At 40.9% G+C, this 129,783-nt stretch overlaps 16 protein-coding genes and 2 long non-coding RNA genes across 18 annotated transcripts in view; 14 read left to right on the plus strand and 4 right to left on the minus strand.

The window, feature by feature from the left end:
- Positions 1–2,588, minus strand: part of LOC134195102 (uncharacterized) — an 11,090-nt gene extending 8,502 nt beyond the window's left edge. The window contains exons 1-3 of the mRNA XM_062664114.1: positions 2,521–2,588; positions 2,388–2,453; positions 2,301–2,327 (exon numbers count right to left, since the gene is read on the minus strand). Of these exons, the coding sequence (XP_062520098.1) occupies positions 2,301–2,327; positions 2,388–2,453; positions 2,521–2,562 (135 nt within the window). The 5' untranslated portion in view covers positions 2,563–2,588. The remainder of the gene's footprint in view (positions 1–2,300; positions 2,328–2,387; positions 2,454–2,520) is intronic.
- A 2,880-nt stretch (positions 2,589–5,468) lies between these two features.
- Positions 5,469–16,455, minus strand: LOC134194704 (uncharacterized). The gene is made up of 20 exons (XM_062663648.1): positions 16,327–16,455; positions 15,932–16,253; positions 15,261–15,493; positions 15,113–15,205; positions 14,915–14,956; positions 14,821–14,854; positions 14,679–14,756; positions 12,864–12,962; positions 12,739–12,809; positions 12,587–12,677; positions 12,362–12,514; positions 11,291–11,423; positions 10,165–10,227; positions 9,993–10,105; positions 9,895–9,939; positions 9,716–9,826; positions 8,157–8,252; positions 7,916–8,098; positions 7,605–7,771; positions 5,469–5,825 (listed from the first exon to the last, which is right to left on the minus strand). Exons 1-20 carry the CDS (start codon positions 16,339–16,341, stop codon positions 5,679–5,681), a joined length of 2,289 nt encoding a protein of 762 aa, XP_062519632.1. The 5' UTR covers positions 16,342–16,455; the 3' UTR covers positions 5,469–5,678.
- A 3,247-nt stretch (positions 16,456–19,702) lies between these two features.
- On the plus strand, positions 19,703–20,422 carry LOC134194580 (uncharacterized). The gene has a single exon (XM_062663523.1). It carries the CDS (start codon positions 19,703–19,705, stop codon positions 20,420–20,422), a length of 720 nt encoding a protein of 239 aa, XP_062519507.1.
- A 117-nt stretch (positions 20,423–20,539) lies between these two features.
- On the plus strand, positions 20,540–21,071 carry LOC134194472 (uncharacterized). The gene is made up of 4 exons (XR_009972217.1): positions 20,540–20,637; positions 20,769–20,833; positions 20,892–20,952; positions 21,014–21,071. It is a non-coding gene; the product is annotated as an uncharacterized LOC134194472 (long non-coding RNA).
- Positions 21,072–21,165: 94 nt separating this feature from the next.
- Positions 21,166–22,880, plus strand: LOC134194581 (sentrin-specific protease 2-like). The gene is made up of 13 exons (XM_062663524.1): positions 21,166–21,253; positions 21,395–21,442; positions 21,509–21,595; positions 21,656–21,721; positions 21,786–21,848; positions 21,891–21,916; positions 21,970–22,054; positions 22,114–22,164; positions 22,225–22,269; positions 22,336–22,400; positions 22,467–22,560; positions 22,643–22,708; positions 22,791–22,880. Exons 1-13 carry the CDS (start codon positions 21,176–21,178, stop codon positions 22,878–22,880), a joined length of 864 nt encoding a protein of 287 aa, XP_062519508.1. The 5' UTR covers positions 21,166–21,175.
- Positions 22,881–25,996: 3,116 nt separating this feature from the next.
- LOC134194968 (uncharacterized) lies at positions 25,997–28,353 on the minus strand. Its single transcript, XM_062663957.1, has 3 exons — positions 27,695–28,353; positions 26,685–26,783; positions 25,997–26,616 (listed from the first exon to the last, which is right to left on the minus strand). Exons 1-3 carry the CDS (start codon positions 28,229–28,231, stop codon positions 26,176–26,178), a joined length of 1,077 nt encoding a protein of 358 aa, XP_062519941.1. The 5' UTR covers positions 28,232–28,353; the 3' UTR covers positions 25,997–26,175.
- A 6,793-nt stretch (positions 28,354–35,146) lies between these two features.
- LOC134194583 (collagen alpha-1(XIII) chain-like) lies at positions 35,147–37,452 on the plus strand. The gene is made up of 8 exons (XM_062663525.1): positions 35,147–35,266; positions 35,323–35,358; positions 36,376–36,429; positions 36,653–36,733; positions 36,788–36,841; positions 37,076–37,129; positions 37,245–37,298; positions 37,357–37,452. Exons 1-8 carry the CDS (start codon positions 35,147–35,149, stop codon positions 37,450–37,452), a joined length of 549 nt encoding a protein of 182 aa, XP_062519509.1.
- Positions 37,453–37,518: 66 nt separating this feature from the next.
- On the plus strand, positions 37,519–38,408 carry LOC134195163 (uncharacterized). Its single transcript, XM_062664171.1, has 2 exons — positions 37,519–37,762; positions 37,836–38,408. The coding sequence occupies exons 1-2, from the start codon at positions 37,690–37,692 to the stop codon at positions 38,204–38,206; spliced, it is 444 nt and encodes a 147-aa protein (XP_062520155.1). The 5' UTR covers positions 37,519–37,689; the 3' UTR covers positions 38,207–38,408.
- A 2,946-nt stretch (positions 38,409–41,354) lies between these two features.
- Positions 41,355–42,563, plus strand: LOC134195162 (uncharacterized). The gene is made up of 3 exons (XM_062664169.1): positions 41,355–41,422; positions 41,612–42,058; positions 42,135–42,563. Exons 1-3 carry the CDS (start codon positions 41,369–41,371, stop codon positions 42,198–42,200), a joined length of 567 nt encoding a protein of 188 aa, XP_062520153.1. The 5' UTR covers positions 41,355–41,368; the 3' UTR covers positions 42,201–42,563.
- Positions 42,564–57,965: 15,402 nt separating this feature from the next.
- On the plus strand, positions 57,966–59,316 carry LOC134194584 (uncharacterized). Its single transcript, XM_062663526.1, has one exon. It carries the CDS (start codon positions 57,966–57,968, stop codon positions 59,091–59,093), a length of 1,128 nt encoding a protein of 375 aa, XP_062519510.1. The 3' UTR covers positions 59,094–59,316.
- Positions 59,317–60,950: 1,634 nt separating this feature from the next.
- LOC134194798 (uncharacterized) lies at positions 60,951–62,375 on the plus strand. Its single transcript, XM_062663770.1, has one exon. The coding sequence runs from the start codon at positions 60,970–60,972 to the stop codon at positions 62,170–62,172; it is 1,203 nt and encodes a 400-aa protein (XP_062519754.1). The 5' UTR covers positions 60,951–60,969; the 3' UTR covers positions 62,173–62,375.
- A 3,451-nt stretch (positions 62,376–65,826) lies between these two features.
- Positions 65,827–74,334, plus strand: LOC134194585 (pulmonary surfactant-associated protein D-like). Its single transcript, XM_062663527.1, has 7 exons — positions 65,827–66,090; positions 66,147–66,182; positions 73,590–73,643; positions 73,711–73,755; positions 73,861–73,941; positions 73,996–74,049; positions 74,275–74,334. Exons 1-7 carry the CDS (start codon positions 65,827–65,829, stop codon positions 74,332–74,334), a joined length of 594 nt encoding a protein of 197 aa, XP_062519511.1.
- A 66-nt stretch (positions 74,335–74,400) lies between these two features.
- On the plus strand, positions 74,401–74,825 carry LOC134194445 (uncharacterized). Its single transcript, XR_009972210.1, has 4 exons — positions 74,401–74,492; positions 74,551–74,613; positions 74,678–74,734; positions 74,792–74,825. It is a non-coding gene; the product is annotated as an uncharacterized LOC134194445 (long non-coding RNA).
- LOC134194586 (uncharacterized) lies at positions 74,825–75,399 on the plus strand. The gene is made up of 3 exons (XM_062663529.1): positions 74,825–74,833; positions 74,886–74,961; positions 75,035–75,399. The coding sequence occupies exons 1-3, from the start codon at positions 74,825–74,827 to the stop codon at positions 75,397–75,399; spliced, it is 450 nt and encodes a 149-aa protein (XP_062519513.1).
- Positions 75,400–82,890: 7,491 nt separating this feature from the next.
- LOC134194973 (macrophage receptor MARCO-like) lies at positions 82,891–87,113 on the plus strand. The gene is made up of 13 exons (XM_062663965.1): positions 82,891–83,044; positions 83,101–83,136; positions 85,072–85,125; positions 85,193–85,237; positions 85,343–85,423; positions 85,478–85,531; positions 85,761–85,814; positions 85,924–85,977; positions 86,036–86,098; positions 86,164–86,220; positions 86,278–86,319; positions 86,373–86,448; positions 86,522–87,113. The coding sequence occupies exons 1-13, from the start codon at positions 82,925–82,927 to the stop codon at positions 86,890–86,892; spliced, it is 1,107 nt and encodes a 368-aa protein (XP_062519949.1). The 5' UTR covers positions 82,891–82,924; the 3' UTR covers positions 86,893–87,113.
- A 4,563-nt stretch (positions 87,114–91,676) lies between these two features.
- Positions 91,677–94,628, minus strand: LOC134194844 (zinc finger MYM-type protein 1-like). The gene has a single exon (XM_062663818.1). It carries the CDS (start codon positions 93,372–93,374, stop codon positions 91,788–91,790), a length of 1,587 nt encoding a protein of 528 aa, XP_062519802.1. The 5' UTR covers positions 93,375–94,628; the 3' UTR covers positions 91,677–91,787.
- A 5,349-nt stretch (positions 94,629–99,977) lies between these two features.
- On the plus strand, positions 99,978–107,272 carry LOC134194873 (pulmonary surfactant-associated protein D-like). Its single transcript, XM_062663854.1, has 13 exons — positions 99,978–100,139; positions 100,196–100,231; positions 105,179–105,232; positions 105,299–105,343; positions 105,447–105,527; positions 105,592–105,645; positions 105,860–105,913; positions 106,022–106,075; positions 106,134–106,196; positions 106,258–106,314; positions 106,375–106,416; positions 106,470–106,545; positions 106,610–107,272. The coding sequence occupies exons 1-13, from the start codon at positions 100,023–100,025 to the stop codon at positions 106,981–106,983; spliced, it is 1,107 nt and encodes a 368-aa protein (XP_062519838.1). The 5' UTR covers positions 99,978–100,022; the 3' UTR covers positions 106,984–107,272.
- Positions 107,273–113,228: 5,956 nt separating this feature from the next.
- LOC134194587 (pulmonary surfactant-associated protein D-like) lies at positions 113,229–121,508 on the plus strand. The gene is made up of 15 exons (XM_062663530.1): positions 113,229–113,582; positions 115,597–115,631; positions 117,536–117,740; positions 117,797–117,832; positions 119,771–119,824; positions 119,892–119,936; positions 120,042–120,122; positions 120,177–120,230; positions 120,460–120,513; positions 120,623–120,676; positions 120,735–120,797; positions 120,863–120,919; positions 120,978–121,019; positions 121,073–121,145; positions 121,219–121,508. Exons 1-15 carry the CDS (start codon positions 113,229–113,231, stop codon positions 121,506–121,508), a joined length of 1,497 nt encoding a protein of 498 aa, XP_062519514.1.
- Positions 121,509–129,783: the final 8,275 nt, after the last annotated feature.

Consider the following 129,783-nt stretch of genomic DNA (forward strand, 5'->3'; position numbering starts at 1 on the left):
GATGCATGTTGACTTTAGGCATTTGGTGTGCGAGTGATGGAATACACAGTGTTCTGGAACAGTTTCTGTGAAGACTTGACTGCTCTCTAAGTAAATGGTTGTACAATTTTGTTCTTTGTTGTTGAGTGAAATGCTTTTGTCTCAGACATTAATATCAATCGCAGCATATAACTATTAATTTTATCTTTCGCCGGACCATTTATTTCATGCTTGCTACGGGCCTGACCTGGAGCGAGGGTGTGTAGCTGTACCTGAACCTAACATTTTGCTTGTTCCACAGTGTTTCTAAATAGTGGTTCTGCAATCTGCCAGCTGAATTTTCGGGTGCGTGGCTGAGCGGCCGTGGTGTTGTTGCAAAGATCACCAGTGTCGTCTTCAACAGAAATTTGGCGTTTGACGGGAATTTGCGAAGGACAACGTGCATTGTCCTTGTCATTGTCAGACGAAGCGGCTTGGCTGACCTGTAAGTACGCTAGTGCGTCTCTATTCATTTTTGTTTTACGGTATCCAAAGTCAGAGCGAACAGACGTCTAATTAATCTACATGTGCACGTGCATGTTTTACCACATTGATGTTTTGTTTTGGCTCTGGGATCACCTCATTACAACAACCAAAACGGCGGTTAGACGGATAGCTGTGTAAATACGGTACAGTGCACAGTAGGCGACGTCTAGCTAGAGAATCGACACAAACAACAAGACGCCTAGAGAAGCTGCACAAAGAACGAGACTTTTACATTCTTGTGAGCTGGAAAATTGGTGGTGAGCTGCTTGTTTTGCTCTCCATTTGTAACCTAGGTTTCCCACGAACAAACAGAACAATGATCACGCCCGTTACTTCATCACGTAAGGCAAAGATTGCCAGCCGACCTTGCGTCGAGGCTCTCCGACTTGTAACATTTGGCTTGTTCCAGCACGTCGAAACAACTACATTTGTAACATGCATGTTTCCCCCCATTACAACAACTACCAGACGTCTTGAGAAGCTGCACAAACAACCAGACATCTAGAGAGGTACAAACAACCAGACATCTAGAGAGGTACAAACAAACAGATGCCTAGAGAAGCTGCAGAAACAACCAGAAATCTCCATTCTTGTGAGCTGGAAAATCGGTGGTGAGCTGCTTGTTTTTTAACTTGCCCACCAACAAACAGAACAATGATCACGCGCGTTACTTTATCACGTAAGTCGCTACCCGACTTGTAACATTTGGCTTGTTCCAGCACTTCGAAACAACCTGATCTACATTTGTAACTTATACATGCATGTTTCCCCCATTACGACAACAACAGGATGTCTAGAGAAGCTGCACAAACAACCACACGTCTAGAGAAGCTATATCCAAACAACCATACGTCTAGCTGCACAAACAACCAGACGTCTAGATTGCTGTGAGCTGGAAATCGGTGGCGAGCTGTTTCTTTTGTTGTACGTGAGGGTTTACCACTAGAAACAACGCCTAATCTAGCTACATTTGTAACGTTCATGTTTTCCCCACATCTAATTTGGTTTTGGCTTTGGTGTTACCTATGCCACGCCTAGAACCGCCCATAGTGGCTCATTACGAGCTCAACAGCTGCACAAACAATCAGACACCTAGAGAACGTCTAGAGAGCAAATGTTGTAACATTATGCTTGTTCCATCAATAGTGTCATCTTCTTAAAGCCCAAAACATTGTAGGTGCATGAAATCGTGTTTTGTTCACTGAACATCAGTGCTGCTTCTTTTGTACCTATCTAACCGAAATCTGGTTTTCGTATTTGCTCTATACTTTCGCTGTGCGTAGCGGTTAATTGGTGTTGTTTAAACCATTCTGTCATAGTGCGACTAATTACCTTCAAGGTGCATTCTGGCCGAGGGTTTGCACTTCTAACAAGTGCTTCTTCATTATACTTAGCATTTCAGTCGATTTGTGATGCCCACGCAAAATAATCCTTAGTATCTAATTAATCGTCGTTGATTTTCTCGTGGAAGTCAAGATTTCGACTATGCATTTGCCAGACCTACCACGCCAGCTTCGCCGTCTCTAAAATAACTATCGAATATGGCTTCCTATTTACACAGATGTTCCGTTGTATTGACTAATCAAATGCTCATGACTCGCAAGTCACTTCTCTTCTGCTGTTTGGACCGTCTTTCAGCCCAAAGAGCCAGAATTCGAAGTGGCCTCATGCATGACTCTGACAAGAGCGACCAGCTCTTAGTGGTCTAATGAGCACACCTGGTGTGACATCTACTTCACTCACTTCCGAGTTCACACTGACGGGAAATAGACAGTAGAAATGCACCCAATACATACCTTTATGTCATTTTGCAATTCGGACACCTACAAAGAAAGCTATACACTAGAGGCGCACAAGTTAGCTGTACACTTGAGTATACGTACCGTTTGGAACAGGGTATTTACTAGACAATCCAGTTGGTCATGGGGACGCACTCCCACCAGCATTATCTAGAGAACAGGCGCTAGACGGACCATGCATGCAGAGTCATGTAACCATATAGCAGTACGTGCTTACCGTTAGAAGCAAGGAAGATCTCAACATGCTGCCTCTTCTCATCTATCAGAGATTGTGCCGCAAGGCAGTAAGCGCACACGGTAATGAAACCATGAGACGGGAAGTGACCTAAACGTATTACGTAATCAGGCCTCTGGGAAGCGTTTAATTAAAGGTGGTCCAGTAAATCGGGTACGTGGATACTAAGGTACAGTCCTACTATCCTACTCTCCGTTCGCATTGACCTTTTTTACACAGAAAGTGCTAATGGACATACGGGAAAGCGTCTGGAACCTAGCCGTGATCTGTGATCTGCCATTGAAATCAAACTGTAAGGAGTTACCCCGCGTACGAAATTATCACCCCGCGTACGAAATTATCACCCCGCGTACGAAATTATCACCCCGCGTACGAAATTATCACCCCGCGTACGAAATTATCACCCCGCGTACGAAATTATCACCCCGCGTACGAAATTATCACCCCGCGTACGAAATTATCACCCGCCGGGTTACCCTACCTTCGTTGCCTGGAAGTACATGTATGACAGCAGCGGTATAAAAGAACGCATGGAACTTACATGTCTACAACATCATGCGTTACCCTTCCTTAGCTAATCCAATTTGCTATGCATGGTTCATAGCCTTTACTAGACAGGCGCCTCCGAGATATGCATAGCATCTCTCGCAAGATAAAAAAACTTTCCCAATTTGTATAGATTTGCAGTGAATCTCCTCCAATTGTTATAACATGCTAATCACAATTGTTATTTATCACAATTGTTATTTATCCCATTTATATGTACACTTACTGCCTTCAGGATACACATCATGTATAGTTGTTTTGATGTATAGGATGCATGGGATTACGCATACACTACTTATGCCAGGCATTGCCTCAACATGCAGACAAGAGCGAGCAATGGCATACAAGAATCAATCAAACAAACGAGTGCTACACATGCAAGAGCACATAGCCAGTGTAAGAGTGACGTATGGCGAGAATGTTGTTGCCACATGACACACAAAACTGTCTAGAATGGCTAGCTGCAAAAGCAGTAGTCGCGATGCTCTTGAAATTTATTCTTCTCAGTTGTTGTTTATTCGTTAGAAGTCAGTGAAGTTGTAAATGTGGCCAGTCTGAGAGCACTAGACACAAGTTTTAGAGATATTTAGTTTAGAGTCATGATTTAGCCTGAAATAATATAAGAATATATATTTGACTGACAAACAGACAGAGAGACAGACAAGACAGACATACAGAGAGAGACAGACAGAGAGACAGACAGACAGAGAGACAGACAGAGAGACAGACAGAGAGACAGACAGACAGAGAGACAGACAGAGAGACAGACAGAGAGACAGACAGACAGAGAGACAGACAGAGAGACAGACAGAGAGACAGAGAGACAGAGAGACAGACAGAGAGACAGAGAGACAGACAGAGAGACAGACAAACAGACAGGCAGGCAGACAGACAGACAGACAGACAGACAGACACTTGTAAAACTGGAGGTGGACCAGTCTGGACACACAATTCCATTATGTCTGTGTGGTCTGAGTGTCTGGCAAGCCTTCGAATACACCACAGGAAAGAACCGACAGGCAGGTATTCAACATCTGAAAGCCGTCCAGACATCTCTGTGTTCGACACCGGAGCTGGCTCCAATGTAGAGTTGGACATAGCCTTAGCCCACACGTGGAGTTCGGGCATATTCCCTCTATCTGCTACAATTGATGGAGCTCGAGATCAAGATGAGAAGACAGAAAAAAGGCAAGATACAGAAAAGAAACATATCCAGGAGGTATGTCTGTACAGGTGATTCCCCTATTATTAGAACATTATGGGAGATAGGGGAAAAATGCAGAGAGCTATCTAAATACTTTATCAAAAGATCAAGAGGTGACAAAGGCCGACAAAATGCAAGTAAATTCAAAGACTACTGGAGAAAGCAAATTGCCATCAAACTGCAGCAGTACAATGCTCGTGTGTTCCAGAAGAAGGTATCTGACATAAGTAGCATTCTAGCATAAACAAGGACTTTATGTCCTTGTAATCTTATAGAACTTGAAATCTGTATGGACTCGTAATTAGCCTTTATTTGCTATTGTACCATAGTTCATGCTTGAAATATGCTACCATTGACAGACAGACAGACAGACAGACATTGGCTTGGGTAGTATTTAGTGTTTAGATGGTGTATAATAGTTCAATGTTTGAAAATATATGTATTGACAGACAGACAGACAGACAGACAGACATCGGGGGTGGATCTTGAAGCGCATCCCTGGAGCAATGAAATAGAAGTTTTATCAGCTACAACTTAGAGAGCAGCGGCAACAAGAAGAGAAAATCTGAAGGTCAAAAAGTACGACCAGGAGCTCTTGCCTGGAGGTTTTCGACCAACATTTGTGCCTATAGTTTTGGACCATTTTGGCTGTTGGGGAGAGAAAGCTGAAGACTATTTGAAGAAACTGTCACAGTTATCAAGAGACAAAGATGGAAAGCCAAATGCATCAACCTTCAAGACATACTGGAGATCTGCGTTTTCTGTGTGTCTACAACGATCAAATGCTAGAGTGATTGACAGAAAAATGAAGAAGATTGTTTCAAGAGACAGCCACATAAACATAAATAGTTGTAGGTAGAACCAGCCCTATTGGCTTGGGTAGTATTTAGTTGCTTTGCTTAGATGGTGTATAATAGTTCAATGTTTGAAAATATATGTATTGACAGACAGACAGACAAACAAACAAACAACCCAATTACTTTACCCTACTTACGCATGCATGCCAGATAATTCAATTTCAATTCAATTCAAAAACATTCATTCACTCTGAGAAAGAGCAAACCGAGCAACATTAAGTGCAGTTGTTAAGCAGCATCAATGATCTCCACAGTTCATAATCCATTAAAACATAATCAGCCAAATGCAACACATCATCAAAAGACCCAGTAACCTCGACTGATACATTTCAATGTCATCATAAGACTTTCGAGTTCAAGCAACACCAATGCTTACCATCACTGACAACTACAAATATTAAACCCACCATAAAATCACAACAATGGTCAGTAGCATTGAGTACATACATATCCCACCGTCTGAAACTCATCGTGTTTGCAACACTCGAGAAACAAACTGAAGTCAGCGGATACAATTGTCATAAATTACCAAGCTACAACTTCCTATCTAAATTCTTTCCTGATATAATGGTCTTTATTTCATCCAATGTCAGAGTCTCATACTTGAGCAGTGCTTCGGCCAACAGACGATGTTCACTGGCATGTTTTCTGAGCACATGCGAAGCTCGGTCGTATGATTCCTGTAAATCCACAACATGCACAGTCAGCACTCACCAACAAGCATTCATGCAACAAGCCAGCCAGCCAGCCAGCAAGACAGATGGACAGACAGATGGATGAACAGACAAACAGACAGACGGAAAGACAGACGGAAAGACAGACAGACAGACTGTTATATTTAAACTCTTACTTTACCAATGACAATCACTAACTTTACGTAGCGTATTACCTCGCATAAAACGGCATCCCATTATGGAACGAATTTTACCAGGGTGCTGTTATACCTCGAGGTACAAAAGCATGCCGCTGTAAATGAGGGAATTTTACCAGCGCCTCAAGTTGCACATCCAACAAAATCTAATATCTTTCTTAACTAAGCGGTACTACTAACTACTACTAAGTCTTCAAGAACATGCCATGCATAGAGATTACTGGTAAGAACTCAACAGTTTCTACTTCTTCGTGTTCCTCATCATCATCACTGTCTTGATCTGTCAAACCTGATGGTTCGTCATCTACTAATGGTTCTTCGCAAGTAGATGTTCATCTGTCATCAATGCGTTAGTTTGACACGTGTCTCCTCCACTACCGCAATATTAATATCAAAAGATAGGCCTCGTATTACTGTGACTACCATACCTCGCTCTATAATGGCACCTCACCCTATAATGGCATGCCGTTATAGGTACCAGCTGGAGTTGTAGTGGATTCTGGTAAAATTCGCTTATAACGGCATGCCGTTCTATGCAAGGTAATACGGTATGCATAACAATAACAGTCACTGAACAGTCAGACAGAGATGATAGACAGACAGACAAACAGATATTAGAATTGATCTTCAACTACTATTTGCATGTGTATAGTTTTAACTTGTAGTTTGATGTAACTGTGATTCCAATGACCTGAACTGTCATGGATAATATTTTTACTTTTAGTGTTCCGTATGTAGAGGTTTGTGTGTAATAAATGACAAACAGACAGACGGACAAGCAGACAGACAGACAGACAGACAGATTGTTATATTTGAACTCTTACTCTACCAATAACAATCGCTAACTTTATGTATGCATAACAATAACAGTCAATGAACAAAATGTTGACTGTCTTTATCATACAGAAAATCATCAAAATTGCACTTAAACAACTTCTACAACTTTTAAAAAATCACACGAGAGTTGCAAGACTGTACAACTACAGACAGTTCCTTTCTCCATCTATCTCTAAAATCTGTTTCGCTGCTTTTTCCATTTACATCTTTTGAAATTTTGAAGATCTTTTCGAGATAGTCTTTAGCCATAGGGCCCCAAAAGCCAAAGTGTTCAAAAACCAGTGGAATACATGTTGTATCGGACAGAGATAAACAGACAGACAGATAGACAGACAGATGGACAAACAGACAGACAGACAAAGATATACAGACAGACAAACAAACAGACAAACAAACAAACAAACAGACAGACAGACAGACCAATCCTAAACAATACAACAAAACCGTATGTACCAACTGTTCGAACAAATCGAACTGACAAAGAGAGAGACTTCGTCAACAGAACAGACAATCAACTAATAGCTAAACAGCAAATCGCAAACAAACAAAAATCGTGTGCCTCCTGTAGCACAACATTGACGTAAAGTTCGTTTACATGCTCTACTCATTGTTGTACAACAGACAGCCACCAACCGCAACTACAAAATCACAAAAAAACATACAAAACAAATTGAATCAGACAACATAGTCGAATACATTCAAGTCTGCTTATATTATCACATAAAGAATTGCTCTATAACAACAATCGTACCTGTAAGAGACGTTTCACTTCGACTTCTATGAGATGACGAGTCTCGGGACTAACGTCGGAATGCACATCGAGACGATGCAGAACCGGTCCGACCTTGTCACTCATACCAAACCGAGCGACCATACTAGAGGCTATCGCTGTGGCTTGCTCGAAATCGCTAGACGCACCTGAAACATACAAAGACTGATCTCAACTGTAAGCCTCATTCCCAACAAATTAATTAATTAATCAGCGTGCAACACATTGTATGTTAAGGTTTACACATCGTGTCTAAGAGTATGGTGTTTGTGTGCACACAGTCGGCACGTTACCTGTTGTTACGTTGTCGTTTCCAAAGATTAACTCCTCGGCCACTCGTCCTGCCATCGCAACGTCCATCTTTGCCAATAGTTGCTTTTTCGATAAGAGCAATTCGTCTTTTTCTGGCAACTGTGCTACCAAACCGAGCGCAGGGCCACGTGGCATGATCGTAGCTTTATGTACAGGAAGAGCTCCTACATATAGAGACACGTTGGTCACACTGAGTATGCCACACAATAGTGGAGAACAAACCGTCAGTGTGTACAGCAACCAGTGCATGACCGGCTTCATGAAAGGCAACGGTACGTTTGCACGCATCGTCGATGACCGCACTCTTACGTTCGGGTCCTACACAAAGTCACTTGCAAGTTGAACAACTTTCACTATGAGATACACAAGCATTCATTAGATTGTGTATTGCTTGCTTACATACTATTTACTGTATAGACATCATAGCCTTTGTCTAAAGTCCCATTTAATAACAGCTAGACATTACACATTCATACTTATGCTTACAACAGATACATGCATTTATGGCCAATACAACCACTACTGTTGTCCAAATACAAGCCCCACTAAAACGCAAGCCCTGGGGCTTCAATTCAAACCACTTTGCAACTTAGTCCGAGTGCTGTTCTTAATAAAAGACCCAGCTGAATAGCAGACCCACCCTGTCTCCAGCTGCATGATTCGTTTCAACCTGTAGCTCAGGTACCTACTCATTTCTCGGCTGTGGATTGATTGGTCAATAAGTGGCAATAAATCGTTCGTTGGGTAAAGGAAGCCTGGCCATCCGTCACTACGTAGAGAAACTATCATACCGTATAAGATGAAACATTGGCGGGAAATTTATTTGGCAGATTTTTCAGCGAGTGCCAATATAAATTCCGCCATTAATTTGGCCACCGGGATATGTTGACGTCCCATCACCCACATGGATCAAATCTTATGGCGATGTGGCAGTACGTCAATGCAGATGAAGCCACAGGATGGTAACCCCTGCTTGCCGCCTATTGTGCTTAGTACCTTGCCTAGCAAGGAGGTTAAACATGAAAATAAGGAAGTGAAGCTAACGATGAACTTGGAGCAGCCTGTAGGAGGAGTCATGCAGGTCACGTTCTTTGCTCTGTCACAGTAATTCTTCATCAATAAAGTAGTTGTATGAAAACCAGTAAGGTAGGGGAATGTGATGGCCACGAACACAGCTGCCAATGAATGGCAAACTCCTCCATCATGAGGTGGCCACTTAACTAGTGGGTGGAAAATTTTGCGTCCAACCACCAAAGTGTGCTGGAAAAACAAAAGCACTACAAAGCAAGTCAAACATTATCTCTACCTCAGCACAATGAATCACAATCAGCAGAAGCAAGTGAGCTGATGCCAGCGAATGTCACAGAACAGGATGAAGACGATCTAGCGCTTTTGGAAGAATCAGACTTTGAAGGCTTTACTCCAGACGACTTGCTGTAAGTTTTATGTAGCTGGACGATCACATGAACAGATACCAGTAGTGCAGTGTACGTAATTGACAAATGAAGCAACTTGCAACTCTACTACTACTACTACTAGTGGCATGCAGTCAATTTCTTTCCACCAAATTAAAGCCTCTGTCTAAATACAAACCCGTCTAAATACAAACCGGTCTAAATACAAGCCCTGGGTCTTTTATTGGTACACACTAAACTTATTTCATTCCATTATTTAATTCAAGCCATGGGGCTTGTATTTAGACGGATACGGTACTTTTCATACTTGTACACTACAGTCAGACACCACATGATCACAACATGTCATCACTGTGTATGACTTACCCATCATGATCTTATCCTTCGCCCACTCCAATTCTATCATCGTGATATCGTCTTTACCTATTGCTGAACTGCGTATCGCTGCTTGATTAATTACACCAGCCAAATCGGCACCTACACACATCATAACCCACAAACGGTTTAGTGTCGTCGAATGGTTACTGCACGGACACGATGCTTACCAGTCATGCCTGACGTCCCTCTAGCTATTATCTGAAGATCCACATCTACAACAAAAAAAATAAATATTGATATCAACCATCTCATTTCCTGTTCTCGCCTTTTGAAAGTGGAATGTCTTTCACGTGGACCTTCAGGATGTCGTGTCGTGCCTTCACGTCCGGCATTGCGATTACAATCTTACTGTCAAACCGACCAGGACGAACGAGAGCTCTGTCACGCATAAAACATCACACAAATGTGCAGTGAAACCGCGACTTGCGGCAACTCACTCGTCGAGTACTTCTGGAAAGTTTGTCGCCCCAATGACAACAACTCCACTGTTCTGCTCAAACCTATTACAGCACATAAATGCCTAAAAATTTAATTTAATTAAAAAATAAATTAAAAATTAAATTAAAATACAATTAAATTTTTTTTAAAAACGTGTAAAGCTTCATCCATCTAACTTATAGTTTGTGAGCAAAAATGAAACCCAAAATCCTTCAAGTTTGCTTCATTTTTGATTACCTTAGGGGGTGCTATCACAATGTAGTCGTATACTGCAATGTGTGTTTTCTTAATGAAGCATGTGGTGACTCCAAAATTAGACAAATCCTTACTGTCTGTCTGATACTGAGCACACAAATATGTGTATATCAATCCCAGATGGTCGGTTGGTGATGAATGAAATAATCGTTCTTTCTACGTTGTGACTGTGAATCATACAATCTTGACCACCTTAAAGTATTACTCAATGCACCAATTTGTATTGCTTGTTGCTATGTTCTGTATCTCAGAAATTGAGTGCTAGTGAATCAAGCAGGGGCATAACATGACATCTAGAAATGGGGGGGGGAAGGTGGGACAAGACTTCCCGATGATGCATTTTAAGGCAGAACTTGCTCTTTCTGTAGTTGCTACTGTTACTGGAGTTACCGTATTTCTTCGATTAAATGCTGTGGTGTATATTTCTTAGCTAGGGTTTCAACTGCGACATATATTCGAGGGCAGCATCTATTTGTTAAGCGCTTCTGTCTCTGTCCGTGCTTTAGGAGCGTGCATGTATGCGTACATGCTGTAAGTTTGACACTTTTCAAGAGAACAACACACCATACTGGTATGCATTTCAGACTTTGAGACATCATGCAGTGAAACAGGCTGATAAAGTTGCCGGCTAATAAAATTTTGCTTTACTTGCCAACGGCTAGTTGAGCAAAAAAAAGTTACAGGGCTGATAATAGATACATTTGTATCACAACTGTCTTAATTGACTTGGTCTCGAATATAAACAAATAAAAAATAATAAATAATAAATAAATAAATATATATATAATAAATAATATTAACAGTTGTCTGACAAAGGCATCTGAGATGTCAGAGGATATGATGTAATGTGACTAAGTTCTTTACACTTACCCATCCATTTCTACAAGAAGTTGATTGAGAGTCATTCTTGAGTACGGCTGAACGTCGTTCTTTATTCTCCGACCACCGATTGCATCCAGCTCGTCCACAAAAACGATACACGGAGCGTGCTCCTTCGCAGCACCTGCAGAAACAATAACATCACGATGTCTGTCATTGCAATATATTGCTGCAAGAATTATTTATAAAAATTCACGAACATCTCAAAAAATAAATGCACTAATATTCTCTACTTATGTTACTGACACTGAGAGTAGCAGTAACTATTATCAAATTGTCTTGTCGTCATACTGTACTAATCATGCACATGTTTGCTGTTTGATTTTAGACGCATTTGCAATGACGTAAATTGCAATGTCGTCTGCTGTCTTCACGTAGTTTGATCAGCTAGTCCTAGACAATTTCTCACTGCTACGATGTTTAGTATGATACTGACTTTGAAACTAGAGCAGCAATACTGACACAAGTTGCTGGCATGTCACACAAGCAAGCATAAAATTCAGTATGTGCAGCATCAAAAACAAGCATTTTATAATCTATTGCCAGATGCAGCGACTGTTGTGGTAATAAATGATGCAATCATAAAGAATTGTTTCTGTTGACTGAGCCTAGTACTGCATGTACATGTGTGGTGTGTGTGTGTGTGTGTGTGTGTGTGTGTGGTGTGTGTGTGTGTGTATGCATGCATGTGTGTGTGTGTGTGTGTGTGTGTGTGTGTGTGTGTGTGTGTGTGTGTGTGTGTGTGTGTGTGTGTGTGTGTGTGTGTGTGTGTGTGTGTGTGTGTGTGTGTGTGTGTGTGTGTGTGTAGTTATGTGTTGCTGTCCTTTCATCTATTATCATATTTCTGTAAAGTTGTCTGTTGATTTTTGTTTGTGTGTTAGTAGTTGCTGTATGTTGTTTGCACCAGGTTCCTGTTTGTGATGCTAATATATTATTATTTATCTAGTAGTACAGTAGTAGTATAGTGAGAGAACAAAAATTTATGAGAAACTAAGCTGTAAGAAACGGTTTCAGCAACAGAAGACAAATTTTGGCAAACGAAGACAAACTCATGCTACTTACTGAATAGATTTCTAACTCTGGCGGCTCCAACACCAACAAACATTTCATCAAACTCTGAACCAGAACAAAAGAAAAAGGGAACGCCAGCCTCTCCAGCTACAGCCCTAGCTAGCAACGTCTTTCCAGTGCCAGGGGGCCCAATGAGAAGTACACCTACAACAACCACACACACACAGAGTCACTAATGCCGATCACCCGTGTTTCATTTCGTGCATTCGATCTTACCCTTTGGAAGTTTCCCTCCCAGTCGTTTAAATTTGTCTGGTGAACGAAGAAACTCCACGACCTCTTGCAGTTCTTCCTTCGCTTCGTCCACCTTGCAACACAACATCGCCATCATCACACAGAAATCAATCGGCAACAACTTGCTATCGTACTCCTTGAACGTCTTCAAAACGATATTTCCTGTCTGACCTGTCGGGAAGAACGGATTTATGATTTGTTGTCACTGAAAAGAAACAGATTAACATTTGATGTAGAAAGGCTTTGCTTATTTGCTCACTTCCTCTCATCTGGAAAGCGGCATCAAACACGGAAACCAAAATAATGAGACCCACCACATACTTGAGAGTGTTGAATAGCTGATTCCAAAAAAAGGAGGCTAAAGAGCAAGACAAAGATCACAACAACAGCTATGGCATACATACGAAATCTGCAACAACAGAAAGTCTAAAAAGTAATGAGTACAACACTGATGTGAAGACAGACAATGCACAAAACAGTCTATGTTTCTTCCTTCTTTCCTGCTTGATTGCTGCTTTACGCTCGTTAACTACTACCTTACCTGTCTGTATGTCTGTCTGTCTATCTATCCCTGTCTGTTTGTTTGTCTAGCTATCCGTCCGTCTGTCTGTCTCTCTGTCTGTCTCAATACATATATTTTCCATTTAAATCAAACGTTTACATCATGAGCAACCTATCACAACAAGACCATTATGATCTTGAAGCATACAAAATTACACTGGGCAAACTACATTTCGACGATCTAATCTCACTATGCTAATGTGTTTGTCTTACAACTTTAGCATTGCAACGCTGTAGATTTACAGAAATAATTGATTGCCACTTGGTCTTAAAGTCAGTCTCATTTTGTCTTCCTTCTTCATCCCTAGCACTTTTTGCCAGCTTGTTCAAATATCTAACTGCTTGTTCACCCAATGGCCAAAATGTTCGAAAACAAGAGGAATGACCAATGGGCAGGACCCTTCTGGCAGCAGCTCTGAATAATATTTTGCCTCTTTCTTCTTCTCCCGTTTCATTGCTGCTACTCCTTCTTCCCTGGAGGCTGCCTTCACCGAGTCCAAACACCATGGATGAGCCAACGACACATCTAATTCAATGTCTGCACCTGAATCTGAGTCAAAAACGAGGATGTCCGACCTCTTGTCACTGTTGACGTACCTGTATTGTGGATCTAGTTTGTGCGGCAAGTTGGGCTGAGAAAGGCAGTTAGACCATGCTAACGCAATTGAGTTGTGAGTGTGCACTGGACCACCCCCGGTCTTACAAGTGATTATTAGATGGTATCCTTGGATGTCCAGTTCTTTGCCACAATCACAACAATTGCTCGATGCAGGAATGTCACATCCCAACCTCATCATAGTTGCCAAATGAAAATCGTGTACAGAAAGTGCGACATGCGACAAGGACGGAATCGCTGATACCCAAGCTCCAGCTCCTTTACCTGACAATGAATGCAAATGACCTCTGTCTCTGATTGTATTTGAGTTGTCGTTCTGCCTGTCTGTCCATGGTAGTATATTTCATAAATCGACACTAAGACATCCACGTACCATAAACTAAAAGAAATTTCCAGCAACCACCAAGACTGCAGACAAAGCTAAACTAGCTAGCTAACTGCTTAGAATACGAGGCAAACTCTGCATGTCCATGACTAGAGAGTCTACTGAGTTTTCTTCCAATCACCTTTAGTGTTGCAACGCTGAACAGCACCTGAGAAGCACCGTCTCCAGAAAACTTTGGAAGTCTCTGCTATTTTATCTGTCCGTCCATCTGTCTGTCTGTCAATTAAACATTTCAATGCTTACTGTCTGTCTGTCTGTTTGTCTGTCAAAACATATATTTTCAACATTGAAATCTACATACAACACATTTGGTCTCTGCCTAGACAAAGAGAGCAGACTGTGCCGGAAATCATCCGTTCTGTAGTGAATGTGATAGGTAAACGAGTAAGTCAATTGAAAACACCACATTGCAAGCACAGACAAACTTAAATTAGACGTTTTGACGTTGGGCGCTCTTCTTCAGGTGTCATATATAAGCGATTAACAAACTACACTCTCTTTACAATACATACATTTGCTGGATTGTTGTACAACATGTAAAGGCTTGTTCTCTGATCCGAGTCTCCCGATATCAGTAAGCTGCTCTCCGGCTACACAATACAACCACACAACAATCGCATAATCTTCAATACAACATATCTCGTAAACATTCACCCGACTGACGTTCTTCGTAATTTCGTGAGCGAGACTAAACGCAGACGCAACAACTAATGCATAATATACTACAGCCATATCATAGATATCTTACACCAATTGTTGACAAACGAACATTTGCATTAAGCCTTTTAGCCTAACAACAAAATACATAATTTATAAACATCAATGCTATACAATACAGACAGCAACACGACAGGCATGCATGTAGACAGGCATGCATATAGACAGGCAGGCATGTAGACAGGCAAGTAAGCAGACAGCAACAATATCAATCATATTACATATTTACCTGTTGATACACACTAGTGCATTCTTCGTTCGATGCATATTTCCCACTCTCAAACCGTCGAATAACATACTGAGGATCCTCGTGTACTACAGCCTGCACACAGTGTTTCTGACGAGAATATCAGCGGGTAAAGACACAGAAGACGAACCTGAAGATAAGCTGCCTGTATGGCGGCCTCATTGGGGTGCATGTTTGCTAGCCGCTCCAAGTCCATGAGATATCTCTGTGTTACTTGTGTCATACTTCTGTGTTGTTGACGAAGACCGAATGGGTGTGTTGATAATGAGCGAATTGACTGAAGTCGGTACATGTTGAATTGATCAGAGAAGATGGAGGGAAGGTTTTGTCTTGTATTGGGTGATAAGAGATGCTTAGGAAAACCTACGATGACGAGTGGTTGGACTTACAAGCTGCACTGATGTCAAGATGCGTGCACACACACACACACACACCACAGTGACACACACACACACACACACACACACACACACACACACACACACACACACACACACACACACACACACACACAAACATTTCTAACCTTCGTAGAGTGGCTCAAAACTACCCAACAAACAAATTTACTAAATTCAATAAATTAATTATAATTTATTTAATATTCAATAAAATCAATATAATCAAAAATTCATAATTAAAATAATCAAATAAATTTATTAAAATTATTTAATTAATATTTAATAAAATTCAATTTATATATTCAATAAAAATTTAATAACTAAAATATTTAATTAATAAATTAATAAAGCAAAACCGCTGAAACAGAGTTAGGGCACCCAACACAGTCTCACTGTCTCTCACCATGTTTGTTCTCAAAGAAAGACTCTGTTGACACGTAAGACGTGTACGCCACACTCGAGCGTCTCCCTCCATCAGCCACCGCGTCAGCTTCACGTAACCTCTCGATCCAGTCTTGCGGAAGATGCTGCAGTCCCAAGTCAGCAAGACATACCGCCTTCTCTCCACTCAACTGCTTCATGCTCACATGGTCAGTCAGAGTTGAGCTCGAGTGACTAAACGCCGATCTCCGACGGTGACGGCTCAATCGCGCTGCTACGTACGCCTGACAGTTACAGAGTGAGGACGAGGCTTCTGATAGGAAGTTGGTGAGACAGTTGGCAAACTGGAGGTTCGGAAAAACGATAGTGAAATGGTCAGACGGATTGTAGATGAAAGAGAGTAAAGTAGGAAATTACTTGAGTGCCGAACATGGTGTGATTCCCGAGCTTGAGAATGGTCCTCGAGCGCACAGAACGTGTACTATACACACGCTGAAGAGCAGCAAGATGCTTGACTAATGCTTCAGCTCCCGTATAAAGATGACGTCATAATGAAGTCTTGTGTAGCCAGGCCCTGTTCATCTTTTTACTGGGATTCTTTCGTTCGAACGGGACTGGGAAGAATCTTTCGTCCCAATGGGATTTTCATGTTTTTCGTCTTCGGTTGAGACGTTGAACTTTCTGAATGCAATACATACACATTTCGCTCACTTTTACACAGTCTGCAAAGTCTAGTCGTTTTCAGAAACGACGTAGAACGCCTAGGAACCCAAGACAAGTTTGCCTTGGTAAAATTTCGACGCTAGGCGTTATCTAATAAACCTAAAAATTGTCTGCGCTGTTATGGAAACCACTTAAAATGCTTTTGAGAGTCAGAAAAGCAAATCAAAGTTTGACGGCCCTGTCAACCAGACCGTACTCGCGCATCTCGACGGGTAGATTCGACTCTTTCATGTTCACGTCTTACGTCTGCCGATGCTGAAAATGAAATGGCACTACTTTTCACAATAGAAGCAACCCATTTAGTACTTTCAAACAGCTCTAGATCGGTCGGAAATGTCGAAATCCCGTTCAGACGAATTCGTTCGAACGGGATTTTGCTATCTAGCGTGATCTTTTGCGCGTAAAACACGACAAAACGTTAGACGCTAAACGTATCAAATCACGGCATTGCTGTCACGATGGCCATTGAAGCTTGGAGACGTCAAGAAACGCAAGGTAAGATTCTGTTGTCCTTGTCGGCCAGACCGTACTCGCGCCTTTTGACGACTTATTCGCCGTTTCATGCTCTCGTCTTACGTCTGCCGATGCTGAAAATGCAATGGCACTACTTTCCATAATAGAAGCAACACATTCAGTACTTTCAAACAGCTCTGGATCGGTCGGAAATGTCGAAATCCCGTTCAGACGAATTCGTTCGAACGGGATTTTGCTATCTAGCGTGATCTTTTGCGCGTGAAACACGACAAAACGTTAGACGCTAAACGTATCAAATCACGGCATTGCTGTCACGATGGCCATTGAAGCTTGGAGACGTCAAGAAACGCAAGGTAAGATTAGGCTGTCCTTGTCGACCAGACCGCACTCGCGCCTTTTGACGACTCATTTGCCATTTCATGTTCACGTCTTACGTCTGCCGATGCTGAAAATGCAATGGCACTACTTTTCACAATACAAGCAACCCATTCAGTACTTTCAAACAGCTCTGGATCGGTCGGAAATGTCGAAATCCCGTTCAGACGAATTCGTTCGAACGGGATTTTGCTATCTAGCGTGATCTTTTGCGCGTAAAACACGACAAAACATTAGACGCTAAACGTATCAAATTACGGCATTGCTTTCACGACGGCCATTGAAGCTTGGAGACGTCAAGAAACGCAAGGTAAGATTCTGTTGTCCTTGGTGACCAGACCGTACTCGCGCCTTTTGACAATTCGCCATTTCATGCTCTCGTCTTACGTCTGCCGTGCCGATGCTGAAAATGCAATGGCTGCTTTATTAATTAATTTATGGTACTACATTTTACAATAGAAGCAACTCATTCGGTACAGCTCTGGATCGTAAATGTCGAAATCCCATTCAGACGAATTCGTTCGAGTCAGATTTTGGAACATAGCTTATAATTATTCTTCTGCACGTAAGATACGACAAAACGCTGGACGCTTGACATATCGAATCAAGTTCATACTTGCTTTCGTTAATTAATTGCTTCCTTGAATTTTACAGCTCGGAACCCATTTGTATGAATTAATAAATTTATCCGCTGACGATTGCAACTGTAATTAATTAACGGTATCCTGTGTGTTGTCGTTTACCTATCAATTTGCAAACATTATGAAAATTGGAGCAATTGTAAAAATATATCACAAATTGATTCCTTGAATTTCTTCAGCTCGGATCTCATTCACACGATCCTTTGACAAATGGGATTTCGGCTATTCTCGTTCAACCATTACTTTATTAAAATTGAAACAATTGTAAGAATATGTCACAACAAATTGGGAGTCGCTGCGTTGTTTTCATTATATAAAGTTAGGTTTCTTGCATTATTCTAGATTTATTTTCTAGGTCCATTCTAGATTATTATTATTACTTTTTGCCGTGCTCAACCAGACCAGTCTAGTTTCTTAAGTTTATTACAAATACCGGAAGCAAACCCTGCTTCAGAAGTAAGTAAGTAAGTTATTATTATTATTATTATTATTATTAATACATTATTATTTTTGTTATAATACATGGATCCTTCACTGCCATCATTCTTTCGTCTAGACTGGCGGATAATTGTATCCCAAAACCTTCTTCTGATCTACTCTATCTAGAAACTTTCCGAGTCTACAGAAAGACGTCTAAATGGCCGGGCTTCTAACATTTACTGTACTAATTTAATGGCAATTATCTCTTAGCAATAAATACATTGTCGGAGTTGTTTGATACGAATGTAAGGATTTAACTTATTAAATGTAATTGAATAATTTTAGGATAAAATGTGCTTAACTAAAGAATCGCGAGACCAAGATCACTAATAGTTCTGTAGCATACGACCTTCCTAGCAAGACAAATTGAGGATTACTCAGGAGCTATTAGATAGCTACCGCTAGTTGGCTTACGCAAGTTGTTCAAGTCTCCACCTCAAAACTCAAGATGTTTGTCTTTACTTTGTGCACCGTGCACCGGACCATGGAGAATGCAGCTATCGGCAGGTGTACATGCTCATTATGTCTTTAACCTCTTTCCTTCTGCGTATTACTATGTTGTTGTTACAGTTTCAATCTGTTTCGAAGAAAGAATTGACGTAATTGCAAGAACTTCAGACCTTTGCATCAGTTCTTAGTGCCAATAGGAGTAACAAGGCTCAATTTATGGCTATCTAGAAATGACAACCGAGGTTGTAACTTGAATAAGTTACATGTAAATTTCCGGCAATTATATCTATCTTTACATAATAATTATATAGGGAAGATCATCTCAACAAGCGAACAAAATGTACAGGTGTACAAGTACAAAAGAAGCCAATAGCTCAAAACAGCGTTGAAATTGACGTGCTTACTCCTATCGATATAGGTTGCCAAATACTGTTATTCTAGTTTCTAGGAACAGCACGATGTTTAAATATTCTGTATAGATAATAGACTGCGTCAATCGCATACTAGAAGTGACAGTGCAAATGTCGAAAATGATGCGAAGCTTGACACAACTAGTGAGTACCATGCAAATTTTAGTAGTGCCTAGCACCGCATTATACGAATTGTCATATATTGTGTGTTTAGTAAATCGATCGTTTCAGTTTTCTGATATGACGATGGAAGATGTCTGTTTCAAGTTGACGGTAGAATTTGTCAAATCTATGTCTGAATGGGATGTCCAGGAAGACGACGTAGTAGAAAATGTAATGACAGCTCTCCTAACAAGTGTCAACATGCATCAAGTTGAAAACAATGCAGATGGCAACTGTCTTTTTGAAGCATGTTCTTTTCTTATATATGGTTCAGCACGCTATCATTTTCAAGTTAGAGCAGAGGCTGTACGTTTCATTCAAGAAAATGAACGCCTTTTTAAGGACGCTGTTCTTTCTGTGCAAGACAGCACCTACAACGCTAAAAACCAAATAGAAGATCAAGATGCAACAGCAAATGACACAACTGATTTTATGAAATATGTCGAAAGAATGTCCACAATTGGTGAATGGGGAGATGCATTATGTATTGAGGCACTAGCAATGGTTCATAAGCTACAGTTGTCTTTGTTCGTTTCGCCTGCATGCTACAGAGTAGAGTTTAATGCTGACGATGCTTCGACGAAACGTCATATTGCATTGGCAAACTTAAACAACAGACTTTTTCGAGCTGTTCTTCCAGACAGTGTTTGTGACAGCCACTACAAGCCGCACTTCCCGGTACCATCTGTTGCACTGAATTCTGTGAATGAAGCCAGTGTTTCCAACCTAACAATCCACGAGTACTGTTCTCTGTTGGGAAGAAAAGGTAATAAGTTTAAGTATATAATTCATTATTAATTGGCAAATTTATTAATAAATTAAAAGTTATGTTGCTCTTTGCAACTCTTCATAAATAAATTGTCAGCTGACCGTCTTCTTTGTTGCAGTGACTCCCGGAAATGCTAACTACACGGATGTAAACGATAGTGCATTGTCTCTGTTCGAACTACGGTTGTTGCACAGTCCAGATTCTCAAGTACCTTTGTCATTTACAGCTATAAAAGAAAATCCTGGTATGCATATTTATCTCTCTACGTTTTCGACATACAACAGCAAGCTTTAATTTGAGCAACTACGTATACTAGTCTAGGCAAAGTATACAGCCAACTCAATGTCTACAACTATTTGTGCAATTTCTTTGTAGCTGCTGTTCGTGAAATAGCTAACGTATATCGGAAGGATACAAAAATCGACTACAAGAGCAACACTGTTAGTGGTTATATAACCTCTGATTAGTTAAGACATTTTTATTTACCTTCGCTTTCAGAGTACTGGACGAGATTGCCATCATCAAGCATGGAAATATGATCATCGATACAGAGCATATGGTAAGGCCTATGATACAAATGTCGCATGAGTTACTAGCTGATAATACGAGATATCTTCTAGACTATCAGGACAGCAGAAGTGACCTATTTGTTGTTTCGCCAGCAATAGAAGCACAGGTCTTGTAGAGATACAGTTCGCTAGCTTTCAACAATCTTGATATGATATCAACTATTTCAGGTTAGTGAGTATCTCAAGGCATCTAGTGGCGATAGTCATGAAACAATGGCAAAGATTGGAAAAGAGATACTAACGAAGGGTGACTTGGATGCCCTCAGAAAACCTGGTCCTTTGAGCGACACTGTAAGCTGGTCATCAGTTGTGCATGCACATGTTGCGACAATAAATAATACGATAGTCAAGATTACTACATTAAATTAATACTTTAACATACTAGCCACCAACTAATTGATGTTACTTGTGATGGAGTTTCTAATTGCATAGGTAATAAATTACATCCACAAGGATTTTCAAGACTATGTTAATGACATGGTAAGTAACGCAGGCGACAAATGCTATCACTGAACTACGTCTATTTACTGGATATGATAATACTAGAGACCAAGACGAATCCTAAGCCTTTCTAGCTTTGTACTCCCTATATTTCGAAAGCGCGGAATAGCTGCTTTCCAATGGATAAAAAAGGTAATATATCACAATACATAGCGAGCCAATGTAAAAACTGTTCATGTGTTGATTTTTTAGCTAAATGTTTTTCATTATGAGCTTCTTGCCATTCCAGTTTACTTAACTAATCATTGGATAGAAGTTGTAAGCGATGAATGTATTTGTTTAATAAGTTTTGTATTCATTTGTATTTCTTCAATTAATAAAGATTATAGATATATTTCATCAAGCCTTTCTTGTATTTGACTCTCTTGGAAAGAAGCACCAACATGTTGTTTCGACTTGAAGTAAAGTGATTTAGTTTTTCCTATAGCTACTTACAATTGTGGGCATGCTGAAGTATAGAGTCGACGAAGTAACTTAATTTTAACGACGTCTTTTGTATTTAACAGACTGTGGATTACGGATGTGTCCCATTTAGTCAATGGATCGATTCTAGACGTAACCGACTGGTCGTTGATATACCCAATACCTCAAGTAAAATTGGATGTATTAGTACTATCGTAGTTAAGCAGAAGAAATTATTATGCATCTAGAATTACCCGCAACAAACCGATCCATTTAATTGTGGAATATGGACTTGTGTGGTAAGTCTGTATAACTCGTCTACTAATTCCAAAAGTAAATGTCTAAACTTGTTGTTACAGAACATGCTTTCAGCAGCTGTGGACAATCCTCGTGTAGCCAACAACGTATGGCAGATGTGGAGTGGTATAAACATCAACTGAGTCCATTACGTCGACTTTATTAATTTTTAGATCAATCCCAATGACATGAGGACGTGGCTATTGCATCGAATTGTTCTGACAGGGGCCGTTGAAAGGTACGCGTACAATTTATAGATCTAACAAAATACAAGTTACTGATACAATACATGTACTGTATCCAGGAGAGAACAGAAAGATGAACTACTTGAAAACGACCATGATGAGGATACACATTCTAGTGACTGCACTATAGAGACAGAAACAACAATTCATCAAGTAATTGATTTAATTGAGAAATGCACGGTTTGAAAGACACGATTTTTAACTGTTACTAAATTGTAATTTTGTATGATTTTAGAAATCAGATACGAAAAGTAAACGTTATTCACCAGGCGAACACCTTACAGCTAATGACTCTATAACGGTATCAACACTGCAATTAAATATATTCAGATACACGCTGCATCTATTTGGATATATGATTATCACTAATCTGCTTATGCAAGGTATCGTTCAAGCCAGGAAAAGTACCCTTTTCTATTGAAGGCACAACAGATCCTGACAGATCAAGGTACAGGAGCGTGATCTACAAGTAGCATATTGAGCACTAAATGTGTATTATTGTTTATCAGCAGCTATTCTCCAAAGGTTCATACATTGTGTATTGTGTTTCTGTGTTCCATACCTGATCAGAAATGTTCCTTGTTGTTGTTAAACAGAAAGTCCAAAAAAGGAAACTGATAAAGCGTGATTATGATATTAGATCGTCTGCAAAACGGAAAAGAGAACAGGTAAATTTTTTCCTGTGCATCATATTCTAAGCATGCCTAACCCAATTCGTCTCTGTAAACATTATGCAGCAATCTCGCATATATGTATATTAATGTCGAATTTTTGTATTCACGGTCTTTTTCATTTCATACACAGAAAATAAACAATTCCAGGATGAATCAGATATTAGTGAAGCAACTGAAGGTATCTGCTGTAGCCTGGCTCTTTTTTGCTTCAAATACATGTTCATGTTTCTACAGTTATCGAATGTACTGTTGATGAAATAGACGGGACATTGCAATACCTGGAACAGAACGGGTATATTAGAGCATTGCTGAAAGCATGTCCTGTCCGGAGCTTCCGAAAATCTGGAAGATCGCTCAGTTTGCACGACATGAGAAAAGGAATCCAAGAAGCAGAACACTTCCTGGTAGGAGCCAAGTTCTCAAAGGCTATTCAAAATAAAGTCAAAAAATTTCTGAAAACTTGGTATTTCCAAAACGAAGTGCAGCCGTGCAAGAGCCATGAAATCGATGACTTTATGCAGTGGATGGGAGAAACAGGGGACTGGAGATACGAGAACAAATCCATGCACGCTATTTACCACATACTGACTTATCATCATTGCCGTAGATGGGTTACTGACGAATTTCATAAAAAAATTGAAATGAACAAAAAATAAGTATTTTATGCTTAGACGGTTTCAGATAAGTGGAACGTGCTGTTGCAAAAGTTTTAAATTAATTTCAGTTTTATCTCTAGATAAGAAAGAATAGCAAATATATTTACATCAATTCATATTTCTCTTCAAAATAATGCTTTGGATGTGCGTTTCTGAACTTACATTTACATCGATCTAAAGTCGACCATAGCCTAGCTATTTTAGATTGTAAACTATAACTAGAGAACGTCTGATAATACAAGTAGAGAAAGTGATCAGATGCATGGGTCTACTAGGTAGTGTTTGGTACGTACACTTATTTCGTTCATGCCATCATCATCTCCTACATCTCTAATTGCATACCAGAGTAGTGTCACACTTGACTTCAGCGTAAATATAAAAGTCGAGATGCACACAACTGCTGCAAGTGACGAAAGCGCAAAAAGATTGTGACGTAAGAAATGAGCAATGAACAATCTGTAAGTTAACTAATTAAGTTAAAAGTGCACTCTCATCCCTAGAAACCCATCATTTTCTCAAAGTGTTTTTATACTTGTTCCATTCACTCTTTAGCTATGTAGGTTAAGTGTGTCTTTATTCTTTGTACGTAGTATACCGCTGAGCACTCAGTCTCCCTGATACTGAATGGACGACATAGGGCGCGAGTACGGTCTGTTCGACAAGGACAGAGAAACTCGCTTTGATTTTTCCTGACGTCCACAACTTTCAATGGCCATCGTGACAGCAATGCCGTGATTTGATACGTTTAGCGTCTAATGTTTTGTCGTGTTTTACGCGCAAAAGATCACGCTAGATAAGCAAAATCCCGTTCGAACGAATTCGTCTGAACGGGATTTCGACATTTCCGACCGATCCAGAGCTGTTTGAAAGTACTGAATGTGTTGCTTCTATTATGGAAAGTAGTGCCATTGCATTTTCAGCATCGGCAGACGTAAGACGAGAGCATGAAACGGCGAATAAGTCGTCAAAAGGCGCGAGTACGGTCTGGCCGACAAGGACAACAGAATCTTACCTTGCGTTTCTTGACGTCTCCAAGCTTCAATGGCCATCGTGACAGCAATGCCGTGATTTGATACGTTTAGCGTCTAACGTTTTGTCGTGTTTTACGCGCAAAAGATCACGCTAGATAGCAAAATCCCGTTCGAACGAATTCGTCTGAACGGGATTTCGACATTTCCGACCGATCTAGAGCTGTTTGAAAGTACTAAATGGGTTGCTTCTATTGTGAAAAGTAGTGCCATTTCATTTTCAGCATCGGCAGACGTAAGACGTGAACATGAAAGAGTCGAATCTACCCGTCGAGATGCGCGAGTACGGTCTGGTTGACAGGGCCGTCAAACTTTGATTTGCTTTTCTGACTCTCAAAAGCATTTTAAGTGGTTTCCATAACAGCGCAGACAATTTTTAGGTTTATTAGATAACGCCTAGCGTCGAAATTTTACCAAGGCAAACTTGTCTTGGGTTCCTAGGCGTTCTACGTCGTTTCTGAAAACGACTAGACTTTGCAGACTGTGTAAAAGTGAGCGAAATGTGTATGTATTGCATTCAGAAAGTTCAACGTCTCAACCGAAGACGAAAAACATGAAAATCCCATTGGGACGAAAGATTCTTCCCAGTCCCGTTCGAACGAAAGAATCCCAGTAAAAAGATGAACAGGCCCTACCCGCCATCATACTTCCGGGGGAGCCGTTGCATGTGTATAGGGTTTATTCTGTGTATGAAGGCACAAGAAATAGGAGACGATGACGTTTATTAACACAAAAGTTAGACCGCAAATACCAAAACAAGCTAAAATTTTGAATCGCTCGACCAGTCTCGCCGGCAGAAGATGGAACATCCGGGAATAACGAAAGCGCAGCGAGACTGGTCACGAGTCAAAATTATTAGGTGTACACTCACTGGTAAATCAACCTTTCTAGAGACTCACTCTAGACGCATGCTCACTCACTCCCTCACGCATACACCATGTGACATCACAACTACTAATACTAATGTAGATGTGACTTGTCAGTAAGTGACACTACAGCATGCATCTCTAAGCTCAATCGGTATTGGAGGAAAAAACCTGACCTGAACAGTTGGCCTCGACCTCCCAGACCCGTGTAGCGCAAATTAATACAGCCTCGACCTTCCAGACCCGTGTAGCGCGAATTAATTATAATCCACGCGCTACACAGGTTTGGGAAGCCAAGGCTACGTCCTGGCATACTGGAATTCTGAAAACAACTTTGTATCTAACGCAGCATTAATTCACCGCAAAGGTATTATCATGTATTAAAACTGGGATTCGGTAATGGAAAGATCGACTTCCAGAATACATTAAGGCATCTGGAAAGATGAAACACCAGATTATTCTTAATAAAACAATCAGGATATATCACAATCAATCAGCAAATCCACAAAAAGTACTTCAATATAACGTCTTACACAATGGTTCATTAGTTTCGTATAAACAAACGACGTAGCTTTCCCTCTTTGTAACTTCGATGAAGGTATGCCACAATTAATACCAGTAGTACAAGTACTGGACCCCAAGCAGCCCACCAAGCTCCAATATTCCATACGAGTCCAATCGTAAACGCGACAAGAATTAAGGAGCAGTACAGCAATCCAACTAGTCTCCATCGTGTTAGAGGCAGAGTTGCTTCCTCCTGTGGTTCCGAGTTTCCACAATCATTGGTATTCTCATCATCCGTTAACACTTCATTGTTCAGTTCAGTTGGATTAATGGTTTCATTATCGATCAGATTTTCTTGTTCATGAGTGCGTTTCGTCTCTGTTGAAATAAATCGAGGACACAGATATGACAGAAGTTTTTTAATTTCCTTGCTACTGTTTGTGTTTTGTCGTTTTGCTTTTTTGATACCATACCAAAACACCTATAATGCAATACATCAAATGTTTAGAGATCAACAAACCTTGACATTTACGTATACAGATGGTTTACTTGAAATCCATTGACATAGGCTGACGAGCTAGAGAAATATGCCATAATGACGAAAGGTAATGGCATTGAAAGAGAGTAAGTTCCCACAAAGTCGGTAACCTGCAACACAATAGATCATGCTATAAAATATACTTGAATAGAATTGTTGACAAACAGGACTCATGCATACAGTGAGTTTCTAAAACATATATATTTCACAAATTATTGTATATCCATTATATAAAGAGTAGAACAGACTGTAATGCACCTTATCTATCTATTTTTATATTTTGGTTGCCTTTCAACTCAGGTCAGCATCTGTTATAACATATTGGTCACTACGTGTTACAGAAATTTCCAGTTCCATGTGATGTTCTTAGTAACCAAAATGACTGTACTTGTGGTTTGTCACTGACACTCCAGCCAGCATAACATCCATCTTCAGTCTCACAAAATCTCTCTTCGCCGTGTCTTAACTTAATTTGAAAATGTTAAACAAAAATGATAACAAACTAGTATACAAAATAAAGAAACGGAGAAATAAACGGAAAAGACAGAAGATAAAAACACAAAAAGACAAGAGTAAATGTAAGGCAAAGCTTGTACTACCAATAAAGGGTCGTCGGACCGGCAGGGGCCAAGGGGCTATGGCCCTCCCACATTTTGTAAAGTGTACTTTTGTCAACATTTCGATAACGCATACTTCTGTTCTATGGTATAGATGATGATATCCAAAGGCATAGCTGATCATCTTAATTTACAGTAGTGAAACCTATTCTTTAGATATGTTGATCGACAGTATACAAAACAGTCTAGGTATGTTATATTAATATATTAATCATAGTATGTATATCTAGGATATTGTCTTGGTTGCCAGACCAATACTGGGGTCAAGAGAGGCAAGGCACTAAGACAGTGGACCATGTGGTCACAAAGTTTGTATGCATGTGTGATTAAATATCTACAATTCACAAATGTTAACACGTGTTACCACTACGCCCTTTAACGTACGCTAGGCCCCCTAAGCGCACCTTTCCAGTCAAAGCAATACCAACTGAGACAGTGGACTGGCCACTAGTCGATCTCCTCTTCATGTTGAGTATCACTTGTGGAAATGTCTCGACAGACCACAACACGACAGCTCCCCAAAACATATTGTTTGCTGCTCCATCCACAGTCAACTGAATCATAATAATCGCACTCCACACAAGCAGACACACCAACAGTGCCAAAAGGCGTCGATCAACTCTAGTCTTGGAAAAGACAAAAAACTGAAACAGAATGGTAAATTCCAAACAGGGTTGATAGATCCCTTCCACCTTGACGTAGAAAGGTAGGCTATTTGTAAAGACGAAGAAGAGGTTGATGAGAGATGCTGTGAAGTTTGCTGCAGCCCACAGAAAGCTGAGACCAACCACAGATCTGAGGCGGAAGTTCTTAATAACTTGGGGAACGAGGACCATGAACCATAGTGCTGCGCTGCAGTAGCCACTAATGTTTCCAATGGCGCAGACAGGTTTAGACCAGCTGCTTGACAGGTTTCTGCAGTTCTGATAGAGACCAGACATCTCTACGGTCACGTGACACAGTCTGTAACCGAACAGTCGAAGCAGATAGACAACGATAAGATGTACGAACCAAATAAATGTGAGAATAGTGCTAGAGAGAGAGAGAGACAGAATTTTGTGACTACACACGTACGGGTTTGTTAATCCGGGGTAATTCTGCACACTTTTTAGTTAGATGACCGTAGGGGAGGCGTCCCTAATGTGAGACACTTGCGGAGGCGTAGGGATTCTTTGCAATCTTTGTCAGCAAAAAAGAGTGTAGCGGTAGTAGGCTGTACGTTAGGTAGCACCTCTATGACCAGTGCTGTGGTACATATTTTATCTGCTCATCACCTGCTGTCGCTGGCGAGAAACCAGACATTCTTCATCAAGAACACGGAAACGCCTTCCAAAGCCCAGATGCACCTAATGTGAGACAGTCGATTTTTCTTTTCTGGAAAGTTGTTGTTTGCTCATACTCTTTGCAGAGGTAAAGCAGTCGGTCCTTGTTAAGTAACTGTCAGTACAACCAGTTCGTTTCTCAAAGTGTCTGCGATGGCAGACCTACGTCTAGAGTGCTTTTCAATGTCAGTCATGTCGAGTGAATTTCAAAGCAGAACGGTTCTGATTATTATGTAAATGCACAAAGGTAATCGAGTACAACTGCAAAATTTTTTTACAGAGTAGAATTACCTAATCGGTATCAGCTATACTCTACCTACTACCTTTCTACCTTTAATTAATTAAATGTTACATGTAAAAAATAGAAATTGTAGTTATTTTAAACTGTAGTGTTTGCTGGTAATGAAAGCTAGCTGTTCTGATTGATATTGGAATAAATAATGCTAATACCTAATATTACGTACGAAACATCAGTAGTTTATTGCTCTTGGCTACAGCAGCCTAGTAGGACTACTAACTTGCAGTGAAGATTGCTAATGCAGGTTGAATAGAGCTGTGAATTCAGGCCTGACCAACTGCAAGCACACGATGTAGCCGTTTTTGGCCCATTGAAGTCTGTGTGGAGGAAAGTAGTGAGAGAGCACAAACTAGCCACCAGTACCACACAAATTTCTAGAAATGTATTTCCGTCTGTGCTCTCTCATCAACTCTTTGCTGGATCATTCTTGCCTAAACACCTCGTGAGTGGTTTTTGAGGAGCTGGAATTCATCTACTATCATCTTTAGCAATAAAGACCGAAAGGCAAAAAACAGCAGTTCCCTTTGTACATCAATTAGGTAGGTAAGTACTATTCCAGCAACTCCAATGGCTCCAACTGTTACCGCAACCAGACAGAGGGTTGAATCGTATTTCACCAAATATTTTGAGCAGAAAGCAGAAGAGAAAATGCGAAAGCAAAAACAAGAATCAGACCAAAGCATTATGGAGAAGCTCTCACAGAAGATGATATATTTGAAAGAATTAAGCAAGAGCAAGAAGAGAGAGAACAAAAGAAGCAAACAAAAGGTAGGAAAATAAAACAAAAACAAGAGATCATACCAAACAGGTTGAACAAGTAGACAAAAACATCTGTCAAGAATGCAAAGATCATTAAGATGAAGATGACAATACAAGTGACTTCTAGGTGGGATGTAACACTCCTGGATGTTGCAAATGGTATCATTATTGGTGTTCGAACCTCTGACAAATGCCGGATGAGACAGAGCCCTTCTTTTGTTAGTGTTTGTCCAAATAATAGTTACTAAGTAGTCAGAACATATTCAACCACTACTAACACAACAAAGTAAATTTAGCATAGAGGTTACAGAGTCAATGTATAGATGTGCACATGTAAGATGATCCATATAACGTCTAAAAATAGCAAAGTCACAACCAGTGCAATGGAGCTTGGTAGTCCTAGACCCTGCAAAAGCTTTAGTTAGACAACCAAATTGGAATACACAGACAAAACTTATGCAAATTGCAAGTTTATTTGACAAAACCGCCACAACGTGAATGTTTACAAGTCGAAATCATAGCTCAGTTCTACTCCAAAAGAACAACATAAAATAAGCTACAACTATTTAGTATCCTATTACAGAACTGTCTCACATTAGGGACACCTCCCCTATCTTCTGGAAGAGATGGCGTCCCGCGTTTACCTGCGTATGGTTTTTTGTTTGCTACTGTAGTATACGTGGACGGCTGTTCTTGGCACCATGCAACTATACAAGCAAGCGGTTGGACGTTTTCTGCACTAGGGTCAAATATCAGGGGTGGGGCTATTCCGCACAGTTGCTGTTTCTCTCTCTGATGGCTGTAAACACGACACCTGGTTGGTGTATAGTTTACTAACGGTTAGAATTACGACTTGAGCATACCTAGAGCAAAGTTAAAGTTTTTGTAGGTTTTCTGCGAATGCTAGCTATGGTCCTCCCTAGATAGATGTAACTGATTTTGTCTTCTGCTTCTTCTCTCAAGCTCTGCACCGTTCACAAACCGATGCCTGCTTCTTTGTTGGTCTTTTGCTTAGTATATACAGCAATTTAAAATGAAATGATATGATATCCACTTTGTACCCTACTAGGACCCCCTAAGCAAGATGATGTAATCCTGCTCTTGCCCGTCGATTAGTCAGAACTAAATCAACGTCCTCTATCCCAATGGCGATGCGACAGTCAACTTCTCTACTGGTGAAGCGGCAACAAACGATTCAGATTTGAATTTCCAATTTGTTTACTTCCAAGATGACGCTGCAGTGGGGCGTTGCCTCAGAAAGGCTCATGACGCAATAGAATGATGTTTCTTGCAATGTTACAAACGCCACGGTGGTGACGTTACGTGACGCCTCTCCGACGCCAACATCGGAGAAAGGCACGGTACAGTTCAAACAGTAGTGAAGACACAAGCAACGGACGCAGAGTCGCGTCGTTTAACAAAGTGGTGACGTCATCAACCCCCAGTCTTCGCTTCCCAACTCGATGATCACCAGGCGGTAGCAAGCAATTCCACCTGCGCCAGAACAGACAGCTTTGTTACCCGAAGCCCGGATTTCCGGGCTGAAATTATAGTAATCGAGCGACCGACCGAGCAACCGAGCGACCGACCGTATATAGTCGATTAGCGCAGATGCAAATGAAGCCATTCCGACCGATAGACGAGAAGTGGTGTCATTACCGACCAATAGACGAACGTGATGATATCATGAGGCTCCACCTCTCTTTGTTTGGTAGCTGCTTCTATGCACCAACCAGACGTCTAGCTAGAGAAGCGGCACAAACAATGAGACGTTAAGAAAAGCTGCGCAAAAAAACGAGACTTTTACATTCTTGTGAGCTGGAAAATCGTTGGTGAACTGCTTGTTTTGCTCTCCATTTGTAACATATGTTTCCCACCCACAAACAGAATAATGATCACGCCCGTTACTTCATCACGTAAGGCGATCGAAGATTGCCAGCCGACCTCGCGTCGAGGCTCTCCGACTTGTAACATTTGGCTTGTTCCAGCACTTCCAAACAACTACATTTGTACAGTGTAGCATGCACAAACAACCAGACGTCTAGATTGTTGTGAGCTGGAAAATCGGTGGCGAGCTGTTTCTTTTGTTGTACGTGAGGGTTTACCACTAGAAACAAGGCCTAATCTAGCTACATTGGTAACGTTCATGATTTCCCACATCTAATTTGGTTTTGGCTTTGGTGTTACCTATGGCACCCCTAAAGCCGTCCATAGTGGCTCATTACGACTTCAAAAGCTGCACAAACAATCAGACGCCTAGAGCAGTTGCACAAAGAACTAGACGTCTAGAGAGCAAAAGTTGTAACATTTATGCTTGTTCCATCAATATTGTCATCTTCTGAAAGCCCGAAACATTGTAGGTGCATGAAATTGTGTTTTGTTTACTGAAAATCAGTGCTGCTTCTTTCCTATCTAACCGAAAGCTGGTTTTTGTATGTGCTCTATACTTTCGCTGTGCGTGGCGGTTAGTTGGTATTGTCTAAAATCATTCTGTCATAGCGCGACTAATTACCTTCAAGGTGTATACCGGCCGAGGGTTTGCACTTCTAGTGCTTCTTCATTTGTGTTGCATTGCCTCCAGAACAAGAGCTGGCCGGCTATGAAAAAGAGAGGCAAGCTCAGTTTACTTCGTCTCTGAGTGAGTGATCGCAACCGAATTTCTAAATTGTACGAACAAGAGAAAGCCATCCGTGTAAAGAAGACAAAGACACGAAACTGCAAAGTGAATACGATCGAGCCCTAGCACAAAACAACTGAAAAAAGAGTTAGAGCACGTGGAATCAGAAGTAGAGGAGACGTTACTCAGACTGAGATCATTTGCATCACACCGCCTGTAAAAAAGTTACTTGGTTCCCAGAACTTGGAGAGGAGTGGCGAAGCGAATTGCGGTACCGGTGATGAAAGTGCAGGTACGGATAGACTACGGATCGCAAACACCAAAGGGTCGAATCAGATTTCTTCGTGTAATGATGTTTTCACTTGTCCTGTCTGTGTGAAGACGTTCGACGAGCGACGCGGTACTGCACGCTTCCAGCTCCACGTCCACGGACATTTCTCAGAAGAAGACTATCTATTCCATTGAACAAAGCAAGCGCCATATTTTTAGTCAGGTAATTGCTTGCATAGCGCCAAGCATTCGGTCTAAGAATAGAAACTAAAGTCAATTTAAAATTAAGTGTATAAGGGAGTGTGAAAAGCAGCCCCTCCCACATTTTATATTCATAGTGAGATGTATACATGTATACATAGGGATGCTTAGACCGGAAAGTTTTCAGCTATCCAATTTACAAGAGATTACAAACACCGCGCGTCGTCACCAGTTCCACCCAAGCGTCGTGCCGTCATATAATGTGAGATGAGGAGAGAGATGGCGTCAACTAAAAAGATTATGCATTTATACTAGGTACTCGTATTTGTGCATGCGTAAATTAAGTACGTACGAGCAGTTTTACTAGTTGAAGCGCTAACAGACGCATTTACTAGTATATCTCGACCTCAATTGACATGACAAGAGAGAGACTCGCTTCTCCTAATGATAAAATTGTCAACTAATTGATACAACTACTCTAAGCCTGTTGCAACTATGCAAGAAGAGATATCTAAAAGCCAGTTATAACCCGATTTTACACTTTGTGAGTTGTTGTTATAGATTAACAGCTCGAAAAAAAATTTGACACAATCATGTGCTCTTGTAACATTGATACAAATTTTTGAAACAGATGAAGTAGTTAAATATGTTTTAGTTTAATGCATGCTGTATGAAGACAAACCTGCTGCTCATCTCTACGGGAATAGGGCCAGCGGTACATCTAGACAAGCAGTAAGTTTCAGTTCGTGACGAGAGCACGTGTGTTTATACAATAACAATTGTATGAATGCATGTACTCATGTTACGTACTGGTCAACATCACCTCCAGGATTTCTTCGAGGAGGAACTGTCTACAATAATGGATACATTACAGTTCCACGTGACGGATTGTATTATGTATATTCTCAATTTTGGTATGACCGACAGTCAAGCAGTCTTAAATATATATTTTTCATTTCACATCAAGTTGAAGGATAGCAACAATATTGGCAGAGCTCGTCACAACCGGCAAAACCCTGGTGTTTACGACGAAAGTCAACAAGCAGGAGTAACGGTTAAACTGACAGCTAAAGACCAGCTCTGTGTGAGAGCTGGAAAACCGTGCTACTGTGACTTTTCCACAAGTGACATGGCATTTTTCGGAACTTTCTACATTCAATGATTGGTTAACTCTTAAAACATTCTGATAAAGCAGTACAGTCGCTGTCTGAGTCTATGACAATGCGCACGCGTTTTTCTCTTTAAATTACTGATTACATGCTGTTACGTCCAATGTCTCTGTTTGCATATTTCTAGAGAATTAAATTCACACATAATAATTATTGCGGTACCGGCGGCAGCGTCTGTACATTAGTCATTATCCTACGGTATACTATAAACTGTAGTATATATAGACTCGAACGTATACATACTCGATTGTATGGTGGCAACTAAACCAAATCCTGCCATCTTCACTCCATTACCACAGGTCTGGTACCGTTCACCAAACCAGATTACGCTACGTATTTATGCATACATATGACTATCTGCTTGCAACACCATCAACATACAGTCTAGTACAATTTGATTTGCGCAGAGATAGGAAGAGCGTAGGTTGCAATATAATTAATTAAACATCTAAATCTACTGGATTTAATTTAATAAAATATTTTGACGACTTTGCTCCATGTATACTGACCTCGCACCTTACGATAATTATTGTCGAGTCCTTTTTAGACTTCACCCGATGAAAATGCTTTAACCCGTGCTGTAGCATCCCTCGTGACCGCAAGTAGCGAGAGTGGAGCGATCTGGATACGCGAGGCTATCTTTTTACATTACGCACTGTACAGTACCGCATATTAAATTTTTGATTGGCGAAACAAAACAACATCAAACGATACCAAAATTCACACAACCTGTGTGCGGGTGCAGTTGCTCGTTTGTCATGTCTCACTCTACCGGACCCTCCCACACTTCTCCATGATAGTGCAGACAGACAATCAGTTTGGCGAAAAAGAAATGCACGTTCACGCGTAGTCGTTTTAAGACGCTTCTATAGTTACTGCACAAATGCAGTCAATCCGTGTTGGAGTGGACGTAACATCCCAGAAATGGCCAGACGTACAATATGCGTGTTATGTAGAGACCGTGGGACGTGCTTGTTGTGACTATCCAATTACAAGAGATTATGCAAACCGTGTCGTCGCAGCTCCAGATCTGCGTCACGCCGTCGTATAAGTTGAGTTAACTAAGCACGGATTCCGCATATTTGGTCAGAGATAAAATTCAACCAGTGACGTCATTCAAAGCTACACATTATAGGATGTCACCCGTCTTACAACCGTCAGTTGTCATTCAGTAACAGACCAAGACAGACGATCACAGTACGACAGATTCGGACAACACCATGTCTATAATTGCAGCTTACGTGTCGATGATGATGGCCACCTGTTTGTTGCTCTCCATCTCCTCGAGCACAGCCAACGTCGGTAGCACGTCATGTCCGCAACCTGAGAAAGGAGAAATGGTATAATCACTGCATCGTATTCTAGGATTTCATTAGTGCTATTGATGTTATTGTAGGGTCCTCCCGGCCACTCTGGGAAACCTGGAGTGAGGGTAAGTGTGAGTATTATTGATAAGTAATGGACAGATGTGATGACATGAATTTTAGTAACATATAGTTATTATTATTATTTTTGCACAATAATTTCCTACCTTTGAGTGCAACACAGCACTCATTGGCAGCTGTATGAATGCACGTCGTGGGACAAATGGAGTGTCTTGACTTTGTACATGGAACAAAGAGAGGAGGAACCGGCGACGTGAGCCTAATGTATGTACAAGGTACCACTTGTCAGTATTAAGCTAGAGCGCGCTACATATTCCCGATCATGTAGCTGCTTGATGTCATATGTTTGACATCTTCCAATAGATATGTATTTCTTCTCAAGTGATCTCGCACAGATCGACTTTCTGACTAAACTCATTAGGCCATGCTGCGCGTGATCTACTCCGCTCCCTCACGTTTCTATCACGCTACACGCTTGCTATTCCGACACACATTTCTGAAGCAATGGTAAACTCTTGCCACATTCTTTTATCATCAAGCAATTTATTAACCGGTAGTCAGTCACCTCTTGCTTTTAGAAGAAAACGTAATTAAATGTTATGTGATAAAAATAGAATAATAGCTAGATGAAACACTCCTATATTTTTGATAAAATTTGTAAACTGCAAGTTACACGTAGAATGGTTCCGTTCAATACAATATTATCATGCATAAATTAATAAATCTAAATGTTAAAATAGTTGCGTATTAACAGTGTACTACATAGGCTCTCTACTCAACTGATAGATTTAGTTAGCAAAGTTTGTTAGAACTGATTATTTTAAATTAAAAATTCTTAAAACTACACTTTAATTAATTTCTAATACATCTAAATGTACAATCACACTTACTCAAGCAAGCAATAGTACATAAAGTACTTAAACAAACTAACAAATTACATTTATTAACTAAATTAATTATATTAGTATAAACATTTTATTGAAATGTTACAACATACAGTAATAAAGAGTCCAGTTTTATCTGAGTTGTCAATGTAAATCAACATATTTATATATTTCGTCAAGGGTCACAACGGGGTAAAGGGCAGCCCAGGAATTGCAGGATCTAAGGGTACAAAGGTGTGTTTACGCAATGCAGTACGTTTAAACTACAAAAGGAAAGTTAATTAAATGCATTTGGGTACATATGAAGGGAGACAAAGGAGAAATCGGAAAATCAGGCCCTCAAGGCAAACAGGTACCAGTAATTTAACCACTTATTCTCTCTAATTACTATCTTGTCCAATGATAAGATTGTTACCCAATGAATACAACTAAGTATTAATGAGTGCTATTGTTACAGGGTCCAGCCGGTGTGGTTGGTCCACCTGGTAAGCAGGGAGTTACTGGTTCCCAAGGTCCGCCTGGAAATACTGGAATTCAGGTTTACTGTCGCGAACATTACAATTGAATATCGGTAACAACAGTTGCATCATAGGGTGCACAAGGTCCTCAAGGTTCACAAGGAGCAAAGGGTGAAAAAGGCATAAAAGTATAAATACATACAGCAGATATAGACATTATGTCAGACTCTTGTTGCATGGTCTAATTAATTACTTTAACCTTCAAACAAATAAAGATTGCCAAAATTGCATTTACATTAAATTTCTATGGCCTTATTTATTACACTCACTTTCAGTTCTCAGGAGACGCAGTAATAATTGTTATATATATATATATATATCTTCTCTTTCTTGTCATAATATTCTGTTTCCACTGTTGCTAGGGAGCAACAGGTGATACTGGAGCAAGAGGGTTGGAAGGAACAGACGGCACACCGGTAGACATAACTTTATGACAAATTCATTATTTCCGTCTCTGTCAAAAATAAGAACCAATTGCAATACTATACCAATCTAAATAAAAGTATAAAGTCTGACTGTTGTATGTAACAGGGTCCTCCGGGTCATCCGGGCGTCCAAGGTCCTCCTGGACAAAGAGGTCACAAAGTAGGTAGACATAACTAGTATTGCGACCAACAAGATAAATACTTGTATTTTCTGATAGGGAGAACGAGGATTTTCCGGCTTTAAAGGAGAACAAGGACCTCAGGGTATTGCCGGTCCAGAGGTAAATTTCACTCTAAACGAATTTACTAAATAAAGTGATTGTAACTAAACGAGTCTGCAGATGACTGATGCTACTCTTCAACGTTATTTTAAACCCGTTGCAACTTTGCAAAATGAGGTATGTAAGCACAAACTATATAGAAACGTAATTGTGCATGCATGTTGTGACAGGTTGAAAACTTAAGAATCAAATTTGAAACAATCATGCGCTCGGTATATAGATGGAAAATAAATTTGAACCAGATGAATTACTTAAAATTGTTTTAGTTTAATGCATGCTGTATTGAAGAAAAAACCTGCTGCTCATCTCTACGGGAGTGGTGTCGCCAGTACTCTTTCAAGCGGTGAGTTTCAGATCGTGACGAGAGCACGTTATTCTATGCAATAAGTTACAATAAATATTTTGTGTGAATGCAGGTACTGTTACCTACTGGTCAACTAGTACATTACCTCCAGGTTTTCTTCGAGGAGGAACTGTCTACAATAATGGATACATTACAGTTCCACGTGACGGATTGTATTATGTATATTCTCAATTTTGGTATGACCGAAGTTCAGGTAGCAGTCAAAATTACTGTTCATTTTACATCAAGTTGAACGACAGCAACAATATTGGCATAACTAGACACTATCGGCAAAACCCTAATGGTGGCGACGAAAGTCAATATACAGGAGTAACGGTTATGCTGACAGCTAACGACCGGCTCTCTGTGACAGTGGGACATACGTGCAGATATGAATTTCACACGGGTGGCTCTACGTTTTTCGGAGCTTTCTACATTGGTTAACTCTTAAAACATTCGGTGAAAGCAGTACAGTCGCTGTCTCTCTCTTTATGACATTGTTTGCGCAATTTCTCTTTGAATTACTGATTGCTGTTACGTCCAATGTGTCTGTTTGCACATTTATGGTAGAATTAACTTCACACATATTATAATTATTGCGGTACCGACGGCAACATCTGTACGTTAGTCATTATCCTACGATATACTATAAACTGTAGTAAACTGAAAACGTAAGCATCTAGACTCGATTGTATGGCACATGCACCAAAACCAACTGTATATTGGCTCAGAAATGTCTATGGACTAGTAGTAGGCAAAATACCGAATCCTGCCTTCTAGACTCCATTACCACAGATCTGGTACCGTTAATCAAAGCAGTAACTGGCTTGTGTATTTGCGCTACGTATTCATGCATACGTATATGACTATCTGCTTGCAACAAGATCAGCTAGCATCCTATACTATAATACGCCACCCACTCTTCCGTCTGTCTGTCTGGATGTCTGTAATTACCGCGTCGATTGACACGACGCCGGTCTCGGATCGTCGCGAAACGAGGCGGCGGCCCGGTCGAGTTCGGTCGTCGGAGAAACTCTTAAACAAACAAACTCTTGCGCATCTCATTTCAGACCGCCGTCGAAAGCAGTCCGGGCGAACGAAGGCCAGACATGGGACTTTGTCGGCCTGAAATGAGATGCGAAAGAGTTTGTTTGTTCAATTAGCCTTGCGCTCACCAGCCACTGTACGTACGCTAGCCTTCACCAGCCACTGTACTTCGCCAGTCGTCTTCTTCGCTGCATGACGTGTAGCGGGTAGGTAGTGGAATGCTACGTGACAGAACTCTGACTCGAGTGAATACAACATGTGTGTGTGTGTGTGTGTGTTTGTGTGTGTGTGTGTGTGTGTGTGTGTGTGTGTGTGTGTGTGTGTGTGTGTGTGTCGGTGTGCGTATTTGTACTTGTGCGTGTGCACGTGCGCGCGTATGTTGTCTCTAGAACAACACGTGGACCCGCCCTATAGTGAGATGGTGAGATGGGGCTACTCTGGTACGTGCCAAATAATGGACAATTGGCGAAAGTTAATTTTACGTTTTCTTCGCCTAGGTAGCTACTACTGTCTAGGTGCTAGCGCAATTCCTACCGCCCGTAGGGCGGGTGAGGGCTAGTACAGTATAATGCTGCAAACGCGTTGCTGTGTAACACAACTCAAGGACGTTCAGTCGTCTTCTAAACGGGGAGAGGAGCGGGAGGAGACTTAAAATCCGCAGCAGAATGAAACAAAATTTGGATTGACCAACGAATCCATGCAATTCATAAATAATTATTAGCAAACACATGCAAAAGGTCATTTGCTTGTATGCATTGCAAGACATTTTACTTAGGCTGCTCAAAAACCATGTATCGTATGATTTCCACTTGTAAAGAACTCATCTAGGAGTTCATCAATTCTCTCTTCTAACATGTTGCAAATTGACTGGATCGACCTCTTAGTATACAGAGACGGCCATATTTTCAAAAACTGTCTGTCTAGATCTATACTGTAATAAAGAATTCTGGCACCACTGCCAATGCGCACTCGTGCATGTGCTGGCATCGTATATATTGTACCAACATCAAATCTGGCATATCTACTAACTAGCCTGCATATAGATAAACGTTTATTTGAGCAAAACACCAGAAAGGTATTATCATACTAAACAATAAGTAATTAATTAGCGCAGAGAAAGGAAGACCGTAAGTTGCAATTTAATTAATGAAAGAAGTAAACATACTAAATTTCCACTAAATTTTTGGTGACTTTACTCCATGTAGTACTACATGTATAGCTTTGCACCTTTTAACGTACGAGTCCATTTTAGGCTAGACATGCACCGGCAGAACCAACAGTGGATCTAAACGTATATCCGGTATACGCGACGTCTAGATAATACCGCCCACATCCGTCTCACGGTCGACAGCGCTATTACTGTAACCTGACCGCATGCTCGCCTCCAGCTCACAACGACAGCGCATGCGCGTCGTCGTCTGCACTATCAATTTTTGACGGCCCACAGAGATCGCTAGACACCTATATAAACTTCTGTACTGTTCATGGCGGCGGACGTTCTCTGGATTTAAGGTGACGGTGGAAAATTTCTTAAGATACAGCCGCCATTTTGGTTTGAACAAAGTCCCATTTTATAGCGTCCAGTATTGGAGGAGCGATGCCCCCAATCTCGATACTGGTAAGGCGGAATATCCTTCTGCCTCCGGTTACGCCCCCTTGTGTACGTTAGTCCCTACTCTCCGTCCGCGTTCACTGTGAATCTGGAACTACGTAATGAAGCATCTGTGTTGGTTTAGAAACACTTAACTAATTGCCTGTGACCTATTAAGTGATTATGATATCAATAGCTTGTTTCCTGTGACTCCGGATTTACTGTTACTGACACAGACGTGTTTTACTGTGACTTACAATACCTGCAAAACACGTAGAAAAAGAAGAAGAAAATTTCTAGAAAAGAGATGGGATGCAGGAAAGACATCATGGAGAGCTATAATATCACAAATGAGATAGATGACGACTACGAAGTGACGGAAGTTGATAGGTGATGTTACATTGACCAGCCAAGCCCAGACGAACACGACCAAGCGTTGCTGAATGCATGAAGCTTTCAGTATTAAATTATGAAGTAATTGACATGACATCTGCTTACGTAACCACTTATCTGTAATCATATCGTAACCATACGTTCTAATAGACTAATGGTCATTGATATGCAAAAACATTATCCTCCTGCGTGTGTCTTATTTACATGCTATGTCTAGCGTCTAGAAGCAATCCGGGCTCTTGCGCTTTCAAATAATGCTAAGATCGTCGCTCACCGACAAAGGACACAGGAGTTATAGCAATTTTTGTAAATACACAGTGAACACAAACAGAGAGTAGCTAGGAATGCAGTGGGATATTGACGTACAAGGGAGAACAACGACAATAAAAGCCTTACTGCATGAAACTCTTACCGTAAGAGAGGAATAGGGCTGGCTACCGTACGCGAGACTAGCTAGCCTTTCCTATTTTAGTGTATGCACTCTCTGACGTCATCCGGGTTAACTGTAACGTGACGTCATCATATCACAGTGTCCGGTATACTGGCGTCCCAACCGTCCGATTTATCGGAACGCTATGGATCGCAAACGAATTCTGAAGCGCTTGAGAACGATACGAATCGTTTTCCTGGTGAGTAACAGTCCTAGCGTGCACACGAACTCGCGCATCGCACCGTGGGATCGAATACAAACGCCGTACTTCTACTGCTCCGAGTATCACCTCCTTGTACCATTCAGCTATCTTGTTTGCTATTTTGCTGTCAGACTGTATTCCGGAATTACCGGAAACGGCCCTGGTCATTCAATTTACTTGTTCCAGGTGTTGGCGGCTGTTGCGCGAGGGATACTCGGTGGAGAGTTGATGTACATCATTTTGGACGGTCATTTTACTTCCATGTGTTGGTTCCACGCAGACATGGAAGCGTGTACGTTGGCCAGCATAGCATCCACTCTGTTGTTGATTGTGTCCGGTTCTTTTCTATTACTGGATGTACTGGGTGGACTAGATGTTGTAGTGCGTGGATTTGTGGCGAAGGTTGCGCTGTTTGTTGATGGACTGCTGATTGGGCAGTTGGTGTTCATCTTTCTGGGTGCGTTCTTGTATACACTCGTGCAGTGGATTCGAACTGTGGTGGACTGGCCTTATATCACACTGGACGATGACAAACATGTCTGTCCTGAATCGGATGATTGCAGTATACCTGTTCATGTTCACTATTGTGCTATGATACTGTTGGTCATTTTCATCACGAACTTATGTCTGCTGGTATGTATATAGCCTTTGTACTATATCTTTGTATGGCTCACATAGCATTCGATTTGGCTTCTTTATTTTTGTTTAGACCTTGCAGTTCTTCACAATCAAGAAGGCTCTTGCTTGTATTGAAATAGCGAATGATGCAGGTTGATTTGGAAGACGACTGGTGTTGTAAATAGGCTGGATGTCGATAAAGAATTTGCGTACTCTGATTCTACCAACATGGCTAAAAATTCATCACATGACAGCAGACTCAATTGTTCTCTTGACGTATCCTCTTTATAGACGTAGAAGCGTTGGCGAGGTGCAATCAAGACATTGCTACTTGTGTGTGTCTGGCCAACTATTAGTCTAAACGTTTTGACAAAGATAGTAAAAGTTCGACATTTTATCTAGAGTACAAACTGATGTGATCATGGGATTGGAGGATTCTCATTTACTTTGCTATATTTTAGCTAAGTGCACTTATTTAGCTAACTGCACTTACTACTAACTATTTATTGATATATTTCAAATGGAGCATCAAACGCACATCTGGTCTAGCCTAACGCGCGCTAAAGAGCGTATTAGGTTACGTGATCGCAACCAGACCCGGTAAATACCCGTAACCAGACCGCCAATAACCGTTAGCGTTAGTACCCACCTGCATGATGTACGATTTTCAAAACAATTACATCTCGTCTAATTAGCATGTGAATTCGCAATTTAATAATAATAATTTATTTTTATCACTCCAAATCTGGTGTAGTTCCCTCATAGGGGCAACATAAAACACACACACACACACACACACACACACACACACACACACACACACACACACACACACACACACGCATGTAGACAAAAATGACATAACTAACACACAAATCACTTATCATACACGTACATAACCACCATCTACCATATCCAATCTGTGTCCAGGATAACTATGTCTAACTATTAGCAAAGCCAGCCCTCTCACAAGTTCATTTTTTGAATCTATGGCCCGTTTAAGAAATTTAGTCTGTAGCATTTCATCTTAAGAGATGCCTCAACAAAGTCCGGAATTCTTTCCACTATAGTCTCTTTGTCTCATACCAAGCCCACGACGAATACCTTTTCGATACGCTGTGTTAACAGACGTCTCTACTATACTTCGTTCAAAATTCCACAAATAACTTCCATAGGCAAGAACAGAAAACAGTTGCCTTTCCATGATTGTCATCCATATGCTATCTTTTGGACAACTTCCACCAAGTCGGCTAATGACACCATTCACAGCAGCATAAAATTTTCTTTTTCCAGCCTCCAATGTGGTCTGTACCATCCAGCAACCATTCATGACAACGCCCAAATGTGTTATTTCCTCCTTGCTTTATAATCTGTTGCCATTGAGAAAGACAACTAATTCACTAGAGTTTTTCCACCGTCTCTGCTTGAATGTAATCACGACACTCTTTCTGGTGTTGTATATCAGATGATGCTCATTTGCATACGTAGTACATATATCTAACATTTGTTGTAATCCAGCAACATTTGGGGACACTAGTGTTATGTCGTCTGCGTAAGTCAAGCACCCGAGGTATAGATATGCTATTCTAGCTCCGACACCAGAAAAGCTAAGCTGTGTCAAAAGATCATCTATATAGAGATTGAACAGAGATGGAGACAAAACGCTCCCTTGTCGTACACCATTTCCAAAGGCAAAATGTGAAGAACAGTGGTTGTTCCGCTTAACTTTCATTTCTTGACACGAATACCACTTGGCAAGAAATTTAACCAAATATACAGGAGCACCTCTATCCAGTAACTTGTTAAACAGACAATAAAAGGAAACTTTATCATATGCTTTTGATAAATCAAGAGCACACACATATACTTCTTTGTTACCATTTGATAGATAGTAGTCGACAGTCTCCTTCAAAACAAAGGAACAATCAGAACATCCATGACCCTTTTTGAAACCAAATTGTTGTTGACTATAGATATCAGCATACCATGCAACTTGTCACGCATTATTAGTTCCAGTGCTTTTGATATTGTTGACGAAACAGCTATTCCTCTGTAATTGTCTGGATCACTGGCATCACCATGTTTATCTTTAATGGCTGGAACAACATAAGACTCCAAAAATTGAGTTGGGACTACAGAATGTCTTAAGCAAGCAGTAAAGGCTGTACTCATGTGGATAGCTAATTCAAAGCCACCATACCTAAGGTGTTCGGACTCTGCTTCATCAGGTTCAGCAGATTTTCTTACTTTCAGTTGATGAAATGCTTTTTCGACCTCTTTGGGATGTATCTCAACACACCAGCATAGTAGTTTTGATGCTTGTATTCGATGTTTCAGATTTGTCTCAAATATTTGACGCTCTCTATCTATAGAATCGTGTGATTGACTGTTGATAACTTGGCTAACTTGCGTCTTCAAGCACTCCATCATTTCACTGTCAGACATACCATTTTGTATACAAGGCTGCGTTTCGTACTTTCTTCATCGTACTTTCCTCCAAAACGTATCAGTATCAGTATCTAAGTCTGTGGCCAAACTTTCCTACCAACATTCTTGTTCCTTCCGTTTTCTATTTTTAAATGACCTTTAAAGATCATTCTAGAATTCTGCATTGTTTTGTAAATTCAATGTCTCTAGGCTTAGCAGCACATTTCCATTTAGAAAAGTCATTTCTAGCCTGCCGCTTTGATTTCTTAAGATCATCATTCCAACCAATTTACTCGTTCCTCTACCTCAGCAAAGTTCCACATATGGCATCAAGATACTCTTAAATATCGTGATGATGACCACAAGACTCAGGCTCATTACACACAGCAGCTTCTACTGGCATTGATATTTTACTTAGTTCCAGTTCTACACAATGTGTATACCTCTCCAAACTGTCCATTGCGGTTTGTTTCCAAACCAATTTTTTACCAACAGACTTGTTCTTTGGTATTGAAATCTTGCCATCTACTTCCACACTCGTTGACATGACAATAGGCCAATGATCAGATAAATAACCACCGTCCTCCCTTATCTCAAAATCTATAATCGTTTTTGTCAAACCATCAGAGACTATGATGTAGTCAATCCATAATTGAGTCTGGAAATCTGAACTATGCCATGTATTCTTAGTATTCTCTTCAATATCATCCATGCCAATAGCTGTCAGGTTGAACTCGACATAAATGTAGCCAGTCGTCTTGAAAAGCGACTTGTGCCTTTGCGCAGATCAGTAATGAAGTCTCCCAATATCATAACATTATCATACTCATTTGACTCTAAAAGACCTCCCCAAAAACCAATTTCAGTGATGTAATCCTCTACTGATTACTCATTACCATGCATAGTCAACTGACATGTACACAGAAATAATAAGTATAGTTCCTAGATCTGTAGTAATCCAGATTGCAGACATTCTGTCCGAAGCAGTTTGAATAGTAGAAACAGACTGAAAAAACGTTTATGCCACAATATTTCAACCCCACCAAATGGCCTTCCCAATACAATTTTATCCATCTCCATAGGAGACGCTGCAGAATAAAGAGCATCTTCATTAATAGAAGCTAAATTACCCAGCTCTGTAGGTAGAAGCCAATGTTCTTGCACAGTAAGTATATCCACTTCTTTGAACAAATCTGAAATATTGTCAGCTGCCGACTTGAAGCCTCTACAGTTGAAACTGGCTACCTTTAGTCTAGTTGACATCTTCATATTGATTGTTTTCATTTTCAGGAACAGACGTTTTTGGTCGAAATACCCATGATCTGACTCTGATGTGCTCTGGCCAGAAATTAGACTCCAATACTATATTCTTAAACTCAAATGGGACTCTCACTGTTGCACTCCTTGTACCTCGTATTCTTGATGGTAACAAAAACACATTTTCCCTTCCACACCCTTATCCTTCAGGTATTCTACAATTCGTAATTCAGTAACATCTTCCTTCAAATTTCCAACATAAATGTCCCATGTGTCCCGCCTCCTTCTTTCCACACCTACCAGTGATGACTGGTATTTCCTAATTAATTAATTAGGAAATAGAATTTTGCAATCAAATGTGATCTCATGATGTTGACACCTAAGGGGCCAATTACACTAAGTAAGTGTCCAGTGGATGGCAAATTTTCTGTGGACCCATAAGTTTAAAATCAGTGATTTTCAGGGTCACTTAGCATTTGTGTCATCTTCTGTTGGGAGTCATAATTTTTAAGGGTTTGTATATATATATATATATATACTATAGAATTGTATGCAAAAGTGTATCTTTATTTCTAAGCTGTAGGGCTATCACATTTGCATTGCTGCAAGCGGCAGTTCTTGCTCAAGTCGTTTTGTCAGCGGGTTGAATGGAAATGACCAACTTTAGTAATTATACAGAACCCTGAAACAGTCTACTTTTTATTGTACATACATAGATGTGATTAGACTGCATGTGTATGCACATTGAAGTGGGGTCATCTAGAGTTAGCTAACCGATAGACAGTGGGGGCCAGAAAAGTTTTCAGCAGCCACATTTTGCAGGGGTCACATGTCAAACTATGCGGACACCTGCAAATTGTTTCACCCCACGAACACTTATTAATGACCGGCCCCTAAGAGGGACGTGTACTACGTGCTAAGGGTTCACGTGATAAGGGTTGCAGCCTCAAAGCCACGTGTTCCACACTGACATCCCTATGCCACGAGATTTCCTCGTGACAAAAGGGTGAGCAAGTTTGCTGTAACGTCATCTTGTTAAGATACATGGTAATCTGTAGTCTCCTTCAACCAATCAAGTGTTCTTTGTCTAAATTTAGTATGAGTTGCCTAGAGATACTGAGCTCGACCTCACAGCTCTCATCAAAACGCATACGTGAAATTTATTAGATGCATAATAAAGAGACGAATATAGCAATCGATTGCGTAGTTCTTCCTTCCTGTCTTGTCTTCGGCATGTCTCTGCACGTAGTAGAGATTACTGGCCTCTCAGCAATCCACGACTCGGTTACGACCGTCCTTCTGAAATTGGACTTTTCTTCCAGTTTTCAACCTAAGCAAGATGATGTAAGTAATCCTGCGTTTGCCCGTCGATTGTGCAGAATTAGATCAAGCAAGACACGTCCTCTATCCCAATGGCAATGCGACAGTCAACTTCTCTACTGATGAAGTGGCAACAAACGATTCAGATTTCAATTTCCAATTTGTTTACTTCCAAGATGACGCTGCAGTAGGGCGTAGCAACTCATTTTGCCTTAGGAAGGCTCATGACGCAGTACCTAGAGTGACGTTTCTTGGTACAAACGCCGCAGTAGTTACGTCACGTGACGCCTCTGTACTCAAACATCAAAGAAAGACATGGATACAGTGCAAACAGTAGTGAAGACACAAGCAACGGACGCAGAGTCGCGTCGTTCAACAAAGCTTCAAGGATCTGTGACGTCATCAACCGCCGTCTTCGCTTCCCAACTCGATGACAACCAAGCAGTAGGAAGCAAATCCACCTGCACCGGAACAGATAGCTTTGTTTGCGTTGCATTGCCTGCAGATCAAGAGCTAGCCGGCTATGAAAAAGAGAGACAAGCTCAGTTTGCTGCATCTCTGAGTGATCGCAACCGAATTTCCAAATTGTACGAACGAGAGAAAGCCATCCGTGTAAGACAAGAAGGCAAAAACACGAAACTGCAAAGCAAATACGATCGAGCTCTAGCAGAGAACATTCAACTGAAAAAAGAGCTAGAACACGTGGAATCAGAAGTAGAGGAGACGTTGTTCAGACTAAGATTATCCAAGCAGCAGACGGAGGATTCCCCAACTCGGACAGGCAACTTGCATCACAGCGCCAGTAAACAGAAAGTCACTTGGTTCCCAGAGCTTGGAAAGGAGTAACGAAGCAAATTGCGGTACCGGTGATGAAAGTCCAGATACGGATAAACTACAGATCGCAGACACGAAAGGGTTGAATCCGATTTCTTCGTTTAATGATGTTTTCACTTGTCCTGTCTGTCTGAAGAAGTTCGACGAGCGAGACGGCACTACACGTTTTCAGCTCCACGTCCACAGAAATTTCTCAGAAAAAGACTATCTATTCCATTGAACGAAGCAAGCGCCATAGTTTTAGTCAGTTAACTGCATGCATAGCGCCAAGCATTCGGTATAAGCATTTAAACGAAAGTCAATTTAAAGGGTGTAAGACCATGCATTATTGTGTGATCGGTATATATGTTAGTTGTTGGAGTGCGCACGTCCAAAGTTAGCGTGCCTGATTTCCTCAACTGTTGGAAAACGCATTAATTTATTGACTTTTTATATGCAATGAAACCGATAAGACTATAGCTCGCTAAATCTCCCTTAATTAACTAGCTACTCCAACCCACTCCAATGTGTATGACATACTACAGTCCATGGACTTCATTTATTAAAAACAACCGTTAATCAATCATTATTCTCCGGCCTGTCATAGTCCGCTATATTTATAAAGGCATAAACTCTAAACAGATGCTGTCACCAAGCAGTATAGCCAAAACGCAAAGACGTCATAAAACATGTGGCTCCATCTCGTTCACACGTATACTGCTTTCAGGTTTGCACTATGTCAGACGCGCTTTTTCCGTCTATGCAAAAAGAGCAACAACTTTAGAAATCAGAGACCCAGTGACAAACTAGCTCAAGCCCAACTCTTTTACATTTTGTTTGTTTGCTTTCTCACACATTTGATGTATCGTGTTCTCATGATTACTCAAAATATATTGAATCCACAGACATGACAAATCGCCCGATTGCCATTTTTGCATAACACATGTACATATAATGTGGAACCAGTACGCAAGGTAGTTGATCTTAAGTTTCATAAGAGAGTGCAGTCCTGCCCAAATTTCATATTCATAGCGAGATGTATGTATGTATGTATGTATGTATATATATATATATATATGGTGACAGTTATACCGAAACGTTTTTATCTATCCAATTTACAAGAGATTATAAACGCAGCGCGTCGTCACCAGTTCCACACAAACGTTGTGCCGTCATATAATGTGAGTTGAGGAGAAAGATGGCGTCAGCTGAAAAATTATGCACTTATACTAGTTACTCGTATTTGTGCATGCGTGAATTAAGTACGTACAAGCAGTTTTACTAGTTGAAGCGCTAACAGACGTACAGTGTAGCTATTACTGGGCAGACCAATCACGTAAACACGAAACAAGTTGTGTGCGGTCATCTCGTGTAATTTGTCGAATACTCCATTCACTTCTGGTGTCTTAAGCATTTTTTAGATTTGATGTATACTGTCTAGCGACAACGTTCACTTTTCGACTCAATGCCACCGGTGGACCGTCAGCAGTAAGAATTCCTCATAATAATCAGCATTTACCCAAGCGCCTCCCTGGCTGGAACACGACCGTAACGTGCTGCCATCCTCGTCCCCAACTGTAGTTGATCTATTGTCTACTCAATCAGAGTGCAAAAGGACAACCCACGCACTGATCACCCTATCATGATGTACCGATGGCGTCGCTACACATCTGCCTGGGGAGGCCATGACCCAACAATATTAGTAGGTGTGACCTTTACAATTTAGACAATAGAAAACGTCTCATATAAGTTAAAACCACAGCAGCTTGCCTCTCCAAATTTGGAGGTCTAGCGACGCTCGTGATCATCGTGTGCTAATTACTAATCATGTAAATTACAAGTGCACATACAAACAGTATGAACACTCGTAAAGTTCATATCTAGTTGCTACGAATATAAAAAGACTGCAACGATAGCGTAGCAGCTGGATCAGGTCGCAGCTGTTTGGCAGAGACGAGTGACCGTAACTGCACGAGAATGACCAAGATTAGATCGAAGACTACAATACCTTTGTCTCCCACGCCATAACCATCACCGTACCACACACCGTTCCAATTTCAAACATGCACTTTGAAACACCATATTTGGAGACATTTGCTAAACTAATTACGTATACAGATTTTAAAGGAATTCAAACAGTCGAGGCTATGTTCACCATATATGAACAAATTCAAGACTGTGACGTCATTCACAGTTACACATTATAGAAGGTCACCCGTCTTACAACCGTCAGTTGTCATTCAGTACCAGACCAAGACAGACGATCACAGTACGACAGATTCGGACAAAACCATGTCTATAGTTGTAGCTAACGTGTCGATAATGATGGCCACCTGTTTGTTGCTCTCCATCTCCTCGAGCACAGCCAACGTCGGTAGCACGGCATGCCCGCAACCTGAGAAAGGAGAAATGGTATAATCACTGCATCGTATTCTAGGATTTCATTAGTGCTATTGATTTTATTCTAGGGTCCTCCCGGTCACTCTGGGAAACCTGGAGTGAGGGTAAGTGTGAGTATTATTGATATGTAATGGACAGATCTGATGGCATAAATTTAAGCAACATATAATCTTTAGTAATTTTATGGAAAATAAGTTCCTACCTATGAGTACAACACAGCACTCACTGGCAGCTGCATGTATGCATGCACGTCGTGCATCAAACGGAGTGTCTTGTACGTGCAACAAAAAGGGGAGGAACCTGCGCCGCGAGCCTAATAAGTATGTGCAAGGTACCACCGTTCAGTAAACTAGAGCATGCTACATATTCCCGATATAGCTGCTCGATGTCGTATGTTCGACATCTTCCATTTTATATTCATTTCTTCTCGAGTGATCTCGCACAGATGGCATTCTGACTAAACTCACTAAGCCATGCTGCGCATGATCTACTCCGCTATTACACGTTTCTGTCACGTTACATGCACACTTGCTATTCTGCAGTTCTGAGACAATGCTAGACTCTTGCTACATTCTTTATTATCAACGACTTTATTAACTGGTAGTCACATTTTATTTAGAACAAAACGTAATTAAAGATTATAGGATAAAAATAGAATAGAAGCTAGATCAGGCATGTCTGTATTTAGGTTAGAAGATGTAAAATACAAGTTAGACAAGTACATCGTTTATTACAATATCATGCATTAATTAATAATTCTAAATATTAAAATAGTTGCTTTTTTTACAAACTGCGCATTAACAGTGTACTGCATGGACTCTCTAGCCTACTTATAAATTATTCAATTACAAATGTTTGTTAGAGCTGATTATTTTGAATTAAAAATTCTTAAAACCACACTTTAATTAATTGTCTAATATATCTAAATGCACAATCACACTTACTCAAGCAATACCGAATAGTAGATAGAGTAGTTAAACAAACTAACAAATTATATCTATTAACCAAATTAATTATATTAGTATAAACATTTTATTTGAAATGTTACAACCTTCAGTAATAAAGACTCCAGTTTTATCTGAGTTGTCAATGTAAATCAACATATTTATATATTTCTTCAAGGGTCACAATGGGTGAAGGGCAGTCCAGGAATTGCGGGATCTAAGGGTGAAAAGGTGTGTAAATGATGCACTTGCGTTTACACGACAATAAGTAAGTTAAATGCATTTGGGTATATATAAAGGGAGACAAAGGAGAAATCAGAAAATCAGGCCCTCAAGGCAAACAGGTACCAGTAATTTAACCACTTATTCTCTCTCATTATTATCTTGTCCAATGATAAAATTGTCACCCAATAAATACAATTAAATAGTAATTAATGATATTATTACAGGGTCCAGCAGGTGTGATTGGTCCACCTGGTAAGCAGGGAGTTACTGGTTTCCAAGGTCCGCCTGGAGATACTGGACTTCAGGTTTAATGGCGTGAACATTACAATTGAATATTGGTAACAACAGTAACTGCTGTATGATATGGTCCACAAGGTCCTCAAGGTTTACCAGGAGCAAAGGGTGAAAAAGGCAGGAACGTATTAATGCAAACAGCAAATATAGACATTATATCAAACTCTAATTGCAATAAAATTGCAAATTGCAATTAAATTAATTAAATATTTATGTCCTTATTTATTTTTTATTATACTCGGATTTAGTTTGCAGAAGAAATAATAGTTAATGTTGTAAATCTTTTCTCTCCTTTCCGATAATGTTCTGTTTCCACTGTTACTAGGGAGCAATAGGTGATACTGGAGCAATAGCGTTGGAAGGAACAGACGGCACATTGGTATAACCCAACTGTATAAAAATTTACTATTTTCGTCTTTGTCAACAATAAGAACCAACACTATAGCAATCTAAATAAAAGTATGTAAAGTGTAACTGTTACATTTAACAGGGTCCACCAGGTCATCCGGGCGTCCAAGGTCCTCCTGGACAAAGCGGCCACAAAGTAGGTAGACATAACTGCTATTTCGACCAATAAGATAAAGACTTGCATTTTTTACAGGGAGGACGAGGATTTTCTGGCTTCAAAGAAGAACAAGGACCTCAAGGTATTGCCGGTCCAGAGGTATTGACTCTTAATTAATTTTACTAAATACAGTGATTGTAACTAAACGAGTCTGCAGATGACTGATGCTACTCTTCAACGTTATTTAAGCCAGTTAAAACTTTGCAAAACGAGGTATGTAAACAGAAACCATAGAAACGTAATTGTGTACGTTGTGAATTGTTTATAATTATAGATTGAAGACTTAAGAAACAAATTTGAAACAATCATACGTTCGGTATCAGGATGGAAAATTTTTGAAACAAATAAAGTAGTTAAATATTGTTTTAGTTTAATGCATGCTGTATTGAAGAAAAACCTGCTGCTCATCTCTACGGGAATGGTACCAGTGGTATATATACGAGAGGTGAGTTTGAGTTCGTGACGAGAGCACGTGTGTCTATGCAATGAGTTACAATAAAAATTTTGTATGAATGCAGGTACTCATGTTACCTACTGGTCAACTAGTACATCACCTCCAGGTTTCCTTCGAGGAGGAAGTGTCTACAATAATGGATACATTACAGTTCCACGTGACGGATTGTATTATGTATATTCTCAATTTTGGTATGACAGACAGTATAGCAGTCATGCGTATTGCTAATTTTACATCAAGTTGAACGACAGCAACAATATTGGCAAAAGTTATCACTACCGGCAAAACCCTAATAATGGCGACGAAAGTCAATACACTGGAGTAACAGTTATGCTAAGAGCTAACGACCGGCTCTCCGTGACAGTGGGACATACGTGCAGATATGAATTTGACTCGGATATCAAGGCGTTTTTCGGAGCATTCTACATTGGTTAACTCTTAAAACATTTGGTGAAAGCAGTACAGTCGCTGTCTCTCTCTATGACAATCGGCGCGCGTATATTTCTCTTTGAATTACTGATTGCTGTACGTCCAATGTCTCTGTTTGCACATATGCATGGTAGAATTAACTTCACACATATTAAAATTATTGTGGTACGGGCGGCAACATCTGTACGTTAGTCATTATCGTACGGTATACTATAAACTGTAGTAGACTCAAAACGTATGCATCTAGACTCGATTGTACGGTACATGCACCAACTGTATATTGGCTCAGGAATGTAGGCAAGTAAACCGAATCTTGCCATTACCACTGATCTGGTAGCGTTCACCAAACCAGTAACTGACTTGTGTATTTACACTACGTATTCCATGCATACATACGACTATCCGCTTGCAACACGATCAGCTAGCACACAGTGTAAATGTCGCAAACGCGTTGCTGTGTAAACACAGCTCAAGGACGTACCGTCGTCTTCTAAACTGCGGGGAGACTTAAAATTCAAACCAGAATGAAACGAATTTTTGGGTTAACCAACGAATCCATGCAATTCATTAATAATTATGAGCAAACACAAACGCAAAAGGTCATTTGCTTGTATGCATTGCAGAACATTATATTTAGACTGCTCAAAAACCATGCATTGTACGATTCCACTTGTAAAGAACTCTTCTAGGAGTTCATTAATTCTCTCTTCTAACTTCTTGCAAATTGACTGGATCGATCTGTTAATATACAGTGATGGCCATATTTTCAAAAACTGTCTGTCTAGATCTATACTGTAAATAAAAAATTCTGTCACCACTGCGTTTGCTCACTCGTGTTCTGGTGTCGTATATACCAACATCAAATCTAGCATATCTCTACTAGGTAATCTGCATATAGATAAACGTTTACTTGATCAAAATACGAAAAAGGTATTATCATGTAAAATAAACAATTAATTAGCGCAGAGATAGAATAACCGTAAATTGCAATTTAATTAATAAAAGAACTAGACCTACTGGATTTTTATTAAAATATTTTGGTGACTTTGCTCCATGCAGTACTACACGTATAGCCTTGCAGCTTAGATATCTACGGGTCCATTAAGCTATACATGCACTGGTACAACCAACAGTGGATCTACACGTATATACGCTGACGATAGATAATACCGCCCACATCCTTCTAACGGTCGACAGCGCTATTACTGTAACCTGAGCGCATGAGAGCCTCGAGCTCACAACGACAGTGATGCATTGCATGCGCGTCGTCGTATACACTATCAATTTTTGACGGCCCACAGAGATCGTTAGACACCTATACAAACTCATGTACCGTGCAAGAGCGGCGGAAGTTGTTTGAATTTATTGTGGAGGTGAATTTTCTTAACATACAGCCGCCATTTTGGTTTTAACAAAATCCCATTATATAGCGTCCAGTATTGGAGGAGCGATGCCCCCAATCTCGATACTGGAAAGGCGGAATCTCCTTCTGCCACCGGTTCGTCTCCTGTGTACGCTAATCCCTAGGAATGCGGTGGGATAATGACGTACAAGCGGAGACGATAAAAGCCTTAATGCATGAGACTCTTACCATAAGGGAGAAATAGGGACTAGTTACCGTATGCGAGACTATCCTTTCTTGTTTTAGTGTATGTACTCTCTGACGTCATCTGGACTGACCTGTAACGTGACGTCATCATGTCACAGTGTCCGGTATAGCGTCCCAACCGAGTGTCCAATTTATCGAAACGCTATGGATCTCAAACGAATTCTGAAGCGCTTGAGAACGATACGAATCCTTTTCCTGGTGAGCAACAGTCCTAGCATGCACATAAACACGCGCATCGCACCTCGAGATCGGATACAAGCGTCATACTTCTAATGCTCCGAGTATCACCTCCTTGTACCATTCAGCTGTCTTGTTTGCTATTTTGCTATCAGACTGTATTCTGGACTTACCGGAAACGGCTCCGGGTCATTCAATTTACTTGTTCCAGGTGTTGGCGGCTGTTGCGCGAGGAATACTCGGTGGAGAGTTGATGTACATCATTTTGGACGGTCGTTTTACTTCCATGTGTTGGTTAAACGCTGACATGGCGGATGTACGTTGGCCAGCATAACATCCACTCTGCTGTTGATGGACTGCTGATTGGGCAGTTGGTGCTCATCTTTGTGGGCTCGTTCTCTTATACACTCGTGCAGTGGATTTGAACTGTTGTGGTCTGGCTCTAGATCACATTAGACGATACCAAACATGTCTGTAATGAATCGGATGATTGAAGTATACCTGTATATGTTCACTATTGTGCTATGATACTGTTGGTCATTTTCATCACGAACTTGTGTCTGTTGGTATGTATATAATGACTGTGTACTGTCTATGCATGGCTCTACCGCATTCGATTTGGCTTCTTCATTTTTGTTTAGACCTTCCAGTTCTTCACAATCAAGAAGGCTCTTGCTTATATTATATTGAAATAGCAACTGATGTAGGTTGATTTGCAAGACAACTGGTGTTGTAAATAGACTAAATGTTGATAAAGAATTTGCATACACTGATTGTATCAACATGTCTAAGAATTCATCACGTGACAGCCGACTTATTATTTTTCTTGCAATTGACGTATTCTTTTTGGACGTAGAGGCGTCGACGAGACGCACGATCAATCAAGACATTGTTACTTGTGTGTGTGGCTAACTATTAGACTAACAGTTTTAGACTTAGTTAACTAGTCTAAAAGTTCGACATTTTAGTACAGACTGGTGTGGTCATGGGATTAATATTGGAGCATTCTGCTATATTTCTAACTGTAGCTCTAGCTAGACGAGCAATCTGCCTAGAGACGTACTCGGATCTTCAAACTCTAGAGATCAAACGAAGCGGCTATACTTAGACTTGTGTCATTACTGAAATCAGTGGACAACCATCATACTTAGACTACTTACTGCCCAGGCGTGTAACACATTTGTCTTGACAATGACGGAAGACGTACGTCACCCACATTTATGATGTCCAAACCATTTACAAATCGTTAATTAGCATGTGGACTCACAATTTAATTAAGTAGAAATAGAAATTTTGCAAACAAAGGAAGTCTCATGATGTTGACACTTATTACAGGAACGCCTCTGTATAATGAACAGATCAGGGGATTTCCCGCTGCAGCTCACGTGATAAGGGTACCGCCCCAAAGCCACGTGTTCCACACATACCTAGCTAGACTCGAGCCAGTCTCTCCCCGCCTTCGTCATTCCCCGGATTGTCAATCCTTGCAGAGGAGAGACTGGTTTCAGACCGTCTTCTTCCGGTGCAATTAACTTTGAAGAGGTCATACCTTCTAACAGACAGGGTTACATAAACGGATCCCGGGATCCGTTTAGTGGTCGCTGCTTGTATCATAATATCGTGATTTGTTAGTAAGTGGTATCCAATTCTTCTGCTGTGTAAATACGTATGCTGTGCCTATTGCTAGTCCATACAGTATCTAGTCTACTGCAAAACAACAGGTCTTCAAGGAAGCGAGGCGTCAAAACATTCCGTTCTTTACTAGGTAGCTAACGACCACGCATGCTAGTTGTTCGTTCAGTCGAGCAGCCTAGAAATCTCTCCACTCTAGTGTACAGTGTTCAGTCGGTGATCATTCCCTGTGTAGGGTGCAATTGACCATGCAGATCAAAGAGCAGTCCGTTGGTGTCACTACAGCTTTACTTCACGAATGGTAATTATTATTCTAGACGCACTGATCGAATCCGTCACTAGGCATTGTGATCTCAAACGTACAACTTACGCAGGTTTGAAAATCATTATGAGATCGGCACCCAGTCTGAAGTTTCGTTGACAAACGACGTCCGGGCAGAAGTAAGTATACTATTGCAGTCACACCAGAAACCTCCTCTACTCGAAGCTGACGTTGGAAAGGTGGTCAGAGATGTCTTTGGGCGGAGAGTACAAAGAAAGAAGACAAAGCACCAAGGAAACAGTGTCTACAAATATTTCGGCCTGAAAAGGAAGCGTGTGAACGACGACATAGCACACGACTCTTCTAGGAGACCGTGTTCTTCTGGCCTTCCTAGCACAAACATAAATGTAGTCGACTCTTTGGAGAAAATACAGCAGCAAACGGACGAGCTGGAAAGTGAGAGGCAACAGCGACTGAACCTGGAGAGACAACTTCGTGAATTAGCTATAATTAATAACCTAGAGCTAGAGACGTCTATATTATTTCTATAAACTTCCTACATGTACAGGCTGTCAGAGCTACGAAACATATCTGCTCTTTCACGATTTCTCAACGACTGAGGCATCCGGCTCGAGACCTACGGGAAACAAAATAGGCAATTAGCTACAACTACCTAGATAATCTGCATGTCATTATGTGACCATGAAACCGTATCTACATGACGTAAAATTCCTGAGGACGGTCTGAAACTAGTCTCTCCGCGGCGAGGATTGACAATCCGGGGAATGACGAAGGCGGGGAGAGACTGGCTCGAGTCTAATACCTAGCCTCTAGGCACGAGATTTCCTCGTGACAAAAGAGTGTGCAAGTTTGCTGTATAAAGTCATCTTGTGCTGAAATGGACAATTCAGTAAGATCCCTGGTAATCTCTAAATTGTAATCTTCTTCAACCAATCAAGCGTTCTTTGTCTAGTACTATTAGTTGTTTACTGAGCTCAACCTCACAGCTCTCATCAAATGTATACGTAAAACTTACTAGATGCATGATTCCAATAATAGAGAGACGAATATAGAAATCGATTGCGTAGTTCTTTCTTCCTGTTTTGTCTCCAGGATGTCTCTGCGCGCAGTAGAGATTACTGGTCTCTCAGCTATCCACGACTCGGCTACGACCGTCGTTCTAAAGCTACACTTTTCTCCTCATTTTCAACCTAACCAAGATGATGTAATTCTGCTCTTGCCTGTCGATTGGTCAGAACTAGATCAAGCAAGACACATCCTCTATCCCAATGGCAATGCGACAGTCAACTTCTCTACTGGTGAAGTGGCAACAAACGATTCAGATTTCAATTTCCAATTTGTTTACTTCCAAGATGACGCTGCAGTAGGACGTAGCCGCTCATTTTGCCTCAGGAAGTCTCATGACGCAATACATAGAATGACGTTTCTTGGTACAAACGCCACAGTGGTTACGTCACGTGATGCCTCTCTTACGCAAACACCGCAAGAAGACATGGATACAGTGCAAACAGTAGTGAAGACACAAGAAACGGACGCACAGTCGCGTCGTTCAACCAAGTTTGATCAACATCAAGAAGTGACGTCATCAACCCCCGTCTTCCCTTCCCAACTCGATGACCACCAGGCGGTAGGAAGCAATTCCACCTGCTCCGGAACAGACAGCTTTGTTTGTGTTGCATTGCCTGCAGAACAAGAGCTGGTCGGCTATGAAAAAGGGAGGCAAGCTCAGTTTACTACGTCTCTGAGAGATCGCAACCGAATTTCAGAATTGTACGAACGAGAGAAAGCCATCCGTGTAAGACAAGAAGGCAAAAACGCGAAACTGCAAAGCGAATACGATAGAGCTCTAGCAGAGAACAGTCAACTGAGAAAAGAGTTAGAACACGTGGAATCAGAAGTAGAGGAGACGTTACTCAGACTAAGATCATCCAAGCAGCAGACGGGGATTCCCCAACTCGAACAGGCCACCTGCATCACACCGCCAGTAAACAAAACGTCACTTGGTTCCCAGAGCTTGGAGAGGAGTGACGAAGCAAATTGCAGTACCGGTGATGAAAGTACGGATCAACTACGCACCAAAGGGTCGAATCAGATTTCTTCGTGTAATGATGTTTTCACTTGTCCTGTCTGTCTGAAGACGTTCGGCGAGCGAGACGGTACTGCACGCTTCCAGCTCCACGTCCACGGACATTTCTCAGAAGAAGACTATCTATTCCATTGAACAAAGCAGGCGACATATTTTTGGTCAGTTAATTGCACGCATAGCGCCAAGCATTCGGTCTAAGTCTAGAAACTAAAGTCAATCTAAAGGGTGTAAGACTATGCATCATAGTGTGATCGGCATGTTGATTGTTTGAGTGCGTACGTCTAAAGTTAGCGTGTCTGTGTTTTTCAACTTTTGGAATACGCATTAATTTATTAACTTTTATATGCAATGAAACCGATAAGACTATAGAACGCTAAATCTCCCTTAATTAACTAGCTATACTTTGACCCACTCCAATGTGTATGACATACTACAGTCCATGGACTTTATTTTGTAAAAATAATCAATAATTATTCTCCCGCCTGTTTATATAGTCCGCCATATTTGAAAGGCATGAAATCTAAACAAATGCTGTCGCCAAGCAGTACGGGCAAAGCGCAAAGGCGTCATACAAACATGTGCATGGTTCCGTCTCATTCACATGTCTATAAAGCTTTCAGGTTTGCGCTATGTCAAACGCGCTTCCTCCGCCTAACTAAGCAAAAAGCGCAACATAGAAACCAGTGACACACTAGCTCACGCCCACCTTTTTTAAATTTTGTTTGTCTGATGTCTCACACACTTGATGATGTATCGTGTTCTCACGCCTACTCGGAATATATTGAATCTACAAGCATGACAAATTTGCCATTTTTTTATACAACACCTCATTAATTCATCGTAATTTGAAACCTAGGTATATATATATATATATATATATATATATATATATATATTGTCAAACTCCAGTACACACAATAGTTGATCGTAGATTTCAGAACGAAGTGTGAAAAAGCAGCCCCGCCCATATTTCATATTCATAGCCCCACGCCTAGCTAAAAAAATCTAATTCATAAACATAGTTTCTATACACAGAATTGCTATATATCGGTTCCTATTAAAATACTAACCAAACAACATGTCTGTAAAGAAATTTATTTAGCATGAGAGATCGAGCGCTAAATTTAAAATTTTGGTGAATTCACCAGCAAACGATGCCTGTCTAGACGATGCTTACGCTGTACTCGTGTGATGTTTGTTCATAGTTAGTGTAATACACAGGGTAGTGCATAATGATGGTTTTCTACTAGACATTCTACTAGTACTAGCCACTCCTACCGTAGCATTGCTAACCCTCTATCTGCAATTGCTCTAGCCTACAAAAGTCCCATTGTAAACTAAGTCATTTTACTATTCAGAGAATCCTCGAGCATTTCTTGCGCCTGCGAGAACCCGGGTTACCCAGGACTCAACGACAGACCCGGGACGATCCAGGGACTTAATTAAGGCTCTGTGGCGAATAGATGACTAGCTACTTGATTATTACTGTAGTAATTAGTAAACAGCCCTTGTGTAACTGCTCCAAATATTTCCAGCAAGATAACCATGTCTAGCTCTAACCAGTAGTCAGACTATCTTGAACTCTTTGGTTAACTAGAGTCAATTTAATTAGTGAATAAATGTGTACAGTCAGGCAGGCCTCTGTGTATATAGCTGCATTGTAACAGCAAAGAAGCGAGAAACATTGATCTCCCCACGTAAGTCATTCTCTACAGATTGACAAGTCCCAGGAGTCACTACGCAAACGACGTAAAACACACACCTGAACGCCTCCTCCTTGATCCCTCCTGTCAGAAACAGCTAAAGATGCTGTACAGAATGAAGGAGACACCACAACGAGAACTACAAAACATACGTCATAGATATCTATGGTAAGTTGTAACAGTAGGTGTGTGGTTACGTAATAAGCGTGGGACAAAACCCCAGATCGAATGACGTATTGCCTAATATAACATCGAGACTTTGTCCAGTTAACTGCAGTTAGTTGCAGTTTGTTGCAAGTCGTGAGATCATGTCTACGCGCAAGTATACAGTCGAATTTCTGGGGATTCCTTCTATTCATGCTCTAGGCAAAGACCTGACTGTCACCGTGAAGTACAGTAACAGCTTTCGGACGCAGCCTGGTGATGAAGTCGTACTAATTCCAGTAGGATGGAAAAGCTTGAGTGAGGGGAGATCTACATTGCAACCAAGAAATAGTACGAGTTTCGTCATCCCTACGGCCGAGCTATCGTGCGATGACCCTGAAACAACCTTTCACCTTCTCTACGTGCAAAATGGAGTCGTGTTCGGTGCGAGCAATCAATTTTTAGTGGGAATTCCATGTGATGAGGATTCTCTACCATGCGAATCTATCGATTCCTACACAATTCTGGTGCATTCTGGCCGAGATCAGGGAGCAGAGGAACTCCCAAAAAAGCATCGTCGTGGCAACATTCACGCGGCAGGGTCAGAGTACATCGAGGCTTCGAGCAAGGGTGATGAGGACATTTGTAAATCTGCTAAAACACGCAGACGAGGTGGCAGTGTCAGCAGTATTAATGCTAGTAAATTTTTTCACCGATCAGTCAGCAACATCAGCACAGATGATGAAAGCTTTGTCGTCACAGACATGCCACCGAGTCTCTCAGACACCCAATCGGGAGAAAATCAGCTTCAAGTGATGGTGACTCAAGTCATGAGGGAAAAAGACGAATTTTCTAGATTGTTTCGACGGGAAAGGAACATCGCAGAGCAACAAGAAAAGAAAAATGCGGATCTAAGGCGTGCACATGATGCCCTGGCAGAGGAGAACTTGGAACTGGCAAGGAAATTGCAGGAGAAAGACTGCAAACTTTTGTCTCTCAAGAAAAGTTACATTGAAAAGAACCAGAAATTGAGTCACACGAGTGATGACTGTGTTGATCAGTCTCCATGGCTTCAAACTAGAGAGGTTGCTGATGAATTGATCAGTAAGGAGACAGTAAAGCGACCACCGCCATGTTTACCTCCTTCTTTCATTGTACCTCAGCCATGGATTGAAATAGATCAACCTGCCGCTGCAGTTGATAGACAACGTTCAAAAGCACACATTGTGAGCAGACGTAGTGAGCCAGTGGCTACAAGTGACCTAAATGATTATGAACAATATCAGTGTCCCATGTGTCCACTGACATTTGAAGAAGTTAATTCAGCTACATTTCAACAACATGTGCACAGCCATTTCAATGATTGAGAGTCTATACGCATACTGAAATCCAACTCGCACAAGAACAATATCTCCATCTTTCGATACAGCTTGAATTGAACTAGAGACTTGCATGATTTTGAAGAACAGAAACAGACTTATTTCTCCTATTTATTGACCTATTTATTAGATACTGACAAGTTTATGTGTTTGAAGAAATGGCAACTTCTAATATAAAAATTTGTTGGACATTTACTGTGACCAAAGTAGCACTGTCTGTTGTACTAGCTGTTTGCATTTTCTGTCTAATCTGTATGACCAGTCAGCATCATGCAGGAAGTCACTTTCAAATAATTTTGATAATTGGCTGGTCAATCACTTAATAATTGACTAGCTCTTATCTGTAGTCTCACCTATCAGATCATCTTCCTACTGTAAATTAATAATCAACAGTCTAGACTAAGCTACTGCCTCAAATGTCAAGGTTGACTGACCAACAGTCAAATACCTGAAACTGGATGGGAATGACTGTAGTTGAACTGATAGACGTTTTACTTCAATTGTGAATGTCAGATTGCTGTCACTTTTTTGTGTGTCAACTTCCACTATAGCATTATATCTAGTAGAGCACACAATCGAGGTGATGGTCTTGAGATGGTATTGATGTAAATTTATGACTATCTGTAGACTGAGATATGGTTGCCTCCATGTAAAAAATTGACACAAAATGAACAAATCTGCTTGCCTGGGTTCAAATTAATTATGGCAAAAACTTGTCACCAATACGAGCAATATGTATCCTTGCTAATATATTCACCGTACATTTCAGCTCTTACAGTAACACTTTTGACAAAAATCTTGTCTAATGTGTTTCAGATACATTCATTAGAACGTACTCAATCATAAACAGCATTCCTACCAGCCAGTTGTGCATTTAATTCTTTTTGTTTGTAGAGACTTTTATTTCTTCTTTTCATTCCTTGCAACAAATCTAGAAAACCGGCTCTCAATAAGATTCTAGTATTGACACTTTGATGTACACTGTTTCCATAAATCTTCATACTCAATTTTGTAAAAAGCACTCTGTAAGTCAAAATAATAAATGTCCTCTCTACTTGACCAATTCATCATATTTCTGTCAATTTTTGCCTACAAGACTCACCTAGAATCGAATGCTCTCTCCCTGCCATCTTGATCTTAAGTGCATACAGCGCAGAGCCGATTGAGTTTCCGGGAATGAAGAAGTCGCGGCGAGATCGACTGGTCCACGAGTCTAAATTATGCCTATCTGCACTGTCTAAGCGTTATAAAATAACTTGATTTAGAGAAAGCCATCCGTGTAAGAATGGAAGGCTAAAACGCAAAACTGCAAAGCGTATACGATCGAGCTCTAGCAGAGAACAGTCAACTGAAAAAATGTTAGAACACGTGGAATCAGAAGTGGAGGAGACGTTACTCAGACTAAGATCATCCAAGCAGCAGACGGGGATTCCCCACTCTGACAGGCCCCTTCTATCACACCGCCAGAAAAGAAAAGTCACTTGGTTCTCAGAGTTTGTAGAGGAGTGACGAAGCAAATTGCGGTACCGGTGATGAAAGTGCAGATACGAATAAACTACGGATCGCAGACAACAAAGGGTCGAATCAGATTTCTTCATCTAATGATGTTTTCACTTCTCCTGTCTGTCTGAAGACGTTCGACGAGCGAGACGACACTGCACGCTTCCAGCTCCACGTCCACGGACATTTCTCAGAAGAAGACCATCTATTCCATTGAACAAAGCAAGCGCCATATTTTTGGTCAGTTGATTGCATGCATAGCGCCAAGCATTCGGTCTAAGTATATAAACTTAAGCCAATTTAAAGGGTGTAAGACCATGCATCATAGTATGATTGGCATGTTAGTTGTTTGAGTGCTGACGTCTAAAGTTAGCATGCCTGTGTATTTTCAACTGCTGGAAATCGCATTAATTTTATTAACTTTTTAGATGCAATGGAACCGATAAGACTATAGAACGCTAAATTACCCTTAATCAACTAGGTACTCCAACTCACTCCAATGTGTATGACATACTACAACCCATTGACTTGATTTAGTAAACCAACCATTGATCAATAATATTTCTCCAGCCTGTGTAGATAGTTCGCCATATTTTATAGGTATGAACTCTAAACAAATGCTGTCGCCAAGCAGTACGGCTAAAACACAAAGACATAATGAAAACATGTGCATGGCTTCGTCTCGTTCTCATGTCTATAGCTTCCAGGTTTTCACGATGTCAAAAACACTTCTTCAACCTATGCGAAGAGCGCAACATAGAATTTAGTAACCCAGTGATTCACTAGCTCACGCCCAACTTTTTAAATTTTGTTTGTCTGCTTTATCACACATTTGATGTATCGTGTTCTCATGCCTACTCGGAATATACTAAATCCACAAGCAAGAAAAAATTGCCTGATTGCCATTTTTGTATAACGCCTCATTAATTCATCGTAATTTGAAACCTAAAGGTATGTGTATATACCAGTACGCACTGTAGTTGATCTTAAGTTTTATAAGGGAGTGTGAAAAGCAGCCCCTCTCACATTTCATATTCATATTGAGATGTTTATACATGTATATATGGTGACGTTTAGACCGGAACGTTTTTAGCTATCCAATTTACAAGAGATTACAAACACCGCGCGTCGTCACCAGTTCCGCCCAAGCGTCGTGCCGTCATATAATGTGAGTTGAAGAGAGAGATGGTGTCAGCTGAAAAAGTATTCATTTATACTAGTTACTCGTATTTTTGCATGCGTGAATTTAGTACGTACGAGCACTTTTACTAGTTGAAGCACTAACAGACGTACAGAGTAGATATTAAACAAGTGGTGTGCAGTCATCTAGCGTAAATTGTCGGATACTCCATGCACTTCTGGTGTCTTAGATAAGCATATTTTAGATTTGATGTATACTGTATTAGAAAGAGTAGTGGTGTGTACTACTAACCGTTCAGCGACCACGTTCACTTTTCGACTCAAGGTGGACCGTCCGCAGTGAGAATTTCTTATAATAATCAACATCTACCCGGGAGCCTCTCGGCTGGAACTCGTCCAATCGACCATAACGTGCAGCCATCCTCGTCCCCAATTGTATTTGATCTATTGTCTACTCAACCAGAGTGCAAAAGAACAACCCACACACTAATCACCCTATCATGTGCCAGTGGTGACACATCTGCCTGGGGAGGCCATGACCCTTCAATATTAGTAAGTGTGACCTTTAAAATTTAGACAATAGAAAACGTCTCATATAAGTTAAAACCACAGCAGCTTGTCTCTCCAAATTTGGAGGTACAGCGACGCTCGTGATCATCCTGTGCTAATTACTAATCATGTAAATTACAAGTGCACATATATACATACAATATGAACACTCGTATATAGTTTCTAGCTAGTTGCTACGAATACAAAACGACTGTAACGATAGCGTAGCAACTGGGTCAGGTCTCAGCTGTTTGGCAGAGAAGAGTGACCGTAACTGCACGGGAATGACCGAGATTAGATCGGAGATTCCAATACCTTTGTCTCCCACATCATAACCATAACCATACCACACACCGTTCCAATTTCAAACATGCACTATGAAATACCATATTTGGAGACATTTGCTAAACTAATGACGTATACAGATTTAAAGGAATTCAAACGGTCGAGGCTATGTTCACCATATATGAACAAATTCGAGATAGTGACGTCATTCACAGTTACACATTTAGAAGGTCATCCGTCTTACAACCGTCAGTTGTGATTCAGTACCAGACCAAGACAGACGATCACAGTACGATAGATTCGGACAAAACCATGTCTATAGTTCCAGTTTACGTGTCGATGATGATGGCCACCTGTTTGTGGTTCTCCATTTCCTCGAGCACAGCCAACGTCGGTAGCACGGCATGCCCGCAACCTGAGAAAGGAGAAATGGTATAATCACTGCATCGTATTCTAGGATTTCATTAGTGTTATTGATTTTATTCTAGGGTCCTCCCGGCCACTCTGGGAAACCTGGAGTGAGGGTAAGTGTGAGTATTATTGATCGGTAATGGACAGATCTGATGGCATGAAGTTTAGTAACATATAATTTTTATTATATTTTTGCACAATAAGTTCCTACCCTTGAATACAACACAGCAGTCATTGGCAGCTGTATGCATGCACGTCGTGCGACAAACGGAGTGTCTTGTACATGCAACAAAAAGGGGAAGAACATGCGACGCGAGCCTAATAAGTATGTACAAGGTACCGCTTGTCAGTAAGCTAGAGCGCTCCATATTTCCGAAGTAGCTGCTCGATGTCATATGTTCGACATCTTCCACTTTATATGTATTTCTCTTTAAGTGATCTCGCACAGGTCGACTTTCTGACTAAACTCATTAGGCCATGCTGCGCGTGATCTACTCCGCTCCCACACGTTTTTATCACGCTACACGCTTGCTATTCTGACACACCAGTTCTGAGGCAATGATAAACTCTTGCCACATTCTTTATCTTCAAGCAATTTGTTAACTGGTAGTCGTCTCTTGTTTTTAGAAGAAAACGTAATTAAATGTTATGGGATAAAAATAGAATAGAAGCTAGATCAGACGCGCCTATATTTCCGGTAAAATTTGTAAAATACAAGTTACGCGTGGAATGGTTCGTTCAATACAATATTATTGTAACACGTGTGTAATAAGAAGCGGCAAGAATATAGCACAATGTGTCCCATAGGAGTTTGCCGTGTCGTTTGAAGCCACAGTTTGACTTTTGTGTTACCATATAAGGGAATGTGAGTGGAGCTAACTGAATGACTAGGTAGGATCGCTATATATACGCCGGTTGTGTAGAGTCGAGTTAGTGTGATTTTGGAAGTTTTTGGTGAGTAAACACGTAAGGTGTGTGAGTGTGTCATCGACCCAGATCGTCGTCCGAACGTCTGCCCACGTAGTACGGCACGCATTCGCCTATTCGCCTATCCTTGAGAAGACCGTTACACTGGGGGCTCAAGCAAGAAGGAAAAGCGAAAGTAACGTGTGCCGAAAACGTTTCGAGAAGTGGGACGAGGGTCACAAGTAGAAGAATGTTGAAGGTGAGTGGGTAAAGTCATGTACATAGAATGGAGCGATTAATTGAAATGGGAAGGATAATGGTCCTGATTGGCCAAGCGCTGCAAGAATTCGTGGCAGAGCAGCAATCAACTGAGAGAGAAGAGAGACAGCATGCGCGGACCCAGGAGTTTTGAAAAGAGGGTGTTGCAAATTAGGATAGACCACGCCTACTTCAGTCAACACATTTGCATTGTTAGTGGTGCAAATGGCCCAGGCTTCTTACAGCTTAGCTAAAGTAAATGGCAACAACTATGGCAACATATCTCTAGCAATGTGTCGTGTTGTAAACTCCCTAAATCATCAAACTGTCTAACAGAATCGAGCTGCATCATGCATAGACTACTGCTAAATAAATGTTAAGTAAACTACGGTGCAACTGTGTCTCCTTCAAACAAAGACTGTATGAACAATCTCCGTGGATGTTTTTGTACAAACTTTGTCTGCTGGTACGCCGTCTTTGTAATGCATGGCAATAACTGCTAGGTGTGCAAGACGCTCCTCTGCCATGATAGATCTTGCCTAGGTCTTCTGTCTCCTCAGTAGAAAAAATGACCTCTCTGCTTCTGCACTTGTGATAGGCAGTGTACATGATATCAGTAGCAGATGATGAACATTCGGATACAAGCGAGAGTCACAGGCTTCCAAGGCCAGGAGAAGGTTAATTAATAGTTGGGTATGGCCTTCTTGCACTCTTGCTCTCTTTTCCTTGCTTCTTGCATTTCTTAATTGTTATTTGCTTTTCCGTACTGATTGCCACCTTGACACTTCACCTCCTAGAGACTTCGGGAATGGAAGATCGGCTTTCCATTGGGTCACCGTCGGAACGAACCAGAAGGGTAACGCTAGACACAACAATGCTCGGACATTATCTTGCTCACCATTAGATCGTTCGCGCATCCGAAGGAGCAGGAAGTATAGGAGGGCCGGGTATCGCAACGGATTGTTTGTAGTGCTCAATCGGACTCTTACTACTAGTAGGCGTATTGCTTCGGTTTCGCTGTAAGTTCGTTTTTCTTGGAACAGATTCAATGGATCCAATCCTGTCTGCAATTCGCAGAATGTTTTGATACCACATGTCAAAGAGGTTGTTTAGATCCTGCCTTGTGGCCTTCATTCTTTCAGTTACGTATTGAGTGAACAATTCCCTACGCAACAAAGATATCCCGGTCACGAATCTGGAGTTTCGCTGCCAGATGTCTCACTTCGTCAAGAATCTGCCTAGTTATTTCTAATTAAATACTGGAAATGAGCACAATGTGGCTTCAAGACGATGTGCTTTAACTCCGAGGCCAACTAAAGGTGGTTGCACCTACCCTAGATCCGCCACTGGACAGAAAGAAATAGACTTGAAGAACTTACAGTTAGAAGTTGATGCGAGAGAAGCGGATCGTAACCATAAGTTGGAGATTAGAAAAATAGAAAGAAAATCCTCCACATAAGTGGAGATAACCACAGAGGCAGAATTTGGTAGCGGTAAGCGACCAGGCATGTTTCCTAAATTACCGCCTTTTTAGGAAAGTAGTGATGAAATAGATAGATACTTGAGAGGTTTGCAAAGATCAATGGTTGGCTCGACATCGAATGGGCAACAGCTTTAAGTGCGTTACTCACTGGTACGGCTTTAGATGTGTATTCCAGAATTGCGGACGGCGCTGCTTTCAACTTCGTTTTACTGAAGGAAACCTTACTCAAGCGCTAAGTCTTAACGACGAATGGATACCTCAACAAGTTTAGGAGTTGTCGCCCAGAGCTGTATAAAAACCTGGAGCAGATTTTATTACTTGTTTGAATGCATAGCTTGACAAATGGATCTTGTTATCTCATACTGCAGACACATCAAACAGCATTAAGAACCAGTTCATAAGGAAACAATCAACCCATCTCCAAGAGATTTAGCAGCGCATCTTTGTGAGAGAGAGATACACAGTCTTAAGGAGTTGGCTCAGGTAGCGGAGAGATTTTTGGAAGCCCATAACAGCAAGTTCTATCACTCTCCCAACTACACATCAATCAAACATCTCTCTGGCTTCAGGGAAAGCCACCTGTGCTCAACCTAAGAAGGAATTACTAGAGGATCTAAGCTTTCAGTGCTACCTTTGCAAGAAATTCTGCTACAGAGAGTCAGAATGCAAATTTAGAACTAGAAGAGGGTGGCACATATGTGGTGGGAGGGAGGGAGGGAGGGAGGGAGGGAGGGAGGGAGGGAGGGAGGGAGGGAGGGAAGGAGGGAGGGAGGGAGGGAGGGAGGGAGGGAGGGAGGGAGAGAGGGAGGAAGGGAGAGAGGGAGGGAGGGAGGGAGAGAGGGAGGGAGGGAGAGAGGGAGGGAGGGAGAGAGAGAGGGAGAGAGAGTTCCATTTGTCAGTAGCGCCGGAATACCGAAGCGGACTAATCGTTTGGAAATCCCCATAGTTGAAGGAAGGGTAAGTAACACCAAAGTCCAGACGCTACCAGACACTGAAAGAAGTCGAGTGATCATCAAGGAGCAATTTGTAAAAGAAGATCAGTACACGGGAGAATACTGCTTTATCCAGTTGGTCGAAAATACTGTCAGGAGAGTGCCGATAGCCCGTGTTGAAATTGACACTGCCTACTTGTCGGGTACGGTAGAGGCTTAGTGTTTGCAAACCCCAATATGTGATGTAACCAACGGCAACGTCCAGGGGGCAAGAAGAGCAGAAGATCTAGATACCAATCAGCATTTGTCTAGAGTGGTGACCAGAACTCAGGCGAGGTTGGGAAGAGACACTGTCCCATTGCGAGTTCCAGAAGCAAGGCAGTCGATTGCAATAGACAGGAAGTGTTTGATGCAATTGCAAAGGGGTGACGACACGATCAAGAAGTAAATCAATTTACAGAACCCAAGATCAAGGAGCAACATGTTGTGACGTATGAAGTAAAAGATGACATTCTTTAGCGATCATACGCTCACCCTAGAGTCAATGGTGGAGTGCCAGTAAAACAAGTGGTCGTACATAGACCGCTTAGTCGCAAAGTTATGGAATTGGCTCGTGATTCTGACTTGAGTGGTCATTTGGGTTAGAAGAAGACTGCTGACTAGGTTTTAAGCAACTTTTATTGGCCTGGAGTGAGAAAGACGTCACAATTTTGCAAGTCGTACAAAGTTTTTCAGCGTACGGACAAGAAAGAAGATTGTGCCAGGGTGCCGTGGCAGAGTACTCATTTGATAGATGTTCCTTTCAAGAAAGTGGCAGTAGACTTAGTGAGACCGATCTTCCTTCCTAGTAATGCTGGACACCGATACATCTTGACGTATTTCGACAATTGTACCAAATATCCAGAAGCCATCCCACTCTAGAATATTAGTACCGAGTCGATGACTGAAGCTCTTGTTGGCATCTATAACCGAGTGGGAGTGCCAGAAGGAGTGCTAAGTGATATATGCACCCAATTTATTTCTGATTGCATAAAATAAGTCTCTAGATAATTGACTATACGCTAACTCACCGTCACACCATACCACCCCCTGTGCAAAGGTCTGGTGGAGAAGTTTAATGGCATACTGAAGACAATGTTAAGACGCTTGTGTACAGAGAAGCCTAGGCAGTAGAATCGGTACACAGACTCACTCTTATTTGCGTATCGAGAAGCACCTCACAAGTCACAGGGTTTTCGTCCTTTGAACTGATTTATGGACGGACAGTGCGGGGTCTCGTGCGTATTATTCGCCACCTATGGACACGAGAAGGAGATGATGTGGACGTGCGGGAGGAGCTACCAGTACCTTACTGAGCTAAGAAAAAGACTCGAGGACACGTTACGGATAGCTCGCGAGAAGCTACAGAAGGCCCCTTTACACCACAAAGGTATTACGATATGAAAGCTAGACATCGTGAACTGTTGGTGGGTGACAAAGCCCTTGTTCTTCTTCCTACGGACACGAACAAACTATCAATAAAATGGAAGAGGCTCTATGCAGTAAATCGGATTGAATGACAATAGAATTGACGTCGAGGGCAAATCCAAGCTGTATCATATCAATCTTCAGAAGAGATTCCACAAACGGGAGAAGGAAACAGTTTGTTCTTTGGACAAACAGAAGCAAGAACTGGTGTTAAATACCGTTCGTTCCGCCGTCATAGAAGCAACGGAAAGGGTGACGGGAGAAGCAGTGACCAGCGATGATTTGCTTGACTTGTACACTTGCTTGGCTACTGAGTCCTTTGACAACGTAAATATGGGAGTGAGCTGAGTCCAGATCAGGTGTCGGAGGCAGCTGGACTGTTAAAGGAATTCGATTGCGTGTTTACAGATCTTCCTGGAACAACAAATTTTGTTGAACACCGCATACGGTTGACCGCTGATACACCTGTGTGCTGTAAACCATACATCTTTCCCTATAGTGTACGCAAGTCTTTCAAGAAGATATCCAAAAGATGATAGACATGAACGTTATACGCTTGTCAGAGTCGCCGTACTCATCGCCTATCGTCGTGGTTCGCAAACGTCACGAAAACAACCGCATATGCATTGAATACCGTCGGCTCAACCGTATTACGTTACCCGATTTCGAACCAATGACCTCTATGCCAGCACTAACACAAAAGTTAGGGAAGAGTAAATATTTCTCTAAACTCGACCTGAGCAAGGAGTATTGGCAAATTGCCGTCAAAGAAGACGTCGATGCTACGCCGATGATACGAGCGTTTGAGAATGCCATTCGCAATAATGAATTCTTGTGTTACTCTGGTGCGAGACATGAGGAAGCTTTTCCAGGGGCTGGCCGCAGTTGACATATACGTGGATCATACAGTCGTTCATGCGCCTACGTGGCAGCAACATATGGTCGCTCATCGAGAAACGTTGGACCGGATTGCAAAGTCAGGGTTGGCAGTCCGACCATCGAAGCGTCTAATTGAGGCCGAGTCTCTGGATTTTATCAGTTACCACATCGGCAAGAAGATCATCAAACCCAATAAAGAAAACATACGCAAGTTAAGTGATGCACCGCCACCGACGACGAAGAAAGAGCTCCGATCCTTCATAGGATTGGGAGGCTTCTACCGCGACTTCGTTACAAATTTCAGTGCTATAGCCGTGCCTTTGACAGACCTTACAAAGAAGGGTCAGCCAAACCGAATCGCGTGGAGAGAGGCACAAGAGGCAGCGTACAGAACACTGAAAAACGCATTCACCAGCAAGCCAGTGCTACACCTACCAGACCACTATAAATCCTTTACACTACGAGTTGATGTGTCTGAAGTTGGTATTGGGGCTGTTCTGTCCCAAGAGCATGACAACAGCTTGTTTTCGGTTGGGTATCGGAGCAAAAACCTGACATCCGCTGAAAGAAGGTATTCCACAACCCAAAGGGAATGCCTCGTCGTGATATTGGCGATCAGGATTCTTCACCCTTACTTGTACGTACGTGAGTTTCGGGTTCATAAACGACCGTATCATGCTCTGGAGCTTGTATTTGCAAGAGTTCAACATGAATATCGAAACTATTAAGGGACGAGTAAACAATGAAGCAGACTTTTGAGTCGTTCGATTGACTATGTTGGTAATGGAGATCGATGGAGCAGAAACTCGTGAAGTTTCGACTCGAGAGGGTGTGGTGTAACACGTATCTGACAAAAAGCGGCAAGAATATAGCACAGTGCGTCCCATAGGAGTTTTGCGTGTGAGAAGCCACAGTTTGACAATTGTGTTACCATATAAGGGAATTTGGGTGGGGGCCAACTGAATAACTGGGGTAGGATCGCTATATATATACATCGGTTGTGTAGAGTCGAGTTAGTGTGATTTTGGAAGTTTTTGGTGAGTAAACACGTAAGGAGTGTGAGTGTGTCATCGACCAAGATCGTCGTCCGAAAGTCTGCCCACGTAGCGTGGCACGCATTCACCTATCCTTGTGTAACCGTTACAATTATCATGCATTAATTAATAAATATAAAGGTTAAAATAGTTGTGGATTAACAGTGTACTAGAACATACGACTCCATACTCAACTTGTAGATTTAATTACCAATGTTTATTAGAGCTAATTATTTTGAATTAAAAATTCTTAAAACCACACTTTAATTAATTCCTAATAAATGTTTTAATTTTGAAATTGTTTTGAATTATTTATAATTTGTATTGTTATAATTTTAATTTATTCTCAATTATCCATATATCTAAATGCACAATAACACTAACTCAAGCAATACTGAATAGTAGATAGAGTACTTGAACAAACAAACCAATTATATCTATTAACCAAATTAATTATATTAGTATAAAATATTATTTAAAACGTTGCAACCTTCATTAATAAAGAGTCCAGTTTTATCTGAGTTGTCAATGTAAATTAACATATTTATATATTTCGTCAAGGGTCACAACGGGGTGAAGGGCAGCCCAGGAATTGCAGGAACTAAGGGTACAAAGGTCTGTAAGTGATGCAGTACGTTTACACAATAATACGAAAGTTAAATCCATTTATGTATGTATAAAGGGAGACAAAGGAGAAATCGGAAAATCAGGTTCTCAAGGCAAACAGGTACCAGTAATATAACCACTTATTCTCTCTCATTATTATCTTGTCCAATGATAAAATTGTCGCCCAATGAATACAACTAAATATTAATTAATGATATTGTTACAGGGTCCAGCAGGTGTGGTTGGTCCACCTGGTAAGCAGGGAGTAACCGGTTCACAAGGTCCACCTGGAAATACTGGAATTCAGGTTTACTCTTGTGAACATTACAATCGAATATTGGTAAGAACAGTTTTATCATAGGGTCCACAAGGTCCTCAAGGTTCACAAGGAGTAAAGGGTGAAAAAGGCATAAAAGTATAAATACATACAGCAGATATAGACATTATGTCAAACTCTTGTTGCATGCACGGTCTAATTAATTAATTAACCTGAAAACAAATAAAGATTGCAAAAGTACATTTACATTAATATTTATGGCTTTATTTATTACACTCACTTTCAGTTCTCAGAGACAGTAATTAATTGTTATTAATATGTTTTCTCTTCTTTCTCATAATGTTCGGTTTCCACTGTTGCTAGGGAGCAACTGGTGATACTGGAGCAAGAGGTTTGGAAGGAACAGACGGCACACCGGTATAGCACAACTTTATGACAAATTCATTATTTCCGTCTTTGTTAACAATAAGAACCAACACTATAACAATCTAACTAAAAGTATAAAGTGGGACTGTTACATGTAACAGGATCCTCCGGGTCATCCTGGCGTCCAAGGTCCTCCTGGACAAAGAGGCCACAAAGTCGGTAGTCATAACTATTATTACGACCGATAAGATAAAGACTTGTATTATCTGATAGGGAGAACGAGGATTTTCTGGCTTTAAAGGAGAACAAGGACCTCAGGGTATTGCCGGTCCAGAGGTAAATTTTAGTCTTAATTAACTAATTTTACTAAATAAGTGATTCTAACTAAACGAGTCTGCAGATGACTGATGCTACTCTTCAACGATATTTTAAGCCCGTTAAAACTTTGCAAAATGAGGTATGTAAACACAAACTATAAAAAATCTGTAGTGCGCGTTGCGAATTGTTCTTATAGGTTGAAAACTTGAGAAACAAATTTGAAACAATCATGCGTTCGGTATATGAATGAAATTTTTTGAAACAGATGAAGTAGTCAAATATTGTTTTAGTTTAATGCATGCTGTATTGAAGAAAAACCTGCTGCTCATCTCTACGGGAATGGCGGCACCAGTACTCTTACAAGCGGTGAGTTTCAAATCGTGACGAGAGCACGTTATTATCTGCAATGAGTTACAATAAATATTTTGTATGAATGCAGGTACTCGTGTTACCTACTGGTCAACTAGTACATCACCTCCAGGTTTTCTTCGAGGAGGAACTGTCTACAATAATGGATACATTACAGTTCCACGTGACGGATTGTATTATGTATATTCTCAATTTTGGTATGACCGACGTAGCGGTCAAAATTACTGCTCATTTATCATCCAGTTGAACGACAGAAAAATTGGAAGAAGTTTTCACTATCAGCAAAACCCTGGTGGTTACGACGAAAGTCAATACACAGGAGTAACGGTTATGCTGACAGCTAACGACCGGCTCTCTGTGAGTGTGGGAAATACGTGTTACTATGAATTTCACAAGGGTGGCGATACGTTTTTCGGAGCATTCTACATTGGTTAACACTTAAATCATTCGGTGAATACCGTACACAGTCGCTGTCTCTCTCTTTATGACATTGTTCGCTCGTATTTCTTTCTGAATTACTGATTGCTGTTAGGTCTAATGTCTCTGCTTGCACATTTATAGTAAAATTAACTTCACACATAATAAAATTATTGGGTACCGGCGGCAACATCTGTACATTAGTCATTATCCCACGGTATACTATATAATATATACTATATACTATATGTTATATACTATATACTATATATACTATATACTATATACTATATACTATATTCTATATACTATAATATTATACTATATAATATATAGTATATACTATATACTATATACTATATACTATATACTATATACTATATACTCTAGTAAACTCAAAACGTATGCATTTAGACTCGATTGTATGGCACATGCACCAACTGTATATTGGCTCAGAAATGTCTATGGACTAGTAGTAGGAAAATATACCGAATCCCGCCATCTTGATTCCATTTCCACAGATCTCTTACCGTTCACCAACTGACTTGTGCATTTACCCTACGTATTCATGCATACATATGACTATCTGCTTGCAACACGATCAGCTAGCACACAATATGTTGCCGTAAACGCGTTGCTGTGCAAAGACAGCTCAAGGACGTACTGTCGTCTTCCATACTGGGGGGAGACTTAAAATCCGCAGCAGAATGAAACGTATTTTTTGGATTAACCAACGAATCCATGCAATTCATTAATAATTATTAGCAAACAAATAGGCAAAAAGGTCATTTGCTTGTATGCATTGCAGGACATTATATTTAGATTGCTTGAAAACCATGCATCGTACGATTTCCACTTGTAAAGAACTCATCTAGGAGTTCATCAATTCTCTCTTCTAACTTGTTCGCAATTGACTGGATCGACCTCTTGTTATACAGAGACGGCCATATTTTCAAAAACTGTCTGTCTATATCTATACTGTAATAAAGAATTCTGTCACCACTGCACTGCGTATGCGCACTCGTGCATGTTCTGGCATTGTATATACTGTACCAACATCAAATCTGGTATATCTACTAACTAGCCTGCATATAGATAAACGTTTACTTGAACAAAACACGAAAAGGTATTATCATATTAAAGAATTAGCAATTAATTAGCGCAGAGAAAGAAAGAGCGTAAGTTGCAATTTAATTAATGTGAGAAGTGAACCTACTGAATTTTCACTAAACTTTTTGGTGACATTGCTCCATGCAGTACTACATGTATAGCCTTGCAGCCTAACGTACGAGTCCATTTTAGCCTAGACATGCAAAGGCACAATCAACAGTGGATGTACACGTATATCCGGTATACGAGGAGTATAGATAATACCGCCCACATCCGTCTAACGGTCGACAGCGCTATTACTGTAACCCGAGCGGATGCGCGCTTCGAGCTCACAACGACAGCGATGCATTGCATGCGCGTCGTCGTATGCACTATCAATTTTTGACGGCCCATAGAGATGGTTAGACACCTATAGTTATATAAACTCATGTAACATGCAGGGGCGGCGGAATTTCTTTGGATTTCAGGTGATGGTGGAAAAGTTCTTAACATGCAGTCGCCATTTTGGTTTAACGAAGTCCCATAACATAGCTTTCAATATTGGCGGAGCGATGCCTCTAATCTCGATACTGAAAAGGCAAAATCTCCATCTGCCCCCGGTTTTGCCTCCTGTGTACGCTAATCCCTAGGAATGCAGGGGGTAATGACGTACAAGCGGAAAACAACGACGATAAAATCCTTACTGCATGAGACTCTTACCATAAATAAGGGAGGAATAGGAGCTGGCTACCGTACGCGAGACTATCCTTTCTTGTTTTAGTGTATGGACTCTCTGACGTCATCCGGGCTGAACTGTAGCGTAACGTCATCATATCACAGGGTCCGGTATACTAGCCTCCCAACCGAGTGTCCGATTTATCGGAGCGCTATGGATCTCAAACGAATTCTGAAGCGCTTGAGATCGATACGAATCTTTTTCAGGAGCGGATTCAGGATTTTCGAATGGTGGGTTTCGTGACGTCACAAAGGTTACGAATCAGCCACGCCTCCAGATATAAATTAGCTATTTAATCATCTATAGCATAGAACGGAAGGATGCGTTAATTAATAAACTTACAGTACCGGACAATTTGAATTGAATTTGCAAGCCTACATGTCTTTCGCTAGACAGGCAAATGTTACCGCTCTTTCCTTTCTATCGAAAAAGCTTCTTTAGATCGACATCTATGGTTTCATGAAATTGTGATGTTGTGACCATCAAATATATTTTCATGAGATGGAGAATAGGTACTTTGAAACATTATCATTGCAAGAAAGTAACGAAGTGGTGGTGTTCGAGCTGAGCCAATAAGTCTCGATTTGATTTCAACTAGCCCTTTCAGCCTTCACGTCCCGGAAGATGTGGGGACGCGGAGCCGTATCCGCCACACCATTTTTCCTGGCTGCAAGCCTGAAAGGCCTCGATTTTACAGAAAGAAGCCTTCGCCACGATTTTTGAATGTCTTGGCAACTTGAAGTCTGAAAGGGTTAGCTTCTTTCAAGCGACGACTTTCTAGGGCAGCCAAACAAAGATGTCAACTGACGATGTAAAGCCGTTTAGTACGTTCTTCCATGTTCTCGCATTGTGTCCTATGTTCGCGTTTAGTAGGCTACAAAAAGAGTAGAAGTACTGTACGACTCACTCGTACTGTCCGACTGCTGGTACGCGGTCGTCGCCGCGTGATGACGTCACTTAAAATTTTGGGGGTTCACGCCCTCTGGATCCGCCAGTGCTTTTTCGTGGTGAGCAACAGTCCTAGCATGCACGCGAACACGCGCATCGCACCGCGGGACTGGATACAAACGCCATACTTCTACTGCTCTGAGTATCATCTCTTTGTACCATTCAGCTGTCTTGTTTGCTATTTTGCTATCAGACTGTATTCCGGACTTACCGGAAACGGACCCTAGTCATTCAATTTACTTATTCCAGGTGTTTGCGGCTGTTGCGCAGGCGATACTCGGTGGAGAGTTGATGTGCATCATTTTGAACGGACGTTTTACTTCCATGTGTTGGTTCCACGCAGACATGGAGGCGTGTACGTTGTCCAGCAGAGCATCCACTCTGCTGTTGATTGTGTCCGGTTGTTTTCTACTACTGGATTTACTGGGTCTAGTAGATATTGTGGTGCGTGGATTTGTGGCGAAAGTTGCGCTGTTTGTTGATGGACTGCTGATTGGGAAGTTGGTGTTCATCTTTGTGGGGTCGTTCTCGTATACTCTCATGCAGTGGATTCGAACTGTGGTAGGCTGGCCGTACATCACACTGGACGATGACAACACATGTCTGTCATGAATTGGAGTGATTACAGTATAGCTGTACATGTTCACTATTGTGCTATGATACTGTTGGTTATTTTCATCACGAACTTGTGTCTGTTGGTATGTATATAAACTTTGTACTATATCTATGCATGGCTGACACAGCATTCGATTGGGCTTCTTTATTTTTTTTAGACCTTGGAGTTCTTCACAATCAAGAAGGCTCTTGCTTGTCTTGAAATAGCAAATAATGCAGGTTGGTTTGCTAGACAACTGGTGTTGCAAATAGTTGAATGTTGATAAAGAATTTGCGTACACTGATTGCATCAACATGCCTGAGAATTCATCACGTGACAGCCGACTTATTGTTCTCTTGCAATAGACCTTTTCACAGGGCGTGGCACTAATGACGTCATCGCCTACCGCGCGCCGATTTGGTTCGCTTTTGATGCATTGGCGTTTGTTAACCGCGTGAGTCTAGAGCCAAAGCAACAATTTTTCTTTTCGAACTATAACCGGTGCGTATAGCGATGCATCGAATCAGGTGAAGCCTCATTACGACTCGGCTCTTGTGTGTTTTGCGTGTTTGGCAGTGATGAACAACCTCTTTCTGATCTCTTTCGTGACTCTACCGCGTCACTTTGAGTGATGATTTAACATTGAGACTTGACAGACGTCAAATGCGGGTACAAACGTGCGCACGTAATCTATGATGCGTGTTCTGTGTGGTACGCACTTACCAAATGGTTTGGTTTGTACCTCCTGAATACTTCCTAGAAAGTGCGGCGTTTAGGGAATGAAAGGACCCTAGGTAGCAAGTAGATAAAGTTTTGTTAATTAATACAATTAATTAATCTTGTAGTAACTATTAAAAATGGTGTACACAATAAAAATGAAATTGAACAGCAAGTTTCAGTGTATTCTGGAGCGTTACACACAAGAGTACAGAATGATAACAAAAGCCAATATATATTGACCTTTACAAACTAAAATTAATATCAATGACACTGATTACTATTAATTTACCGTACAAAAAATTAAATCTATGGTACAAGAGGTGGATGCAAATTTGTTAGATATGAACAAACAGTAAATGCCTTATACAAAAGATCTATGCTTGAACTAAGTGTTATTCATACCTTGCAAAATGCTATAGTTCGTTATGCGTCTAATCACCCCTCTATTTCAATTCCAAGAGAAGCCACTTGTCAGCATTTAGTGACTTGCTCCTCAGTAAACTGACCTCCTCCTTTTAGAAAAGGAGGTAGCAGAAGAGACGCCCAACGTTCATGAGAATGTCAGCAATAACAAACCCTTTGTTTGCCATGACTTGATCTCCAGGCACAAATTTATTGAGAAAACCAGACTGCTTGGTAAGTCCCTGTTATGGCACCAGTAAATAGTCGTGACACAAACATAACATGGCCACATGGCGATATTGCAACTAATGCTTTCACAGTGTGGTGGTGTTTGTATCTGGAGAAGAAAGCTGATTGCAAAGCCCTATCTGAATGTTTGTAAATAGTTCTGTTGCATCAATGATGCAGGTCTTTTTTGGGGAAGTCTCTCTAAATGAATGTGGTAGACTTCGATGTAGAGTATCCCTTGGCAACCACCAGTCAACGTCATTCAAATGGCAATAAAGTTTATCCACGCGACAAAAATTTCCATGTAAAACTTCAAATATTTCTCCTTTGCAGATACATTGGTACATCCAGGAACACAGCAAATAACCATGATGGCACGGCAACTACAAATTCCAAATGATATAATGTCCTCAGTTGTACGTGGCTAGCTGTCATATAAATAAACTAGTCACTCAGTGTTGCTGTAATATCAAGATGAAATATTAATCAAGCATTCTCTTCTTACCTCTCAGTACCACCAGACTTGTCTAAAGACTTCCTCTTTACGTCAATCATTCCCTAAACGCCGCACATTCTAGGAAGTATTCAGGAGGTACACACCAAACCATTTGGTAAGTTCGTACCACACAGAACGCGCATCATAAATTACGTACGCACGCTTGTACAGTACCCGCATCTGACGTCTGTCAAGTCTCAATGTTAAATCATCACTCAAAATGACGCGGTAGAGTCACGAGAGAGATCAGAAAGAGGTTGTTCATCACTGCCAAACACGCAAAACACACAAGAGCCGAGTCCTAATGAGGCCTCACCTGATTCGATGAATTGCTATACGCACCGGTTAAAGTTCGAAAAGAAAAATTGTTGTTTTGGCTCTAGACTCACGCGGTTAACAAACGCCAATGCATCAAAAGCGAACCAAATCGGCGCGCGGTAGGTGATGACGTCGTTAGTGCCACGCCCTGTAAAAAGGTCTATTAACATATTCTCTTTGGATGCAGAGGCGTCGAAGAGGTGCACGCTCAATCAAGACATTGTAACTTGTGTGTGTGTGTGTGTGTGTGTGTGTGTGTGTGTGTGTGTGTGTGTGTGTGTGTGTGTGTGTGTGTGTGTGTGTGTGTGTGTGTGTGTGTGTGTGTGTGTGTGTGTGTGTGTGTGTGTGTGTGTGTGTGTGTGTGTGTGTGTGTGTGTGTGTGTGTGTGTGTGTGTGTGTGGCCAACTATTAGACTAAATGTTTTAGACCTAGTTAATTAGTGCAAAAGTTCGACATTTTTGTACAGACTGAAGTGGTAATGGGATTAATATTGGAGGATTCTCATTTCCTTTGCTATATTTCTAACTGCGGTTTACTATTTATATAATGATATAAGCATGACAAATTGCCCGATTGCCATTTTTGTATAACACCTCATTAATTCATCGTAATTTGAAACCTATAGGTACAGTACGTATATATACCAGTACACACGGTAGTTGATCTTAAGTTTATACTATGGGAGTGTTAAAAACAGCCCCACCCACATTTCGTATTCATAGTGAGATGTATATACATGTATATATGGTGATGCTTACATCGGAAGGTTTCTGGCTATCCAATTTACAAGAGATTACAAACACCGCGTGTCGTCATCAGTTCCACCCAAGAGTCGTACCGTCATATAATGTGAGTTGAGGAGAGAGATGGCGTCAGCTAAAGAAGTTATGCATTTATACTAGTTACTCGTATTTGTGCATGCGTGAATTAAGTACGTACGAGAAGTTTTACTAGTTGAAGCGCTAACAGACGTACAGTCTCAGAGTAGCTATTGCTGAGCAGACCAATCACGTGAACACAAAACAAGTGGTGTGCAGTCATCTATCGCAATTTGTCGGATATTCCATGCACTTCTGGTGTCTTAAACAATTTTTAGATTTGATGTATACTGTATTAGAAGGAGTAGTGGTCTGTACTAGTAACTGTTCAGCGACCACGTTCACTTTTCGCCTCAAGGTGGACCGTCAGCAGTGAGAATTTCCTAAAATAATCAGCATCTACCCGGGCGCCTCCCGGCTGGGACTCTTCCAATCGACCATAACGTGCAGCCATCCTCTTCCGCAATTGTAGTTGATCTATTGTCTACTCAACCAGAGTGAAAAAGAACAACCCACGCACTGATCACCCTATCATGATGTACCAGTGGCGTCGCTACACATCTGCCTGGAAAGGCCATGACCCAACAATATTAGTAGATGTGACATATAAAATTTAGACAATATAAAACGTCTCATATAAGTTGAAACCAAAGCAGCTTGCCTCTCCAAATTTGGAGGTCTAGCGACGCTCGTGTTCATTCTGTGCTAATTACTAATCATCTAAATTACAAGTCCACATACAGTATATACATACATACAGTATGAACAATCGTAAAGTTCATATCTAGTTGCTACGAATATAGAAAGACTGTAACGATAGGGTAGCAGCTAGGTCAAGTTACAGCTGTTTGGAAGAAACAAGTGACTGTAACTACACGGGAATGACCGAGATTAGATCGGAGACTCCAACAGCTTCGTCTCCCACGCCATAACCCTAACCGTACCACACACCTTCCAATTTCAAACATGCACTTTGAGATACCATATTTGGAGACATTTGCTAAACTAATGACGTATACAGATCTAAAAGAAATCAAGCGGGCGCGGCTATGTTCACCATATATGAACAAAATCAATAGCGTGACGTCAATCACAGTTACACATTTAGGAGGTCACCCGTCTTACAACCGTCAGTTGCCATTCAGTACCAGATCAAGACAGACGATCACAGTACGACAGATTCGGAAAAAACCATGTTTAGAGTTGCAGCTTACGTGTCGATGATGATGGCCACCTGTTTGTTGCTCTCCATTTCCTCGAGCACAGCCAACGTCGGTAGCACGGCATGCCCGCAACCTGAGAAAGGAGAAATGGTATAATCACTGCATCGTATTCTAAGATTTCATTAGTGCTATTGATTATATTCTAGGGTCCTCCCGGCCACTCTGGGAAACCTGGAGTGAGGGTAAGTGTGAGTATTATTGATAAGTAATGGACAGATCTGATGGCATGAATTTTAGTAATATATAATCTTTAGTAATGTTTTTGTAAAATATGTTCCTACCTTTGAGTGCAACACAGCACTCATTGGCAACTGTATACATGCACGTCGTGCGTCAAACAGAGTGTCTTGTTCGTGCAACAGAAAGGGAAGGAACCGGCGACGCGAGCCTAAATAGGTATGCACAAATTACAGTACAACTTGTCAGTTAGCTAGAGCGCGCTACATATTCCCGAAGTAGCTGCTCGATGTCATATGTTCGACATCTTCTACTTGATATGTATTTCTTCTCAAGTGATCTCGCACAGATCCACTTTCTGACTAAACTCATTAGGCCACGCTGCGCGTGATCTACTCCGCTCCCACACGTTTCTATCACGCTACACGCTTGCTATTCTGACACATCAGTTCTGAAGCAATGATAAATGACTCTTGCCACATTCTGTATCTTCAAGCAATTTGTTTACTGATAGTCATCTCTTTTTTAGAAGAAAACGCAATTAAGCGTTATGGAATAAAAATAGAATAGAAGCTAGATCAGACACGCCTATATTTGCGGTAATATTTGTAAATACAAGTTACACGTAGAAAGGTTTGTTCAATACGATATTAGGCCGGGAAAACTTGATTCACAGTTTAACGTCCAGCATTTTACACGACGGCATGCGGGAGGGCGGTCATTATTCATTATTTATTCAATATTTTAATAATAATATTAATTAAATGTTACAATACGAAGTGGCCAAATACACTGATAACATCAGCAGCTGTCACGTTCTTCTGGACTGACGACGAGGACGACTTGTCGCTGCCAACGAAGACAGACGTCAAAAAGGCCGCCGACAACTCGTCACACATCTTCACAATAGAGAAGCGCCCGGCCTGGACTGATGTCAGCAGATCTTCAAAGGTTTCCGAAGGAGACAGTGACAAAACAGTCCAGAGAACCAGGTATTTTTGGCAGTGCACACGTGCACGCTTACGAAGGAAGCCATATTGTCAAAAGTAACGTGCGCAACACGAGACAGGCACGTGCGAGGTGTCATGTGTCCTATATAATGAATAATGAAACTTATTTTGTTTTCCAGAATATGATTCGGGCATGGACGTTAAACTGTAAATCAAGTTTGCCCGGCCTTATTGTAACACGTGTCTAACAAGAAGCGGCAAGAATATAGCACAATGCTTCCCCTACGAGTTTGGCGGGTCGTGAGAGCCTCAGTTTGACTTTTGTGTTACCATATAAGTGAATTTGGGTGGGGCTAACTGAATGACTGGGGTAAGATCGCTATATATACGCCTGGTGTGTAGAGTCGAGTTAGTGTGATTTTGGAAGTTTTTGATGAGTAAACACGTAAGGTTTGTGAGTGTGTCATCGACCAAGATCGTCGTCCGAACGTCTGCCCACGTAGTGTGGCACGCATTCGCCTATCCTTGTGTAACCGTTACAATTATCATGCATTAATTAATAAATATAAAGGTTAAAATAGTTGTGTATTAACAGTGTACTAGAACATACGACTCCTTACTCAAATTGTAGATTCAATTACCAATGTTTATTAGAGCTAATTATTTTAAATTAAAAATTGTTAAAACTACACTTTAATTAATTCCTAATATATGTTTTAATTTTGAAATTGTTCTAAATTATTTATAATTTTTATTGTTATAATTTAATTTATTTTTAATTTATCATATATGTAAATGCACAATAACACTAACTCAAGCAATACTGAATAGTAGATAGAGTACTTGAACAAACTAACAAATTATACCTATTAACCAAATTAATTATATTGGTATAAAACTATTATTAAAATGTTGCAACTTTCAGTAATAAAGAGTTCAGTTTTATCTGAGTTGTCAATGTAAATCAACATATTTATATATTTCGTCAAGGGTCACAACGGGATGAAGGGCAGCCCAGGAATTGCAGGATCTAAGGGTACAAAGGTCTGTAAGTGATGCAGTACGTTTACACAACAATACGAAAGTTAAATCCATTTGTGTATGTATAAAGGGAGACAACGGAGAAATCGGAAAATCAGGTCGTCAAGGCAAACAGGTACCAGTAATATAACCACTTATTCTCTCTCATTATTATCTTGTCCAATGATAAAATTGTCACCCAATGAAAACAACTAAATATTAATTAATGATGTTGTTACAGGGTCCAGCCGGTGTGATTGGTCCACCTGGTAAGCAGGGAGTGACTGGTTCACAAGGTCCACCTGGAAATACTGGAATTCAGGTTTACTGTTGTAAACATTACAATCGAGTATTGGTAAAAACAGTTTTATCATAGGGTCCACAAGGTCCTCAAGGTTCACAAGGAGTAAAGGGTGAAAAAGGCATAAAAGTATAAATACATACAGCAGATATAGACATTATGTCAAACTCTTGTTGCATGCATAGTCTAATTAATTAATTAACCTTAAAACAAATAAAGATTGCAAAAGTACATTTACATTAAATATTTATGGCTTTATTTATTACACTTATTTTCAGTTCTCAGGAGACATAGTAATTAATTGTTATTAATATGTTTTCTCTTCTTTCTCATAATGTTCTGTTTTCACTGTTGCTAGGGAGCAACTGGTGATACTGGAGCAAGAGGGTTGGAAGGAACAGACGGCACACCGGTATAGCAAGGCTGTATAACAAATTCATTATTTCCGTCTCTGTTAACAATAAGAACCAACAATATAACAATCTAACAAAAAGGTTACAGTGTGACTGTTAATGTAACAGGGTCCTCCGGGTCATCCGGGCGTCCAAGGTCCTCCTGGACAAAGAGGTCACAAAGTAGGTAGTCATAACTATTATTACGACCGATAAGATAAAGACTTGTATTTTCTGATAGGGAGAACGAGGATTTTCTGGCTTTAAAGGAGAACAAGGACCTCAGGGTATTGCCGGTCCAGAGGTAAATTTTAGTCTTAGTTAACTAATTTTACTAAATATAGTCATTCTAACTAAACGAGTCTGCAGATGACTGATGCTACTCTTCAACGTTATTTTAAGCCCGTTGAAACTTTGCAAAATGAGGTATGTAAACACAAACTATAAAAACTCTGTAGTGCGCGTTGCGAATTGTTCTTATAGGTTGAAGACTTGAGAAACAAATTTGAAACAATCATGCGTTCGGTATATGAATGAAATGTTTTTGAAACAAATGAAGTAGTTAAATATTGTTTTAGTTTAATGCATGCTGTATTGAAGAAAAACCTGCTGCTCATCTCTACGGGAGTGGTAGAGCCAGTACTCTTTCAAGTGGTGAGTTTCAAATCGTGACGAGAGCACGTTATTCTATGCAATGAGTTACAATAAATATGTTGTATGAATGCAGGTACTCGTGTTACCTACTGGTCAACTAGTAAATCATCTCCAGGTTTTCTTCGAGGAGGAACTGTCTACAAGAATGGATACATTACAGTTCCACGTGACGGATTGTATTATGTATATTCTCAATTTTGGTATGACCAACAGTCAAGCAGTCAAAATTACTGTTCATTTCACATCAAGTTGAACGACAGCAACAATATTGGCAGAGCTCATCACTACCGGAAAAACCCTATTAGTTACGACCAAAGTCAATACACAGGAGTAACGGTTATGCTGACAGCTAACGACCGGCTCTCTGTGACAGTGGGACATACGTGCTACTATGAATTTTACTCGGATAGCAGGGCGTTTTTCGGAGCTTTCTACATTGGTTAACTCCTAAAACATTCGGTGAAAGCAGTACAGTCGCTGTCTCTGTCTAAAACAATGGGCGAGCGTATAGATCTCTTTGAATTACTGATTGCATTTACGTCCAATGTCTCTGTTTGCACATTTATGGTAGAATTAACTTCACACATATTAAAATTATTGCAGTACCGGCGGCAACATCTGTACGTTAGTCATTATCCTACGGTATACTATAAACTGTAGAAAACTCGAAACGAATGCATCTAAACTAGATCGTATGGCACATGCACCAACTATATTGACTCAGAAATGTCTATGGACTAGTAGTAAGCAAATAAACCGAATCCTGCCATCTTGACTCCATTACCATAGATCTGGTACCGTTCACCAACTGACTTGTGTATTTATCCTACGTATTCATGCATACATATGACTATCTGCCTGCAACACAATCAGCTAGCACACAATATAATACTGCAACGCGTTGCTGTGTAAACACAGAAACACAGCTCAAGGACGTACCGTCGTCTTTCAAACTGGGAGGAGACTTAAATTCTGCAGCAGAATGAAACGTATTGTTTGGATTGACCAGCGAATCCATGCAATTCATTAATAATTATAAGCAAACACATATGCAAAAGTCATTTGCTTGTATACATTGCAAGAAATTATATTTAGATTGCTCGAAAACCATGCATCGTACTATTTCCACTTGTAAAGAACTCATCTAGGAGTTCATCACTTCTCTCTTCTAACTTTGGTCGGAATTGACTGGATCAACCTCTTGTTACACAGAGACGGCCATATTTTCAAAAACTGTCTGTCTATATCTATACTGTAAAAAAGAATTCTGTCACCACTGCGTGTGCGCACTTGTGTGCTGGTGTCGTATATACCAACATTCAATCTGGCATAGGTACTAGCTAACGTGCATGTAGGTAAACGATTACTTGAACAAAACGCGAAAAAGGAAATAACATAGAATAAGCAGATAATTCGCGCAGAGGTAACAGAAAGACCGTAGGTTGCAGTTGAATTAATTAATTAAACAACTGAACCTACTAATTTTACTATAAATTTTTGAATTTTCTTCATGTAGTACTTTATCGTCTTGCAGCTTACTGTACGAGTCCATTTTAGGCTATACATGCATGCACCGGCATGTACACAACCATACGTAACAGTGGGTCTATACGTGTACACTGTATACGCGGAGTATAATAGCGCTCACATTCATCTAACAGTCGACAGCGCTCTAATTTACTGTAACCCGAGCCCATATATATTGTCCTCGAGTTCACAACGACGGCGATGATTTGCATGTGCGTCGTCGTATGCATTATCAATTCTGACGACCCACAGAGATCGACACCTACATAAAACCCTGTACCATTCAGGGCGGCGGAAGCTCTTGGATTAATGGGTGGACAATTTATTAAGCGTACTGCCGCCATTTTGGTTTTAACTAACGAAGTCCCTTTACATAGCGTCCAGTATTGGAGGGGCTGTGCATCTTTTATTCTGGATCCTTCGTGCAAACGGGATCCGAACAGCGTGCTGATACCGACCGCTTCAATCTTTCCATCGATAACAATGCAACGTCTCTACGCTTACTCTAGCAGTTGTACGGCCGCGCTCTTTACGGCGACGCGGAGGTCGCCATTTGCATAATGCCTTTCACTGTGCCAAATGCAACGAAACATGTCACAGATCGCTTTGCAACTATTTTTTGCAGACTCTAAAAAATAATAGAAGACTAGAGAACAAGTTTGGAGTCGCTGCGTTGTTTCCTCGATTTACTACAAAAAGGATCCCGTTTGCACGAAACTTCGTGCAAATGGGATCCTACATGTTCTCCTCTGCAGATCGTTTTGCAACTATTTTTAACGTTTTAGCATAAGTAAATTAAAACGTAATATAATATATTATTTGTAACATAAGTACGTTATTCAATAACTCAAACGCCATTGCTACAAAATTGAAATAGAGATTAGTGACAGATTGTGTATCTACGTGAAGAGAAGCCACTTGAGATCGGTTCTACATCAAGATAAAGCAAAGAATTATTTGGTGTGTACTGAACGAAAGTCTTGTTATATTATAGAAACTATTTATATGCAAAAATTAAATTTGAAGGCTCAAGTGATTTCAATAACAACTATCTATAGCAGTTATGGAAAACATCACAAAACTCTAAACGTACCACAAATAATGCCATTGACGTAAAAACGTTACATAACCAATTATTTTATTTATAAAATTGTAGATTGAAACAATAGTAGTCGAAAACAAATTTGTATTATAACAATTGAAAATTTTATCTAATTAAAATATTATTCTACACGATTACATAAAATTTATGAAACGTTAGTTACCTATAATATGATCATATTTAAGTATTTAAATATTTTTATTGTCTGTTACATTATATATTTATTACAAGTTTTTGTAAAAATATTAGAAATATAGAAATCTGTTAACTTATTTCAAAATATTCTCGAATGATAGAACAAAGTACATCGTTATCTGATTTTATATATTTATTCACTAAACACGAATTCATAGACTTACTGAATTTTTTATATGTAATAGATAGATTTAGACGTATGTATTATCAATTTTTTTTGTAATATTTTAATGAACTTGATCTAATATATTATATTGGTGTCTGGAGGGGGAGTCTCGCAAAAACACCTTTGCCTCCATAATCCAAAAGTTAACCTTGACAAGAGAATTGGAATAGTGTCAGTCCTAGAGTCATTTTAGAAATGATTTCTGTGAGCCTATTGATTGTCTCAAGTTACAAATGACTAACTACTAGAAAGAAGTACGTATTCAATAACAGGAAATATTGATATGTAGCAGATGAGTTGTATGCTTGCTGTCGGTTTCTTCGAGAAAGTTTCGTAGTCTAGACAATTCATTGTGTTAGTTGTGGCAAAAACCAGTAACGTATGCTGTAGAACCTAGCTATAGGCTCCTACCTATCCTCAGCGCTTTGGTGAGTGGCTTTCTACGCCTACGATATGAAGTGATCCTCCTCTCTAGTAAATGCTTTCCGTGGGTATGAGGAAGACACTTGTAATTTGTAGTCCCACAAAGAAATTATTTCTAGTTCAACAACGAAGGCACTCTTGAACGTAAAACATGCCATCTATCTAATGTATGCAGTAACTCCTAGTTGACTTCTCGAGGTCAAATAGTGAAACTACTCTCTCTAGGTAGTATAGCATAGTAAGTTTTGTAGCGTGCGTAAACAGCTGCAGTCTAGTTTCCGTCGTGTTCTATTTGTTCTGTTTCTCGTAATGTGTGTATATACAGAGTCAAATTGTGTAGCAGAGTACAATGGAAGATCAGACATATTAGTCTGAGTTGTTAGACATATTTACATATATATATATATATATATATATATATATATATATATATATATATATATATATATATATATATATATATTCATCATCATCATCATCATCATCATCATCATCTGAGATCTTTTGTCAATGGTGGTCTAAATCGGCACACACAAGCAAACAGAAACAAACTGAATCGCGCTCTAAGCTACATAGTCTTAGTCTCTAACATAGTCTGGCTTGGCATCATTGACAACTTGGGTTTGCTTTAAAGCTGTAAAATACTGTACAAGAATTTTTAGAGCTACATAATTATAATTCTTTTCACAGGGTTTTGATGCCTCCATGTAATTTGCACTGACAGCTGAATGTCATTGTGACATGTCTACTAGACGTGTTGCACTTTGAACCTGGATCGAAGTAGCTGCTAGTGTAACACTATCGTAGCAATATGCAACGCAAACAAAGATCAAAGACATAAAGAGGACATCCCGTGATGCTATTCTTGGTAGCATTGTATTACGAACACAGGTACAAGCACCATCGTAGCAGAAAGTGGCATACGTCAATATCTTTCTAGAGAAAACTAAAATTCTTAGTAGCTTTCAAAGTAATAGATCATTTCTGTGGGTATTACGTTGTCACTGTAGATAACTTAATTTTAGATGTAGCTCTCTAGATCGTGCGTGTACACGTACACTAATTGCCTGAATCGCGGCGATAGTGCAATAAGTACATTACCTTTTTTCTAGCGCAATAGCACGGACATCCAGTATTCCTGTGGATTCTGTACTCTTGCATTGACCAAGGTGGCGCCGTAATGCACCCCGCTGTCATGCAGACACATCATTATTTATATCGTGTTTCAGCGGTATTTTTTAATTAGTGCATGAACAAACAACAGGCTATGCTCTCATTTGAAAACTACTAACTAAAACAACTCAGCGACTCCAAACTTGTTCTGTCGCCTTCTCTTATTTTTTAGAGTCTGCGAAAAATAGTTGCAAAGCGATCTGCAGAGGAGAACATGTGGGATCTCATTTGCACGAAGTTTCGTGCAAACGGGATCCTTTTTGTAGTAAATCGAGGAAACAACGCAGCGACTCCAAACTTGTTCTGTCGCCTTCTCTTATTTTTTAGAGTCTGCGAAAAATCGTTGCAAAGCGATCTGCAGTGGAGAACATGTGGAATCCCATTTGCACGAAGTTTCGTGCAAACGGGATCCTTTTTGTAGTAAATCGAGGAAACAACGCAGCGACTCCAAACTTGTTCTGTCGCCTTCTCTTATATTTTAGAGTCTGCGAAAAATAGTTGCAAAGCGATCTGTGACATGTTTCGTTGCATTTGGCACAGTGAAAGGCATTATGCAAATGGCGACCTCCGCGTCGCGTAAAGAGCGCGGCCGTACAACTGCTAGGGTAAGCGCAGAGACGTCAGGGGCGTAACTAGCATTAAAATTTTACCGAGGCAAGTTTTATATCAATAAGGCAATATATTTAGCCTCAAACTACTAGTAGTCTACTACATATATACTTTAATTAATTAATCAAAGTGAACATGGAGCCTCTATAACGACAATTGCCCCAATCGGCGGTGTCCTGTACAATCAAATCTTTGTAAGACATTCTCTCTGCTTACAGCCACGTCTCTATGAATATATAAAAGAGCTAAGCCACACAGTCTTTCTTGCGTCATTGTTGATCTCGACCACTCCTTCAATCTCCGGAGAGCCGAAAACGATCTTTCGCACGGCACGGAACCAACAGGAGATGTTAGAATAAGTTTGAAAATCTCATGAATATTGGGGAAATATTGACTGTCTGCCATCTTTGCGGCATCCGTTAATGTTACTCTCCTGTCTTTCTCAGGAAGTTGAAAACATTTGGTTTTCCAAACTTCTACTTCAGGCTCGAATGTAGCTCCATTTGGTAAGTCTGGACCATAGAAGAGCTTAATTGAATTCACCTCAGATCTTGTTATACTGCTAACACTGCTAGGAAGAAGTCTATACCCAATGAGCATTGATTCAGATGTATCAGGGAAGCGATTGTTGAGCTCTGTCACAGCGTGATCAATGAAAGGGTAGTACACGTTTCTTCTGAAGTATGCCACAGCGCTGTCCTGTTCCGCAGTCTGCATGCCAGCATTGCTTCTGTAGGTGCTTCTTATTGCGGTTCTAGGTTTATCAATTTGGGCATCCACCTCGCCTGCAACTGTTTGAACTCTTTCCCATAATTCTTTAAACTTGTCTTCACGTCGTTGCGCAGAAATCGTTGTGCGAAGCAGCTTGGCTGTTTGATAAGCCTTCAGAACGTCACAGTTTGGAGATTGCAAAGACTTCGTCAGAGGATCACAAAAGCTCAGAATGTACTGACTAACGACCAAGCAAACAATAAAACTAGAGGACTGTAAAAGTCTGAGGTAAGATGAAGCTTTCGCCCTCGAATCAGTGCCAGAGCTCTCTGCAACAATATCTTGCAGTGCAAGGTATATGGCTTTGTATTTGGCCAAGACACTGGACAGTGTTGCCAATCGAGCCGACCACCTTGTCTCACACAGTACTGGGACTTGCCTTGATGACGATTTACGAATAAGCGTATCACTTAGTTTCGAAGTTTCCTCCTGTTCTAAGTTTTCTTCTAGTTCTTCTTCTGGTTCTTCTTCTTCCTTGTCTTCTGCTGTAATCAATTCAGCCATGTCTCCTGCTATCAAATGCCTACAAAGGATAACTTTTCTTTTTGGACTGCCTCCTAGAAACCACGTCAGTGTTCCTAACGAGTTAAACAAGTCCTGAATTAAAGGGACTTGCCTACAAGAAGATGCAATAACCAAATTCAGTCTATGTGACCGACAATGCTGGTATATAGCCTTTGGTTGTAACCGAAGAATTCGAGCAGAGACACCGGAAACTTTTCCTGACATAACTGCAGCACCGTCGTAGCCCTGGCCACGAAGATAACGAATATCCAAATTGCACTCTTTCATAAAATTGACAATAGCATTGAAAATAGACAGAGCATCTGCACAATCCAATTTGACGAATCCTAAGAACTCTTCTCTCACTTGAACCTGACCGGGTACAGAGTCGTCAACAAACCTGATACAGACTGACATCTGCTCTACGTTAGCTGTATCTGTGCACTCATCCGCCATCAACGAAAACCATTTAGCGGCATGAGCATCTTCCAGTATTTTGTCTCTCACCTCAACACCGGCTAACTCTATCAGCTCATTTTGTATTTTCGGGCTCTTGTAACAGGCGTTCTTCTTTCCGTGCTCTACATGACTTTTCAGAGTAGGATTGAACTGAGACTGCCAATGGAGGAAGTATTCAAAGTTACTGGATTCTTTTCTCAGAACTTTGTCCCAACTGTGACCCCGAAAGGGAACATTTCGCTGACCGAGAGCAATAACGACATCTATTACAGCTAGAATAATTGCTCGATTACGTTTGACTCTCTCTTCATATTCTTTAGATCTGCTGGTACAAATATCATTTTTCTTTCCTTCGACCACATTCTTGAAAGATAATGCTTTTATGCAAGCATTCTTGTGAATTTCACTTTTCTCATGACAAAGCAGTACACCACGCTTTACTCCAACTGCGTTCTTCCAGTCACAAAAGCCAGTTGTCTTGAAAGCAGTAGCAGACAGTGACTCATCACCAAACAGCACACAGTAGCAACAAAAGCAGGCGTCAGTACTAGGAGAATATCTCAGCCATCTGTATTGACTCTCCCACTCTGGATTGTAACGACGGCCGCCCGTGCTCTGAAATTTACAACCGGTGGGTGGACACCATTTATTTTGCAGCAGGCATATCTTGTCAACGTCGGAAACGACTCTGCCTACGTAGTAGATCGGATCATTCACTGACACTTCTTTGTCATGAGCAGTATCTACAAAGAAAGTGTTTACAAGCGCTACGGTATTACCACCTGTTTCAGTAGAATATGTATAATATTATATGAACCTTATTACATATTCTTAGCATCTATGACGATAACACATTGTTCGATATCGCTCAGTAATTCGCGTCTACTAGGATCACATTTAGCATTGGTACTATACCTTCTGCAGAATTCACTACAGTCTCAAACGGGGACGCAGAATGTACAGTTTCAGGCAGATCGCTTAAATCACCGGAAGATGTCCTGATGAGAAGAACAAGTCACGTACCCCAAAGGGGACCCCATACTTCTGCAGAACAACTTTCTTACCCAAGACATTGCAAAAGAGATAGTTGCTTCTTTTTCTTTCTCTTAGATGGTGGCTCCATCTTACTTGGCAGTCAGCTGTAGGTTTCTCGAGCCACGTGTCTTGCAAGTGCTTCACGTGCCAAGAACGTGCGCTAAAGTTGAGTATCAGAGAGTTTACGCACGCGGTTTCAAATTTGAAAAGAACACGATAGCAGATTTTGTTAGTGCAGAATGTCATATCTTCTGCTCCTAACCTACATGCAGCAAAATTTTTGCAACGCCACACCCTTTTTTTTACCGAGGCAACTGCCTCGGTTGCCTCATGCCTAGTTACGCCTCTGGACGTTGTATTGTTATCGATGAAGAGGTTGAAGCGGTCGGTATCAGCACGCGGCTCGGATCCCGTTTGCAAGAAATTTTTCGGATCCCGTTTGCACGAAGGATCCAGAATAAAAGATGCACAGGCGCGTCTTCAGTGGAAAAGGAGGAGGCGAAGAAAAGCGCGTCGGCAACGAGAGGTTCTTTTTACTACTCTCCTAGTGTTGCTGTGCAGAATGTACAACCAGATGTTGCTTGTAAAGATCATGTCCCTAGTGAGAGGACGAAACCCTCCAAACCTTGCAGACATTGACAGGACAACAATGACAAGATATACGTAATTAGTATCTAGATTAGTTAGTGGGTCATTTCTGTGCTGTGCGAACACTGCGCAGTGTTAACCTACTACATGTTCCCTAGGGCAGTGTTTACTCAGCTTGCTTAAATAGGTTAGCCTAAGGTCAGTGTGAAAGCACCCAAAGTCATTTTCGAAAGTCTTTTCTACTGAACAGAACAACACCTGTTTGCCTGTCTTTGTCCGTCTGTCCGTCTGTCTGTCTGTCTGTTCGTTCTTCTGTCTGTCTGTCTGTCTGTCTGTCTGCCTGTCTGTCTGTCTGTCTGTCTGTTTGTCTCTCTGTCTGTCTCTTGTCTCTCTACGTGTTGTTGTGATTGTCTGTTTGTTTTTATGCTGTCTTTTGGTTTGTCCTTCACTCTCTGTGTATGCATATTTTTGGTTTTCCGAATCACTAGTAAAACGGTAGAAAACTGATACAATATGGTTATGAATATAATATAAATATAATACCATAAAATATAATACCATAAAATATAATACCAGAAAATATAATACCATAAAATATAATACCATATAATAAAATAGATGAATTATGAATCTTGCCTATGTGCATCAATTTAATTAAGTATAATCAGAGATGCATGTGAGTTTCAATTCTACACTTAGTGTACTATTCTGTATTTATGTGTATATCTTGATGTTGGGTTTTTGCAGATGCCATTTTGTCATCCATGGTGGAGTAGACGGATATAGTCGAATACCCGTGTTTTGTAAATGCTCTACTAACAACCGTGCGACAACAGTGTTGGAGTCATTTCTAGAAGGTGTTCGACAGTTTGGGTTGCCATCAAGGGTAAGGTCAGACAAAGGAATGGAAAATGTAGAAATATCAAGGTTTATGTTAGAACACAGAGGACCAGGACGAGGCAGTATGATAACAGGGCGGAGCGTGCATAACCAACGGATTGAGCGTTTCTGGAGAGACCTTTTCCAAGGATGTACCTTTCTTTTCTACTTTCTGTTCCGGAACTTAGAAGAGTGCTTTCTCCTTGATGTAACAAATGGCAAAGATTTATTTTGCTTACAGTACGTGTACCTGCTCAGAATAAACCACGCTATTAAACAATTTTGTGACGGCTACAAAAATCATCGACTTCGGACTGCTAGAAACAGTACACCTATTCAGCTATGGATAACAGGAATGCTGCAGGGGGCAGAACTTCGAAATATGGAAGACCTGGACATTGTTAGTGATGCTATTGTCCTTCCTAGTGATTACTAATTATGCGATTATTATTTCTCTTTGAGGGTGCAATTGACGGTTATGGCATTGATGGCCATGGACCCATTCCATTGAATGGTCTGGATGATTCTGATGTTGTTCAAGTACCACAGATAGAAGACGCCCTCTCTCCTTTGCAATTGCAGGATCTGGTCATGCTGATAGACCCAATGGCTGATTCTAACTGTCAGGGAGTAGATATTTACGTTAGAGCCCGTGAATTTGTCTATGCTGCAAATGCATGAATATATAAGTCATGTGTAACATGGAGTTGTCAGTCAGTGGATGGTCTGGTCATTTAATTTTCTACATTTCAATTTTTATGTTTTAATTTTTTAATTTTTATTTATTTTTATTTAATTTTCTAATGTTTTTAATTTTAATTTTTTAATTTTTCAATATTTAATTTTTATTTGCATTCTTATTTAAAATTTGGCATATCTTAAATTTTAACTTTTAATTTTTAATTTTTTTATTCTCCTTTTATTATTTATAGAATGGTTTTTATCTGATGACGTTTGATTCTTGTGATCTTTAGATTTATTTTTAAAGTTTGATTTCTAGGCACTTATGTGCTCAAAACTAGAAACTTGAACGCGCAGTTCGCTTATGCTGTTTCTAGAAATGAAATGACTGAAGACACTAGACACAACGGGGGTTCCAGCGGGGCTTCCATTCGAACGCGTGTCCCAGGAGATCACATTTCCAACACACAAGCAGGTGTTTGTTTTTACTTTTCGTCACGTGCCAAACCACGCTGGCAGCTTCTGGCCGCGGACAACTCCGCTCACTCGTCGGACACGGAACTACTAATCGTGTTTCTATCCAAGGTGCTGGTGCCTCCTTGTGCACGCAGCTTGACTGCAGATGTGAACGTACGCCCCGATAATGACAGCCCAGGGATCGCCGAGTGACACGGTAGAAATCGATCTACAAACATTGTCCAGCACTATTGACTCTCGTAGCTATACGTAGCATTGACATAGTAGTCTACTTAGTGACTAGTTGTAGCTGACTAGCTATGACCATGTTCTTTCAGTTGTAGCCGCACACTGTTCTACGTTAGCTACTAGTATTTGAGTTAGTTAATTGAGTTGAGTTGAGCAAATAGAGTTCAGTTGAGTTGACTTCAAATTGAGTTCAGAAGGCGTTGTAGAAAACGATGGTCGTGCATGTCGGTTTACTTGGTGAGTCGTGCAACGTCATGCAAATGACGAAATGTGACCTGTTTTGACTACCACGCCCATCCTTCTATACGGTATGTACCGGTACCGTACCACATTTATGTAAGTGTGCCCGTGAAAGCGCGCAGTCTACTACATAATTGTATTAGGTTGACGATTTCTATGTTTTAATTGTGTCTTGAATATTCCTGGACAACAAAAGAGTCTGTACACTTCGTCACCACAGTTGCCAACTCGGCGATCCGCTAGAGCGGAGCCTATCTAAATACATCTAAATTCGTTGCATTTCCCCTCTAGCCGGTTCGTCTACGGTAAAGGTAGCGTGTTGTGTACAATACACGTACCTACACAGCTAGGGACCGCGATATTCACTGGCAAAACGTTGTGTGTCAGAGCCAAGAGCAGCCAACTTGATTTGGCACGTGAAGGAAAGTAAAACAAAATAAATCTAGAGATCACAAGAATCAACTATCAAGATGAAAAACCATTTTACAAAAATAAAATATAAAATTGAAAATTAAAAAATGAAACATAGAATTGAAATGTAGAAATTAAATGGCCGGACCATCCACTGACCGTTGTCGCTGCTTATAGTTGTATTATAGAGTTAATTCATTAGAAATATAGCTAATTTGCCTACAATGTGGCATTTTGTTGCAATTTTGTTTCTCCATAGTAAATGTAAATTGAGAGTTCAGTTTATATAAAAACATCTGATATGCGGCATAATGACACCACGCGGATAGTTCACTTTTATTAGTCAATTACCAATTGCATGGAAGACGAAAATTATTGCACAGTATGTATAGTCTGGCCACATTCATCCACGCTCATATTTCATTGCATTGAAAAAGAAAACTGATCAAAGATTGAGTGTGCTGTTTGAGTCTACAAATAACTTTAAATTGTACCCATCAGTCAAATTTTTCTAACCTATAGAATATTAAAATTGCAAGCAGCTAATTTTAATTTAATATTTATTAATGCAAGCGTATAGTGAAAATATAAGAGACAAACCCCACCCTGTTGTATACTGCATGTGGCTAGAAAGAGACTTATTCTGTAATTAATGATTTACATGGAGAAAGCCAGGAGTCACTCTGTAATTAAGTTTCTCTTGTCTTCTTTCTTTCTTCATCTGTTAGTTGCAGACAACAAGTGTCGAAAAAAGACTCTCTAATAAAGAAAAAATGACACTTTTCAAAGACTTGATAATGATTAATTAACTGCAAACCCAAAATTACTAGAGGTGATAGAGGGCATTATGAAAAACCACCATCTATACGCACATAAGAAAAAGACGACGTAAGTGCATGCGTGCACGCTGACTATATACGCAAATCCGTGATTTTGTGTCAGAGATGTTTTAATTAATGTGGAAGGAGGACTGTGGTAAAGTCAGTCTACTAAGTGTTCTACACGTGTAAGGGGATTTCCCGAGAGGCAATCATACGAAGTCCCTATACCTAAAAATTTTAGACGTGTTTAGGTATCGACAACCCAATCAATTGTAGAAATAGAGTGAGTTGCAGCGAGTGTTTAGCGCATACAAGATCTAAACGACATGTTGTAACTCTACCAAAGACTTTCGACACTGCATGCGTTGTCTAGATTTAAAAACGTACGCGGGAGCGTAGGCACTTCAATTGGTTTTGTGGAGCTCAAAAATTCAGCCTTGATAAGAACACGAGTAAACAACCTTCAAAAACTAGATTCTCTGCAGCAGATAAAATATAATTCGGAATCTCCAGTCTCCCATACAGTAGCTGCATGAGGTACCTCATATCGATGCATGCAGTCTCATATTGCAATCTCAAATTACAATCTCATATTACAGTCTCATCGCCTCATCTCATTGTCTCATCGCCTCATCTCATTGTCTCATCGCATGATCTCATTGTCTCATCGCATGATCTCATTGTCTCATCTCATGATCTCATCGCCTCATCTCATTGTCTCATCGCCTCATCTTATTGTCTCACCGCATGATCTCATTGTCTCATCTCATGATCTCATCGCCTCATCTCATTGTCTCATCGCCTCATCTCATTGTCTCATCGCATGATCTCATTGTCTCATCTCATGATCTCATCGCCTCATCTCATTGTCTCATCGCCTCATCTCATTGTCTAATTTTGACACAAATGGCACGCCATACCGTAGGAGCTGGGTCATGTCGCAGCTGTTTGGCAAAGACGAGTGACCGTAACTGGAAATGACCGAGATTAGATCGGAGACTCCATTGTCTCCCACGCCATAACCACAACCATACCACACACCGTTCCAATTTCAAACATGCACTTTGAAACACCATATTTGGAGACATTTGCTTAACTAATGACGTATACAGATTTAAATGAATTGAAACAGTCGAGGCTATGTTCACCATATATGAACAAATTCAAGATAGTGACGTCATTCACAATTACACATTATAGGAGGTCACCCGTCTTACAACCGTCAGTTGTCATTCAGCACCAGACCAAGACAGACGATCGCAGTACGACAGATTCGAACAAAACGATGTCTGTAATTCCAGCTTACGTGTTGATAATGGCCACCTGTTTGTTGCTCTCCATCTCCTCGAGCACAGCCAACGTCGGTAGCACGGCATGCCCGCAACCTGAGAAAGGAGAAATGGTATAATCACTGCATCGTATTCTAGGATTTCATTAGTGCTATTGACTTTATTCTAGGGTCCTCCCGGCCACTCTGGGAAACCTGGAGTGAGGGTAAGTGTGAGTATTATTGATAGGTAATAGACAGATCTGATGGCATGAAGTTTAGTAACATATAATTTTTATTATATTTTTGCACAATAAGTTCCTACCTTTGAGTGCAACACAGCACTCATTGGCAGCTGTATGCATGCACGTCGTGCGACAAACGGAGTGTCTTGTACATGCAACAAATAGGGGAGGAACCTGCGACGCGAGCCTAAGAAGTATGTACAAGGTACCACTTGTCAGTAAGATAGAGCGCTCCATATTCCCGAAGTAGCTGCTCGATGTCATATGTTCGACATCTTCCACTTTAGATGTATTTCTCCTCAAGTGATCTCGCACAGGTCGACTTTCTGACTAAACTCATTAGGTCATGCTGCGCGTGATCTACTCCGCTCCCACACGTTTCTATCACGCTACACGCTTGCTATTCTGACACACCAGTTCTGAGGCAATGATAAACTCTTGCCACATTCTTTATCTTCAAGCAATTTGTTAACTGGTAGTCGTCTCTTGTTTTTAGAAGAAAGCGCAATTAAATGTTATGGGATAAAAATAGAATAGAAGCTAGATCAGACACGCCTATATTTCCGGTCAAATTTGTAAAATACAAGTTACGCGTGGAATGGTTCGTTCAATACAATATTATTGTAACACGTGTGTAATAAGAGGCGGCAAGAATATAGCACAATGTGTCCCATAGGAGTTTGCCGTGTCGTGAGAAGCCACAGTTTGACTTTTGTGTTACCATAGAGGGGAATGTGGGTGGGGCTAACTGAATGACTAGGTAGGATCGCTTTATATACGCCTGTTGTGTAGAGTCGAGTTAGTGTGATTTTAGAAGTTTTTGGTGAGTAAACACGTAAGGTGTGTGAGTGTGTCATCGACCAAGATCGTCGTCCGAACGTCTGCCCACGTAGCACGGCACGCATTTACCTATTCGTCTATCCTTGAGAAGACCGTTACACTGGGGGCTCAAGCGAGAAGGAAAAGCGAAAGTAACGTGTGCCAAAAACGTTTCGAGAAGTGGGACGAGGGTCACAAGTAGAAGAATGTTGAAGGTGAGTGGGTAAAGTCATGTACATAGAATGGAGCGATTAATTGAAATGGGAGAGAGAATGGGCCTGAGTGGCAAAGCGCTGCAAGAATTCGTGACAGAGCAGCAATCAACTGAGAGAGAAGAGCGACAGCAGGCGCGGATTCAGGAATTTTGAAAAGAGGGTGTTGCAAATTTGGATAGACCACGCCTACTTCAGTCAACGCATTTGTATTGTTAGTGGTGCAAATGGCCCAGGCTTCTTACAGTTTAGCTAAAGTAAATGGCAACAACTATGGCAACATATCTCTAGCAATGTGTCGTATTATGAACTCCCTAAATCATCAAAACTGTCTAACAGAATCTAACTGCATCATGCACAGACTACTGCTAAATAAATGTTAAGTAAACTACGGTGCAACTATGTTTCTTTCAAACAAAGACTGTATGAACAATCTCCGTTGATGTTTTTGTACAAAATTCGTCTGCTGGTACCCGGTCTTTGTAATGCATGGCGATAACTGATGGGTGTGTAAGACGCTCCTCTGCCATGGTGGAGCTTGCCTAGGTCTTCAGTCTCCTCAGTAGAAAAAATGACCTCTCTGCTTCTGCACTTATGATAGGCAGTGTACATGATATCATTAGCAGACGATGAACATTCGAATACAACCGAGAGTCACAGGCTCCCAAGGCCAGGAGAAGGTTTATTAATTGTTGGGTGTGGCCTTCTTGCACTCTTGCTCTCTTTTCCTTGCTCCTTGCATTTCTTGGTATTTGCTTTGCCGTACTGACTTCCACCTTCACACTTCACCTCCTAGAGACTTCGGGAATGAAAGATCGGCTTTCCATTGGGTCACCGTCGGAACGAACCAGAATGGTAAGCACTAGACACAACAACACTCGGACATTATCTTGCTCACCATTAGATCGTTCGCGCATCTGAAGAAGCAGGAAGTCTAGGAGGGCCGGGTATCGCAACGGATCGTTTGTAGTGCTCAATCGGACAAATACTACTAGTAGGTGTATTGCTTCGGTTTCGCTGTAAGTTCGTTTTTCTTGAACAGATTCAATGGATCCAATCCTGTCTGCAATTCGCAGAGTGTTTTGATACCACATGTCAAAGAGGTTGTTTAGATTCTGCCTTGTTGCCTTCATTCTTTCAGTTACGCACTGAGTGAACAATTTCCTACGCAACAAAGATATCGCGGTTACGAATCTGGAGTTTCGCTGCCAGATGTCTCACTTCGTCAAGAATCTGCTTAGTTATTTTTTAATTATATACTGGAAATGAGCACAATGCGGCTTCAAGGCCTTGTGCTTTAACTCCGAGGCCAACTAAAGGGGGTTGCACCTACCCTAGATCCGCCACTGGACACAAAGAAATAGACTTGAAGAACTTACAGTTAGAAGTTGATGCGAGAGAAGCGAATCGTAACCATGAGTTGGAGATTAGAAAAATAGAAAGAAAATCCTCCACAGAAGTGGAGATAACCACAGAGCCAGAAGTTGGTAGCAGTAAGCGACCAGGCAAGTTTCCTAAATTACCGCCTTTTTAGGAAAGTAGTGGTGAAATAGATAGATGCTAGAGAGGTTTGCAAAGATCAATGGTTGGCCCGACATCGAATGGGCAACAGCTTTAAGTGCGTTACTCACTGGTACGGCTTTAGATGTGTATTCAAGAATGTCGGACGGCGCTGCTTTCAACTTCGTTTTACTGATGTAAACCTTACTCAAGCGCTAAGTCTTAACGACGGATGGATACCTCAGCAAGTTTAGGAGGTGTCGTCCGGAGCTGTTGAAAACCCGGAGCAGTTTTTATTACTTGGTTGAATACATAGCTTGACAAATGGATCTTGTTATCTCATACTGCATACACATCAAACGGCATCAAGAACTAGTTCATAAGGAAACAATTTATCAACGCATGTCCAAGAGATTTAGCAGCGCATCTTTGTGAGAGAGAGATCCACAATCTTAAGGAGTTGGCGCAGGTAGCGGAGAGATTTTTGACAGCCCATAACAGCAAGTTCTATCACTCTCCCAACTACACATCAATCAATCCTGTCTTTGGCTTCAGGGAAAGCCACCTGTGCTCAACCTAGGAAGGAATTACTGGAGGATCCAGGCTTTCAGTACTACCTTTGCTAGAAATTCTGCTACAGAGAGTCAGAATGCAAATTTAGAACTAGAAGAGGGTGCTACATATGTGGTAAACCGGGCCATGAGGCAAGGCAATGCTGTCGTCATCAGGGTGGGACCGCCGGTGATGCGAGGCCACGGCAGAAAGCGGCGACGGCCATAAGGAAGCATCAGCATGAGCAGAGATTTCAGCAACCCCTAGCAACTGTTTACTGCAGACTTTTACAATAACGGATAAATAAAGATTGAAATGTCATTGTGGGCGTGTTTAGTACCCGTATGTTTCTTTCAGACTAAATCATTGCTGGTTAACAAGGAAGACCGATACCTGTGCACTTTTCAAGGTAATTATTGTGAGCCATATGGTAGCAAGTTGTGATTTGTTGATTAAAGCAAACTGGGACCTCAAACTTATCGTGATGTGTTTCTTTTCTATTATTTTTCTAGTACACTTGTGAAACTTAGTTAGGGTAGTGCTGGGTTCCTTATCCTTTGCTTGATGGTACACCTGTTTTGAACCGAAGATGAGTGCTATTTGCCAGTCGTTTAGTCTCTGTCCCCTTGGAAAAGTTTGTCGTGTGTATGAGACGCTACACATTCGGTGAGCCTGGAGCTCTTCTAATTAGTCGTCACCCCACTCAGCACTGTTTTCATAGTTGCTGTTTTTTAAATTGTGTTCTGCGGAAAGCGCAGGTTCTTCATTTGAGCAGATATTGCCATACCTATTGCCATACATATAGAAACCTGAGGTAGAGCTTGAAATTCTATGTGGAGAAGATGATAGTACATTAGAGAGCGAACATCTAGAGGAACCAAATCAGGGCCAACACGACTGGTGTTCATGTGGACACTGCAATGCAGTGAGTACCGTCAAGGAGTGCCTTTGTTGCCAAGAGATGGCCGCTTTGAGACACAAACTAGAGCAGGAGCAACAGACACTGGATTGTATCACTCAGAATTCAGCCTTGTAGTCTACAAGGTTGTCTTGGAGCGTGAACTTCTTCGCACAGCCTTAGTGGCAGACATGGATAGGTCGAGAGAACGTTTGGAGGAACCTTTGTCGAATTCGTATGATGAATTTTATGAACGAGGCTGCACATTTACTGACTGTATTTGGGTTTTTGCAGGGTTCTGCGCTTGGCTGCTTAACACAATTTTAAAAACCGCAACTATGAAAACAGTGCTGAGGAGAGCCCCAAGGTCACCGCATGTGTAGCGTCTCATACACATGACAAACTTTTCCAAAGCAGAGACTAAGCGACTGACAAATCGCACTCATTGTCGGTTCAAAACAGGTGTACCACCAAGAAAAGGAACCCAGCACTACCCTAACTAAGTTTCACAAGTGTACTACTAGACAATAATAGAAAAAAAACACATCACGATAAGTTTGGGGTTCCCGTTTGCTTTAATCAATAAATCACAACTCGCTACCATATGCCTCACAATAATTACCTTGAAAACTTACACAGGTATTGGTCTTCCTTGTTAACCAGCAATGATTTAGTCTGAAAGAAACATACGGGTACTAAACACGCCCACACAGAACATTTCAATGCTTTATTTCTCCATTATGGTAGAAATCTGCAGTATACGGTTGCTAGGGGTTGTGTCATGACGTGACAGCTTTCATCTCAGAGATTGTTGATTTTGGTGAGAGTTCTCTTTTAACCAAATTAATTATATTAGTATAAACATTTTATTTGAAATGTTGCAACCTTTGGTAATAAAGAGTCCATTTCTATCTGAATAGTCAATGTAAATTAACATCTTTCGTTAAGGGTCACAACGGGGTAAAGGGCAGCCCAGGAATTGCAGGATCTAAGGGTACAAAGGTGTGTAAGTGATGCAGTTCGTTTAGACGACAATAAGTAAGCTATATGTATTTGGGTATTATAAAGGGAGACAAAGGAGAAATCGGAAAATCAGGTCGTCAAGGCAAACAGGTACAGTAATTGAAGGAATTATTTCTCTCATTAGTATCTTGTCCAATGATCAAGTTGTTACCCAATAAATACAACTAAATATTAATTAATGATATTGCTACAGGGTCCAGCAGGTGTGGTTGGTCCACCTGGTAAGCAGGGAGTTACTGGTTCCCAAGGTCCGCTTGGAAATACTGGAATTCAGGTTTATTGACGTGAACAATTAATACAATTGAATATTGGTGACGACAGTAACTGTTGTATCATAGGGTCCACAAGGTCCTCAAGGTTCACAAGGAGCAAAGGGTGAAAGAGGCATAAAAGTATGAATACACACAGCAGATATAGACATTATGTTAAACTCTTGTTTTTCGGTTTAATTAATCTTAAATTAAAAAATTGCAAAATTGCAATTACGATAAATATTTATTTCCTTATTTATCCACTTAAATTTAGTTCTCAGAAGGCATAATAATTAAAGTAATGTTATATAAATACTTTTTTTTCCTCATCATGTTCTGTTTCCACTGTTGCTAGGGAGCAACCGGTGATACTGGAGCAAGAGGGTTGGAAGGAACAGACGGCACACCGGTATAACCTAACTTTATGACAAATTTATTATTTCTGTTTTTGTTAACAATAACAGTCAACAACCTGAATAAAAGTATCCATCTAAACTGTGACTATTACTTGTAATAGGGCCCTTCGGGTCATCCGGGCGTTCAAGGCACTCCTGGACAAAGAGGCCACAAAGTAGGTAGACATAACTGCTATTACGACCAATAAGATAAAGACTTGTATTTTCTGATAGGGAGAACGAGGATTTTCTGGCTTTAAAGGTGAACAAGGACCTCAGGGTATTGCCGGTCCAGAGGTAAATTTCACTCTTAAGTAATTTTACTAAATAAAGTGATTCTAACTAAACGAGTCTGCAGATGACTGCTGCTACTCTTCAACGTTATTTTAATCCCATTGCAACTTTGCAAAATAAGGTATGTAAACACAAACTATAGAAACGTAATTGTGTACATTGTGATTGTTCATAATTATAGGTTGAAGACTTAAGAAACAAATTTGAAACAATCATGCGTTCGGTATATGGATGGAATATTTTTGAAAGAGATGAAGTAGTCAAATATTGTTTTAGTTTAATGCATGCTGTATTGAAGAAAAACCTGCTGCTCATCTCTACGGGATTGGTACCCGGAGTACTCTCTCGATCGGTGAGGTCCAGTTCGTGACGAGAGAACGTGGGTCTATGCACTGAAAAATTTTGTATGAATGCAGGTACTCGTGTTACCTACTGGTCAACTAGTACATCACCTCCAGGATTTCTTCGAGGAGGAACTGTCTACAATAATGGATACATTACAGTTCCACGTGACGGATTGTATTATGTATATTCTCAATTTTGGTATGACCGAAGTTCAAGTAGCAGTCAAAAGTGGTGTTCACTTTACATCAAGTTGAACGACAGCAACAATATTGGCATAACTAGTCACTATCGGCAAAACCCTAGTGGTGGCGACGAAAGTCAATACACAGGAGTAACGGTTATGCTGACAGCTAACGACCGGCTCTCTGTGAGAGTGGGACATACGTGCTTGTATGAATTTTTCGCGGACGGTCAAACGTTTTTCGGAGCTTTCTACATTGGTTAACTCTTAAAACATTCGGCGAAAACAGTACAGTCACTGCCTTTCTCTATGGCAATGGGCGCGTATATTTCTCTTTGAATGACTGATTGCTGTTACGTCCAATGTCTCTGTTTGCAGTACCGACAGCAACATCTGTATGTTAGTCATTATCCTACTATATACTATAAACTGTAGTAAACTCAAAACGTATGCATCTAGACTCGATTGTATGGCACATGCACCAACTATATATTGGCTCAGAAATGTTTATGGACTAGTAGTAGGCAAATAAACCAAATTCTGCCATCTTGACTCCATTACCATAGATCTGGTACCGTTCACCAACTAACTTGTGTATTTACCCTACGTATTCATGCATACATATAACTATCTGCTGGCAACACGATCAGCTAGCACACAATATAATGCCGAAAACGCGTTGCTGTGAAACACAGCTCAAGGACGTAACGTCGTCGTCTTCCAAACTGGGGGGGAGCGAGACTTGAAATCCGCAGCAGAATGAAACGTATTTTTGGATTGACCAACAAATCCATGCGATTCCTTAATAATTATTAACAAACACACTGGAAAAGGTCATTTGCTTTGTATGCATTGTAGTACATTATATTTAGAATGCTTGAAATCCAATCCATCGTACGATTTCCCTTTGTAAAGAACTCATATAGGAGTTCATCAATTCTCTCTTCTAACTTGTTCCGAATTAACTGGATTGACCTCTTTTCGTACAGAGACGGCCATATTTTCAAAAACTGTCTGTCTATATCTATACTGTAATAAAGAATTCTGTCACCACTGCGTATGAGCACTCGTGTTGTGGTGTCGTGTAAACCAACATCAAATCTTTCATATGTACTAGCTAACTTGCATATTGACAAACGTTTACTTGAACAAAACACGAAAAGATAATTAACATATAGAATATGCAATTAATTTGCGCAGAGATAGAAGACCGTAGGTTGCAGTTAATTATTTAAACAACTAAACTTACTAAATTTTTGCTATCAAATTTTAACTTTCGTCCATGTAGTACTATACCATCTTGCGGCTTACTGTACGAGTCCATTTTAGACTATACATGCATGCATGCACCGGCACGTACACAACCACACGTAACAGTGGATCTATACGCGAACACTGTATACGCGGAGTATAATACCGCCCACGTCCAACGGTCGACAGCGCTCTAATTCACTGTAACCCGAGCGCAATCGCGCCTCGAGCCCACAACGACGGCGATGATTTGCAAGTGCGACGTCGTATACACTATCAATTTTCGACAGCCGACAGAGACTGTTAGACAATTATATAAACTCCTGTACCGTGCAGGGGCGGCGGAATTTCTTTGGATTAGGGGCTTGGAAATTTCTTAACATACTGCCGCCATTTTGGTTTTAACGAAGGACCTTTACATAGCGTCCAGTATTGGAGGGCGATGCCCCCAATCCCAATACTACAGAGGCGGAATCTCCTCTTTCCTCCCGGTTGGCCCCCGTGTAAGCTAATCCCTAGGATTGCGGTGAGATAATGACGTACAGGCGGAGAACAACGACAGTAAAAGTCTTCCCCATTCAGACTGCATAAGGCTCTTACCGTAAGGGGCTGGGCTGGCTACCGTACGCGAGACTACCCTTTCTTGTCTATGTGTTTGCACTCTCTGACGTCATCCGAGCTGGAAAATATTAACATGACGTCATCATATCACATTGTCCGGACCCCGGTATACTCGCGTTCAAGCCGAGTGTCCGATTTATCGGAACGCTATGGATCTCAAAGGAATTCTGAATCGCTTGAGAACGATGCGAATCCTTTCCTGGTCACACGGACACGTGCATCTCACCGTGGGATTGGATACAAACGCCATACTTCTGCCGCTCCCAGTATCACCTCCTTGTACCATTCAGCTGTCTTGTTTGCTATTTTGCTATCAGACTGTAATCCGGACTTATGGGAAACGGCCCCGGGTTATTCAATTTACTTGTTCCAAGTGTCGGCGGCTATTGCGTGGGGGGATACTTGGTGGAGAGTTGATGTACATCATTTTGGACGGTCATTTTACTTCCATGTGTTGGTTTCACGCAAATATGGAAGCGTGTACGTTGGCCAGCATAGCATCCACTCTGCTGTTGATTGTGTCTGGTTCTTTTCTACTACTGGACGTACTGGGTGGATTAGATGTTGTAGTGCGTGGATTTGTGGCGAAAGTTGGGCTGTTTGTTGATGGACTGCTGATTGGGCAGTTGGTGTTCATCTGTGTGGGTTCGTTCTCCTATATACTCGTGCAATGGATTCGAACCGTTGTGGACTGGCCTTGCATCACACTGGACGATGACAAACATGTCTGTCCTGAATCGGATGATTGCAGTATACCTGTACATGTTCACTATTATGCTATAATACTGTTGGTCATTTTCATCACGAACTTGTGTCTATTGGTATGTATATGATGACTGTGTACTGTCTATGCATGGCTCACATAGCATTCGATTTGGCTTCTTAATTTTTGTTTAGACCTTGCAGTTCTTTACAATCAAGAAGGCTCTTGCTTGTATTAAAATAGCAAATGATGCAGGTTGATTAGCAAGACATGCAACTGGTGTTGTAAATAGGCTGAATGTTGATAAAGAATTTGCGTACACTGATTGTATCAACATGTCTGAGAATTCATCACGTGACAGCCGACTTATTATTTCTCTTGCAATTGACGTATTCTCTTTGGACGTAGAGGCGTCGACGAGATGCAAGCTCAATCAAGACATTGTTACTTGTGTGTGTTGCTAACAATTAGACTAACAGTTCTAAACTTACTTAACTAGTCTAAAAGTTTGACATTTTAGTAGCGATCAATTTTCGGTACGTTGAAGTCGTCGAATGCTTGAAACTTCTCTGTGGATACACAGAATATCTAGATAGTACAGTCGCGTTCCACTTATCCGACGTTCACTTATCCGACACGCCGACAGGTCAAGCTTGTCACGTGGGTGATTACGTACCATGACGTACATGTACGTCTACGTGCATGTCAGTTGTTTCTCGAAACAAGTCTAGGATTAAGTTTAAGCGTTTCTTCTCATTGTATTCTACATCTACATTCATTCTACATCAACATTCAGTATACCCTATGTGGAAAAATGCCATACAATATCAACAATAGTTGAGTTCGTAACAACTTCAGATATACAACATTTTCACTTATCCAACAGGTGTCCGTGCCCAAGGGGGTCGGTTAAGTGACATGCGAATGTCCTTATATATGATGAAACTCTGAACTGCGTGCAAATATGGCGAGGTACGCTGACTTGCATGAGCTGCAAGCAGCCTCGAGGCACTTTTCATCAAGTTAACGCATAAAGTCCCGTATACAACGATACCATGTTCCCGGACATTGCTCCTGTCTACTTATACAAAATTTAGGTAGAGATTTATTTTCTGTACCTCATAAGTCATACCAAAATAAATCGCCAGCGAAATTTTTTGTTTACAGTACATAAACTCATTGCGTCCAATGTGCGTGTCATATATACAGATATCCTATTTATTTACCGTTCAATATAACCTTATTATCATGATCACGTAACTTTACGGTGACGTCAGAAGTCCCCTTTTATTGAATTTAAACCCCCGCTGGCAAAGCAGCCTACGGGTCTGTGTAGAATAAGCAATTAATTCGCAGAGATAGAAACCGTAGGTTGCAATTTAATTAAGGAAAGAACTAAACCTACTAGATTTGTACTAAAATATTTTGGTGACTTTGCTCCATGTATTAGTACATGTCTAGAGCCTTGTAGCTTAGACATGTACGAGTCCATCTAAGCTATACATGTACCGGCACAACCAACAGTGGATCTACACGTTTATACGCGGACTATAGATGCCTCCCACATCCGTCTAACGGTCGACAGCGCTATTACTGTAACTCGAACGCATGCGGGCCTCGAGCTCACAAGGACAGCGATGCATTGCATGCGCGTCGTGTCGTATGCACTATCAATTTTGACAGCGCACAGAGATCTTTAGACACCCATATAAACTCCTGTACCGTGCAGGAACGGCGGAAACTTTTTGGATTTAGGGGGGAGCCGTGATGGGAATTTCTTAGCATACAGCCGCCATTTTGGTTTTAACGAAGTCCCATTACATAGCGTTCAGTATTGGAGGAGTGATGCCCCAATCTCGATACTGGAAATGAGAATCTTCATCTGCCCCCGGTTTCTCCCCCTGTGTACGCTAATCCCAAGGAATGCGGTGGGATAATGATGTACAAGTGGAGAACAACGACAATATATATATATATATATATATATATATATATTTTTTTTTTTTTTTTTTTTTTTTTATATATATATATTTATTTATTTCTTACACACCTACTCACATACAGGGAAGTCCCAACTAAGGACTTCAGCTACTTCCGCAAGTATATATATATATATATATATATATATATATATATATATATATATATTGTTTTAGTGTATGCACTCTCTGACGCCATGCGGGCTAAACTATTACGCGACGTCATCATATCACAGGGTCCGGTATCCTGGCGTCCCAACCGAGTGTGCGATTTATCGGAACGCTATGGATCTTAAACGAATTCTGAAGCGCTTGAGAACGATGCGAATCCTTTCTCTGGTGAGAAACAGTCCTAACATGCACACGGACACGCGCAGCGCACCGTAGGATCGAATACAAACGCCTAATTCTACCGCTTCGATATCAGACTGTATTTCGGACTTACCGGAAACGGCCCCTGGTTATTCCATGTGTTGGGTTTACGCAGACATGGAGGCGTGTACGTTGGCCAGCATAGCATCCACTCTGCTCTTGATTGTGTCAGGTTCTTTTCTACCACTGTGTGTGGATTTGTAGCGAAAGTTGCGCTGTTTGTTGATGGACTGATGATTGGGCAGCTGGTGCTCATCTTTGTCGGTTCGTTCTCTTAAACACTCGTGCAGTGGATTCGAATTGTGGTGGACTGGCCTTATATCATACTGAACGATGACAAACATGTCTGTCCTGCATCGGATGATTGCAGTATACCTGTACATGTTCACTATTGTGCTATGATACTGTTGGTCATTTTCATCACGAACTTGTGTCTGTTGGTATGTATATGCTGACTCTGTACTGTACGTGCATGGCTCAAACAGCAATCGATTTAGCATCTTGATTTTTGTTTAGACCTTTCAGTTCTTCACAATCAAGAAGGCTCTTGAAATAGCAAATGATGAAGGTTGATTTGCAAGACAACTGGTGTTGTAAATAGCCTATTAGGTTGAGTATTGATAAAGAATTTACGTACACTGATTGTATCAACATATCTGAGAATTCATCACGTGACAGCCGACTTACTGTTCTCTTGCAATTGACGTATTCTCTTTGGCCGTTGAGACGTCGACGAGATGCACGCTCAATCAAGACATTGCTACTTGTATGTGTGGCTAACTATTAGAGTAAAAGTTTTAGACTTTGTTAACTAGTCTTAAAGTTCGACAGTTTAGTACAGACTGATGTGGTTTGGGTATTAATGTTGGAGGAATATGCTGTATTCTCTAACTGTAGCTCGAGCAATCTGCATAGAGACGTACTCGGATCATCAAACGTTAGAGATCAAACGAAGCGGCTATACCTACTTAGACTTGTGTCATCACTGAAATCAGTGGACAACCATCATACTTAGACTACTTACTGCCCAGGCGTGCAGCACATCTCACTTGACAATGACTGAAGACTTATACGTCACCCAAATGTACGATGTCCAAAACATTAACAACTCCTTTCTTTAATTACCATGTGGACTCGTAATTTAATTAATTAGAAATAGAAGTCTTGCAATCAAACGAGGTCTCATAGTGTTGACACTTATTACATGGACGGCTCTGTATAATGAACAGATCGGGGATTTCCCGCAGCAGCTCACGTGATAAGGGTGCCGCACCAAAGCCACGTGTTCCACACCTAGCCTCTATGCACGAGATTACCTCGTGACAAAAGGGTGAGCAAGTTTACTGTAAAGTCATCTTGTTCTGAATTGGACAATTCGGTAAGATCCTTGGTAATCTCCAAATTACAATATTCTTCAATCAATCAAGTGTTCTTTGTCTACTATGACTTGTGTAGCTACTGAGCTCGACCTCACAGCTCTGATCAAATGTATACGTGAAACTTACTAGATGCATGATTCCAATAATAGAGAGACGAATATAGCAATCGATTGCGTAGTTCTTCCTTCCTGTTTTGTCTCCAGGATGTCTCTTCATGCAGTAGAGATTACTGGTCTCTCAGCAATTCACGACTCGGCTACGACCGTCGTTCTGAAACTACACTTTTCTCCTCATTTTCAACCTAAGCAAGATGATGTAATCCTGCTCTTGCCTGTCGATTGGTCAGAACCAAATCAAGCAAGACACATCCTCTATCCCAATGGCAATGCGACAGTCAACTTCTCTACTGGTGAAGTGGCAACCAACGATTCAGATTTCACTTTCCAATTTGTTTACTTCCAAGATGACGCTGCAGTAGGGCGTAGCCGCTCATTTTGCCTCCGGAAGGCTTATGACGCAATACACATAATGACGTTTCTTGGTACAAACGCCACAATGGTACGTCACTCGATGACCACCAGGCGGTAGGAAGCAATTCCACCTGCGCCGGAACAGACAGCTTTGTTTGTGTTGCATTGCCTGCAGAACAAGAGCTGGCTGGCTATGAAAAAGAGAGACAAGCTCAGTTTACTGCATCTCTGAGTGATCGCAACCGAATTTCAAAATTGTACGAACGAGAGAAAGCCATCCGTGTAAGTCAAGAAGGCAAAACACGAAACTGCAAAGACAATACGATCGAGCTCTAGCAGAGAATAGTCAACTGAAAAAAGAGTTAGAACACGTGGAATCAGAAGTAGAGGAGACGTTACTCAGACTAAGATCATTCAAGCAGCAGACGGGGATTCCCCAACTCGAACAGGCCACCTGCATCACATCACCAATAAACAAAAAGTCACTTGGTTCCCAGAGCTTGGAGAGGAGTGACGAAGCAAATTGCGGTACCGGTGATGAAATTGCAGATACGGATAAACTAAGGATCGCAGACACCAAAGGGTCGAATCAGAATTCTTCTTGTAATGATGTTTTCACTTGTCCTGTCTGTCTGAAGACGTTCGACGAGCGAGGCGGTACTGCATGCTTCCAGCTCCACGTCCACGGACATTTCTCAGAAGAAGACTGTCTATTCCATTGAACAAAGCAAGTACCATATTTTTAGTCAGTTAGCTAATTGCATGCGTAGCGCCAAGCATTCGGTCTAAGTATATAAACTAAATTCAATTTGAAGGATGTAAGACCATGCATCATAGTGTGATCAACATGTTAATTGGTTGTTTGAGTGCGCACGTCTAAAGTTAGCGCGCTTGTGTTTTTTCAACTGTTGGAAAACGCATTAATTTATTAACTTTTATATGCAATGGAACCGATAAGACTATAGAACGCTAAATCTCCCTTAATTGACTAGCTATACTCCAACCCACTCCAATGTGTATGACATACTACAGTCCATGGACTTTAATTAGTAAAACAACCTTTAATCTATAATTATTGTCCTCCCTGTCTAGATAGTTCGCCGTATTTATGAAGGTATGAACTCTAACAAATGCTGTCGCCAAGCAGTACGGCTGAAACGCAAAGACGTCATAAAAACATGTGCATGGCTCCGTCTCGTTCACATGTCTAAAGCGTACAGGTTTGCACTATGTCAATCGCGCTTGTTCAGACTATGCGAAGAGCGCAACATAGAAATTAGAGACCCAGTGACACACTACACCACGCCCAACTTGTTTAGATTTTGTTTGTCTGCTTTCTCACACATTTGATGTATCATGTTCTCATGCCTACTCGGAATATATTGAATCCAAAAGCATGACAAAATCGCCCGATTGCCATTTTTGTATAACACCTCATTAATTCATCGAAACTTGAAACCTATAGGTACGTGTATATGTATTGTTGAACCAGTCCACAAGGTAGTTGATCATAAGTTTTATAAGGGAGTGTAAAAAGCAGCCCCGCCTACATTTCATATTCACAATGAGATGTGTGTGTGTGTGTGTGTGTGTGTGTGTGTGTGTGTGTGTGTGTGTGTGTGTGTGTGTGTGTGTGTGTGTGTGTGTGTGTGTGTGTGTGTGTGTGTGTGTGTGTGTGTGTGTGTGTGTGTGTGTGTGTGTGTGTGTGTGTGTGTGTGTGTGTGTGTGTGTGTGTGTGTGTGTGTGTGTGTGTGTGTGTGTGTGTGTGTGTGTGTGTGTGTGTGTGTGTGTGTGTGTGTGTGTGTGTGTGTGTGTGTGTGTGTGTGTGTATAGCCAAATATATATTTCAATACAACCAATCTACGATGCAGGCAAATCCCATAAACTAAAATTACTGTCATTATTGTCTAACAACAATCTACTTAGAATCATGCGTATATTATACGACCACAACTTGACTGACAATTGCTGCAACAAATTATTTAAAGACTGAGTAAAAGTAATAGTATGAACAGAAACAGTTGTAGATGCTAAAGTCTTCAACTAATAGTTTATATGTAACAGTTATGTCACGAATTATAATGATTTTATTGTGTCAGTAGGGAATCAGGCCCATGCATCATAGTGTGATCGGCATGTTAGTTGTTTGAGTGCTCAAGTCTGAAGTTAGCGTGCCTGTGTTTTTTCAACTGTTGGGAAACGCATTAATCTATTTACGTTTTATATGCAATGGACCGATAAGACTATAGAACGCTAAATCTCCCTTAATTAACTAGCTACTCTAACCCACTCCAATGTGCATAACATAATACAGTCCACGGACTTTATTTAGTAAAAAAATCATTAATCAATAATTCTCCGGCCTGTCTAGATAGTCCGCGATATTTACAAAGGTATGAACTCTAAACATATGCTGTCGCCAAGCAGTACGGCTAAAACGCAAAGACATAATAAAAACATGTGCATGGCTCCGTCTCGTTCACATGTCTAAAGCTTTCAGATTTGCACTATGTCAAACGCGCTTCTTCATCCAATGCGAAGAGCGCAACATAGAAATTAGAGACTCAATGTCACACTAGATTACGCACAACTTTTTCTATTTTCTTTTGTCTGCTTCATCACACATTTGATGTATCGTGTTCTCATGTCTACTCGCAATATATTGAATCCACAAGCATGAAAAATTGCCCGATTGCCATTTTTGTATTACACCTCATTAATTCATCGTAATTTGAAACCTATAGGTACAGTACGTGTATATACCAGTACACACGGTAGTTGATCTTAAGTTTATACTATGGGAATGTTAAAAACAGCCCCTCCCACATTTCGTATTCGTAGTGAGATGTATATACATGTATATATGGTGACGCTTAGACCTGAAGATTTCTGGCTATCCAATTTACAAGAGATTACAAACACGTGTGTCGTCATCAGTTCCACCCAACAGTCGTACCGTCATATAATGTGAGTTGAGGAGAGAGATGGCGTCAGCTAAAGAAGTTATGCGCTTATACTAGTTACTTGTATTTGGGCATGCGTGAATTAAGTACGTACGAGAAGTTATACTAGTTGAAGCGCTAACAGACGTACAGTCTCAGAGTAGCCATTGCTGAGCAGACCAATCACGTGAACACAAAACAAGTGGTGTGCAGTCATCTAGCGCAATTTGTCGGATACTCCATGCACTTCTGGTGTCTTAATCATTTTTTAGGTTTGATGTCTACTGTATTAGAAAGAGTGGGTGTCTGTACTAGTAACTGTTCAGCGACGACGTTCACTTTTTAACTCAAGGTGGACCGTCAGCAGTGAGAATTTCCTAAAATAATCAGCATCTACCCGGGCGCCTCCCGGCTGGAACTCTTCCAATCGACCATAACGTGCAGCCATCCTCGTCCCCAATTCTAGTTGATCTATTGCCTACTCAACCAGAGTGCAAAAGAACAACCCACGCACTGATCACCCTATCATGATGTACCAGTGGCGTCGCTACACATCTGCCTGGGGAGGCCATGACCCAACAATATTAGTAGATGTGACCTTTAAAATTTAGACAATAGAAAACGTCTCATATAAGTTAAAACCAAAGCAGCTTGCCTCTCCAAATTTGGAGGTCTAGCGACGCTCGTGATCATCCTGTGCTCGTAATTATCTAAATTACAAGTGCACATACCGTATATACATAAATACGGTATGAACAATCGTAAAGTTCATATCTAGTTGCTACGAAAATAGAAAGACTGTAACGATAGCGTATCAGCTAGGTCAAGTTGCGGCTGTTTGGCAGAAACGAGTGACCGTAACTACACGGGAATGACCAAGATTAGATCGGAGACTCCAACACCTTCGTCTCCCACGCCATAACCATTACCGTACCGCACACCGTTCCAATTTCAAACATGCACTTTGAGATACCATATTTGGAGACATTTGCTAAACTAATGACGTATACAGATCTAAAGGAATTCAAGCGGGCGAGGTTATGTTCACCATATATGAACAAAATCAATAGCGTGACGTCAATCACAGTTACACATTTAGGAGGTCACCCGTCTTACAACCGTTAGTTGCCATTCAGTACCAGACCAAGACAGACGATCACAGTACGACAGATTCAAACCAAACCATGTCTATAGTTCCAGCTTACGTGTCGATGCTGATGGCCACCTGTTTGTTGCTCTCCATCTCCTCGAGCACAGCCAACGTCGGTAGCACGGCATGCCCGCAACCTGAGAAAGGAGAAATGGTATAATCACTGCATCGTATTCTAGAACTTTATTAGTGCTATTGATTTTATTCTAGGGTCCTCCCGGCCACTCTGGAAAACCTGGAGTGAGGGTATGTGTGAGTATGATTGATAAGTAATGGACAGATCTGATGGCATGAATTTTGGTAACATATAATCTTTAGTAATGTTTTTGTAAAATATGTTCCTACCTTTGAGTGCAAAACAGCACTCATTGGCACCTGTATACATGCACGTCGTGCGTCAAACAGAGTGTCTTGTTCGTGCAACAGAAAGGGAAGGAACCGGCGACGCGAGCCTAAATAGGTATGCACAAATTACAGTACAACTTGTCAGTTAGCTAGAGCGCACTACATATTCCCGATGTAGCTGATCGATGTCATATGTTCGACATCTTCTACTTGATATGTATTTCTTCTCAAGTGATCTCGCACATATCCACTTTCTGACTAAACTCATTAGGCCACGCTGCGCGTGATCTACTCCGCTCCCACACGTTTCTATCACGCTACACGCTTGCTATTCTGACACACCAGTTCTGAAGCAATGATAAATGACTCTTGCCACATTCTTTATCTTTAAGCAATTTGTTTACTGATAGTCATCTCTTTTTTCAGGAGAAAGCGCAATTAAGCGTTATGGGATAAAAATAGAATAGAAGCTAGATCAGACACGCCTATATTTGCGGTAATATTTGTAAATACAAGTTACACGTAGAATGGTTCGTTCAATACGATATTAGGCCGGGAAAACGTGATTCACAGTTTAACGTCCAGCCTTTTTCACGACGGCATGCGGGAGGGCGGTCATTATTCATTAATTATTTAATATTTTAATAATAATATTAATTAAATGTTACAATACGAAGTGGCCAAATACACTGATAACATCAGCAGCTGTCTGGTTCTTCTGGACTGACGACAAGGACGACTTGTCGCTGCCAACGAAGACAGACGACACCAGGGCCGCCGATAACTCGTTAGAAATCTTCACAATAGAGAAGCGCCCGGCCTGGACTGATGTCAGCAGATATTCAAAGGTTTCCGAAGGAGACAGCGACAAAACAGTCCAGGGAAACAGGGTTTTCTTGGCAGTGCACACGTTCACGCTTATGAAGGAAGCCATATTGTGAAAACTAACGTGCGCAACACGAGACAGGCACGTGCGAGGTGTCATGTGTCCTATATGATGAATAAGGAAACTTATTTTGTTTTCCCAGAATATGATGCGGGCAGGGACGTTAAACTGTGAATCAAGTTTGCCCGGCCTTATTGTAACACGTGTCTAGCAAGAAGTGGCAAGAATATAGCGCAATGCTTCCCTACGAGTTTGGCGTGTCGTGAGAGCCACAGTTTGACTTTTGTGTTACCATATAAGGGAATTTGGGTGGGGCTAACTCAATGACTGGGGTAAGATCGCTATATATACGCCTGGTGTGTAGAGTCGAGTTAGTGTGATGTTGGAAGTGTTTGGTGAGTAAACACGTAAGGTGTGTGAGTGTGTCATCGACCAAGATCGTCGTCCGAACGTCTGCCCACGTAGCGTGGCACGCATTCGCCTATCCTTGTGTAACCGTTGCAATTATCATGCAGTAATTAATAAATATAAAGGTTAAAATAGTTGTGGATTAACAGTGTACTAGAACATACGACTCCATACTCAACTTGTAGATTTAATTACCAATGTTTATTAGAGCTAATTATTTTGAATTAAAATTCTTAAAACTACACTTTAATTAATTCCTAATATATGTTATAATTTTGAAATTGTTTTACATTATTTATAATTTTGTATTGTTATAATTTTAATTTATTTTCAATATATCATATATCTAAATGTACAATAACACCAACTCAAGCAATACTGAATAGTAGATAGAGTACTTGAACAAACTAACAAATTATATCTATTAACCAAATTAATTATATTAGTATAAAATATTATTTAAAACGTTGCAACCTTTAGTAATAAAGACTCCAGATTTATCTGAGTTGTCAATGTAAATCAACATATTTATATATTTCGTCAAGGGTCACAACGGGGTGAAGGGCAGCCCAGGAATTGCAGAAACTAAGGGTACAAAGGTCTGTAAGTGATGCAGTACGTTTACACAATAATACGAAAGTTAAATCCATTTGTGTATGTATAAAGGGAGACAAAGGAGAAATCGGAAAATCAGGTCCTCAAGGCAAACAGGTACCAGTAATATAACCATTTATTCTCTCTCATTATTATCTTGTCCAATGATAAATTTGTCGCCCAATGAATACAACCAAATATTAATTAATGATATTGTTACAGGGTCCAGCAGGTGTGGTTGGTCCACCTGGTAAGCAGGGAGTGACCGGTTCACAAGGTCCACCTGGAAATACTGGAATTCAGGTTTACTCTTGTGAACATTACAATCGAATATTGGTAAGAACAGTTTTATCGTAGGGTCCACAAGGTCCTCAAGGTTCACAAGGAGTAAAGGGTGAAAAAGGCATAAAAGTATAAATACATACCGCAGATATAGACATTATGTCAAACTCTTGTTGCATGCACAGTCTAATTAATTAATTAACCTGAAAACAAATAAAGATTGCAAAAGTACATTTACACTAAATATTTATGGCTTTATTTATTACACTCACTTTCAGTTCTCAGAAGACGTAGTAATTAATTCTTATTAATATGTTTTCTCTTCTTTCTCATAATGTTCTGTTTCCACTGTTGCTAGGGAGCAACTGGTGATACTGGAGCAAGAGGGTTAGAAGGAACAGACGGCACACCGGTATAGCACAACTTTATGACAAATTCATTATTTCCGTCTCTGTTAACAATAAGAACCAAACTATAACAATCTAACTAATAGTATAAAGTGTGACTGTTACATGTAACAGGGTCCTCCGGGTCATCCGGGCGTGCAAGGTCCTCCTGGACAAAGAGGCCACAAAGTAGGTAGTCATAACTATTGTTACGACCGATAAGATAAAGACTTGTATTTTGTGACAGGGAGAACGAGGATTTTCTGGCTTTAAAGGAGAACAAGGACCTCAGGGTATTGGCGGTCCAGAAGTAAATTTTAGTCTTAATTAACTAATTTTACTAAATAAAGTGATTCTAACTAAACGAGTCTGCAGATGACTGATGCTACTCTTCAACGATATTTTAAGCCCGTTGAAACTTTGCAAAATGAGGTATGTAAACACAAACTAGAAAAAACTCTGTAGTGCGCGTTGCGAATTGTTCTTATAGGTTGAAAACTTGAGAAACAAATTTGAAACAATCATGCGTTCGGTATATGAATGAAATGTTTTTGAAACAGATGAAGTATTCAAATATTGTTTTAGTTTAATGCATGCTGTATTGAAGAAAAACCTGCTGCTCATCTCCACGGGAGTGGTGGCTATACTCTTTCAAGCGGTGAGTTTCAAATCGTGACGAGAGCACGTTATTCTATGCAATGAGTTACAATAAATATTTCGTATGAATGCAGATACTCATGTTACCAACTGGTTAACTACTACATCACCTCCAGGTTTTCTTCGAGGAGGAACTGTCTACAATAATGGATACATTACAGTTCCACGTGACGGATTGTATTATGTGTATTCTCAATTTTGGTATGACCGACAGCCAGGAAGAGGTCATAATTTCTGTTCATTTTACATCAAGTTGAACGACAGCAACAATATTGGCATGAGTCGTCACTACCGGCGAAACCCTGGTGGTAACGACGAAACTCAATACACAGGAGTAACGGTTATGCTGACAGGCTCTCTGTGACAGTGGGACATACGTGCTACTATGAATTTCACTCGGATAGCAGGGCGTTTTTCGGAGCTTTCTACATTGGTTAACTCTTAAAACATTCGGTGAAAGCACTACAGCTGCTGTCTCTCTCTATGACAATGGGCGAGCGTATAGATCTCTTTGAATTACTGATTGCTGTTACGTCCAATGTCTCTGTTTGCACATTTATGGTAGAATTAACTTTACACATATTAAAATTATTGCTGTACCGACGGCAACATCTGTACGTTAGTCATTATCCTACGGTATACTATAAACTGTAGAAAACTCAAAAAGGAAATGCATCTAAACTCGATCGTATGGCACATGCACCAACAATATTGGCTCAGAAATGTCTGTGGACAAGTAGTAGGCAAATAAACCGAATCCTGCCATCTTGACTCCATTACCATAGCTCTGGTACCGTTCACCAACTGACTTGTGTATTTACCCTACGTATTCATGCATACATATGACTATCTGCCTGCAACACAATCAGCTAACACACAATATAATACTGCAACGCGTTGCTGTGTAAACACAGAAACACAGCTCAAGGACGTAACGTCGTCTTCCAAACTGGGAGGAGACTTAAATTCTGCAGCAGAATGAAACGTATTGTTTGGATTGACCAACGAATCTATGCAATTCATTAATAATTATAAGCAAACACATATGCAAAAGTCATTTGCTTGTATGCATTGCAGGACATTATATTTCGATTGCTCGAAAAACATGCCTCGTACGATTTCCACTTGTAAAGAACTCATCTAGGAGTTCATCAATTCTCTCTTCTAACTTGTTCGGAATTGACTGGCTCAACCTCTTGTTACACAGAGACGGCCATATTTTCAATAACTGTCTGTCTATATCTATACTGTAAAAAAGAATTCTGTCACCACTGCGTGTGCGCACTCGTGTGCTGGTGTCGTCTAGACCAACATCAAATCTATATGTACTAGCTAACGTGCATACAGGTAAACGTTTACTTGAACAAAACACGAAAAAGGAATTAACATATAGAATAAGCAAATAATTCGCGCAGAGATTGCAATTTAATTAATTAATTAAACAACTAAACCTACTAATTTCACTATAAATTTTTGACTTTCCTCCATGTAGTACTTTACCGTCTTGCGACTTACTGCAGGAGTCCATTTTAGGCTATACATGCATGCATGCACCGGCACGTACACAACCATACGTAACAGCGGGTCTAAACGCGTACACTGTATACGCGGAGTATAATAGCGCTCACATCCATCTAACAGTCGACAGCGCTCTAATTTACTGTAACCCGAGCGCATATATATGCGCCACGAGTTTACAACGACGGCGATTGCATGTGCGTCGTCGTATGCATTACCAATTTGACGACCACAGAGATCGACACCTGCATAAAACCCTGTACCATTCAGGGCGGCGGAAGCTCTTGGATTTAGAGGTGGAAAACTTCTTAAGCATACTGCCGCCATTTTGGTTTTAACTAACGTAGTCCCTTTACAGAGCGTCCAGTATTGGAGGGGTGATGCCCCCATGCAATCCCGATACTGGAGAGGCGGAATATCCTCCTTCTCACCGGTTCGCATAGCTCCTGTGTACGTTAATCCCTAGGAATTAATGCGGTGGGATAATGACGTACAAGCGGAGAATAACGACAATAGAAGACTGCATGAGACTAGACTCTTACCATGAGGGAGGCACAAGGGCTGTCTACCGTACGTAAGACTATCCTTTCTTGTTTTAGTATATGTATACGTACTACTCTCTGACGTCATCCGGGCTGAACTGTATTAATGTGACGTTATCATATCAGTGCTCACGTCCCAGCTTTATCGGAACGCTATGGATCTCAAACGAATGCTGAAGCGCTTGAGATACATGCGAATCGTGAGCAACAGTCCTAGCATGCACACAGACATGCGCATCGCCACGCGAGATCGGATACAAACGTCATAATTCTACTGCTCCAAGTATCACCTCTTTGTACCGTATTTCCGCGCTTTAAACGGCATGCCGGTTTATAACGGGGTCTAGCAAGTGCCGGTATAACCCGGGGCATACCGGTATGCCGGTGTCTAGAGGGGTAAAATTACAAACATCCTTTACCAAGTGTTGAAATGGAAAGTTGCAGAGCTTTGTGTGGATAAACAGATATACTTAACATTAACACTATTACAGAAAGAGAAGCATGCACTCCCTACTGTAACGTACTACAGACAGTATTTGTCATCGTCTTCACTTTCTTGGGAAGAGCATTCATCGTCGGAAATGCCGGTGTGCTCTTCTGTTGCCACTGATGGCAGAGCTTCATCCAGTGGTGGAAGGTCATTAAATATAATTGCGAGTCTGCAGTGGTAGTTACCAGCATCTCCTTGATTTCTGAGAATGCCACAGTTGACGAAGGACATTCTGATGATGTCTTTGGATATCTCCTTCCAAGATTGAGATACCCAATTGACTATCATCTCATAAGAAGCAGATTTTCTCTTCCCAGTTTTGGTGTAATGAGTTTCACCATCAGATAGCCATTGTATCCATTTATCCTTCATTAGACCTTTGAAAGGTTTATTCCAAGAAACGTCCGCTGGCTGTAAGAGTGGTGTCATTCCTCCTGGAATGACTGCCACATCCGTAGAGTAATGCTGATGGAATGAAGATAGAACAGTCTTCTTGACATGGCTTGTTGCGCTGTCATAAACTATGAGAGATTTAGGTTTAAACATACCGTGAGGCCGTTTGCTCCATACCCCTCTTTTCCAGGTATTCATTAATTCAGACGTCATTGACCCTTTCGTAGCGACTTGAACAACATCTTTTGGAAATTTTCCCTTTGGTATGTTCTTCAAGTTTCTGAAGATCACCATAGAGGGAAGCTTTGTCCCATCTGCCATAGCTGAAAGCACCATTGTATACCGTACCTTTTCTTTGCCGGTAGTGTTCGCCTTCACTGACTTCACACCTCGAGTGTCGTAGGTCCTTAAACTCGGTAGGTCAAAGTAGAGGGGTGTCTCATCCATCCCGCCAATTGCTTTCAGGGAATATTGATATTCGGCATACTTTCCATCCAAGAAAGCAAAGAAGTCCTCTGCTAGCTGCTTGGCATTACTAGGAACTTTTTGACCCTGCGAAGTTACAGCCCTTGAAGTTAGGTTATGGCGCTTACAAAATCTGTCCAGCCAGCCGTTGGAAAAATGGAAATCAACGCCTTCTTCGTCCTCAGACATATCGTCATAGAGCTTTCGAGCTTGTAGCTTGATACATCTCCCACTGACAGTTATGCCCTCAGCACGTCTTTTGTCTACCCACGACGACAACTCCATTTCTAGTTCAGGATACCAAGCTCTTCTCTTGGCTCCATCTGATCCAGCCATTGCGGAGGATCTTCTCCTCTTTCTTGTCGAAATCTGCTTGTCATTCTTCATTGCTTCGATCTGATTCTCAGCCTTCGACCAGTCTTGCACGCAACTTCTCGGTACTCCGCATTCCCGAGCTGTTCCCGCCACGTTTCCACCCAGCTCTGCCAACCTCGACAAAACTTCCATCTTCTTCTGAATCGTGTACGATTTTCTTCCTTTCTTGGAAGAGCAGGATGTCGTCGACTGGACGTCGTCCGCAATCAGCAGGCATGCGCACTAGCATTACGTGGTCGCGCACTCGAGACCTGAGTCCAAGGCTACCCCCACTCTATATCGGCATACCTCACTCTATACCGGCATGCCGGTTTAGGGTACCATTGGTAAACCCCGGTTTTACCGGCATGCCGTTTAAAGCGCGGAAATACGGTACCATTCAGCTGTCTTGTTTGCTATTTTGCTATCAGACTGTATTCCGAACTTACCGGAAACGGCCCCGGGTCATTCAGTTTACTTGTCCCAGATGTTGGCGGCTGTTGCGCGGAGAATACTCGGTGGAGAGTTGATGTACATCATTTTGGACGGTCATTTTACTTCCATGTGTTGGTTTCACGCAGACATGGAGGCGTGTACGTTGGTCAGCATAGCATCCACTCTGATGTTGATTGTGCCCGGTTCTTTTCTACTACTGGATGTACTGGGTGGTGTTACAAGTAACTGCGTCCTCAGCACGCGCCCGGTTGTACTGTTCACTCAAGGCGATCTATTTCAAGAATGACTAGCTAGTCCCAAATGCCGGTCAACAACTGAACTAACACAATGTAATTTCCCGGATGTATATACTACATCCTTCTCCCCCCCCGACAATGTGACTGATGTTAACAATTAAGAGGTTTATAGTACAACACAATAGTCTAATCTACTAAAAATTCAGTCTGTCAGGTGCCTTTCTCCTTCTGCTGGAACGGCGAATCGGAGTCACTCCTTTGCTGGCATGTAGCTTTGATGCTATAGTTGGTTCCACGTGTCTCTCTAAGTCTTTTGGTCCTTTGCTAGTCTCCGGCGATGATACCATCGCGTCCTGTTCTATTTTTTTGTCAACTCCATCTTCTTGTTGTTCTGGTAAGTCTAGTGCGGCAACCCACTCTTCGGGTCTTTCCGGCGATACCGGTACCATTGTTTATCCATTTTAAACATGGTTTATTCATTGGGTGCATTGGTTCCGCCAGTGGGTCTTCTGGTTCACATCCTTCATGTCTTTCCGATTGTAAGGTTTTCCGAATCTGATCTAATTAAACGTCAATTGATTACCCTCCCATCCTCCAGTTTGATAGTGTATGATAGGGGGCCTGTTTTGGACTGAACTACACCAGCTACGCAAGGGCGACCTTTGTTGTAATTGCGCACGTAGACTCTCACCCCGTTGTAAAGATCTATCATACCATTCCGGTTACCCTTGTAGAATTGTTTCTGCTGCCATTGCTTTTTGTGTACTGTTTGCTTCAAGTTGGGGTGTAACAAATCTAAACGTGACCGTAATTTGCGACCCATTAATAATTCCCCAGATGATTTTCCTGTCGTGGAATGCGGTGTAATCCGGTAGCTGAACAGCACTTGTGTCAAACGATATGTCAAGGTTCCTTGTTTGCTAGGAACAGTCCTTTCTTCAATACTGGTACTGCTCTTTCCGCCAGCCCATTACATGATGGACGATACGGTGCTGTTTAATGTGGTCTTTTCCATTCGATTTTACAAAATCGGTTAACTCTTGACTGGTGAATACTGACCCATTGTCTGATACCAGTTTTTCAGGAATTCTATAAGTTGAGAAAATTTTCTTAACTTCTCCAGCGGAGTTTTCGTCGTCGCTGATTCTACATGTTCTACTTCCATCCACTTCGAGTGTGCGTCAATGAGTACAGAAAAAGTTTCGCTAGCAAGGGTCCAGCGTAGTCCACGTGCACCCTCATCCACGGCTGCTGAGGCCAAGGCGACGAATGCAAATTAGCTTTTGGTGGTGCATTCCTGGTTTCTTGACAATTAGAACAACCTTGGACCTTGCGCTCGATGTCCCCATCCAGTCCTGGCCACCAGACTCTCGTTCTGGCTAAGCCTTCCATCCGCGCCACACCAGGATGACCAGCATGTAACTCTTCTAAAACTCGTTGTTGCCCTTATGGTGGTACAATCACCCTGTACCCTCATAATACGCATCCTCATTCTATAGATAATTCACTTGCTCTTCGCCAGTAAGGAGTTCATGCTTCGATTAATGTTTTATTGGGCCAACCATGATGAACATAATATTGTACCCTAGACAGTATAGAGTCTTGTTCTGTCCATTTTCTAACATCTCTTGCCAATGCTTGTGACGATTCCAGTTGCTGTAAAAATTGAATTGTCTCTGTTTGTTCTTCCTCAGTTTTCGACGGTAGCTGTAAGGGTAATCGACTGCAGGCGTCTGCATTACCAATGTCCCCGCCTGGTTTGTATCGCAACTTATAACTGTATGCCCGTCATGGCCCATCGATGAATTCTCGGTGATGCCATTGTCGGAAGAGGCGTATTTTATCCAAACAATCCTACCAGTGGTTTATGGTCTGAGACTAGTACAACCTCTGCACCAAACAGATATTGGTGAAACCTTTGTAGACCAAAAATTACTGCCAATGCTTCTCTTTCCACCTGTGCATAATTCCTCTCCGCGTTCGTCAATGTTCTCGATGCGAATAATACTGGGTGTTCTTTTCCGTCCTTTCCTTTCTGAGCCAACACAACACCTAAACCGTACGACGAAGTATCACAAGTTACGACGGACTCTTACTGTGGATCGAAATGTGCTAACACTTTGGCTGACACTAACAGTTGTTTTGATTTGCGATGAGCTCGTTCTTGTTTACACGACCAGTTCCACTTTGCTCCTTTTTGTAACAATCTATGTAGTGGAACTAGAACTGTTAATTAATTCTGTAAGAATTTGCCATAATACGATAGCAATCCTAGGTACGCTTTTAATTCTGTAACATTTTGTGGTTAGGGTGCTTCCGTAATTACCTGGATTCGACCCTTGTCCGAATTTAACCCTGTCCTGTCAATAACATGTCCCAAATACACTACTTCAGATTGCATGAACCGGCATTTGTCTTTATTCAGCCTTAGTCCAGCCTCTTCCAATTTTGTCAATACCTTATCTAAGTTAGACAAATGCTCTTGTTCGTTTTTTCCTGTTATCAGTATGTCATCTAAGTAGACTACTACTTTTGGAATTGCTTGCAGCATAGTTTCCATCGTCCTTTAAGAGATACCGGGAGCAGATGAAACACCAAACGGTACAAAATGAACAAATGAACACAAAATGAACAAATCTGCTTGCCTGGGTTCAACTTAATTATGGCAAAAACTTGTCACCAATACGAGCAATATGTATCCTTGCTAATATATTCACCGTACATTTCAGCCCTTACAGTAACACTTTTGGCAAAAATCTTGTCTCAATGTGTTTCAGATACATTAATTAGTACGTATTCAATCATAAACAGCATCCCTACCAGCCAGTTGTGCATTTAATTCTTTTGTTTGTAGAGACTTTTTGTTTCTTCTTGTCATTCCTTCCAAAAAATCTAGAAAACCGGCTCTCCATAAGATTCTAGTATTGACACTTTGATGTACACTGTTTCCATAAATCTTCATACTCAATTTTGTAAAAAGCACTCTGTAAGTCAAAATAATAAATGTTCTCTCTACTTGACCAATTCATCATATTTCTGTCAATTTTTGCCTACAAGACTCACCTAGAATCGAATGCACTCTCGCTACCATCTTGATCTCAAGTGCATACAGCGCAGAGCCGATTGAGTTTCCTGGAATGAAGAAGTCGTGGCGAGATCGACTGGTCCACGAGTCTAAATTATGCCTATCTGGACTGTCTAAGCGTTATAAAATAACTTGATTTAGAGAAAGCTATCCGTGTAAGAATGGAAGGCTAAAACGCAAAACTGCAAAGTGTATACGATCGAGCTCTAGCAGAGAACAGTCAACTGAAAAAAGTTAGGACACGTGGAATCAGAAGTGGAGGAGACGTTACTCAGACTAGGAACATCCAATCAGCAGACGGGGATTCCCCAACTCTGACAGGCACCTTCCATCACACCGCCAGTAAAGAAAAGTCACTTGGTTCTCAGAGCTTGGAGAGGAGTGACGAAGCAAATTGCGGTACCGGTGATGAAAGTGCAGAAACGCATAAACTACTGATCCCAGACACCAAAGGGTCGAATCAGATTTCTTCATCTAATGATGTTTTTACTTCTTCTGTCTGTCTGAAGACGTTCGACGAGCGAGACGGCACTGCACGCTTCCAGCTCCACGTCCACGGACATTTCTCAGAAGAAGACTATCTATTCCATTGAACAAAGCAAGCGCCATAATTTTGGTCAGTTAATTGCATGCATAGCGCCAAGCATTCGGTCTAAGTATAGAAACTTAAGCCAATTTAAAGGGTGTAAGACCATGCATCATAGTATGATCGGCGTGTTAGTAGTTTGAGTGCTCACATCTAAAGTTAGCGTGCCTGTGTATTTTCAACTGCTGGAAAACGCATTAATTTTATTAACTTTTTATATGCAATGGAACCGATAAGACTATAGAACGCTAAATCTCCCCTAATTAACTAGCTACTCCAACTCACTCCAATGTCTATGACATACTACAACCCATTGACTTTATTTAGTAAACCAACCATTGATCAATAATTTTTTTCCGGCCTGTCTAGATAGTTCGCCGTATTTTATAGGTATGAACTCTAAACAAATGCTGACGCCAAGCAGTACGGCTAAAACTCAAATACATAATGAAAACAAGTGCATGGCTTCGTCTCGTTCTCATGTCTATAGCTTCCAGGCTTTCATCATGTCAAA

Source organism: Corticium candelabrum, chromosome 19 (genome assembly GCF_963422355.1).
Source record: "Corticium candelabrum chromosome 19, ooCorCand1.1, whole genome shotgun sequence".
Classification (NCBI taxonomy): Eukaryota; Metazoa; Porifera; class Homoscleromorpha; order Homosclerophorida; family Plakinidae; genus Corticium; species Corticium candelabrum.

Bases quoted from the DNA above. Each gene is read 5' to 3' on its own strand.
- LOC134194704 (XM_062663648.1), bottom strand. The intron at 14,855-14,914 runs GTAAGATATCTA...GTCTGCGTTTAG, and splicing joins TTCGTTTGTCAACAATTGGT to TCTCGCTCACGAAATTACGA. The intron at 9,940-9,992 runs GCGAGAACAGGA...TTTTTGTTGTAG, and splicing joins AGACATTCCACTTTCAAAAG to ATGTGGATCTTCAGATAATA.
- LOC134194580 (XM_062663523.1), top strand. From the start codon at position 19,703: ATGACGATGGAAGATGTCTGTTTCAAGTTGACGGTAGAATTTGTCAAA.
- LOC134194581 (XM_062663524.1), top strand. From the start codon at position 21,176: ATGGCAAAGATTGGAAAAGAGATACTAACGAAGGGTGACTTGGATGCC. The intron at 21,254-21,394 runs GTAAGCTGGTCA...CTAATTGCATAG, and splicing joins CTGGTCCTTTGAGCGACACT to GTAATAAATTACATCCACAA. The intron at 21,722-21,785 runs GTAAGCGATGAA...CAATTAATAAAG, and splicing joins CTAATCATTGGATAGAAGTT to ATTATAGATATATTTCATCA.
- LOC134194968 (XM_062663957.1), bottom strand. From the start codon at position 28,231: ATGTCTGGTCTCTATCAGAACTGCAGAAACCTGTCAAGCAGCTGGTCT. The intron at 26,784-27,694 runs GTGCGCTTAGGG...ATTGTGTTGCAG, and splicing joins GTATTGCTTTGACTGGAAAG to GTTACCGACTTTGTGGGAAC. The intron at 26,617-26,684 runs GTAAACCATCTG...ATTGCATTATAG, and splicing joins CCTATGTCAATGGATTTCAA to GTGTTTTGGTATGGTATCAA.
- LOC134194583 (XM_062663525.1), top strand. From the start codon at position 35,147: ATGTCTATAATTGCAGCTTACGTGTCGATGATGATGGCCACCTGTTTG. The intron at 35,267-35,322 runs GTATAATCACTG...ATGTTATTGTAG, and splicing joins AACCTGAGAAAGGAGAAATG to GGTCCTCCCGGCCACTCTGG. The intron at 35,359-36,375 runs GTAAGTGTGAGT...TATTTCGTCAAG, and splicing joins CTGGGAAACCTGGAGTGAGG to GGTCACAACGGGGTAAAGGG.
- LOC134195163 (XM_062664171.1), top strand. From the start codon at position 37,690: ATGCATGCTGTATTGAAGAAAAAACCTGCTGCTCATCTCTACGGGAGT. The intron at 37,763-37,835 runs GTGAGTTTCAGA...GTGTGAATGCAG, and splicing joins CGCCAGTACTCTTTCAAGCG to GTACTGTTACCTACTGGTCA.
- LOC134195162 (XM_062664169.1), top strand. From the start codon at position 41,369: ATGGATCGCAAACGAATTCTGAAGCGCTTGAGAACGATACGAATCGTT. The intron at 41,423-41,611 runs GTGAGTAACAGT...TACTTGTTCCAG, and splicing joins CGATACGAATCGTTTTCCTG to GTGTTGGCGGCTGTTGCGCG. The intron at 42,059-42,134 runs GTATGTATATAG...ATTTTTGTTTAG, and splicing joins TCACGAACTTATGTCTGCTG to ACCTTGCAGTTCTTCACAAT.
- LOC134194584 (XM_062663526.1), top strand. From the start codon at position 57,966: ATGTCTCTGCGCGCAGTAGAGATTACTGGTCTCTCAGCTATCCACGAC.
- LOC134194798 (XM_062663770.1), top strand. From the start codon at position 60,970: ATGTCTACGCGCAAGTATACAGTCGAATTTCTGGGGATTCCTTCTATT.
- LOC134194585 (XM_062663527.1), top strand. From the start codon at position 65,827: ATGTTCACCATATATGAACAAATTCGAGATAGTGACGTCATTCACAGT. The intron at 73,644-73,710 runs GTCTGTAAGTGA...GTATGTATAAAG, and splicing joins CAGGAACTAAGGGTACAAAG to GGAGACAAAGGAGAAATCGG. The intron at 73,756-73,860 runs GTACCAGTAATA...ATATTGTTACAG, and splicing joins CAGGTTCTCAAGGCAAACAG to GGTCCAGCAGGTGTGGTTGG.
- LOC134194586 (XM_062663529.1), top strand. The intron at 74,962-75,034 runs GTGAGTTTCAAA...GTATGAATGCAG, and splicing joins CACCAGTACTCTTACAAGCG to GTACTCGTGTTACCTACTGG.
- LOC134194973 (XM_062663965.1), top strand. From the start codon at position 82,925: ATGTTTAGAGTTGCAGCTTACGTGTCGATGATGATGGCCACCTGTTTG. The intron at 85,815-85,923 runs GTATAGCAAGGC...TTAATGTAACAG, and splicing joins AAGGAACAGACGGCACACCG to GGTCCTCCGGGTCATCCGGG. The intron at 86,099-86,163 runs GTAAATTTTAGT...ACGAGTCTGCAG, and splicing joins AGGGTATTGCCGGTCCAGAG to ATGACTGATGCTACTCTTCA.
- LOC134194844 (XM_062663818.1), bottom strand. From the start codon at position 93,374: ATGGCGGATGAGTGCACAGATACAGCTAACGTAGAGCAGATGTCAGTC.
- LOC134194873 (XM_062663854.1), top strand. From the start codon at position 100,023: ATGTCTGTAATTCCAGCTTACGTGTTGATAATGGCCACCTGTTTGTTG. The intron at 106,197-106,257 runs GTAAATTTCACT...ACGAGTCTGCAG, and splicing joins AGGGTATTGCCGGTCCAGAG to ATGACTGCTGCTACTCTTCA. The intron at 106,546-106,609 runs GTGAGGTCCAGT...GTATGAATGCAG, and splicing joins CCGGAGTACTCTCTCGATCG to GTACTCGTGTTACCTACTGG.
- LOC134194587 (XM_062663530.1), top strand. From the start codon at position 113,229: ATGTCTCTTCATGCAGTAGAGATTACTGGTCTCTCAGCAATTCACGAC. The intron at 117,833-119,770 runs GTATGTGTGAGT...TATTTCGTCAAG, and splicing joins CTGGAAAACCTGGAGTGAGG to GGTCACAACGGGGTGAAGGG. The intron at 121,146-121,218 runs GTGAGTTTCAAA...GTATGAATGCAG, and splicing joins TGGCTATACTCTTTCAAGCG to ATACTCATGTTACCAACTGG.